Raw genomic sequence first — 144,179 nt, 5'->3', positions numbered from 1 at the left:
TGCAAATAGGTGAAAAAAATAAAAAAAATAGAGGACTAAATGTAATGTTACTAAGAACTGATTTTTCCTTTCTTCTGCATAGACATAAATAAAATCCTGTGTGTATCTGTCTGTCTATAACTGAAAAAAACAGAGCTGAAAACATAGAGTGGATACAAGAGACTAAGGTCTGATAGAGGTAAACACAAATACTGCAGACGCAGAGTTACTGCATGATGCATGGACACACATCTCATATAACACACTGATCTCTGGGCAAACACAAATAACTGCAGAGCCATAAATGAACCTGTGTGACTGAGACGGGGCTATGTGAGATAGCATCACAGACTCATCTCAGCTGAGCAGGAGGGCTGAGCAAATACAATCACTGGTGCTCAATCAGACCCTCAGCACAGCCCCTTCACTTCACAGGGACCGCAAGACACACACAAAGTCTAGAGCGCTGTGCGGCCGCATGTGGGCGGACGGCAGATGAGGACATCATGACAGATGATGAGTTATTCTCATTCAGCCACATGTGCAAGAGCAAAACAATAATGACCAGTGCACTTACTCATTGTCATGAGAGCTGATACACTGATTGCTGATCTTTGTATTTTTCTGTAATAATAGTTGAAAGATGACCGTTTAGCAACTGTATATAACTCTATGTTGGAAGAAACTATATAACACTTAATATGGCTGCCTCCATCTTGCTTGATGGTGTATATTTATTGTGTATATATAAATACACACATATACAGTATAAATTTAGAAAATATGTACATGTATTTACATGTATATATGTGACCCTGGACCACAAAACCAGTATATATTTAATATGTAAACATAACATTTATATTAAATTTATAGGTGCATGTGTGTACAGTATATACATATTTATTTATATATACATAATAAATATACACAGTACACACACATATATTATAGTACGTAAATAAAAACCTTTATTTTCAATGCGATTAATCATAATTAATCATTTGACAGCACATTTTATATATATATACATATATATATATATATATATGATAACACTTTATTTTTCATGTACTTACAATAAATACTAACAATAAATTATGCAAAATTATATGCAAGTAACCCTAAGCCAAACCGTAATCTTAACCCTAACCACTGTAACAAGGAAACCTTGATATAAATTATGGTGGCATACAGAGCCAAAATGATGAAAATTGTGTCAGTGTCCAAAAATATATGGACCTGACTGTGTGTGGGTGTATATATTGAAACGCACTGGTGAGCTCAGCACATACAGTATATACGTTGTGGCGGGAGGAGCCAACGACAGACACAGTGGGCGTGGCGTCAAGCCTCGGAGAGGTTTTTATTAAACAAAACATTAAAATAAAGTGTCCAAAGGGGGAAAAGTGTCCAAAATAAACAGGGATCTGGTGTCCTCGTTGTGCTGCGGGGCTCGTGAAGGAGGGCAGTGTTCAGGAGGGAAGGGTCCAGGTAAGGGGCGGAGTCCGGCGGCCGCACGCGCTCCCGTCTGGAGGTCCCGGGGCGCGGGTGACGGCGGCTTCTGTGGCGGCTTCGTCCAACTCCTTAATCCCCGGGTGCTCGATGGGATTCCACGGCCCGGCGTCCTCGCCCGACGGCCGTATCGCGGCTGCGGGTCCGGCCGCTCGCGTCACTGGCGGCGGCGGGTAGTTCCCTCTACGCTCCCTTTCCTGGACCCACGAGGACACCAGCGTGCATGCACGGGGAAGAGACCGGTCTCTCGAGGAGAGGCGCGTTCGGCATTTAACGGCGGCGGTGATGAGGCTCTATTCACGTCAGGTGCGCCTCATCACACGCCGCCAGCCCTGGCTGTTTCAGCGCCCCTCCTCTCTCACACACCCACTCCTGTCGGGAGCCTGGTGAAGGGCGGCGAATACGGGACGGGGTGGTGATGATGGACAGGGGGGAGGCAGCCGACTCGTCACAACGTACATGTATATGCTGAGTCAGGTCCATATATATTTGGACACTGAAACAATTTTCATCATTTCGGCTCTGTGTATCACCAGAACAGAATTATAAATAAGACAATCAAGATTCAGTTGAAGTGAAGACTTTAAGCTTTTATTCAAGAGGCTGAACAAAAATGTAACATAAAATGCTTAGGAATTACAACCATTTTATACACAGTCCCCCCATATTCAGGAGCTAAAATGTAATTGGAAACATAAATATAATCATAAAGAAAATGTTCATTTTTAATATTTTGTTGAAAATCCTTTGCAGGCAATGACTGCCTTAAGTCTGGAACTCGTGGACATCACCAGGGGTTTCCTCCTTTGAGATGCTTTGCCAGGCCTTTACTGTAGCTGACTTCAGATGTTGTTTGTTGTGGGTCTTTCTGCCTTTAGTTTTGTCTTTAGCCAGTGAAATACATGCTCAGTCGGGTTGAGATCAGGAGATTGACTTGGCCATTGCAGAATAATTAACTTTTTTACCTTCAAAAACTCTTGGGTTGATTTTGCTGTATGTTTTGGGTCCTTGAACATCTGTACTATGAAGTGCCGTCCAATCAACTTTGCTGCATTAGACTGAATCTGGGCAGATAGTATATCCCTGTACACTTCAGAATTCATCCAGCTTCTTCTGTCTTCTGTCACGTCATCAATAAACACCAGTAGCCCAGTGCCACTGGAAGACATGCATGCTCATGCCATCACACTGCTCCACCATGTTTCACTGGTGATGTTGTATGCTTTAGATCATGAGCTGTTTCAAGCCTTCTCCATACTTTTTTCTACCAGTCATTCAGGTACAGATTGATCTTAATTTCAGCCATCCAAAGAATGCTTTTCCAGAACTGGTCTGGCTTTTTTTAGATGTTTTTTGGCAAAGTCTAATCTGGCCTTGTTTGAACTTTGTGGTGAACCCTCTGTATTTGCTCTCTATAGTCTTCTCTTGATTGTAGACAATGACAGTGACATGCCTACCTCCTGGAGAGTGTTCTTCGCTTGGCTGGATGTTGTGAAAGGGTTTTTCTTTCCCATGGAGAGGATCCTCCGATCATCTACCACTGTTGTCCTCCGTGGACGTCCATGCCTTTTTATGTTGCTGAGCTCACCAGTGCATTCTTTTTTTCTCAGAAGGTACCAAACTGTTGATTTGAAATTATTTATTTTCTCCCTCACTGAGTTTATATGAGGTTATAAAGGATGGGACACAGCTACACCTGCTGGTGACAAACGGCACTGTGGAGAAGGACAAGATTAACGATCTGCCCCTTCTACGGAGCCTTTAAGCACTTTTTCTCTCCTTGATTCATTCCTTATTTATGTCAGTTTATTGTTAACTTGACCTCAGAGCAAAAAGGTGAAGGAAAAGATCCTGCAAAGGTTACAACACCATTTATGTTCTACGGACAGTGACAAATCATCCTTTTGCTCAGTTTACAAGTAAACAGCACATGAGGTCAAAAATTGTCCTAATTTTCCTTGACCTATCTTCCTTTGGTCCATGAGTACAGAGGGTCAAACACTCACATGCGCTGACCTACTTCTAACAAAAAGTCACCTAGTTCACAAAGTGTTGGGAACAGATGGGTCATATGACCCAAAAAAGGGTGGCAGGTCTCTTCTGAACTGCAAAAAAAAAAAAAAAAGGCAAATGCATGTACTAAAATGCAACTAATCATGTCTAGTTAGGATAGCAAAATAAATATGCTAATAATTTTCACACCTGGGGATGATTAATTCAGTCTGTGAGCAAAAGTGTCTGGTAAATAGGGTGGTTTTCGAGAGTGCAAAGTGTGAAGTATTTGGCTTGTCATGGGATCTCAACATGACACTCTCCATGAGGCCATCTGCTTCATGTGAAATAAGCAGCTTTTACTGGCTACTGATTTGACTTGATTCTTCATCCAGTGTGAGTGGACAACATATTCAGTAGACATTTACGGATAAAACTTTTTAATGAGTGCACCATTAAATGTGAAATCACTTGCAGCATAGATGAACATGGTTTTATCAGCCACAACACATTCTGTGCAGTGAATAACTGGCTGCCAAGCATACTGTAAAACCATTGAAATTCAAGAAACATTTGTAAAGCAAACCATCAAACTATAAAGAGATGTCTGTTGAGTTTTTCAAAAGAAAGCAACAAGATCCAAATATATAACAAATCATTAACACAAATCTATTTATCTATCTACTGATTAATCAAAAGAGGGTTGCTGTTAGTCTACCAAGCATATGCTATGTCTTTTCAACACAGGGTGCTTAATCACTAGTCAATGTCCACTGTAATTAGTGGCCTTCCGAGGGTTTTTTTTTTTTTTTTTTTTATGTTCAGTGCTGATATCCAAAGACAGAATTGCTGTTAAAAATGCTTGATCATTAATGTTTATAATCTTTCATTTTAATTGTTAGACTTTGTAATAAATAAATTAATTAATTAATAAACAAACTTCCCCTTTGAGGAACCCGATAACCACATTTCAGAACCTTTCAGAACCTACAGAGTTTCAAACTAAAATCTAGCACACAGTGAATGTGCAGCATCTGTGGAAAGATACGTCATTTTGCTCAAATGTGATATCAGCATATTTACTTATGGTAGATGATAGACATTTAATGCCATTTCCCTGTTATTAGATAAGACAGTTAAAGTGACAGGAAACAATTAAGAAGAGAAAGGAGAATAAAATATCATGAGCTCATATGTGATGGCTGATCTTAAAAACGCTGGTCTTAAAAATAGCACATACTGTAGCAAAAAAACTGGAAAATATATTGAAAACTGGAATATGTAAGTTGATACAACCCAATCTCATGAGTAAATGTAACTGTTTTGGTTTTTCTGACCACTATCATTAAGGATGATTGACAATTAGCATACGGTTTGGATTGGCAGTATGGTTCTATTCTGGGCAAAAAAACGTCTCAGGTTACGTACGTAACCTTAGTTCCTCGAGGGAACGAGACGCTGCGTCCCAGAACGCTAGGGGAACGCCTTCAGCGTGAGCAGCTCTGAATATCGTGTGCAACCTATCCAATGGATGGACTAGACATGACGGACGGATTGACATAATGACCAGCTGGTATAAAAGCACGTGCGGTGAAACCGGCGTCAGCTTCTAGGAATGAAGCAAACGCTGCCAGGGATGCCGGAAGTGTGGCATCGAGACGCAGCGTCTCGTTTCCTCGAGGAACTAGGGTTACATACGTAACCTGAGGCGTTCCTCTTCAGGAACTTGAGCTGCGTCCGAGAATGCTAAGGGAACGAGATATCCATGCTGCCAGACTTACCAGTCCCTGCCCAGTGTGTAACCCTGTGGCGCACATCTAGGGCGAGAGGATGGAAGAGCCTGGAGTGGCCCGTATGTCAAGGCCATAAAACCTGACAAAGGTCAGGGGTGTAGACCATCCCGCAGAGTTGCAGATGTCCTTTATTGGGACACCTGTGAGAAAGGCCTTGGAGGCCGCCACACTTCGTGTTGAATGAGCTCTGACTCCCATCGGCGAGGGGAGCTGAGAGAACTCATAGGCAGTGTTGATAGCATCCACGATGCACCGACTGAGGGTCTGCTTTGTAGCAGGCCGACTCCTCTTAGGGGGTCCATAGCAAACTAGCAATCGGTCCACCCTTCTCCACATGGCAGCTCTGTGGATGTTATGCTTTGCTGGTCAGGCTCCAGCAAAGCATAACTTTTTTTTTTTGGACAAACAACACTAAATAAGACTCACAACAGAGAAATATCAGACAGATACACACAGAGCGCTTTGCTGAATGACAGAAAGCTGACGCGGGTTTCACCTCACATGCTTTCATACCAGCTGGTCATTACATCACCCCGTCCGTGACGTCTCGCCCATCCATTGGATAGGTTGCACACGATATTCTGAGCCGCTCACGCTGAAGGGGTTCCCCTAGCGTTCTCGGATGCAGCTCGAGCTCCTGAAGAGGAATTCCCTGCGCATCCATGCAGCCTTAGAGAGATAACCCACCCCCAGGGCAAACAAAACAGAACCAACATAAATGTATTGCAGATATCATTTATGTTCAATAATTTAATGTAAACATTTTAGAAATTAGTCTGATTCCAAGGGGAATCAGAAGGCAGAATCCTGTCTGGACAAAAGGAGGAGCTGGGGATGGAGCAGGGTAATTGGCTACTGAGCAACGCGAAGTGAGCTGACGCGCGTTTGACCTGCCAGAACTAACGCTATGCTTGATGGCAAATTGGTCACAAATTTGTACAGTTTGATTCATATGAAAACTTACAATGTTTAGAAACACGCAAGAAGATCCAACTTTCAGTTTGAATAAAGCAAATTGTTAGCAAACAAATGAAATTGCTCAAACCCCTAATTCGCTAAAACTTAATAGTTCAATAGTTATGAACTGCATTGGGACTGTGTTAGTTGATAATAAAAATGCCAAATACTAGCTAGCTGATCCCTCAATCACACTAATGGTTTATGAAATATGTCTGAAAACATTTGTCTCTAACTCTTTCTTTCAGCCCCAGTTGCTGAAATCACCCTGTATTCTGACAGAGAGGAAATAGTGAGACGCACCATGAACCTTTTGAACTCTTGAGAGATGCACTTGAACTGTTCGTGTGGAAGCTTGAATATAATCCATCCCTGTTGCTCCCCCACAGCATCTGTACTCTTCATCACATGGATAGGGTCCTGTGTGTGACCCTGATATCTCATCTCTCTACCTCTGACCTGCTGCTCTGATGGGTTGTAACTAGAGCCTGCTTTCCTCTTTGGAGGAAGGCAGAATAATTTACTGTGGAGGTCCCACACTGTGGCCTACATTTCAAACTGAGATCTCCTCCATGGCCGTAGCCTGGGGATACCCGAAAGAAACACAATGAAGCACAGGGGAGCTTTTCCATCGCAATGAGCTCCGATAACCCTGCAAGAAACCGATCCCCTTTGCCGATCCCACCCCAGTCTCTCCACCCAATGCTTTCCTGACATATCCAATAAAGGAATAAAATCCTATAAACATAACGCTTTGTATGAAAGCAATAAATCAGACTGGTTTGTAATAAGTGAAGATGCTGATATCTAGAAAGATCTGTTGGTGTTTATTGATCTGTTGCTGCCAGTCATGTGATGTTTTTTATTTATTTATTACAGTGAAGGTGTTTGATTGTAATGATTCAGGAAACACCTGTAAAAATTTCATGTTATTTTCAGCTGTGTTTTCATCTTATTTAAATAAGGAGATTTTATTTTAATATTATAGTTTTTGTTTGGTAGCTGTTGCTGCCTGTCATTTGACCATTTTATCATCTAACGGTTTGTTGTTGTATTAATTACAGATTATTTTTGTAAGTGTACATTCATTTGTATCTAATTTAAGAAATACATTTAAGAAAAAAAATACAGTATTTTTGTAGAATTATTTTTTTTAAATGTTAAAATTGTCATTAATGTCACAATAATTAAAATAACAGCCGAGTAGTTAATTTAGAGATAATTTTACAGAGTACTGACAACAATTGAAAAATAAAAGAAAACAACCTGAAAAAATCAGTTGATTTTCGTAAAAGTACAATTTTTTTTTTTTACAGTGTATGGAAAAGTGCAATAAATGCCACTGAGGTCAGACCAACAAGTTGTAAACTCAAACAACTGCAAAGTTAAAGGTAGAGTTGCTATTTTTATTTCCATATATGCAGAGCACAGTAAAGACCTTTAGTCAGTAGTTGGGGATATGTACAGGCATAAGGAAATCCCAGCTCAAATTTAAACTGGAATGCAGCATAAGTACTGCCCACTTAGACAGAACAGCTAGCACACTAACCAGTTAATGGCATAGTAAGCTAGTCTATTGCTCAGTCAATCTATTGCTCGATGTCCGATGAAAATCCTCTCATCATTTACTCACCCGTGACTCATATGTCATTTCAAACCCATAAACTTCCTTTCTTTGAAACACAATTGAAGAAATTTTTGGCCTATCTTGAAAGTCCATGCAACCATCATTCTCAAGCTTCAAAAAGTTATTAAAGGCAATTTAATAGTAACCCATGTGGATTAAGCTGTTTAATCCAAGTCTTCTGAATAAACTCTGAATCACTTTATCCATCTCCTTTTTAATGTAAGAGCAAGTTCAGCCCTTTGTAACTTGAATTTTCAAGGCTTCCAGTGGCATGCGCTTCCAATTATTTTGCCTGTACAAAAACCGTCCATTATTCTACTTGTGAACTTCATATTATTTTAATGTATCACCGTAATCACAAATTGTTTTACAGTTTTCTGCACTTTGTTATTCTTCTATTTAGTCACGTATAGTGGCTAATATATTGGGAGTCTTGCAAATCCAAAGAAAATAGCTTACTTCTGCATTGCAAAATAGTGTGAATATGACCAAGATATTTAAATAATGCTTTTATTCTCATATAAATTTTGATCAATGCACATACAAAGAGCACATCAAATATTGTAAATGGAAGCTAACATGTGCTTATGTAATGCATAAGAATCATTGAGGCTAGTTCTCATGCATCAAGCGCATTACATTTCCATTTCCATGTAATGATGTAGCAGACGCTTTTATCCAAAACCACTTACAAATGTGGACAATAGAAGCAATCAAACCAACAAAAGAGCTACAATAAGTACTGTGACAAGTCCCGGTTAGTCTAACACAGTACATGTAGCAAGTTTTATCACAAAACCATCACAAAATAGAAAGTGGCTGTAAGAAAAGAGTCAACGCATTGGAAAACCCCATTTCCACCATCAGGGTAATAATTAAAATGTTCCAGTCAACTAAAGATGTTAAAAATCTGCTTGGAAGAGGACATGTCTATATCGTCCTAATGCATGGTGAAGAGGAGAGTTTGAGCGGCCAAAGACTCTCCAAGGATCACAGCTGTAGAATTGTAGAGATTAATTGAGTCTTTGGGTCAGAAACCTAAAAAAATATATATATATCAAACATCCCCTACATCACCACATGTTGTTCGGAAGGGTTTCAATGAAAATTATCCTCACTCATCCAAAAATAAACTCCAGCAAATTCAGTTGTCAGACATGACTGGAACTTCAAATGGCACTGGCTTCAATGGTCAGATGAAACTAAAAAAAATAGTTTTTGGCAGCAAACCCATCAGATGGTTCAGATGAAATACTTCGTAAAGCAGTTTTGTAGGATTTCTAATCAGACACTTAATAAAATACACATTAAAATATATTTTAGTCAATAGAATCACTTTGGGGTCCACCAATGTCCTATGTATTATCATGACGTCTTGCTTTAGTTAATAAGTTTTAAAAAAACGTTTTTTTCTTTAAGCCAGTAGGCCAAGGTAGTAAGAGAAAACACAAAAATAATAAATGTTTAGGTTCAGTAATATTAGAATTAAATTATTAATCATAAATTAACATATAATAAGTTTGCCAATCTTTTTTCTGTCATTCATAATCAGGCACCAAGTTGAGTATAGATAAAAAATGACCAAGGAGGATTAGATTCTGGTTGAGGAGTGTCATTCATGAACAATCTGTGTCCAGTCTACTGGCTGTTAAACAAAAAGTGTGCAAATTTGTGAAACAAAGTGCACAAACAAGTCCTAGAGCCCAAATATGTTACACTGACGTGCCATGCACCATTTTGTCTTCAAAAACATGATCTAAGATTCCTTACAATCTGAGCCAAGCTACCTTTACGATAATGCTTTCACTGATGCTCCGTCATAGGCAATGTTAGCTCAGATGTGCCGAATGCATGAACTAGCATGTCCATCAACTTACACTGGAATGCACGCAGCATTGTGCCAGCTTGCCTCTGAGGAGAAATTATTTTCTGTGTCCTCTCCAACTTCACAGATATGAGCATCTATCACTTATGAAATGTTAGTTTGGATAAATTAACTTCATTAATCAGGGGGCGTGTTTCTGAAGACATGAATTATGTCCTGTTTCCTTAAGATTCCTTAAGATAACTGACTGTGGAGCCGTGAGTGACACAGAGCCTTGTAGCTCCTTTCCATATTTATAGAAACATACATCTCGCATTGCATGCACGTTCTTGCCAAGGGCAAAGTTATGTACAGCTAAGCAGCTGTCTGCACGCGTTTGCATGAGAGACACGCCTTGACGTGAGCTATGTTGAGATGTAAAACATCTCTGACCAGAAGAACATTATTTTGTACATATCACACACCCTTCAATGAGGCAGTGTCACAGCCTCTCAACGTCTGCTGGGCTCTGGTAGGACGCCGACATAAATTTGAATTGCTTCGGGTTTTGCTGTGAACCAGCATGGAGGACAGTGGATGTGAAAACTGATGAATATTTCATTTACGCCCTTGCATCTGGGAATTAAACAATTCTGTGCATCTGATTAAAATGTTGGGTGTCTTACATCAACAGTTGTGTTTGTTATTCACAGTTTACCACGCAACGGAAAAGATTTGCAGTTATCTAGAAAATTAAACACGAGGGAATAACATTTAATAGGAGCTGAGAGAAACAGGAGGCGAAATGTGGTTTTGTTGTTGTTGCTATTACGTCCAGATTACACAGTCCTGGTCCCCCATCTGCCACAGTCATAAGCATGAGTGGTGCACATCTAGCCTAGGGGCCTCCATTTGTACACGCTTCCCCTAAGTCGTTAAAATGAGCCTTGCTTCCTAACGCTGATTACAGCCTAAACAAACACATACAAGTGCAATGATTGTAATGCTAAATTAATTCTGCGGCTGCATTAAAACTGCAAGGCCTATGCACAGACCCATTATTTTGAGACATATCATAGGTTTTGTCACATCTGTTTACATACACTTAAGACATAACTAACTATACTTACCTATAAACCTCTCCAGAAAGCTCAGCAGAGCACAACTTTGGGATATGCAAGTCAGTGGATCTGCATCCAGTGGTGGACATTGGTCTGCTTCTGGAGTCTTTGGATTCCAATAGAGCTCATTTCTTCTTCACTCAAAAGTTTGGGGTCAGTTCATTTGATCAAAAATACAGTAAAAAGAGTAATATTGAGAAATATTGTTACAATTTAAAATAACTGTTTTCTATTATATTTTCAAATGTAATTTAGTTGTGTGATGTAATGCTGAATTTCATATGTCACATAAACCTTTAGAAATCATTCTACTATGCTTAAGTAACATTTTAATACTCAAGAAACATTTTCTATTTCCTATTCCTAATTATCACTGTTGCAAGTTGTGCTGAGTAATATTTTTTGAGGAATATTTTATTTGATCAACAGAAAGTAAAAAAAAAACAACAACAGCATTTCTTGTAACATTGTACGTGTATTTACTGTCACTTTTGACCAATGTAATGCATCTTTGCTGAATAAAAATATTAATTTCTTTCAAACTTATAATAGACAGACTGAGAATTCCTGAGACAGCAGAAACTGAATAAGGGACAGCTAGCAGATACTATACTGACAATCTCAAATACTGGTTCCTGTAAAAGCGATCAGAAATTACATGAGTGTGGAAAGCACTCGGCAGCAGAGGAGGAGAATATGGCTGGTGCTGGGGGAGCTCAGAGCTTGTTTATACTGCCTATAAGAAGGATGGTGTACATGTGCTCTGAGGGTTTCACATCAGATGGTTTCCACATCAACTCTCCCTGGACCATCTGGTGAACAGCCATCCTGACAGGCAGAAACTGTAGTGCGGTTTAGAGATATTGAGGATGACCGAGGTGAACTGTGGGTAATGGCACGCATTCTGAATGAGCATCTGGAAAGTGTAGATAACATATACAAGAAAAAAGAATGTTTTGTCTGTATCTGATTTTTACCTTGGGCAACTACATTCTCAAATGTTTTCTAATTTGAATCACAGTTTGGATATTCTTGTTCTTTTTATATGCAGTCCAAAAAAAAAAATATTTTAATCACATAAATTCAACAAAAGAAAACATATTATATTTTAAATTCAACCATTTTTTATATTCATAATCAAACTCTGCACCAAAATGCACACTGTAAGCAAAAAAAAAAAAAAACTGTAGAAAAACAGAAAAGGTAATTTTCTGCAATGTATAATTTAAAATATGGGTAAAATCCTGTGAAGATCAAGTCAAGTCAATATTATTTGTATAGCATTTTTAACAATGCAAATTGTGTCAAAGCAGCTTTACATCGGCTTGATATAATGCTGGGTGGCTTTATATCAGCAGTATTTAGACGGGCAAATAGTTTGTCGAAATAGTGTCATTCTCCTCTGGCCAGACAAAATCAGCAGTTTAAATCTAGGCTAAAGCAGAATCAGATTGTGCAAAGGACTCATCTGGTTCCTGTGGTCTTGTCCCGATGGCTGTCTTGGAGACAGGGTCTTCACTGGGGATCAGTCTCTGGGGCTCATCTAGGTGTCCTGGCTGTAGAGGTCATCTCTAGGTGCTGATCCACCATCTGATCTGGATACGGACTGGATCCGGGTGGCTGCAGTGGCCATCTGATCTGGATACAGTGTTAGGTAGATTGTTCCAGAGTTTGGGCGCTAAATAGGAAAACTATCTCCCGCCCGCAGTTGATTTTGATATTCTAGGTATCATCAAATGGCCAGAGTTTTGAGATCGCAGTTGATGTGAAGGACTATAATGCGATAAGAGCTCACTCAAGTACTGAGGTGCCAAACCATTCAGGGCTTTATAGGTAATTAGCAAAATCTTAAAATGTATTCGATGTTTAATAGGGAGCCAGTGCCATGTTGACAGAACCGGACTAATGTGGTCATACTTCCTGGTTCTAGCAAGAACTCTAGCTGCTGCATTTTGAACCAGCTGGAGTTTGTTTATTAAACGTGCAGAGCAACCACCCAATAAAGCATTACAATAATCTAGCCTCGAGGTCATGAATGCATGAATTATTTTTTCTGCATTTGACATTGAGAGCATAGGTCGTAATTTAGATATATTTTTAAAATGGAAAAATGCAGTTTTACAAATGCTAGATGTTTTTAGAAGGAAAGATTGCTATCAAAAAGTACGCCTAGGTTCCTAACTGATGACGAAGAATTTACAGAGCAGCCGTCAAGTATTAGACAGTGATCCAAGTTATTACATGCAAAAGTTTTTGGTCCTATAATTAACACCTCTGTTTTTTCAGAATTTAGCAGTAAGAAATTGCTAGTCATCCAGTTTTTGATATCAACTATACATTCCGTTAGTTTTCCAAATTGGTAAGTTTCATCAGGTCGCGAAGAAATATAGAGCTGGGTATCATCAGCATAACAGTGAAAGCTAACACCATGTTTCCTAATGATATCTCCCAAGGGTAACATGTAAAGCGTGAATAGTAAGGGGCCAAGTACTGAGCCTTGAGGTACTCCATACTGCACTTGTGATTAATCAACACAGAAGGGTTAGGGTTAGGGTTAGGTAAGGAATATGGGCCATATTTTTTTTTTTTTTTTTTTTGATAAAGTAAAAAATAATGAGTCGGTCAAAAAAAAAACTATATGTCCACCTTCACTTTAGCAAAATCTCCTGCTGAAGAAGGTATCAATGCAGCATTTAGACATGGACCAGAAGCCAAATTCCTGCTGCCATGTTCTCTCTACACTGCACAGTTCTTCCACCAGAATCCTTTCTGTGATGTGCCTTCATCCTTCTGGACAGCTCCCAAAACACAGGGCTGGCTAGCCATTGAAGAATGCCAGGTAGGGCGAAAGAATCATGGTTCCTGATGGAGGCTTGTCAAATGTTTGATGTTCGCCCAGTGTTGGTATTGTCTGTTGACGGCAGCTCTTTCCTCAAAAAGAGTTGATTACACAGATTCCAAAGCCACTGAGATCCATCTGCATGTTGTAATGAAGCATATGCTTTAGCTGGAATCTTGACCTGTCTCTGAAGACTAACAGCCTGCCCTTTCAGCAACTCATTATATAAAAGCAAGACTCATTCATCCACCAAACCCAAAATGACTACGAGAATAAATATACTGGATGGTGCAAACTTTTTAACTAGATTTTTACATTTTAAGAAAATATGAGAATATGTTGCTATGTGGTTGCTAATAGCAATACATTTTTCTTACTAAGAAAAAAAAGAAAAAAGAATTGCCTTCATTCTGAAAATTCTTGCATAACATTCTTTCCTAAGAAAATTTCGTAAGAAGACTTTCTAGAATTCAGGGTCTCTATGGCTCATGTGCCTCTTTCATGTAAAATCTATAAGGTATCATTGGCCATGGCAAGAATGTTTTGTCTAGTATTGTGTGAAATGAGAGTCTGATTATTTAAAAATAACGGACATCTCTACTCAACAAGCAAATGAAAGTCATATTGGAATGACATTAGTGTGAGTAATTGACAGAATAGAATTTTTGGGTGAACAAACCCTTTATAAGGCACCGCTAATTACAAAGAAATCTCCATTTTCTTGATCTTATGAATGTTGCTTGCATTGATCCAAGACGTTAATCCACAGCCAAGCCTACCATTTCTTTTGAGCCTGGTTGTTAATTAAATTGGGTAATTCAGCCCATAAAAACAATATACTTTGCTATTAATGAGTTTTGCTTTTTAGGAGAATCCTGGCCTTATCTGAGAAATTCTCCAGTAAACTCCATATGTGCACTATGCTAAGCCCAGAAGTACCCTGCTTAGTTCAGTTGTCCTCTGACAGCAGCCATAAAACCCCACCTAAAGCAGCGCTATGTCATTTAGCATGCATGCTATCAATGTTATCATGGGACTATTATCTATAGCCTGCTGCTCAACCCAATATACAGTAGAGGCTCATAAAAGCTGATGGGACAGTTCTTTAGAGACATCCAAGCACATCCAAGAGTCTTCATCATCTTCAAGACACCAGTAACCTCAAGATCACCTTTCATGAGATGTTCCGCAGCATTTCCCATCTCTCTTGCCTCTTCTCTCTACTATGGAAGCAATTATCGTTAGTTCTTCTCCTCAGCTCCTCTTACACTACAGACAAAGCATTTTTCAGGTTAGGACAATCACACTCAGCAGAGGTGCTCAGGCAGTAATACAAGAGGTCTTGCCCCTGTGAGGCAGGTGGAAGTTATTAAAAGTGAGCAGTTGCCAAATCCTTTCACAGTTTTCATCTTGAAGTGATGAAGTGTCGTATGCAGGGCAACACCTGTTGGCACACCTACTGAGGCATGGGAACAAGAAGAGGGTTTTCTTCCCTCAGGAACTGGAGGCCTTGGCATGAAAGACATACTAAAATGTGGCGAGAGGTTTGTGGTGTGTTTTTGTTTTCTGGGTTTGATATATTCATGCATGATTACTTTATAGAGTATTAAGTCTGATCAATTGTACGACACAAAAGTCGAAAATACAAATCGTTGCAAAGCAGCTCTACAGGAAATTAAGTTTCCACAATATATGTATATATTGCAGAACCTTAATATATTTAAATTATGGCAAAATTCTGTATGTTGTCTGAGCGATGGCATCCTCTGAGGTCCTCTGAGGGGTTGCCATTATCTTTTCTCAGGTGTTCGGTCATCTCAGATCATTTAAGGGTTGGATCCAGATTGAAGCTTCTGTAATTCCTAGTTACCATGGGATGTTAATCCCGTGACAGAAACAGAGAAACAAATAGAGACATAATTAGCATAGCTGCTTTTCCATCTAAACAAAAATGATTTGTTCAACCCAAGCTAAACAATAATAATAATGTACATTTGATCAGATATAACTGCAGTACAAGATTATAAAATGCATTATGTGAATGCTTGGCTAAAGAGATGTGTCTTTAATCTAGATTTAAACAGAGAGAGTGTGTCTGAACCCCAAACGTTATCAGGAAGGCTATTCCAGAGTTTGGGAGCCAAATGTGAAAAAGCTCTACCTCCTTTAGTGGACTTTGCTATCCTAGGTACTACCAAAAGTTTTGCGACCTTAGGGAGCGGGTTGGATTGTAGCGTGGTAGAAGACAAGTTAGGTACGCAAGTAATAATAGGCAAGTAATAATATTTTGTAAATGATACGGAACTTAATAGGTAGCCAGTGCAGAGACTGTAAAATTGGGGTAATATGATCATATTTTGTTTCCTTCCTGCTTCGGTTAGGTCATTAGCAATCACCTCAATGATGCAGAATTATGGTGGCACTGTTTTTAATTCTTGAAAAATGCGTCTGTGCTTTGAATAATTCCTAAAATTGTCACTGGATTTATTTTTTGTGCAAGTAACTCCATCTGTCCTTGATTCCTCGCTCTCTGCAATAAAACTGTGGAAACATTGCACAGCTGATGAATAAGCTATCAAAACTGACAGATGGAAAGCTGTTTTTATTCAGCAAAAATTATTGTATTTAAGTGAACTTGGCTGGCATTTTGGCAATATTGTCAACTATGGACCCAAAATTTAGAGTATACCAAAAGTTAGAGTATGTATACATGCATGGAGAGCCTGAGTTACTGAACCCAGATCCCAGAGAAATTTACAGGCAGTAATGATGGGAAGAGCATGGCAGCCCAGCAGCCTCATCTGACCATGGATTATGTTCTTCTGGAAATGCTCGACAGATCACCCCAGCTGTCCAGACTTATCCTGCCAAGAGTTGTCCTCCTGGCTGGGGTCCATTGGCCAGGAGAGAAGAACCAGCAACTGGTCTTTGTTATACATATTTCCATTTCCACATTCTTCAAGAGAGGAACCAAACCAACTTGTTGAATCTGGGCTAATGTATGTTGCAACAAATGAGATATGTGAGATGTGTGACACATTTAGGACCTTTTTCTTTGTAGGTTAATGTCAAAACCTTGGTGTTTTGTAAAGCTTAGTAGTTAATCCAAGAGTAATATTTGCACCGTTGGCCTTGGTGGTCCACACAGGACAGGTGCTTTCAATTCCTCATTAACTGAGGTCACATGAAATCATGCAAAGGGGTGGACTAAAATGCATGTGCAGCGTTCAGTTGATTAAGTTTACTCTTTTTAACTTAACTGAATGTAATAACTACATTTTCAGTACATTTTTCAACAACACTGCAATAAGAACATGTGTGACCGCAACCCGAGCAGTCACAAGTAAGATTCACACCGAGATGTCAACACAGGAGCGATGCTGGCATCCAAAAACGTGTTTATTTAAAGCAAATATTCAAAATGTGCAAATAAATATGGTTAAGAGCATAAAACAAAAGTTCTTAATAAAAAGAGTTTAAAAACTAGAACTGCTACTAAATGCAATACCAACTCCACTCTACACAAATTACAATTTGTAAATTTGTATTTATATTTCTTCAACATTACACATAAATTAACTTTTGTGGATCGTTTTCCAGACAACACTTCCTGTGTAATTTTTATTAGCCTAGGCCACAGCCCTCCAAAATAATTTTGTTGCCCTCACTTTGGGAAACATTGCTCCACATATTAGACTGAGATACTGAGACTGAACATCTAAAGATGATACATCACCTTTTAACTTCTTCACGAGTAATGACTGCATTATAATACATGATGATAAACCTCAAACTTGTTAACGTAGATCAATAAAAAATAAGCTGCTGAAAAGAAAGTCACTTGGGATTTATTGAAAACAAAGTAAATCTGTAAGAAGGGGGTAAAAGATGGAGAGAAATGAAGCCCAGTAAAACACAGAAGCATTCATTCTCAAGTCTTCATGTGTCTTCTGCAAACAAATATTAACCAAAGCATTCAAGCAATTTGGCCTCCCCTCAGGACGTTCTTCCATCTTCTTTATCGCACAGAATTGCTCACAACATTGTCATTAATCCCTCTTCCCTTTGTTTGGATAGCTATAAATACCAGTTTCCATCAAGCCCTTGGAGAAGTTTCCCCTTCCACACTTCTACAGGTTGTAAATGAACTTGCCACACACTTGAGAGAAGACAGAATTGATGATGCATCACTTCTATGGAAATTAATGAGCGTCTGGTGGGAGTGTAATGGATGGTCCTCAGTGAGAAGCTAGTGAATTATCAGTGCTTATTGCCCAGAGCTAAGCCATCAACCCAAGAGTCCTGACAAACCTCGGAGTCTGTCTCTTCCAATAATGTTGTCCAGCAATCTCCGATCTAATTTGTTGATTAAACTTTTGATTCTCTACTGCTGGTGATAAATGAGACCTCAGACAAAAATGAAAGGTGTCTCATGCAAACAGGCCCTGGAGGTCTTTTCAGTACCTTCTGGGTTAGGACTGAGGTTTTTCAAATCAGAATCTGACGCAAGTCCTCGCACTTTCATTAGACCTAATTATAATTGCAAAGTGAAAAGTAAATAAATAGGAATATTAGACGTCATGGAATGCTTTATTGAATCCATTTGGGTAATTTGGCACAGAGATGAAATAATTGGCTGACGTTATTACGGGAAGTCACAAGCTGTATTATTACTCCTTTTTATAACGACTAAAACAGCCAGTAGATATGAAAATGATTAAAGTAATCTCAAAATAGTCTGTTGTTTTTATTGCACTAATAAAGGTCGTGGCTCTGAGGAAATCACACATCTGGTCGCAATTTCAAGTTATTAGCAGTGTGTGACTAAATACTGTTTATCAAGGGAGACCCACTAAACATTAACTTAACTTGCAGCCAAACAAACAGGAAGTAATTGTACTCTGCCAAGGGTCTCCTGGTCTCTTATGTCTTCAAGAACCTTTAATAGATGCATTTTAATAACAAGAAATTACATCTAAAACAATGGGATTATACCAATAATAATCGGGGGAAGCTATACCTTTAGACAAGGCAACAAGACATAGAGTAAGAACAGGGGTAGACTCATAGACTGAGATATTAGTTTAGTCATAACTTCCCAATTCAATTAATAATGACATCCATTAATGATATATGAGCAATATCACACTCATAGTCATGCATATCAGCACTGGTATGATTTGGCCGTGCTGATATAGAGCTATATATATATCGCATGACTCTGAGTGTGATATGGCATTTATAGAAGAGTTTGATGCTACAAGTATGTAAATAAATGAGAATCAACAATGGAACATCTTTAAAAAGGACCCTCATGTGGGTTGAACTACTGCCTTCTGCCACGGATTCAATTCTCAAGCTGACAGTTTAACAGATGAGCCCAAGCCTCCGTTACTAATTCGAAAATGTCACTTTAGAACTAATAACAATCACTGAGTTGCATCATTAAAGTTAAAAGCTTAATTTATTATTTAGAGTAATGCATTATGAAAGAAATATGGACTGAGCGAGTGATTACCTGCATCTAATACAGCTTTCATTCTTCACCTCAGTCTCACATTCATAATTTAAAGTTTAAATGTCCGCCCACATCTCCAAAACATTGAAGCAAATTTTTAAATAGACACTTTCCTTGCAAATAATGCATGTTTGAATCTTAAACAACTACACTCTCTTAAAAGCTTTTCTTAAAACAACATTTGGTGACACAAAAACAGTAGTATTTGTAGAATTATATTTGTATAGCACACACACACACACATTTATTGATTGATTGATATGCATATGCTTAAATGATGTTCCTCTGAAGTCATACAGGTTTTGACCAACATAAGGGTGATTAAATATTGACAGAAATGTTGGTGAACTTTTCCTTCAGTTCGTTTGGACAGCTTTTAACATACTGTATATGTTGGTTCATTTGTTATTTGTTATGATCAAAGCTAACACGTGTTCCATCCAGCCACTTCTCTAAACAACAATCACCGTATTAAATCAAGTAATATTGATTCTGACTCAAAGAGCTTTAAAGAACAGAGGAAACATATAACCGATTGGTTCTAGAACTCAACCCCAGTTGCAGCACTAATAACAGCGTAGCCTACATGAGAGAGCCAAAGCAGAAAGACTCTTGATTACGCACAGTGAACTTTATCCAGCAAATTAGAAAGCCTTCAGCACAAACAGAGTCAGCTTCCTCAGGGAAATAATATATATATCTGTGATCTGTTGAGCCACATCTCACTGGTTTGTTAGGATTTCAGGCACAGGATATGCTAGATCAGCACTCATTGGTATCATGTTCAGCCTGGTTAATGAGCAGAGAAGCCTGGCGAAATCTTACTTCTGTGTTTGGTGGCAGCCAGAGGCTACTTGGCTCAATGCCTGCTGCCTACGCTGTCCGCCTACACCACAAATCACATACTGAAATCTCAAAGTTATCTTGGCGCTAACCTCTCAATGTCCCGTATTAGCTACAGTGAACAGTATGTTAATATCTACTAACCCTGATAAACCTATGTAATGATCAATGATGCCATATCACAAGGTAATCATAGACATGCGGACATATGTCCATAACACAACTATTACTAACAACACATACAACTGATTAAGGGACATGTAAATAAAACAGGAAAAACCAAGGAGTTTTTTTCTAAAAGCCCCTCTATTTCTTATGTGTGTACCTACTTTCTTATTCCAAGGATTCACCATCTGCCATTTCTAGTTTTTGTCAATGACTAAAAAGTTGTTATTGAGTTAAGTTTGGAGTAACAAGGAAGCAGAATGCTTGCTTTAGTAAACTTACATGTAAACTGCCAGTTTTGTGTTGTGTGGTTTCTGAATTCAAAATTGGATATTTCCCCTATCAAGTACAGCTATGTTCACACAGTCCGTGTTTATGACTGACAACCATATTTACTATCAGTTGTGACTCTCTAATGTACTGTTCATACAACAAAAGTGGCTCAAAATCTGTCTGTATGAGTGAATAATGTCAAGCCCCTGCTCTCATCAGCCATATGATTTCAGCCATCTTTCATGCCTATAGCATTAACACTGCTGAATGAATAACACTTTAATAAATAACAAGTTGTTTGTTTGTTTCAAATACATTGCATATTCAAGGGCCCGTTTGTCACAGATTTGTCACATTAGACAAATCTCTTCCAAAATTTAGTTGCGCAAGATGATTGAGACTATAATTTCTGTAAATAAAGAAAAAAAAATCTGAAACTTTTGTCACTGAAAATCGAGACCATATGTGACAAAATCAGTCATAAGGGTAAATTTTTTGAAATTGAGATTAATACATCATCTGAAATAAATACGCTTTACATTGATGTATGGTTTGTTAGCATCGCACCATATTTGGCTGAGATGCAACTATTTGAAAATCTGGAATCTGAGGGTGCAAACAAATCTAAATATTGAGAAAATCGCCTTAAAGTTGTCCAAAGGAAGTTCTTAGCAATGCATATTACTAATCAAAAATGAAGTTTTGATATGTTTACGGTAGGAAATTTACAAAATATCTTAATGGAACATGATCTTTACTTTACTATTGGTACAAATATACCCGTGCTACTTATGACTGGTTTTGTGGTCCAGGGTCACATATAGAATAAAAAAAATACAAAAATACAAAAATGCTTAGTTATATCACCACATTTCCAGCCGACAAAAGTGTGTACCACCAATCACACATTTGCCCTCAAAATAGTATGTTTTCAGGCGGTTGACTAAGCTGTGATTGAATTTCGCAGTGCTCTTTGCCTCTATTCTGGCGTATAATGAGTTGTATAATGAGATATTATGCAAAGCCCCTTCTCCAGCCACCAACAGGGCGCTTCAAGCTGTTCTTATTAAAATAAAAAATAACACACATTACCATTGCATTGTTTTATGTAACCGCCTTCCAAAATGCTTTTTCATTTCACAAATACTTCCAGAGTTAACTGAAACTTGAGATTAATACAAACTTCTTAGGCCCTGCAAATTAATCTTAGGGCCTTCACTAAATTTCCTATTTTTATGTATGGCCCCCCTCCAGACCCAGTAAGTAGACTATGCCATAGAAGAACTTAGTTGGCACAGCTGTGATTACTCTTGAAGTATTTTAGTAGTATTAATATTGAGGCTTAAAGCTATTTGCCAGTGCTGAGAAGAATGCTGTGGGAAATGTAACAGAAGCTTATTTTTGTAAGGTGAGAGTGCTCACAGACTACATGGTTTATTGAGTGCTCGCATTCACCTCCTAAGCTTGATAATTGACATTTCTTTGGTTTGTTTAACATTATTTAAAGTGCCAAAATGAGCCCATTTAGCGTGCAGTAACAACTGAAAGTGTCAATTACGGTATTAAGCGATGCTCTATCACAATTGAAAGCATAATAACTCACTGGGCAAAAGACCAACTTGTTCCATGTATACTATGCTTTGTTATGTTATTACTCTGTTTTTCAGTTTGGGGATAGGAGGCCCCATTGTGATTTTGGGCATCTCATTAGCTTACCTATTCAGGAGGTAGACAGGTATGTTCAAATGCTCTGTGTGTCCTCAGGTAAAGGTTTCTCAAGGTTTCCCTCGACTATCTGATTGTTTTGGCTCCATGCTCTGCGTTCAAATGCGACTCTGAGCTGCAGTGTAGAACGCACCTAAATTAATTTGCCAGCTGTGGCTTAGAGACAAGGCTGGAATGATGAAAAGCATGCATTTCCTCCCGCTGTTGGAGGACAGCAGAGAGAGAGAGGGGGGATTGTGAAAAGAAAGCCAAATGAAGGACCCATATGCGCCTCACAGGGTGCGAGAAAGGGAGGAATGCAGCCTTATTGATGAGCACAAACTTTGTGTACTGCTAGCACAGGTTTCTATAATGTTAATGTGGAGAATTAGCATGGTGATAGATAGATAGATAGATAGATAGATAGATAGATAGATAGATAGATAGATCGATAGATCGATAGATAGATAGATAGATAGATAGATAGATAGATAGATAGATAGATAGATAGATAGATAGATAGATAGATAGATAGATAGATAGATAGATAGATAGATAGATAGATGCTACCTGTCATTTTGTGTGGTAATTTATATGGCTTGACAATAAATTGTTCCAGGTTCAGCACAAGTTAAACTCTATGATTACAAAGCAAATCTGACTTGTCCAACAGTTTGTAAAAACAAGCAAAAAAGACTTGTGTACAGTAATGCACTTACAATTTGTCTAAGAGGAAATGCACTGAATTTGGTTAAACATCATAAAACATACTGTTTCTGAAATAAAGCCACAAGACTTTAACATGACAAGAAACCAGTGGGATAAAATTGGTTAATTATCGCACAGCTCTTTAGTACTTTTCATTTGTTAGTGCATGTTTATTGATTTCCTCATGCCTTGATTGTTGCCATGCTTATGATCACCTGTGTTCAGTTTCTTGTTATCCTGTGTGTATTTCAACCCTCTGTTTGGTTCAGTTCATTGTCCTGTATTATCTTTGCTAATGTCTATAAAGTTTCACAGGTTAAAGTTTTCTCCTGTGCCTTAGTTACAAAATCGTTAGATAATCTTCTTTGTTTTGTTTATAAAAAAAAAAAAATGATTAAATGGCTGCTAGTATTATCCACCTCTCCTCTTTCTTCACCTCAACTTGCCATGGCAGGAATACTTGATACTGGTCAATCACAGTCAGATGTTTCCTTATAGTCCCTGTTGTCAAAGGCAATGCTGTTTATCAGTCCATTCATCCGGGTAACCGAAACCATCGGTACTTTTACATCTCTCATACTACACTCGGGCTGTATCCAAAATCCCCCTAATGCCAACACAATCTCATTTTGGCACATTGGTGGTTGATTCGTATATATTCATATGAATGAATGAATGAATGATGCATTTATATAGCGCTTTATTGTGTATTGCTGTACACCCAAAGCGCTTTACAATCATGTGGGGGGGGTCTCTCCTCAACCACCACCAGTGTGCAGCATCCACTTGGATGATGCGACGGCAGCCACAGGACAACGGCGCCAGTGCGCTCACCACACACCAGCTACAGGTGGAGAGGAGAGAGAGTCATTGAGCCAATCAAGTGTATAGGGATTATTAGGAGGCCATGATAGACAAGGGCCAGTGGAGGGAATTTGGCCAGGACACCGGGGTTACACCCCTACTCTTTACGAGAAGTGCCATGGGATTTTTAATGACCACAGAGAGTCAGGACCTCGGTTTAACGTCTCATCCGAAAGACGGTGCTTTTTTTTTTGACAGTATAGTGTCCCCGTCACTATACCGGGGCGTTAGGACCCACACAGACCGCAGGGTGAGCACCCCCTGCTGGCCTCACTAACACCTCTTCCAACAGCAACCTAGTTTTCACCGGAGGTCTCCCATCCAGGTACTGACCAGGCTCAGCCCTGCTTAGCTTCAATGGGCAACCGGTCTTGGGCTGCAGGGTGATATGGCTGTGGCATATAATCTCATTCTTAGGTTTTCAAATGATCTGCTTATGCCCCATGTGTAAAAGTGGGTTCAAGGGTTCAGAATTCCTGCATCTTGTCAGAAGCTGGCATCCGCAGCACTTTCGCTGCACTTATAGTGTGCAAATTCACTTTATTTCATACAACTGCAATACACAGTTATTAGTTGTAGTTAAAATAACCTCAGACGACTTCAGTGTATTACTGTAATATTGTTGCAGTGTTCATTTTGTTGCTAGGCAGATTGTTTTGTGCATTGTAGTGGGCTATTTTTAAAAAGTACTCTCGAATCACTATTTAATGGTTTTATTTTATTTAAACTGCTGAGCTGTACCGTATGTACAGTCAGATATGTGTCACATTATTGACCAGTGCACTTTACATTAATCATCCCTTATTTACTAACCTTGTCTGCTGCCATAATAATGTAAAACCAGCAACTTTCACTTTTTAGAGTAATACCAGAAAGTCCACTCCACTCCAATTAGGTGCAATAGCCCATACATCTAAATCAGAAGTCATGCTACTAAAATAGCTTTTGTAAACTGATTAATACACTTTTTTGTATAGAATAATTAATATAGCACTTAATATATTTAATTTAGCCCTTTATTAAAATATGAACTTGGCTTCCATTGTAAATGCATTACTGAGGGACATGTTAAAATTGTTTTTGACAACCAAAGAAAAACAATTAGATTTGTCCTTCAGTTTGCAAAAACAAAAATCTTTGCAAAAACGACAACCTTGAATAGAGAAACATATCAGGTTACCATATGAGCACAACTATATTGTGCTTTTTGACTGAACTTTTGTGTTACTTTTTCCAATTAATTATTTTATGACTAATTGATTTGATTAATATTTTGCAAAAAATAGTTTTGTCACTGGCAATTAGTCTTTCATGCATTAATTATGCTTTAGAAAATAAGCTCTTGTGGCCTTTTAAAAGTTCATGGAACAACAGCTGGAGACAGAGCAGAGGGGGAAATGATAAACAGAATGTGAATGTCTGAAATAGAGTAGGAGTGTGAGTGAGACACTGAGGTGAGCATGTGAGCGCATATGCATGAACTAATTAATGTGTTTAAAAATGAGAAAACAGAACAGTGAGTAAGAGATGAGTGGTGTTAGAAGAGAGCAAAGGGCAGGCACAAGAAAGAAGAGAAACATCATGAAAGAAACAGCTTCAGCTACAGGTAATGGAGGAAGAGAGGGGATGGATGTAAGCCAAGTCTCTCAGCATTCCCTCCCCCTGTACAGGCCAGCTCAGAGGAGGAGTGTAGGTGGGAGTTAAGCACTTCTCCACATGTAGCTGACTGCTGCTTCTGGAGTCTGACTTTCTCCAGATAAGCCTCCATCACTCGGAGTTGACAACAGTTCTTGCTCAGTCAAGTACAGGGATAAACAAACTTACGGAACTTTTGCGAGTCATCTGCAAACAATTACACACTTCACCTGTAACCTTTTCTCAACAGGAATCTTGAGGTAAGACGCAATATTTGTTCCAAGATACTCAAGTTGAGATCTGTCTCAGCATCTAATTATCAGAAATAGCATGCCATTTTTTTTTTCTTCTGAACTTTCTTGGTCATAAATATTCCAGTGCATACTGAAAAGTTCACTGTAGTTCCCCTTGGACATTAGAATCTGAGTTGATCTGAAATGTATCCTATTCAAATAAATTCACATAAATTTTGACTTATGACCTAGCATATTAAACAGAATTGAACCCCCGAGCAGAAGTTAACTTCAAAAGAAGTTTTGAGGTTTTGATATAATTATGTATGAATTCAGTTAATATTTTAAAAGTGACGTAAATCTTCGTCCGAGGTCCAGGGCAATCAGCCAGTATTCTACAGTAATTCAAGCCACCAAAGATCAATTTGAATTCATTTTAACATAAATTATGCCCTCAAAAGTCAAAACAGAACAAATTTGTATAAAAATGTGATATTACTAGAGACCCTTTCCTTTGCAATATATAGGAAACTATGATTGTGCTTTATTGCATAAGCTACCACTATGGAAAGAGAAATATTCATGTATAACATGAGTTTAGAGGGGGAGTGCAAGTAGTTTTCTGTGAAACAGTTATGTCAATCATAATGCATTCAAATACCAAGCCAGAAAATACTGGATGTAAATTGCTTGGTTTATTTGCAGGCCGATGTTGCAAACAGCATGAAAGAGACAGGAATGCAGTGGGAATAAAATTGTCCAAAATGGTCTGAGTCATCATGGTCATTATCAGGCCTCTGTCAGATGAATATATCATGCCTGACGTTTCACCTTTTGGCTGCCCTGCACTAAACAACAGATATGAGCGACCTAAACTGGCAGAAAGGAAAAGTAATAAAAATGCAAAACAGGGGCCTTACCATCTTTCTGAGCCTTGAAATCCAAATATTCTTGTATTTAGGAAGTGCAGCAATTGTCTTCTTCCTCTTAAATGTAGTTTGTGTAATTAAGCTGTGGATGAGTTACCAACTTGTGGTAGGAAACCCATGCAATGCACCTCCTGAGACAAACACTTGAGCTTTTCTTTTTTTTTTGTGGGCTCAGCCGCTCTGTGGGAAAGGACAGATACTACACTTCAATATAACAATTTAATTGCTGTATATACAAAACACTAAATATTCATAATATGTGCAGTAATCATACAGTATTTAGTCAAATTACATCACAGTGTCTACAGACTAATAGTAATAAATGTTAAATGATTTGGTGAAACAATATGTACCTGCACAGTGTTTTTCTTATAATGGATTACTTATATAATGGATAACTAATTGATATCTAATATGTTTCTTGAAATAGAATTATCCTCTCAAAGATACATCGCTGGTTAAAAAAATCATGACAGACTAACAATATGTTGCAATATGTTATGTGTGCGAGTCAGGCATGAGCACGACTTTCAGAGGTTGATGAGTCATCATACTTCAGAAGTATTGTCACATGACATCTAAAAAAAAGCTTTTTACTGTAAGTTATTTTTAGCTTATGCAAGTAAAATTGCAGACTGATTGCTGTATCAACAAATTGTTTACATTGTATGCAATGTAAAACTCTGCTTTGCAGTCACACTGTTCCTAAATCAGATAATGGCATGAGCGGGACATGGCTCCAGTGGGTGTACCTGTTCTCTTAATGTTGGCATCTTGCCTGCTGTTCATCTTGCCCTCATGCCTCTATGCGTGTCCGAGGTCCTGCAGTTGTCCCAACCCTAAAGAGGTGCACTGTACCTTCCGTCACCTACCCTCTGCCCCACGAAACCTTCCCAAGGACACAGAGAGACTCAACCTAGGGTAGGATACTGTGTTGTTGTTTTAAGAAAATTATAGACTTAAAATGAAAAAGAAAAAGTATTCTGACACATTGTGTTTGTGAATAGGTCATGTTGTTCCAAAACTGTATGAATTTCTTCTGTGGAACACAAAAGAACATATTTTCTTAAGAAATGTCTTTTTTGTTGCCCATACAATGGATGTCAATGGTAACCAGAACTGTTTGGAAGCAACATTTTTCAGAATATGTTCTTTTGTGTTCCAAGAAGAAAGTAAGTCATATTTTATTTTTTGGTGAACTATCACTTTAATGTGTTGAGCTACACCTGTGGTTAATGTTGGAACTAGAGGAGAACTGACTTCATACAGCACCTAAAAATCAGCAAAACTCCTGTTGGATAAAAGTCATAGCATTCAATGATGTCCTTTTTAGCTCCATTGAAAATGCATGTTTACTGAGTAAAATTAAGTAAATGATTGGTGCTAATTACTCTGCATCTCACAAAATTAAAGGGTAATAAATGTGATATATTTTAAGCTAACATTTTTTTACCACTATCTTTGCTTACTGTAAAGCTATAACAGCATTGGCACGGTTGGGTCTTCAGATTTTGCAAACCTGCGGCAACTGGAAATTCTCATGCTCCATGGAAACGATATCTCCTCTGTCTCTTCTGGATCCTTTTACCACCTCCGTTCCCTCCAGGTATAAGTTCATATGAGAAGCACATCAAACACATTATACTCATCTACTGTACTCTAGCATCTTTGTGTCTCTAATTTTCTATAAATAGTTAAGATACATGACTTTGAAATTACATTAGGGCATAATTGCTGTTCTTAATTGACACAGATACTCAAGTTGAGCTACAACAAACTCAAAAGAGTTGACCCCAGCTTGTTCGAGGGCTTGACCAGCCTTGTACGGCTTCATTTAGACCACAACCTCGTTGACTTCATTGAGCCTTTTTCATTTAATGGACTCACATCATTAAAGCTATTGCAACTGGAGGGGAACCGACTGCAGGACCTCCACTCTCACACATTTATTACTGTCTCAGTCCTGGGTACATTTTGGAGCTCAGGATTGCGGCATCTGCACCTGGCAGAAAACCAACTAGAATACCTGCTGCCTGGAACTCTGCAGCACTTGGACAGGCTAGAAGTCCTCTCTCTACATGGAAACCCCTGGGCCTGTGACTGCCAATTACACTGGTTGTTGGAGTGGGACAAAAATCATGAGGGTGAAACTTCTTTGATTGTATTTTCCAAACTTTGCACCACTCTCTCAGAGTTTTTGTAATGGCAATGAATAAAATCCCATTGCACACAAATATATAGAACTTCACATATAGTGTTTATACATCATTTACTCACAATTGTTACATTTATCATCACTGTCCTAAATGCATTGTATTGTTACATTACATTTAATTTTGAATGAGTAGTACAACTGACTCCACTGACTGCAAATAACTACAAGGAAAACAAAGGGGGTTTTTTGTTTGCTTTTTTACATTCTCTATCCCTCTCTTTACAGGAGTTATTAAGTGCAAAAAGGACCGTGACTCTGGAGATGCTGGCAACTGTGCTGCATGTGCCTCACCAAAGCCTTTGAACAACAGCCAGATCTTGCAGCTCTCAACCAGCCAGCTCACCTGTGACCAACCCTCCCTTCAATCCCCTCTTAAAATTGGGGAGAGTAGCATTTGGGAAAATCAGGAGCCAGATGCCCCCTACATCAAGGATCTGGAGCGTCCTCTTGGTCATCTGACATTCATTCTCTCTGACAGTCATGGGAATCGGGCACACGTGGCATGTAATGTAACACGTCCTGTTGAAGACACCTCCATGGGGTGGGAGCCAGTGAGGAGGACAGATGAGATTGCTGTAAATGTGACTCTACGGACACTTCTGGAGTGTGAGATCGATAGAGATGCTCTTCAGAACCTGTGGAGGTTGGTTGCCTACTACTACGAGAGCCCAGCCATTTTGGAACGGGGAACCAGACTTGGGAATTCTTCAAAGGTGACTTTTCAGTACTCTCAAGCCTCACATGAGGAATCACCATATTTTACAGAGCTCAAAGGACACTTAATGGCTGAACCAGCTTGGCTTTTACAACCAAGGGTCACCCTTCAGCTGAACCGGCGCAAAACAACAACTAAAAAACTTGTGCTGAACTTCTCTACTTTTATATCAAAGCACATCATTGGAAGAGGGGATGAGGAGGATGTAGTCTCCTCCTGGGCTATGATCCAAAGAGGAGCCCCGAGGAGAATCCAGTCAGTGCTAGAACACTCTGAGGTCAGTCTGGATTGCATTGTGCTAAGCTCTGGGCATCAGCCTGTGGAGTGGATGCTTCCAGACTTAACAACAGTGGATCAAACTGATTCCCATAAATTAAGGCTTGAGAATTACAGGCTAGTTATCAAAAACACAAGTATTGCAGACTCTGGACTGTATCATTGCTTTGTGAGGACTGATACTAATGTGGACATCGTCACCTATAGACTCACAGTCAGGATGCGTCTCTTAAGTCCCAGTGATTTAAATGGAAAGAAGATATCTGTGGAGAATGGGGACACACTTAGTCTTCCCTGTTTAGTAACTTCTCCTCATCCAATTGAGACAAGATGGTTCCTACCAAACAGTCAGATTCTTAACGCATCAGACATGAAAGGAAGGGTGTATGTATCACAGAACAACACTTTGACCATCAAAAAAGTGACCTACGATGATGCTGGAGAGTATAGTTGTTTAGCAGCTAACCTCTATGGGGCTGATATGTTGTCTCATATAATTGCTGTTACTGGTGAAAAGGAAGACGCTCAAAGAGGTGTTACAGTATCGATGGGTGAATTACTGCTTTTTGAAAATGAGGAGAGTGAAGGGTCAGGATACGAAGAAATCAAAATACCAACTGCTAAACACACACCTCAGAGGGTCAATATAAAACACAGAGGTGGCATTGTCCGACAAAATTCAAAAGGAAAGAAAATCAAAGAGAGTGTGAGAAAATCTAATAACTCTGTCAAAGAGCTTGATCCCAGCCGCTGGGAGCAGATTCTTGCAAAAGCTAATGCTAAACTCTCAACCATGCCACCAGTCACGACGCATCTAGAAATTACAAAAACACTGAAAACAGTGACTGAGTCTTCACTGATTACAACCACCAAAACTTTGGCTGATACCTTTAAAACGACTAAAACAGATGTTACAGCTAGCAGTACCAGCGCAAGTTCAAGCATCCAACATTTCGATGCGAAACAGCTGGAACCACCACCCCACAATGAGCACGCTCAAGAAACTACACAGGGAGAAAAATCAAAACACAAGACAAGTGATTATAACATTTCAGATTTGACTTTAGAACACATAGACACAACAACAGTACCTGAACATGAGACTCAGCTGGTAAAACAGGTAGACAGACAGACAATAGAAGAGAAAATAAGGGCAAACAATAATTCCATCTGGAACCAAAGACGAAGATTCCCATATAGGCAGCGTAGGCCTCCTTCACGTATACCACATCCAAAGAGACCAAATTTCACCGTAGCTCCCTCTACAGCAGTGCCATTCACTCACTCTCCAGTCAAGACACTGATAACTAAAAGTAGTGTAGCAATGACTACTAGCTCTTATACTCAAGCCCAAAACAAAGATGTAACAGCATCAGTGACTTTAGAAATTTCTCCTGCACATTACCCAGGAACTGAAAGCTTAGCCATGGCAGTCACAAAGGACCCTCTTAAAATGCCTATAACAACGTTCAGAAAAGATGAGAACTTGAATGAACTTGAAGGCAAAACAAAACGCATTGAGTCAGTTCAGCTTGTAAGTACAACATCTCTGCAAGAAAATGAAGCCATTCCTGCAACACGTGCTTCACCCAGACAGATCAACAGGTATGGACATGAAAACAGAGAGATCATTTTGAGAACTAATAGCCAGGCAAATGAGGATAAGACAAGGCATATTTCAGCAACTGTCATCCCTAATCTTCAAATCAGCAACATAAATCCTCCAGAGACAAAAATAGCACATGTGACTGAGAAACCAACCTTAACTAATGTGGAACGGCAGAGAGTTTACAACTGGGCAAGGCATCCTGAAGGAGTTCCTATACACCCCTGGTTAATCCAGAAGTATACACCAAAAAAACAATTCTCAATTACACCCCGTCCCTACACTGAGTTTCCCTTCTGGCCCACAGTTCATAGCTCAAAGCACCACCACTCCCAAGACAAAACTTGGTATTTCCTACAAACAGGAGGCAGGGATGCATGGGTCACCAATCGGCCTGAAATCACTGCTCAAACAGCAAAGCCCACATCTTATATTTCAGGGTCAGCGGCAGTTTCCGTTGCGAGGACTATAGCTCCACATGTCAGCTCATCTCGTGTACGTGACCACTTACTTTTCAACAGGCTCAGAAACAGATATAGACAGTCACAGCTTGATGCTTATCGACTAGCCCAGATGGGAAAGCTTGTCACTTCTAAGCCAAGGACATATCATCCCACCCCACAGCCTCACCAAGCTCCAAATATCCCAAGCATTTACAAGCCTGTGACTCCCCCATCCATCCTAGCATATACAAACAAACCAACCTTCACAGCTAGCGTACCATATGGTAGTCGCTGGCACTACAGTCAGTTTGGAGCAAAGAAACTGAGCACTGCCATTCCCTTTCCAAACCTGATGGGCAATGGTGTCAAACCCAGGATCACTGCAACTGAATCCGTTACTATATCTGCTTTAGCAGAGACAGATGTGCTTTTGTCCTGTAGATCATCTGGGGACCCCAAACCTATTGTTTCATGGACCAAAGTTTCAACAGGTTAGGTGAATCTTCATTGCATAACTTTTATGGATGCATCTGTCTGAATGGACGATGATACAATTTATAGAGTGCCCACTCCCAGCTTACTTTAGATAGTTATCAAACACTGCCATCATGCTTCATAAGTGCCCAAGATTTTTATTCCCTTTATGAGGGCCTGCATGTGATTTTCTATTTTCTGAGTGACTCTGGAGTGCAACTGAAGCCAAATTATCAGCTTATGGTAATTATCATAATAGCTGCAGCTATTTGATGACAGAAATATTTCTAATCACTGAATAAAAAGAAACGGTAATTTTGTGTTTGAATTAGTAATTAGTGCAATCAGTAATACTTGTAATGAGAAATTGTATATAAAACACAACATGTTTGACATAAATTGGATCAAATCATACAGGTACATTTTGGTTAAATTATAACAGATCCATTTGTATCATCCTAGAGGTTAATCTACATCCCCCTGATTTGAAAGTTCACTAACAGCTACGAAAAAGGCTAAAAGACCCCCCTGTGAGAGATATACATCATTCAAAACATACAGAATGGGACATACCCCAACTGTGCTGTTTGTTTTAGAAAGAGTCAAACAGTTCAATATTTTTGTCTATTGATGTATTTACTTTTTTTTTCAACTCTTTTACAGGTGCAACAATTCAGACCAACACAAAACTTGGACAAAGATTTGAGGTCCTTTCAAATGGTACTTTTGTGATTAAGAATGTCCAGCTGCAAGACAGAGGCCAGTACCTTTGCACAGCTCAAAACAAATTTGGTTCAGACCGCATGGTAGTTACCCTCGTTGTCCGGACTCAGCCTCCAAAAATCAAGAGTTCAAGGGCCAGAGATGTCTCAGTGTTTTTGGGAAACTCAGTGTTTTTGGACTGTATTGCGGTGGGTAAACCAGAAGCTCAGATTTCATGGATACTTCCAGACAGGACATTTGTGCGAGACATTGGTAACCTTGACCGAAGAGTATTTCTTTTTCCAAACGGAACACTGAGTATTCATTCAGCAAACCTTTCTAATAAAGGTGATTATAAATGTATTGCCAGCAATGTGGCAGGAGCTGATACACTCACGTACCATATTCGTGTTGCTGCTCTACCTCCAATAATTGTTGAGGTTTCACTTGAGACTATATTTATGAATGCTGGAAGAAACGTATATGTAGACTGCACTGCTAAAGTAGAGCCATTCCCTCTAATTAAGTGGGTTCTCCCTGATGGTTCACAAATGAAGCCCACACAGTTTATTGGAAGCCGGATATTTATTTTCCCAAATGGAACGCTTTATATAAAGAACGTTAACCCCAGTGATTCAGGGAGGTATGAGTGCTCAGCAACCAATCCAGTGGGCTTTGCTAAAAGAACAGTGCAGATGGATGTTAAGCAAGAGCCTCCAGGCCCCTGGAAAGGCCTATATCAGCAACACAGTGTCACAGCAACATATGGATCCACAGTTTTCCTGCATTGTCCAGAGTCTGTAGGTTCCCACAGAGGCACAGTCTGGAGACTACCATCTAAAATCATTCTGGAACATCAGTACAGGTACATATTTAATGCTTTTGAAGACAAGCTAAACATATAAGTGTTCTATCTAGCTAGAATTTGACAATTTATCTTAAATAAAATAATAGAGTTTTTCTAATGTGGGAGCTTGTTTCCCCTTTGAAGCACCCCATACAGAGGGTTTATTTAAGTCAAGCCGTCGCAGCTTTATTGTCATTTTTTCCTTTAATAAGATATTTTAATTTTTCTCTTTTGGACAATTATTGGTTTTCACTGTTCACACCAAGCAGTCTGACATACACTCTCAAACTCACAGCAAGCCAACTTCATCACTTGTGTAATTCAAACAATATATGGCGTAAATTAAACAAGCAGTCTGTCTCAGATTGGAAAGCTCAAACAAACCCCGCTGATCCAGACAATACAGTAACTGAGCGAGACGCAAGGGCAATTTGTCTACTTCATATGCTTAGCAGGACCATCTCTAGGAATTCTGGTGCTTAGTCATCTATACAACAGGCTACTTAAAGCAGTTAGATAACAAATACATTTTACAATAGGCATTCATTATTACGTCTAGAACTAAAATTTATCAAAATTGAATTATGTTCACAATTGTTAAATATCGGTTCATAATCCTGCAGTGTGACTTCAGCTACAACAATAATTTAATGAGTAAGCAATAGAAACACAGCCACTGATGATGATGATAATGATCTGTGTGTATGTTTATGCGATTTTTAATGACATACATTTTTAGGTTACTGGTATAACAACATAAACATATTTTATGGGGAAATTTCCTTGCAGTCCTCAAATTAAAATAGCTTTAAAAACATACTAAACAAAGTTTTATTAAAAATGTTTAAACGTTTTGTGAGACGGGTAGGTCTAGGGTTATGGTTAGGGTAGGGGATAGAAAATACAGTTTGTACAGTATAAAAGCCATTACGCCTACAGAGAGTCTCCATAAAACACAAAAATCAATATGTGTGTGTGTACTTGTTTTTGCTACATTGTGGGGACCAAATATCCCCACAAGGATAGTAAAAACTGAAAAACTGAAGTAAAACCGGCCTGCGGTCCCCACGAGGGGAAAAAACTATTAAAAATAGTAAGTGATGTTTATCTGAAAGTGTAAAATTGCAAACAGATTTTCTGCAAGGGGTAGATTTAGGGTTAGGGGATAAAAAAATATTGTTTGGTCAGTATAAAAGTAATAGAAGTCTATGGAAAATCCCAAATGTACGTGTGCGTGTGCGTGTGTGTGTGTGTGTGTGTGTGTGTGTGTGAGAAAGAGAGATGTTAGTAAAACATGTGTAAACTAGTTTGTCTATACTGCTCTTAACTATGAGTATTCCACAAATGCCCTTTTATCTTTCTCTTCTCTTGTTCTGTAGGACCTATAAGTCTTTAAAACTCAAGGTTTTAAAAAAAAAAAAGCTTTAAACCTTTTGTCAACACATTCAAAGTTTGGACAAACTTGCTTTACTTTTTCAAATAACAGATTTATGAATTTATTTGGATTTCATTTTAATTGTACTGCCTTACATTCAAATTCACATTGCAATTCTACATCCTGTTTCCTACCTTAATTATTATTTTTATTATTTTTTAATTTTACAATTAAAATGGACTGTAAAAGACTGTAGCTAAGGTGTAGGCTAAGATGTACTGTATCCCTTTCGAAACAAAAATATATGGGAATATACTGCAAAATATAATGCAGTATATTACATAATACATTTTCATAATTGGGAAACTACCCTTACGAAACAAAAATAAATATACTGTGAAATATAAATCATTATAGTACATAATACATTTCCATAAATGAGAAACTAGTGGTTATATATTTCAATATACTGCGATATATGCATATTAATACAAATATATATATTTTAATTTTTTATATATTTTAATTTTTTTACAAATGAAGACAAATATAGCATTACGTGTAATATAAATAAAGTTTAAAAGGGTTTCTGATGTAGGTTTTTAGGGTTACAGTAGTGTTGAAGAGTAGAGCCTGTGGTTAGGATGACGATTGGCCGAACACCATTAAGACAATAAGTATGTTACTTCATTTAAAAAGTAATGGCTGTGCACTCTTCAGCACAGTGATAGACTCTTTCCTAAATACTTTAGTACATGCAGGTGTGCTTGTGCTATTGGTGACTAGCTATATATGAAATATATAATGTAAATAATTATAGAATTTAAGAAATATATTACATTATATATTTTATATGTATTATTCAATATGTATTAACACTATATTATTCTATTTTTTGTGTAAGGGATATCACATAATCTAAAAAAATATGTCACACAGTCTGGTTTTTTTATGAAAGGTCTCACTTGTCTCTTATTATACAATCGGACAAGCAACATTTGAAAGGACATGGAAAATAAATTGCATAGTGTGCAGCTGTCTTAAGAAGAATTCTATGAGCTCTTTTATCCTATCATAGTTAATTACTATGAAATAGTACAGCTGTCATAAAAAGATGTAAACAATTTCTCTCTTTTTGTTTTCAGTCCACAAAGACACATCACTGCTTTCCCCAATGGCACTCTGAGAATTCTGAGACTGACTGAGAAAGATGGAGGCAATTATCTGTGCATGTATCAAAGACCAAATGGTGAGGACATGGAGCTGTTCCAAGTAGAGGTTCTCATGAGGCCACCAAAGATAGAGAACACTGGAGCACAACATAAAAGAGTTGCTAATGGAGACAACTTCCTGGTGGACTGTGTAGCTTCTGGCCTTCCAGATCCTGAGGTTTCATGGAGCCTCCCAGATGGCACCATGATCAACAATGCCCTCCAGTCGGATGACAGCGGAGCCCGTACCCGGCGCTATATCATCTTTGGGAATGGAACGCTTTTGTTGCAACATATGGGAAAGAAGGATGAAGGCAATTATACATGCTATGCTAAGAACACCCTGGGGGAGGATGCAATGAAAGTAAGTGTCCAAGTGGTGCCTAACTCACCCCAAATAACTTCTCAGGTTTCTATGTGGGCATCTTTCGGGCAATCAGCACAAATGAAGTGTGATGCTACAGGTGTGCTACCACCTACGATCATCTGGATCTCACCAAGGAATGAAATAATACCCTCATCTTCAGTCAAATACCAAATCCTAAATGATGGGACTCTGATCATTAAAAAACTGACTTTGGCTGACCAGGGAAAGTATGCCTGTGTTGCACGGAACCCAGCCGGAGATAACATCAAGAACGTGAACCTTCTAGTTGAGGTTAAAGGCTCGCAAATCAATGGACACAGTGGGCGATCAGAGAACAAAATTTTAGCCGTGTATTACCAGACCTTGTTGCTGGATTGCAAAGCAGAAGGTAAGCCTGAGCCACAGATCACCTGGACCACACCTTACGGCATGTCTCTACCCACTCCATATTTGGGAGGTAGGTTCCAAGTCCACAGGAATGGCACTCTTGAATTGAGGGGCATTCGAAAGACTGACGAAGGGCGGTTTCTGTGCATAGCCAAGAATTACTTAGGGGAAGCAAGTCTAGCAGTTGACCTCGAAGTTGCATCACTTGCTGAGAAGCCAAGCTTTCCAGTGCCAAACATAGAGGTTCTTCCTCTCAAAGCAGATGGTGATGACATATCTTTGGAGTGTCGTGCTACAGGAAAACCAAAGCCAGAGTTTCTATGGGTTCTACCCAATGGAACGGCACTGAATCCAGGCATGAAACTTCAACGGTTCATTCACTACCTGGGAAATGGGACTTTACACATTACGCAGCCAGGTGTCGTTGACAAAGGTGTGTATCGTTGCCTGGCTAAAAATGTAGCCGGACAAGCAGAAAAGCGCTATGCTTTAGAACCTGGACAGAAGCCTCATATTAGAAGTACAGCTTCAACAATGAAGATTTCGTTCGGACAGACACTAAATATGCCATGCAATGCCGATGGTTGGCCTCAGGCAACAATTACCTGGACTCTTCCAAATGGCCTGGTCTTAGACAAGCCCCAGGTTATTGGAAGAGTAACATATTTATCTAACGGCACAATTCAGATAAAAGAAACATCCAAATTTGATAGAGGAACATATACCTGCAAAGCCACAAACACCTTTGGATCCTCAACATTGTCATATCCAGTAAGTATTATGGTGTTTCCTCCTCAAATCACTCATGCTCCACCTTCAATAAGCAGAGTTAACAGGGGGTCTCCTGTGATTCTGAACTGTATAGCTGCTGGCATACCCAAACCAGACATTTCTTGGACTCTGCCTGGACGTACCACGCTTGTATCCAATAGTCGCTTCACAGCACAGGGTGGAATTCACATGACAGAGGAGGGAAATTTGGTCATACAGGACCCAGGCCTCATGAACTCAGGGATTTACAAATGTAATGCTAGAAATGCCTTGGGAACAGACTTCAAAGCAACATACCTTCAAGTGATCTGAGCAATAGACAGAAATTCATCAGGTCAGTAAGAAAAATAAATGGGAACCTTTCTTTAAAAACATAACTCATACTTAAAAAGTGTACCAAGCACTTAAAATACCCCCAACAATGTTGTTAAATGGATTTTTCTTCTTAATATTTTTTGTGAATAGCCATGGATCTGCTCATTAACTGACCCGAGGATAAGATTTCTTTAGTATTCTGTATTTAATTTATGAAATTATTGGTTTGTACATATTTATATATTCCACAGATTAAACAGAATATTTTAACATACTTTTTTTGTTGCATAAATTGTACATAAAACATTCCAGAATGTCTGTGATTTGTCTGATATGCTCTGTCTGTTGAATTTCTTGCATTCTTCAGTGCATTAGAACAAAATAGCCTTGTCAGAGCAGAACGGGGCCTTGTATGGAACAAATGTTGGCATTGTGGTAGCTGTCGAAATAAATAAGACAAAAACACAGTATGTAAGACACTTACTGCCACACTGGGCAAATAAATAATAATATTTGATTTCTGGTCTTGATTTTCTTCAAGTCAAGTCAGTATTATTTGTATAGCGCTTTTAACAATGCAAATTCTAGGTATTATCAAATGGCCAGAGTTTTGAAATCGCAGCGGACGTTTAATATCAAGTCAAATCACATTAAGTTGTACAGTGCTTTACACAATACAGATTGTTCAAGCAGCTTCACAATGGGAACATAACAAAAACAGGAAAATATTAATGTTGAAAAAATTCATCAATTCTAAAACGACTTATAATTAATTATGATAAAGCAGCTTTATAAGGCAATAGTGTCATTATGAAGCACAGTTTAGAGCAGTGTTGTTTTAATTCAGTTCAATAACTGTGTTAGTTGTAAAGTTCATCATTTATGAAACAAATTTAATTCAGATGAAAATGAGCTCTACAAAAGGCAATAGTATTATTATTCAGCTCAAGTCATTTCAGTGTTGATTCAATTCAGTTCAATAACAGTGTTGACAAGTAAGTGTCATTATCCAGCTCAATTCCTGAATTTTTGTTTTCATCTTATAGTGTATAATATATAATATTACTGAATATTAATTGTCTTTTGATATATATATTTTTTTATTTTCTTTTTTTTAATGCCAAAATTGCTCAATATTACTAGACAAACAAATGGCCATACATTAATTTTGGAATTTGGGGTGTATTTCATTTTAAAAACAAGACACAACACAACTTAATTAAGCAATATGCTTAGCATTCGTGTATCCTCATAGAAGAGAAAAACAATCACAATATGAATTAAAACATTTCTTATTAACTTCTTCTAAGACCAAACTATCTAAAACTATTCTATACACATAAGATGTATGTCTATGTAGCAGACTATTATTGTTTATTAATAATTTTTATTTTGGTACTTACATTTTTTGTGGGTGTTTGTTCTTTCGTATTGTATTGCAATACTAGCATACAAGTCAACATCAGAGTAAATAAAGACAGGTCATTTTGGGGTGAACTATCCCTTTAAATGTAACCAGTGCAACCATGTTGTCACAATTATTCGACACAAAAGTAAAGAACAATTTATTTTTCAGCCATTATTTTTCAACTAGCCTATTTTTAATTGCAAGTACCGCATCAGTCGGCATGCACTTGTCAGTCTACTATGTTAACTCCATGCATCTGCAAAGGGAGTGGATCTGCCATCCCTTCCCCCATCACCACCACCATCATCACCGCCGGACCAGTGAACACCAGCCTCGGTACATCATTTCACCGTTATGGCAAATGAATTCCCACAAAGCAGAGAAGGAACTGCCAACCTCACGTCGTCTCTAGACCTGAGCACGTCTCTAGATCACAGTGTGCAGACGCGGATTTTTAAAATCATTGTCATCGGGGACTCAAATGTGGGCAAGACCTGTTTAACCTTCCGCTTCACCGGCGGAGCCTTCCCCTGTAAGACTGAAGCCACCATCGGCGTGGATTTCAGGGAGAAAGCCGTGGAGATCGAGGGCGAGAAAATAAAGGTGGGATTTATTGTTGGTCACGACCAGGCCGAGATCTCGTTGTATCACGATTGTATTGTGTGTGTGTGTGTTTCAGTGGAAGTGTGAAAAGCAATGTTTACATCACGAGTTATCACATGAATGACTTTCTGATCGCATGATGCATTTGTGGTATTGTTCACCAATAGTCTTGTATTTTAATTTATTATTATTCATGCAACACTATGTAATAGACAGGTGAAAAGAACATATGACATTACAGATAACACTTTATTTATGTATGTATGTATGTATGTATCTGTGTGTGTGTGTGGTTTGAATTCAGTCAGTTGAGTTAATTTAACCCTTTAATATACAATCTGTTAAATCAAAAAGAAACTTCACTTTATAAGTAATATTCAAAGCTGTGACACATAGTTATTTGAATTTAATATCACAGCCTGAATTAAAAAATGGCTTTTTAGAGATGTCCAAAGCAGATTTATTTATTGACCTTCTAATCCATTTCTTTTTGATGCATCAGTTTTCTCATTTTAACTTCTCTCCAACATTGAAATGTCTTGTTTCTACTCTGACAGGTGCAAGTATGGGACACAGCGGGCCAGGAGCGCTTTCGGAAGAGCATGGTGGAGCACTACTACCGCAATGTGCATGCTGTCGTATTTGTATATGACGTCACAAAAATGGCCTCATTCCAGAACCTAAAGACCTGGATTCAGGAGTGTAACGGGCACGGGGTGTCATCCTCGGTGCCTCGTGTTCTGGTGGGTAACAAATGCGACCTAGTTGACCAGATCCAGGTCCATTCCAACACTGCCCTCAAGTTTGCCGATGCCCATAACATGCTACTGTTTGAAACATCAGCCAAAGAGCCCAAGGAGAGCCAGAACGTGGACTCCATTTTCATGTGCCTGGCATGTCGTCTAAAAGCCCAAAAGTCCCTGATATACAGAAACGTGGCGAGAGAAGACGGCAGAGTGAGGCTGACACATCAGCCCGACCCTAAGAGTAACTGCCCTTGTTGAGGACCCTAAACTGTGAAATTATTAACATTGATAATTCACAATGCAAGAATGTGCCTGCAACTAATTTTAGTTACTTTATGACAGCTGCTCCATGTTTTGTGTGTGCGTGTGTCATTATCTGTCATGTTCTTTTCTTCAATTACACCATCACTTAAAAGGCAAATCCCACAAAACCTGTCAAGAACATGTGTATCATCTCAAAATCAAAAGAAAGAAATGAGAAATTACATTTTGCTAAAAGAAAATTATGCCTTTTAAGACTGTTTTTGCATTGTGACATTATTTTTATGACAATTAAGCACACTTTCCCTATTAAGGTAATGCAAAAATATTAATATATTATGTACTCCCTTTAATTTATGCTGATTTAAATAAAAAAATGTATTACGGTAATGAGACTCTAATGTCAATCATCAGTTTGACAAACATCCAAATGCATTATTTTGCATAAAAAATAATGTCAACGTGCAAAAAATTCTGATGGCCCTACAATACGTTTCATTTTATTAATAAAAAAATAATGCAACCTGGACATGTTCACACAAGATTTCACCCATGTGTAATAGATATATTTTCTATTCCTCATGCTTAATTCAGTGCACACTTTACCACTTAAGCAATCTTTATAGGTCTGAAGAAATGTTTCCGTCATACATTTGTTTGGATGCATCCATCAGCATACAACCAATCCAGATAATACTTAGTGGAATATGGCATAACATCTCCAACATAATTGGCTGATGGTCTTAATGTTTTAGCTGCCAGGAACTGCACATACTGTAGAATCTGAACCTTCCAGTCTCACATGAGTCACAATGATCATTTCAAATGTTTGTATTGCCTTAAAACATATTCATTTGCCACCATTGCTAGTTATTTCTCATAGCCTTGTGGTTTCTCACTGCTAAAATATTTCTAATATTTCTCCCTCACTAACTGCATGGATACATTTGAAACCCGTTCAAATTATGAAACTATATTCTGATGATTAGCATTAAATAGTGACCCAAATATTAATGTAATCTGATAATTCACCACATGCTCATTTCCATGCAACTTTTATGTAGCATCACAGTATTTCACCAGCTTAAGGTGGATCTTCCAAATGCATAAACACTTATGTATGAAAGCAAGATTCAAACAGGCCAGTCATTGTTCGATTTTTATTCAAAAATAATGATTTTGACTATACAGAGAATAGCAGTATGAGTGTTTCTGTGGAAAGGGTTGCTGATAATGTGCTGATTATGGAATGAGCGAGTGCAATTTGGTGCCCCCTGATTGTTTGTTTAACCTCTATCCTCTGCTTATTCAGTACTTTTGGTTCTACAGGAGAAGTTGCAGTTTTCTGTGTGGTTTTAAATGCTTTCAGATTCGTAGGAGAATTCTCTGGTTTCAACAGTGTTAGCCTTATATCTACTGAAGAGATTGAAGCCTTATGATTTGTCTTGTTTTGTGTCCTTGTATGCTGTGTGACATGTATGTTTGATTTTGAGCACCAAATTAAATCTCAAAAATCCTGAAGCACTGAATTTTTGCTGAGAAATGCTTTAAAACATTAACTGTTATTGAAGTTCATGTTTTCGAGAAAAGAAAAAAAAACAGATGCTTTTTGAACTGAAGTGTTTTTCCAATGCTGTTAATTAACATATTATGTTGAAAAGAGTTATAAACTAACCATGATGCATTTGTAATATCCTATTCAGCAGAAATTATTTATCGGACAGTATCAACAATAGTAATAGACAAAGAGCATGCAACAATTATCCTGCAGTCATAAATAAATATAGAAATATGCAAAGAATAAAGAGGAGTTAAACTGATTTTTTTTTATGTGGAAGGCCTAATTTTTCACTGTGCTAAATATAAACCAGTGCAAAAAGTAATAATAAATCTGATGTAGAGTGCTTATGTAATCAGTTTTATGTTCAAACAAAAACAGGCTGTAGCTCACATTCACATGCCATAAATTTAAAAGTCAAATTATACTTTATTCAAACGTGCCTAGGGCTAAGATATACTCTCTGATGAAAATTGCAAAACATTTCATATTTATTGCATTTCAGAAGCAATGTTTAAGGTATTTGCATACCTATTGAACAATGTGTTCCAGAAATGTTTAAATGTCGTATTTTAAAGTTAAACTCATAATAATTAAATTTGCTGCCTCTAGCCTTAATATCAAGTACAATATGCTGAAAAATCACAGACAAAAACATAATTAACAGATAAATTAATATCCACATTTTCTTGAGATTGAGATGGGCTATGGGTTATTTCTCCACATTGCTTCTTGCACAATATGTAATTCATATGCAGTTTAAAATGTTGTTTTAACTACTGCCTCTTTAAAAGAAAAAATATATATTATAAATAATTTCATTCATCTTTTATTTGCGATATCCTCCTGAGACCCAGCTATGGAGTTTTTGCCTCTGTAGTGGACATTCTATTTCAGTGAATTTCTCTGAGACCTCACATGTCACAGTTGTAAGTCTGGATGTCCTGTACAGAGCACATTCAGGGCTTTATAGAGATATTAAATGATTGGAAGTTTCACCAGGACCACACCCTCTCCTCGGTCTTTAAAGATGGCTAAATGTAATTTAGTGAAACATTTTACATCCTTACGGAAATATGATTATATTTTGTAATTGTCATTTAAATCTGAATCATTTTCTAATTGTTTGTCATAAAGCAACATCTCAGGAAAATATTATGGGTTTTCAAATTCAAATATGACTTGCTGTTATGAAACAGGACATCATTTCATACATGTCCACTGTAGAGGACACCAGGACTAAAATGATGTTTATGATGCATTTTGGGAGACATGACAATTGAATAGGAAAATAAATTATATATCTATTTTGTTATGAAATATTAGACATTATTATGAAAATCTGGCCAATTATTACTCCCATTATGACAATTATTTTTTCAACATGCTGTCCCAACAGCAACACATTAATATGCAAATTAGAAAGATACACTGTGTTTAATGGGAAAACCAGTTTATGGAAATTTGTACAGACATATTGCATAAAACAAAATGGTATATCAAATAATTTTGTTATATCTTTTATAACATCGTTGAGAATCATCCTTAAACAAAGTTTACACCTTAAACCTAAAAATGTATTGGTGATTTAAAAAAAAATCCCATTGTTTTAGCCCTTTTGATGTCTATTCATTCTATTTTATTTTTAGAAAAACTTAGTCCTAGTGTCCTCTACAGAGGACATAGAAAAAAATATTAATACAATTTAATTTTTCAAAAATGTTAAATTAATTTTTTTTTTCTAATGCTCTAAACAATGTAATGACATGAAAAAATACTAAATTCACAAAGCTTTTTTGGGGGGGTGGGGGGGGGGGGGGGTCTCTCAGGAGGATATGTATTTGTACTAAATGTCCATGTCGTGTACTGTATACTTTGATGAACACGTGGTGCGCTGGAGCCAAAAACCTGAAATGTGTAGCTGACACACTTCACCAGTAGATGTCGCTGTTTTCCACGTTCTCCATCATGACTCAGCCTGGGAGACTTTTATTTTGAAATATATTTGGTCACTTTACCCTGTTTCAGTTGGTTTGTGTTTAGTTCTGCGGCGTTAACGGCAGCGGGAGGCGGGCTGTGAGTGCGGTTCTGTCGCCGTGGACCGGGCCGGAGATGGCGGAGTACAGTCAGACGGGTATATTAACAGCCGTGCTGCTGTTTACTGTGGTAACCATGAGGGATATTTATGTGGGCCGCAGCAGCATGACTCAACAGGACAGCAGTGGACCCGACACACACACACAGAGACAGACCAAACACTCATTCTACACGGGTCCGGTTCTCAAGTTCCAGTTCTGGTGAGATACTACACAGACTTTGATGTTATTCAGTGCTTTACTGTCTGTTTAAAGCCCACAGGGGATGCTAAGCTAATACTGCTAACGTAGCATGTCTTTATGTGCTAAAAAATATAACGTATCAAACTATACAAGTTTATAAATATGCACTAAAATAACTACATCCTGTATAATACATTTATTTGCATTATAAATGAAATAAATGGGACCATTTTTGTCATGAGATGAATGCCCCCCCCCCCCCATTTACCTCAATGGACCTTGTTAATGTATTCATAAGACAGTCTTTTTTTTCTTCAACACATTAATTTCTATTTAGGTACGTAGTTTACATCATTGCTACGAAAACTATTCAGGTTATCTTGCACTCATGTGTCTAACTGAAACGTGTTGAATTGATCAGATTATTATAAATCCGTTTAAAGCTCCTATGAGATTGCATTGCCCTTTAAGAACACAACATATCCGAAGACAATAGGAAAGAGCGACTTATTAGACTTTGACTGAATATTTTACGTTTCTGAATTAATACATGTAGAGGTGTGGTTTAATGTTATCTAAGTGAGAGTACACTTAATATATAATCACGTGCCAGTGACTTCTATTTTCACAACACCTCTATGACCCTTACAATTAAACAGGCGGTTATTTCTACTGTACCTTTAAGACTTCTATATGTAAATGTAATCTTTTGTGATTGATTAACCTTATTTACCAGTTTAATTGCTCGTTCCACCTGTTGAAGAAGCTGAATTGGTGCTTAAATATAAATGTAGCCATTAAAATGTTAAAGTGATCTTCCATAATGTGACATCCGAGTGTAATGGGTTATCAGAAAAGAACAACTGTAAGGTAGGACTTGGTTCAATACATCGGTCGTTCATCGGATGATGAATGTGATCTTGCAGGGGTGGGTTTAAGAGGGATAAGTGATTGGAAAAATCCTGCATGCATCAACAGAGAGAAGTCTGTCAATTTCAACAAACATTTGACAGTTTGATTTAACTCTAAGGTCAAAAAAGAATTAAACATTTGCATGAATATTATATGCTTTTAGAAAATAGGATGAGCTTTCATTTCATGCAGACTTGTGTTTGTGGGTGTAATATCAATGAACATTTCTAAAATGATTTATGACCGTTATTATTAATATTTGTTGTTTTTTTTAGTATATCCTGAGGGTACAGTAAGGTGTTCCAGGAGTACTCCCGGTCCATCAGCCAGCTGTACCCGGACATCCGAATCGAGGGAGAGAATTACCCTCCCCAACTCATCAACAAGTGAGTGTCTTTCCAGATGTTGTGGAATCAGCCCTCTGATAGACGGTGGTTTAGTCCTGACTTTAACTTGTCATGTGTCTTCCTCTGCAGATACGTTGGAAATTTCATCTCCTACATCAAACTGCTTGCCATCGCCTTGATTGTGACTGGACAAAATCCTTTCCAAATGTTTGGTATGAACACTCCAGGAATATGGTCCTGGGGACAGGAGAATAAGGTAATGTTGTTGAAGTGCCTGGACTTTAATCTGATTTTATAGCGGAGTTTAGGCTGAAGATAAACTTACTCTGTGACTGTTTCGTAGTTTAATTGACGCACATCCTGTTTTGAGGAATGAGCAGCGTTTCAGAGCCAGAACCGTGTCATTGAGTGTAAAGGACATGCCTGGAATTGCTGGAGTCTGTATGATGACGTAGCGATTGCAAACACATGCTAAAGGCGTAAAATCAAAATTGACTTCATTTGCAGTTTTAAGGAGATCCTGGTAGTGATGGGACTGAACGAGAAAAAAATTTTTTTTGCTATTATAAAAATTTTATTTGTTGTTTAAATGTAGTAATTTCCATTACAATCATTTGTCATGACTTGTTTTATGACAGATTTATTTATTAAATGTACATTAAATAATTTAGACATCAGGCCAAGTAAAATATGGTCTAATATTTTGCTAATTTTCTTCTCTAGACTTCATTTCTCTTGTAAACTAATATGTAATAACAGTAGACACTGATGACTTGCCTGAGGAAAATGAAATGCTATGTGACATTTTGTTTACAAGCTGTTTTATTGACGTCTTTCCACGGTTGAAACCGATTAAGCAAAAACATGAGGCATGAAATGTTCATTCATGTTTATTTTGCATTAAAACTAGTAGTGAAGAGGAAGGGATGAGCTCAGTGCTGCCCTTTGAACTGAGGCGTTTGTACAGCGATCTGTCGCACCTCATCAAAGAGCGTCAAAATGGCATTTGTTGTTTGAATTTCCTGAAAAAATTGAATGATTTTTTTCGGTACACATGCATACCGAAACTAAAATCTTCAGTACGGATACGTGTACTGTTACATAAAAAACTGCATTATGTCTGCATATTGTTTTTAATAATATGGAAGAAAGTTTCTCACATTTGATGGGTCTGTTTTGCAGATTTTCTCCTGCCTCATGGCATTCTTCATTAGTAACATGTTGGAGACCCATTTCCTCTCGACAGGAGCTTTTGAGGTTTCGCTGAATGGTAATGTCATTTGGATGACCACTACACTTAGGAAAAATATCTTGAAACTATGTGAAGAATACATGTATATCAAAGAAGCATCACGTTTCCTTTGTTTTAGATGTACCAATTTGGTCCAAGTTGCAATCAGGATATGTGCCCAACATTCAGGAGCTTTTCCAGATCTTGGATAACCACCTTAAGATGAATCAGGTCGACAAGATGAACTTTCCCTCACCGTAGTGCTGTTGTTTTTGCCAAGAGACAGGTGAGTGGTAAAACCTGTACAATGACGTCACAGCTTGTGCAAACATAGCAGGTGTTTAACAATAACTTTTGTTCCTAGGCTTAGAGTTTATTTGCAAATATTGGTCCTGTTGCTAGTATTTCAGTATGGAATTAATTTACAATGCTGTTCAAAAGTTTGGGGTCAGTAAGATTTTGAATGTTTTTGAAAGAAGTCTATTAAGCTTACCTAAACTGCATTAAATTTATTAGAATTGCTGTAAAAAGCAGTATAATAGTGAAATATCAACGCAATTTAAAATAAATGTTCCTCTTTAAAAAAAAAAAAAAAAAGTATTTTTTTCCTGTGATGGCAAAGCTGAATTTTCAGCATCCATTATTCCAGTCCTCAGTGTCATATGATTCTTCAGAAATCATTCTAATATGCTGATTTGTTGCCCAATAAACATTTCTTATTATTATTCATGATGAAAACTTTAAAAATTGTGCTGCTTAATATTTTTTTCAAACGGTATTTTTTTTTTCATGATTCTTTGAATATAAAGTTCAAAAGAGCAGCATTTATTTGAAATAGATTTTTGATTTATTATTATATATTTTTATTATGTAATATTAGAAGTGTCTTTACAATCAATTTATGGCATCGTTATATCTTATATAATCTTACTGACCTCAAACTTTTGACACAATAACATGCATTAAGGAATAGCGCACCCAAAAATTTAAATTCTGTAATTTACTCACCCTCAAGTTGTTCCAAAACACAAAATAAGTTATTTTGAAGAATGCGCGTAACCAAACACTTTCTGGTCCTCGTTTGACTTTCACAGTATTTTTTTTCCATACTAGAGAAGTCAGTGGGGACCAGCAACTGTTTAGTTGCTGTATGATGAAAGAATTTTCATTTTTGGTGAACTACCTTTTAATGAAATGTATAGGTTCTGTTTTCATTTCATGCCGACTTTAAGAATTTCATGCCGACTTTAAGAATCAGGAAAAGTTTAGCGTAGTTCAGGTTGTTTTCAATGCAAACATCACTGAAATTACTAATAATTTGCTGTTCAGTAAGTAACAACTTGTGGAACAGAGTCTCAGGGAAAGAATTTCAGAATTAGTTTGCACGTTATTTGTATTGAATAGTTTCTGTTTGGTTTATGTGCATTTTTTCAAATTATACTGCCTTTTTTGTCCTCTCATTCAATTCATACTGCAAAATTACTTTCACAGCTGAAATATGTTTTATTTTGCCATGGCCTTGTCCATGGAGATTCATCATGGCAGCGATAGAAAAGAGATGCAGGAAGATTTCTGCACAGACATATTTCTTTCTTAGGAAAAATCCTAATGTATGTAGTAATAAATCCCATTTAAAATGAGCTTTTGTCACTACCGCTGTGTCAAGCAACATGCATAATTCAACACAACAGCAGCATTGAGTGTGGAAATGTCCTCTGCAGGTCTCCGGAGCTGTTTTTCTGGTCAGCGGGACTGTGGACTGTGGCATAATGAAGGCCTGCGCTGCAAACAGCACGCTGTTAGCACAGGCTCGATGCTCGGCCACCACACACACTCTTTCTGCCCAGCGACACACACCTTTGGATCGACTACATCTCTTCAGAGCGTCAGACTACATGCATTCATAATATGAGAGTCACGCGTGAGCTAAAGGCACTACAGTTAATTTTTTTTTTTTTTTTTGATCAGGTTCTGTTCTGTTTGTAACAAGTGCTTTCAGCTGAAATTGAATGGAATGTTCCATATTTCTCAAGGACAACTGTGATGTTTTTTTAAGTAGATCTTTAACATGATTATTTGTTTGCACTGGTGTAGACTGTACTGTACTGGGGGTATTGGACTTTTTTTAAGTAGTGGGAATATCTGTATACTGCGGAAACATGCAGTTTTGTTAGATTGAGCTAGATTTGATTTTTTTTTTTTTAATGCTTGAAATTGTACATTTATGTCCTGTTTGTCACAGGTTTGCTGGTTAGATTCATAAGTACAGCATGTGCTTGTGGAGAGAATTAAGGCCAGATCTTCCTCTCTTCTGCTTAAACTTTAACCGTATACATTAGCACTGCCAGAGTAATCTGTGGAATCAGCGTAACTCTTCAAATCGCTGCAGTCGTCTTAATGGTGTAATTGAGAGTGTTGCATATCAGAAGATGTGAATGGTATTTCCAAAGACGACTCCTATTTTTCCAGCTCTCTCCATATAGATGTGGCGGTAAGCAATGCACCCCTTATATTTTAGTGTACCTCTCTGTGAATTTGTAACAAAAGTGATACTAATAGTTGGATTAAGTTGCATTGAGAAGAAATTTTACTCCATTTCACAGTGATGTAAAATAAAGATTAAAATATTAAAAGTTGTTTATGAATTATTTTCTTAATCTATTTTCTTGTTGTTGAGATTAACAACTTGAGTGTGTGTGTGCGCGTGTGTGTGTGACACAGAGAGTGAGTGTGTGTGTGTGTGAGGGAGAGTGTGAGTGTGTGTGAGGGAGAGTGTGTGCGCGCGTGCATTTTTGTGACAAATGAGGACATAATTGTATAATGACATGGGTATTACAAGGAGAAGGTGACTTATGTGGACATTACCCCATGTCCCCATTTTTCAAAACGCTTAAGGGGTAGGTTTAGGTGTAGGGCAATAGCACATACAGTTTGTACAGTATAAAAACCATTACCCCTATGGGGTGCCCCCACTTCACAAAAACAAGTGTGTGTGTGAGAGAGTGATTGTACTCCACTCTTTTAAAGCCTCCTCAGGTTTTGTAGTCTATTGTGATATTTGTGCACAAGTTACTGGTTTATCCTGAGCACCTGTTTACGTTTTTTTTCTATTTGCATTTCTTCTTTTTATTATTTTATTAGTTTAAGACTTTTTACTGTTTCTGTAATGGGTATGTTAGCACAACGGTATCATGGAACTGAACCTTAGGGTTTATTATCTACCATACACAAAGATAATCTTGGAATAAGGGTCATAGTCATTCATCATATCTTGTGTAAAGTATTTAAACTTTCAAAGCAAAAGGGAGCATGATATGACCATCCAGTATTTCACAACAACAAAAAATATATATTTTGGTTTGGTTTTTGAGATCTTTGTGTGATTTTGTTTTAAAAACTGAACATTGGTGTAAAACTACTTCACAATTGACTAACAATTTAAAAAATAAATAAAAAAAGTCTAGCTGAGGAACATATTACATATATTAACTCATGTTTTGAAGACATCTTTCAGCTTTGAATTGGGCTCTTGTCTGATTTCATCCTACTGTAGTCACATGACATCAGACTAATATAAGTGGGCTGTTATCTGTGAAAGAAGAATACTGTATACAATATGTAGTATAGTGTCTGCCTAATATTACTGATCTCATCTAACCAGAGCGGTACAGCTTGTTAAACAGTAGTAATGTGAATATTGTCTGTCATCAGGATTGTCCAGCTCTGTGGTCAAAAAGCCTACTTCATTTTTAAGCACTCAGAATCATTACCAGTACACGATGGGAGAGTATATTGGCATAATAAACATTTCAAATAGGGTTGTTCAGTCCTAATGAATTTGAATATTAAAACCAGTTCCATTTACTAATTATGTGCATCTTCACTGCTTTTATATATATATATTTATATAAAATATGTTTATAGGGACACTAAAAATAGAGCTGAAATACGGGACTGTCCCGGGAAAAACGGCACGTCTGGTCACCCTACTTTTATAACACCCTGTTCTCTCACCCCCATATAATATTTAATGACAGGAAATATATTACATTGTTATGTAATAATATATAGAGATAGAATCATTTTTTTCTTATGTCGTTATATTGCTAAATATTTTTTTATTATGATATGAATAAACCCTGAAAAGGGCAAAACCATAAAGAGACATCAGAAAATGAATTTATTTGGGACACAAATAATATAACTTTTTTCAAAACATGACTTTTAATTTTGTGACTAATTTTAATGTTTGTATGCCACAGGATACGTTGCCAGTTTGGGGGTGTAAATGAACTGAAAACAGAACACTTGTTTATCAATGCTTCTTATTCCTGAACGCTTTGGAATACTGCCCTAAGGTTGCTCTCTTTTTAAAGAAAGCCTTTCAAAAAACGAAAGTATAAAGAAGTTGAAGTTTACAATAAAGATAATATATTATAGTATTTTTATTTTATATAAAATATGTTGAACTCTAAAATTTATGTCGAACCAAGTTATGTTCCAAATGTGAAGTTGATATCACAACAATTGTGGTTCCTGTGAGATTTTGTTTGGGCATTACACTAAAAATACTACTAATAAAAAAATATGCCGTTTTCTGTCACAAATCAATAATTTTCTGTCACAATATCACTTCTATTACAAAACAGTTACCAAATATAGAGCCTTGACTGTCAGACCTTTCCAACTATGTTTTATCAAGATTACAAAAAGATCTGATCTCTAAAACAAGTCTTTATATATGTTTTATATCATTTATACCCCTAAAAGGGCGACGTATCCCCTGAGATCCAAACATTTAGAGACAGATAACAAAAAATGTAAGGATTTAATTCATAAAATTTCAATGTAAAGCTTAAGCTAATGCTGAATAACAACTTTTTTAACGTGTAAATATGTGAACTAGATCAACTTTTATTGGAGGGATTTCTCACTACAGGCGGCCATGCGGTTTTAAATACTCTGTGAGCGAAACAAAATTATGTGGAAACGAAAGCCACCTCATCTAAATATTCATAACATGAAAATGAAACCAAGAAATACGACCTACACTTCCGCTGCTTCTCAAATGTTTGTATCCCACAGGATACGTTGCCAGTTTTAGGGTTAAAGACAGATTTTTTTAATAGTCCTATTATCGAATATCGGTATTTTCTCCTTCATTTTCTGTCCAGTGCTTGTGTTTTGTGATATTGTGTAAGGTCATGTTGTTTTGCAGTCAGTCCGTCCGTCCCAGAGGTGGCGCAGTGTTCAGTGTCGTGTGTCTTATTCTGCTGCTGACTGTTGGACAGTGCTGAGTATGTTACCGGCTATTCTGTTAACCTGACGATAATGATCATTTAATACGTAATAATTTAATATTAAACCATGTACACTGTTTTTTAAATAATACTTTAATCTACCGGAAATTTCTAGAGCGGCAAGAATCAAGCTAACAATGAACAGATCCTGTTAGCTTGTTAGCGAACTAGCTGCCATTTAAAACGCTTTGATATTTACTTTAATGAATTCTTATTCAGGCTTTTTTATTGTTAGTCAAATAACAAAACTAATTTTAATGCATACTGCACGGTTTCTAGGAATGTTATATGTTAGTAAGTCGAGTTGGCTAAATGCTGAGATATTCAGCTCGTTCCTTTATTTACATCCGATATTTGACACAAACGTGTTAACTTGAGAGACTACACGTTATTTAAAACGACTGCTTGTATCTCCAGGCCTAAACAACACGGATATCTTTAGATTGAAAGGTTTATTTGTAACAGTTAGCTGCTGTCTTGCATTAACACACCGTCATGCGATTATAATATGACTGATTTGTGTTTTAACAGTTATCAGTATAGAGGAATTATCTGGAAGTAATAATTCAAGGTATATTGGTGATCAACACAAGTCAACATGAGTACTGCTGTGAGTATGAATGACCACGTGACCACTCATGTGATTACTTTCAATTGCAGCTTGCTGTATTGCACTTTCCCTGCTGCCAAACAACAACAGTAATACTATAGTAACCACTTGTGTCTCCTGTTTTTAGACACAGAGGAAAAGACGAACATCATCTGCTACATGTTCCCGCCGTGGAAACAGCAAGAGGAGCCGGACCCAGAGGTCTCAACCAGAGATGGAGACCATTGATGTGCTGGAAAGTGACAGAACTAACAGTGAGTTTGATATGCATGTTTTACCAGATGTGTCCTTTACCTCTGATTGATGATGTAAGATCAAATTAGTTCAGTCACAAAAAGAATATGCAGTGGTTTAGTGTAAAGTTCCTGTGAACAGCAATTTCGTGTTTATGCACATTTGTAAACAACGAACGAGCAATGGACATTACACTCATTTGGTTGGGCGACATTCACAATTTAGAGTTTCCCTTTCCATTTGTAAGTTGAAATTTGTACCCAACAGTCAGGTTCCAGAATTAGAAATCCTATTCATTTTCTCCATAGGAGAATTGACGGTTAAAGACAGACAAGCTGTGAGCTATAAGGTTGTTATTGATCAGGGTTTTTCTGGATCGTAAAAAGTCTTCATTCGCCCTTCTCCAAGCTAAAATCAGAGCAGAAAGTCTTTATAAAGTTATTGCATGAAATGTTGCAATGAAAACCTTAAATCAACATACATTACTGGAGATGCAAAATGAAGATATGAAGTGTGGTGTACTGAACAAATATATCAATGGTCAAGGGAAACATGTTTTCCCTTTGAATGATGTTTTTCTGACCCTATTAGCAAAAATGTATTTTTAAATCATATACGAACTTTTGAATAATTTCTCATGAAACAAGGCGTCTTCTCCGCTGTCATTTTGCTTCTCAAGTAAAGATCTTGATTTATGAATCTTTAGATATTTGCACTGGCAAAAATAGCCTACTGATAAATAGCGTTTTTTGCAGTGTGATCAGAAGGCATAGTAAAAGTAATCTATATTCTAGTCTTTGAAAACGGAGCTAGTTGTTGATTTAAAATGAAATGAAGATCTGTTGGAAGTTGTATTTTTATTTTCATTATGTGCTTCCTTAGACATTTGCATGTAGAGAACGTAGTGACGTATTAAGTTGCCTTCAATTTATTCCTTAATTTTTTCCTTGCTCGTCTATAGAAAGGTCTTAAATTTACCTTCATAAAACCTGTCGATGATTTTTAAATCAGCTGATTGTGTTTTGTAATGCTTTGTGTTGTTCTTTCCCTCATAAAAGCTATTTAAGTTCAGCCTTGAACATTTGTCTTTTTGTCTAATTTTCTAATGATTTTGAAATACTTTTTTTTGCTTCAAATCAAAGTTGGTATTGTTGTGATTCACCTCATAGCTGAGGTTGGTCCATGACTTACAACGTTTTACAAATCCCTATTGGAAAAAATGAATAGAAAATATACTTCTGGAACTAACTCATCTGAAAAAGTGTGTGGGAACTGTTGCACTATTGATGATGATTGACAGGAAGAGAAACAACGGTACACTGAAATTCACATAACCAAGGAACTGCATTAGTCCAACACAACAAAACAGAGTCACATCATAAATTTTGACTAATTGTGTATTTTTATTCAGTGATATGTCCAGTCAGAATGTCTAATGTTTTTGAATTGAATTTTATAGCTAAAAATGAAGTATAGTATGAATTTTTGATTTTAATTCATTTAATTTTTACATCTAACTAAATAAAAATGTAAACTACAATTCTGTATCCTTTTCAAACTTGTGTAGGAATTGAAAAGAAATGCTAATCTTTCTCTTTCACATTGTCTCGTCAAAGGTGAAGATGTGGTAGATTTAACATGTGAAGGGTCTGAACCTGCGGTGGTTGACCTCACCAATAATGATTCTGTTGTGGTGAGTCTCGAACACTTTGTACTGTAGTAAAAGTTTGAATCTTGGATTGTTTTTGATATTATTTAGAGGATTTTTAATGAATTCTTTCTATTTTCTGTCTCACCATTCTCTTGTCATCCCATGGGGTAAAGGTTGTGGAAGATGGTAATGTCATTCTGTTTTTCTTTTATTGATGTAATTGAACAGTTCATTTGTGAGTCACTTTGGATAAAAGCATTTTATAAATAAATACACACATGTGATATGAATTCAAACTAGGGTAGATTAAGAATTTAAGATTGCTTTATCAAAAAATGTCATAACTGTGTCTTTGTCTTACTAAACTGCTTTTACATTCATATTTGTGTGCAGGTGTACAAAGCAGACGTGGACAGGGCACCGAGAGTTATGTACTGAGCAGTGATGAAGAGGAAGAGTCCAGTCTTAGACTCAGTCCAGGCTTACTGTCCTCTCTACATGCCAGCTCACGAGCCAGGTACACACAGTCCATCCATCATCACACACAATAGATTGGTCTGTAACTAATTTAATGTAGTCTTCATCCTTGTATGCAGATTTTGTGGATGCAGCTTTGTCAATTTTTACATTTGACAGTTAATATGCACTACAAGATATACCCATCTTCTCGAGTTGATTTGTTTTGTGGTGTTCTGCTGTCTGTAGATCTACACCCGGGGCTGTTAGCTGTCCTGTTTGCATGGATGCTTATTCAGAGGTAAATTGTTATATGTGCAACTAATCACATAATCAGTGCATTTATACAGTTAGTTCACCCCACAATGAACTCATAATTTACTCACCCTCATGTTGCTCTAAATGCATATGAACTTTTTGAAGCTTAAAAGTTTTTGTTGAATGCACTTCGGAGGGGCAGGAATCTCTCAGGATTCATTAAATAACGGACTATACCTTTAAATCAACCCTAAATTAACAATCTATCAACTTAGGGAACACCAAAATAGACTTCTTAATGCTACTCTTTCCTATGACATGGAAATAAATGCTGACCATGAGAGTGAGTAAATGAACGATTTTGATTTTGGTTTGAAGTTAACTATTTAATTGAACTGTAATTATTTATTTTAGTCTATAGTGTAATGTGTTTCTCTGGTTAATTCAAATGTCTGGCTTTGATCCCATTTTCAGATCATCGACAGTGGTCGGCTCATGGTCTCCACAAAGTGCGGCCACCTTTTCTGCAGTCAGTGCATCCGCGACTCTCTCAACAGAGCTCACAGCTGCCCTACATGTAGAAAGAAACTCACACACAAACAGTACCACCCAATATATATCTAATGGTAAAAACTCGTCCATGTGCATCTCACAAAGTTATGTAGTACGCTCTCATGAAACAACTCCACAGCTCCATATTTTCACTGGCTGTTTGATATTTTACACGTCAATGCCGAGATGATATTTGGCATTATTTTGACTTGAGGGGTTCTGTTGGAACTAAAAGGGCACTTAGTCCAGGATTAAGTATTTTTAAATTGTGTGTATATATATATATATATATATATATATATATACACACACTGTTTTGTGAAGGAGTTTTGGGAATATATCCTGACATAGAGTAGCTTGGGTTTATGGTTTAGGGCTGCTATATTAATATTTTTGTTTTATTTTTGTCAACTGTCCAGTTTGTAGTATTGAATACATCATTAGGTTCCAGTTCAAATGAAAAATGAATGACCAACTGACACAAACAGGATCTTGTTATGTTAGTTTAGTCTTGAACAAAATAGCTTCCTGCTGTGATGGTCTCCATTCTTGTTTGGTGAAATTCATAAGCCTGTAATAATAGTTTGGGGCGCATCACCTTCATCTGGTGGACAACTTGTAGGTCGCCCTCCCCCTGTATCTTCTCTCATTTGCTTGTATAGCCTTCGTACCAGCCTTGTTAGCTTTAACTGTCACTCACAGTTAACTTATTTTCATTCATTGTGTGTTTATTTGATCGGAATTCAGATTTTGTCGTCAAGCATATTGTTGCATTTAAATGAGTTTTTGAGGGAACAATGAATGCTATGTAAATGTGTTTTCATCTCAGAAGACCTCTTCAACTGATCATTTACTCAAGTGTTCAGAGAAGTGAATGGTAAATACTTCTGGACTGGTTAGCAGAGGCCTGAAGCTAACAAGGCTTGTTTGCCAACTTTATACCTGTTAAATGTTAATATGTGTATATACTTTAATGTATGAAGGACCTGTAAGTTAAGAGGCGTTAGTAATGTAAAGACCATAACATTTATTTCAATAAACATTTTGATCACTGATTGATTATTTTGTGGGATTTAAGATGTTTTGATAAGTACTGGATTTTTCAAATAAAATGTGCAGAGGAACTTTATCCAAAACAACAGTTTTTGTTCTGGGGAGCTAACAATATATATATTGTCTGTTTTCCAGACAATAGGAAGTCTCAGATTTCAGAATGAAATAATGTTAATAACTATGTTTTGTAACTTACATTTTAAAAGCTTCAAACTGGTATAGATGTCAAAAATGTGATCTGTATTTAGGACTTGTTTAAATGATAAGTTAGTGTAACTAGTTACCTCTGGTTACGTACGTGATAACTATATACATGATTTTCTGTGTTCTGTACAAGAATATTTATTATTTTTTTTCCCCCAATTCGTTTTTCAGTTTTAATTTTTTTTTTTTTTTTTCATTTTCATTTATTTCTTTTTAGCGTTTTCAGTTTAATTTCGGTTTGTTTTCAGTCAAGTTTATTTAAAATTAAATTATAATTATTTATTTTTTTGACAATTTTAATTAACATTGCCTTGGTCATCTCATTGGCCAGTGCTCCGAGTGTATGTTCACTATTGTGTGTACACTTGGATGGGTTCAATGCAGAGCTCAAATCCCGAGTATGGGTCACTATACTTGACCACACACCACTTCCCTTCCGCTTCTTTTTTGTCAATTTGAAAGACCACCACAAGATGGCAGCACGTGTTCATACATATAAAGCAAGTTTTTTTAAACTCTGGTTGGAGGATTGTTTGAGAGAGCTATAGTTCTGGGACTTTTGCTGCATAGATTTTGTACTCTTACTCAGTCCACAATAACTTACACCCCATTTAAATGTGTATGAGTATGTGCATAACTATATATGCTATACAACGTTCTTATATATGTAAGAATCGTATAGGCTACATCTTAAATATAGCATATATATATATACACTAAATGAAAATGCATGGCATGTGTGCTTGGTATGCTCAGAATTTGCATAACAGAGTATAACGATACATTTGAAAACATCACGTTTCCAAAATGTCCTATTATTATGTACATTATCATACGTAACGTGAGATTTTAATCCAGCAATTAGACTGTTAGTAATAATTTGAAATAAAACGTTTTCTCTCTCTCTCTCTCTATATATATATATATATTCTATTATTGTTATTGTGAAAGAGTTAAACAGCAAGAGTGAATAGGCTCGCTGTGATTGGTCTAAAGTTTATGTGTGTGTGTGTGTGTGTGTGTGTGTGTGTGTGTGTGTGTGTGTGTGTGCGCGTGGACGGCGAAATATTTAGCTAACGGCATTTAAAACACCGTTTTGGTGCAAATTTAGGTGCTGTAAATAATTTGTCGGTGGTGTTTTGTTTTCTGAAGAATCTATGGAGATAAAGCCAATGGTATTTGACCTGCTTGTGCGATATAGTGCGCGGTGACTGTCATCTACAGAAGAGCGAGCGATCAGCGCGTGTATTAAAAAGTGTCGCGCGACGTAAGAGCGTCCAGGAATACAGTTGCGCGTGATAATTAAACAGTTTCAATTCGCTGGATGAGGATTTCAGATGTAGCGCCCAGTTTTTATATAGGCTTGAATTGTCTGAGTGTTTTAGGAGGATGTAAGCATGATTTTTCATCTATCAGTCGCAAGGAAGAGATTTATGAACGCTTTCAACTGCTGGCAAGTCTTGCATGTTTGACTTCGAATATTTTATTGCATGTTTTATTGTTTAAAAAGTACATTTTACCCACTTGGAACAGCTTTTTATGCACATGTACTTTTTACTACATAAAATAAAACATCTCCATGTTGCAGGTTATGCTGTGTGGTAATTTAATGGATGCAATGCTTTATATATAGCTATATATATATATATATAAGACAACTTAAGTGGTGTTAGAGATGTAATTCTATTCTATACACATTTCCAAAAGTGCAGCAGAAGTTCATAAGTGTTTTGGCATAGCACTGGTGTTTCAGAGAGTAATTCACCAATCCTTGTTCTCACTAACAGCTTTATTTCTTTCATAGATTGAAGAACTAGAGAGCCTTAATAGGCACATCATGGAACTTTTTTGGATGGTTTTCTTCATTTTTGACATTATTTTCATGACAGACTGTGCTAGAGGTGAGTACAAGTTTATTTGCCCTTGTGAAATATCTATAAAAAAAATAAGCTGTTTAAAAACTTGGACAACGGTGAACTGCTGTTAAAATGCTTATGCTTTAATAATGTTTTGATATTTTAATAGTCTTGATTAATACTACATAGTTTGAAAGTGATTGTGTCACTATATGTTGATTTTATTAACATAATATAGTTGTGTTCTAGTTACAGTCACTAAATAGTCGCATGCATGTCATGTGTGCTTGTCTGTATGCTCAAGATTTTCAACAAAAAGTTTTAACTAAATTTAACCTCATTAGGTAACAAATCTGTAAGGTACCAAAGCTTCCCACTGTGTGTTTAATGAATTCAGCAACATATGTGTTTTACAATTTTTTTTTGTAAATACTCACATTAAAACTCAAAGATTGGAAAGAATCATTTATCTTGTTTGTGCACCATTCACAAAATTAAGCTGCTTTCATTTGAAAGTTTTTCTGTCTTAATGTGACTTTATGCATTATGTTTGGTATTTGTTTGGTTTGGTGCATAGAAAAGTAATCGTGGTCAAAGTTCAGTTGTTCTTAAAAAAAAAAAAGCTTGTGTTAGACTCTTTAATAAGATGTGATATTCAACTGGCAGGCTAAACTTGATTTCAAATGTATTATATTAATTGAAGGCCTGAAAACATCTCTTGCATCTGCCGAGTTGAAATTCAATCATCCTGGACCCTGAAGGATTCTTTTAACCTGTCTATTGAGTTCAGGTCCAGATTGAGAGCTTGAGACTTTCGGGTTCTGTCGCTGGCATTGTTTGCTGAATGCAGTCCTCTTGCATTAGCCATTCTCTGGTCTTCCTTTTGGACTGAAACGAACTATCATTTCCATTCATAATGGGCTGAATGGGGGCCAGGGCCGCTGACTGACTCCACTCCGTCAGGGCTATGTGAAGCGTGATGGAGTCTCCTTTTTGCGTTAGCGTACACCTCAGACTCAACGGCCTGTCACCGGAGCTGGCGGCCGAGAGAGAGAAAGGCCAAGCGACGTCTGTGCAGATTGCATCTGTGAGGGGCCCTGAACAATGTGGCATTCATGGTCACATAGCCCTGGCCTTCATGGAGACGCTTAGCCAAAAGTAAACAGAAATGCAGAAAGCAATGCGATTAGATTAGCCAATTATGTTTGTTTGCTGTGCAGTAGTAAAGGTGTGCCTCCCAAGCCGGGAAGATTTGTGTTTGTAAGGAAGCGCAGACAATTTGCCGCCTTGATCGTATCTGAAACATGAAGCTGCGGGTATGTTTGATATGTTGCGCTTGTTACAGACTTGTTTTGCACCTGACAGAACAAAAATCGGATCTGGCCATTGAAGATTGCTCAAATGATAGTCTGCAGCATTTCAGCATAGAACGGTGAAATGAACTGGCAGTTTGAATGATCTCAGTTCTCCCAAAATGCACCTCTGCTTTCATATCCAGGGTGAATATGACCTCAGTATGCAGATGTGTGATTTGGCACATTAAAATGGCACTGCTAGAAAGACCCCTGTGTAGTAGTGTTCATGTATTATGGTCTCATTTTTATACTACTTTCTCTGTGACAAATTATTCAAAATTGTCCTCAAGGGAATTAGTTAATCCAAAAACTGCAAATTTTCTCATCAGTTCCAAAACATATAAGACTTTGTTCATCCTCAAAACACAAAGGAACATATTTTTTATTCAAACCTTTGATATTTCTGTCCCTCCATTAAAAGATTTAATTTAGGCTTTATTCACATATAAACATTGATCAATGCACATAAAGAACTTCAAATATGGTAAATGGAAGTTAAGACATGCTTTCTTGACACGTGAGGACCAATGAGGTTTATTCTTATGTGTCATGCAAGCACGGTTGATCTGCCTGTGACCATATTTGATTTGAAAAGCCTTAATTAAATTTATCCATCATATAAAGTGATTGTTTCTCTTTAGAAGGCATAGATTGAACAGCTCGATACATATAGCAATATGAATGCACTTTTTGAATCTTGAACGTTTTGGGTAAATGGAGACCCAGAAATCTCTCAGATTCCATTAAAATATCTTCATTTGTGTTTCAAAGATGAACAAATATAATTTTTGGGTGAACTGTGCTTTTAAATTCATTTATACTATGTACTTTATTACAATGTAAAAGCTGCATCTGGAACAATATTTTAAAGTCAACATTGCAACCCATTTTTTTTGTTCGTGGTGTTTAAAGGTGAGGGATTTGTGACGTCAGCCAAAAAGAAAGATTTTTACTGGCTAAACAATTTATTGAATTCAGATAAAAAGGAAGACACTTTTTTTCTCCTTCAGATTTGGAATAATGTGCACTGATGGACATGCAATGAAATTCATTTAAAAAGTAAATAAAGTCAGTTTTAATTTGAATGGTATCTGTAGCACTTTGTCCTTGACATGAGAGGAGTGCTTCACGTCAGATGACAAACTTTTTCTGTTGATAACGGAAGTGCAGTTTGTGCAGCGCTGCCAAAGAAATATTAAACTTGTGCAGCCTTTGCAATGTTCACGGGTCCAGGCATCTCAAAGTAGAAGATTTGGAAACATCTGATTCATCCACTGTCCTCTCGTTCCAGCTGGCGATTTTGAATGTTTGTTAATGCAATATGCATCCAGTCCCATCTGAATCACTTTTGGCCCGTTCACCAGCCATGCCAGAAGCAGACTTTAACAATCCCATGTGGAATTTCAACAATTTGTCCACGGGAAAAACCTTAAAGTGTGCCATTTATATGATGCAATGGCCTCATAGCTTGAATGGATATCATTGTGTGTAAGACACTGAGAGGCTGTAATTAAGACCCTCAAGCCTTGTTAGTTACAGTTTCCCATTTTCTTGTTGATATCGACATTATGTCCTCTGACAGGAATAATTTCAGTATTCGCTCATAGGAAACAAAAATACAATTGTGTGTGGTTCTTTATCAGTAATGCGGAAATTGCTGTTCACGTTTTCACTCAAGAATTGGGCTTGTGTGGGGGGTGTTTTGAGAGGAGAAGAGTTTAAGGGAGTCTTTTGGGAACATATGGGGTTGTGGAAGTGGGGGCTGAGCTTTGTTTACACTGATGTAGACCACCCTTGCAGAATATGTCGATATACTTGTGGAGATGTGTGGATCCGAAATCTCAATGGAGCAAACAGTCAGATGGTCTGCTTGCAAAGTAAACACCCTTATGAACTCCGATCTGATGGACATTAAATCTGCATCTCTGGGAAAAAAGCCCTGGAGTCGTAAACATAACAGTGATTTTTCTCACCTCTCCCAACCCCCTTCACTTTTCTTTTTTTTTCTTTTTTTACCTTTTCCTTTTTCCACCTCATGGTTAATGACCAGAAGACGTCCAGGAAATTAATTTAAGAAACACAGTGCTACACTTGGTAACTCCATTCATCCCAATTAAATGCAGTGGAAGTGTTGATTATTATCAGTTTTCCTTTACCCTTAAACTTCCTCTACTTGTGTAGCATGGGGTTTGTGTTGTTCATGGTCTTAACCTTAGAAACACAATCACTAGTACCAATTAGATAGTTGGATGCTTGGTTTACCATGAAGAAAACCTGAGTAAAGAAGGCTGTAAATCTTATTTCCATTGAGGAAGACTCAAGGAATGGTTGTTAAGTGAGCCCAATAAAATACTTATTGTGAAGTCAAATGGTGTTTACATAGTGGCCATTTTTGTGTCACCTACTCACATTTGCGATAGACTGTGAGGGACATTCTTCTGTAATGAGGCGGAAAATGGTTGGGGAACAGAAATGGTCTCATTTGCTTTACCAAGACACAAACCTCCGTGTGTGATGCTGAAGTGTAACAGACCATAAAAAATAAATCAAACGCCTTCAGATTAATTTGAAATAGGTGTTGGTCTTGCACAACTCTTTTCAGTTCATTATTAATTAATTCTTTATAAATTAAAGAGTATATTGATTAATGACTATTTTGGTTAGTGTATTGTATAAACTTAGTATTGGTTATATTTAAATGTATGCACTTTTACTCAGCAAGGATGCATTAACGTGATCGAAAAGAGAGGAAAGACATTTTTAATGTTACAAAAGACGTCTATTTTAAATAAATGCTGTCCTTTTGAATTTTCTATTTATCAAAGAATGAATGGCAGTGTATGCACATTTGTATGGTTTAATCCATGAGACATAAGCAAATGCTATTTCAATTGTATATTTTGCACACTGTTTACTTTTTAAACATCACTGAAAATATTTTAAATACTGTACATTCTGAATGCAAACACATTTCTGTTCACCTGGGATGGCTAGCAACTGATGCCAGTCATCTAAAAATGCTGATCTATGTCAGTCTTGCTAATGTGATTTTGATTAGGCCATAAAAAGAGACCAAAAGGTCTCTGATCACGGGATGTGTGGCATATGGTGTGTCTTGCGGTGGCTAATAGAAGTTCACAGATCCAGCAGTGCAGGTTGGGGAGTTTCTTCTCTGGCCTTGGCACCTCACGGTGCCTGGATGCTGGTATGGGATCTTGTTACTCGATGGGGGAGGTGCTCGTAATGATGGGAGTGTGAAAAGAGAAAAAACTGCCCAATTTGAATTGGGGGTTGTACAAACATTTAGCTAAATGTGTGAATAGGAGCACGAGTCCACAAAACAGTTGTGCCCAGTAAGTTCAGAAAATTACTTCTTTTTTTTATTACCTTATTAAATGTATCCCTGTTGACTTTCACTTTAATGCCAAATACTTGAATTTAACTAATCAATCAGAATACTATAGATTGTGATAGATACTATAGATTAGCAGTGACTAATCTAAATGCCTCTGATTGGACATTGCATTCATAAACTCAACAGAAACTTCAAAAATGTGTAAAAAGAAATCTAATGTAATGCATGCAAATCTAAAAGTAGTGTCATAATCAAATCTTTTCATTAATTTTTTTATTTTACATAATTGCGACATGTGGCAGTCGTGGCCTAATGGTTAGAGAGTCGACCTTGTAACCCGAAGGTTACGGGTTCGAGAGGGATTGTAGGTGGGGAGAGTGAATGTCCAGCGCTGTCTCTCCACCTTCAATACCACAACTGAGGTGAGACCCTTGAGTAAGGCACCAAACCCCCAACTGCTCCCCGGGCGCCACAGCATTGGCTTACTGTTCCGTGTGTGTGTGTGTGTGCGTTCACTTCCCACTGCTGCGTGTGTGCACTTGGATGGGTTAAATTCCAAGTATGGGACACAATACTTGGCCACACGTCACGTCCTTTCCTTTCCTAATCGCCGTAATAGACTTCAATTGTGGAGTGGAATTTAGAATTTTTATTCATGATGGTTTTTGCCCCAAGCCCCTGTTAATTTCCAGCCATGGTGGTGCCCAGTATGTTGGCTGTCCCAGACTGGAATTTGAAAGCCGATTACAGATGTCACGCATATGCCAGCTCTTAAATTCCCATTACAATAGCAAATTTACAAATGCTGTGTCCCAAAACAATAAATCTTAGTCAAATGGGAAGTTTGTTAAACAGTCTGCTGATAGCTGCTGAGAATCAGTCCTACACGTTTCACACACTCACCCGCACTTCCTGGTCAGAGCATTGGCTGAATAGCTCATTGTTGTGGGCCGGTGGTCTGTGTTTGGCCAGTGCTCAGCAGAAAAAGTCAAAGGTCAGTATAGAGGGCCAGGTTGGGTCGCATGCCTGACCCCCACACCAGAGGTCTTACAATAACATTTCTCCTGTTTTGTCTGCCTTTGCGTCACTTTTCCAAACGCTTCCCATTTTGCGATTTGGACTTGTTGGCTCGGCGCTCTTCTGCGCTGTCTAGGACGGCTCCTGCCCCTATATCCCCAGCTGTTCTTTTGGTTGCATTACAAATGAGATGTTGAAAAGCAATCCTCAGACTGGAGACAGCTCCCCTTGTTTTCTTTGGGATTTGGCATGTCAGTTTGTGTTGGGGCCTGTGCTTCACCAGCAGCTGTGTATATGTCATATGTCAGAAAGGGCTCTGATGCTCCCCGTGCAGCAGAAGTCCACGCCAGCCTCCAACAAAAAAAAGCAATGCGCGTGATTGATGGAAGGCATCTCTTGCAGTTACGCTGTCCCCTGGCACGCAAACGCGTCAGCTACCCGAAAACAGTTTTTTGTTTGTTTAGGTAAGGTAGGGCACTTAACCAGACTGCCTCTGTTGTGTTTGACCTGCCCTAGATATCAGCTGCGTCAAGAAATCTGCCGTCACTGCCCTCTGCATACCGCTGTGCAATCCTGAATTGCAAGGGCTTGGACGTGTCAAAGATGTCGGCGTCTCCCAACTTTTGAAGTTGTTTTGTGCAGAATTGCATGACATATTGCTTTCCGAGCGTCTAAGGTGCTGAATTTTTTACCCTTTTTGCATACTTCAAAGTGTCCGTCAACAAACATACATTTATTTGTGTTCTTTTTTTCAAATGAATCCTTTCAAAACCTAATGCAGTGACATTTATACATTTTGTAAGTGTGATGTAGATGTCCAAAAACATTAAGGATCTGTTGTATTTGGATGTTCTACTTTCATGACTCTGGAGGTTTGCAGTCCATTTTTTTTTTCTTGCCCCTTGCAATTTGTTTTCAAGTCAAATAGGAATGTAACCCTCTGACCCTCATAATACCAAGCTACCCCTTTGTCTTTTGAACATCACGACATGCCTCCCCTGCTGGCATACCCTGTTCAAGGTGAAAGGTTTTCCGTGCTTAAACAACAGCCGCAGAGTTGATTGACATTAAGTGACTGGTGAAATGCACAAAGATTTCCTCACCGTGGTCAGACAGAACATGTGACCTTTGTTCTGCCCAATTTAATTTTATTTAATTTTATTTTCACTTTTTTATCATTTTTGTGAATAGTTTCATTTTCTTTTTTCTGTAACTGTTTTATTTTATTGTTTAGTATACAAGCATTTATGACTGGTTTTTGAGCTGTCAACATTAATATTGCTAAATAAATATACTTAGTTATGTTTAAAATATATATGCTTACAATTTTTTTTAAATCTCTTAAGGAATTCTTGGAGAAACCTGTAAGACAAAGTTGCTACTTGAGTGTTGTTTCGGTTTATTTATTTTTGTTTCATTAATTAATATGTTTAAATGTGTTTCATTTATTAATTTTTATTTTTATGGCGTGGTTGTCCCAGCTGAATCTTTTTCAGGTTTTTGTGTGTGTGTGTGTGTGTGTGTGTGTTATTAGAGTGAAAAGCATAGCCAGCTGTTAGGTTGAAATCCACACAGCAGTTGGAATGTGGGAAGTGTGTGAGAGTTGTGGGAGTGGTTTCAGTGCTTGGGCATTGCACTGGTCAAATCTGCATTTGTTTGAGTCAAAGAGATTTTCAGAACAGCTTACCAATTTATAGCATTAAATAATTCAAATGCATTTAATATACTGGTCAATACATTATATTGTTTAGAGAGGTTTTGCTTGCACCTGGGGAAGTCTTCATCTGCTGCTGGCTGTTATATGTCTCTCAGCCACTCCAAGGATCAGGCCTGATAAAATTACCTATATGGGGATATAAGGGGCTCTTTTGTAACAGGTGTGGGTGTCATTTTTCCAGCCTCAAATCCATTGTGTATTGGAGGTCCAGATAAACTCTGTCTCATACTATGTTGCTTTAGGATTTTACATGTCACTGGCATGTCCTGTTGAAGGAATAATTTACCCAAAAATTGTATATGTTGTTTGAGAAACAAAAAGCGTTCCTTTAAGGTCATATCTTTTCAGTGAATCTTACAAAGCCTGAATTATGGATTTGTCCACTGAGGTTCTCGAGTTCAGCTCACTGACTCACTAGATTATGAGTGAATATTTTGTTTAAAAATGATTCTTTGACTTCATTTGAACTTTATATAGTAAATAAGTTGATACTATCATGGTGTTTTGCATTCTTTATGAAGCTTGAAAGCTTCAATCTTCATTGTAATTGCTTGAAAAAGAGCAACCAGCACATTATTCAAAATTTCCTTTTTTGTTTCACGGAATTTAATTTTGGATGAACTCTCCCTTTAAGACCTCTTTTAATGCTGTTTTAACAGACATAATATGTGTTTCAGACGCTAGAGCTGTGTTCCATATAGAGGCCCTGTTTCTAAAAATATTTGGCAGGATAGCTGATTCACAGCCGGCTCCCGTGGGCCTGATCATTTTATTTTGAGCTGGAGCGGAAGCGGAGACTAAGGTTGTTCATGGGAGGGAACCGCCAGGGAAAGAGCCTCATGTGATGGTGGTGAAAAGGAAAATAACCGCGAGGCAGATGACAGATCAGCAGCCCGCGAGGGCAAAAATCGATGTCCACTGACAGGTACAAGTGCCATGACGACGGATTCATTTGAGACAATATTGCAGGATTGCAGGCCACGTGAGGTTCGCCTTCAGTCAATGGACACTTTGTCGGATCTGGCCTTGCTTTTCGGGTCAGGGTATTCTTCTCCTGTGGCGCCACAGTGAATATAGGGCTAAAGCTCTCTACAAGGACAGGCTGACGGGGGATGGGGGAGAATGGAACGGGAAACTACAGAAGTGCTACGTTTACAATTTTATACAGGTACTTCATGTGGACCCCATTATGCAAATAGCACGCCATAAGCCTTTCGACCAAAAACAAAGCTTGAATTGCTTTCCTTTTTTTTTTATAATCTGAAAATGATACAAAGACCCTCTATGAAGAGATGTTATAGTGCACATTAAGAACACATGTAGCACATGGCCTGAGCATCGACTCAGCACTGGTTCACTCCCAGCTGCCGTTGTTTGAGTGTAAGAGCCCCTTCCTCTTGTGCATCTCACTACCTCTCCAAACAAATGGAGGGCTGTGCTCGTGAAACACTCAGTCTACATTTGATCTCTGTGCTGGATGCCATTCTTTTATTCTTTTTCACGGGTCAACTTTACATGAGGTGTCTTGTGTGCCTTCTTGCCCTGGTCAGGTGACCGCAGAGCGTGTAGATGAAACGCTTTCTGATGGAGACCTGCACAGAACAAATTAAGTTAGTCATGGCTGAGACACGGTGTGGAATGTGTGAGGCAGGAGGAGCTGGGCACGGACAGACTCCGGCAGAGGGCAGGAATACCGGTCTTTCATTGGAAAGCGAAGATAGTGATAGTGGGTGTTTGGGATTTGGGTATTTAACAATTTTCTTAACATTTTGGTATGAGATATATAGTAACCCAGAAAATTGTGGCATTAATTACTCACCATCATATCGTTCAAAACCCATAAGACCTCTGTTCATCTTTGGAACATAAATTAAGATATTTTTGATGGATACGCTACAAAATGGCGCCAGGGTGACGTGAAGGAGATGAACTGTTGAATAAAATCATTATTTTTGTTTTCTTTGAGCACAAAATGTATTCTCGTAGCTTCGTAAAATTACGGTTGAACCACTGATGTCACATGGACTATTTTAATGATGTCCTTGCTATGTTTCTGGATCTGGGAACATTGTAGTTGCATTGCTGTCTACTCAGGGTCAGAGAGCTCTCGGATTTGATCAAACATATCTTAATTTGTGTTCTGAAGATGATTGCCTTACGGGTTTGGAACGATATGAGGGTGAACTTTTCAAATGTTTTGAAATAAGTCTTTTAAGCTCGACAAGGCTGCGTTTATTTGAAAACAGTAATATTGTGAAATATTACAATTTAAATGTTTTCTAGTTAAATATATTTTAAATGCAGTTAATTGCTTTGACAAACCTGAATAGTCGTCAGCCATTAATACAGTTTCAGTGTCAGAAATCATTCTAACATGCTGGCTTGGTGCTCAGGAAACATTTCTTATTATTAATGTTGAAAACAGTTGCGCTGATTCATATTTTTGCAGAAACTATGATACATAGTTTTTTTCAGGATTTTCTGATATATAGAAAGCTCAAATTAACATAAATATAACATTACAAATCTCTTTCACTTTTGAATGCATCCTTGCTAAATAAAAGTATTAATTTCTTTAAAAAATATATTTTGAACAGTAGTGTAGATATATATGATCAATGTACTTGCAATCTTCAATATAAGACTATGAGGTTGATTGACTGATTGATTGATTGATTGATTGATTGATTGATTGATTGATTGATTGATTGATTGATTGATTTAACCCTGAGCAAGTGTGAGAAATAATAATAATGATGTATCACTAATAATAATAATAATAAAGCTGCTTTTTTAATGTGTACTGATTTAAACTTTTGTTCTATTATATCTTCGTATCAAATCATTTCAAACTCTGCTTTATCCCATGGGTATTACCACAATATGGATTAGGCCTCTCTTTATAAATCACCCTTGACTTGCATCTGATGTTGCAATGCAAACATGGGGCTCCTAGTTAACGAATAATATAAAGTTAATCAGAAAAGTGAGATATTGCAGGTGCTGGCCGCCTATCTGAAGTGGGGTTAGTGTCCTGAGTACAGATAAGACACAGAAGTGTGATCGGACAGGCTCGTCTCAGCTTTTATCAGGCAGCTGGAGGCCGCCAACATTAAATATTAGCCATAGAGATATCAGGCACTCGTCCCAGCAGCACACACAGTTAATAGTTTTCTCCTGCAATACAGTTTTGATATCAAGCTGTTCCTGTGCTTTTTCCCACTTCTTTGTTTTTTCACTGCTTACAGTAATCTGTACCTCGACTTGTACTGCAACCTCAAGCCACAGTTTAAACCGAAGCAATTTCATAACTTTTGCTACTAAGTAACTCATCATCTGGTGCTTTGAAATCAAATTTGATCCCAGTGGATTGTCAGCTGGACATCATTAAGTTTTGAACATCTAACATTTGTGAAAGCCACCAGTTGTCTTGTGGAAAAACGCAAATTGCAGATGCCGTTGAGCGGCGTGTAGACTGGTGTGTGATGAGCGACCATTTATAGCTTTGTTTTTATTCTTTGTCGTCTGAGGGGAGGGAAGGATATCTTATATACTCATGCCCTGCATTCCGGGCCTCTGTGAGCTGTTTGTCTGAGCGGTAAAATGGAATTAGCCTGCTCTGCCCTGCCAAAGAGCACACACTAGGGTGTGTGACTGACTTGGCGTGTTTGCCTAGCGCAGTTTCCCAAACGAGGGTTTGTGAGGGAACTACAGGGTGTTTATGAGTTGATGAAAAGCTAATAATTAGTTCATTCAAATGTAACACTAAAGTAAAGAAATAGGGCTACAGAATTAATCAAAATAAATTGAAATAGCAAAATGAAATCTGATGAAATTGCGATTATCAAATGAAAGCCTTCGATTTCATTAGCGAAGTACAGTATAGTCCATTGCACTGTGTTTCACAGTGATGAGCGGCACTGTGTTCATTTACACGCGTGCAGCTGATAATAGTGTGGCTCGATTCACAGCAGTTTTATTTTAGTATCTAGTAAAGATTATTTATAAAGCATATTTCGGTATTTAGTAAAGTTTTATTAATTTTATTTGTTTTGTTTTTTAATCTGTCTAGATAGTATTTATTAATTTTTTTATTAGTTTTAGTTATCTTAGTATGTCAACAAAACAAAAATGAGACTAAACAAATGCTGAAATAAAATAATTGTTTTATATTTTATTTCATTCCAGTTAATGTTTATTTTATTGCAAGTAATGTAACATTTTTGTATTATTATGTTTTGTTTATTTACTGTATTTATTGTTTTTGTTTTTTAGTTAATGATAATAACCCTGGTTCGCACTGCTAGATATGACAAGCTCCATCCATTTTTTTTACAGCAATTTACCAATATAACAAATGTTTTGGGGTTTTTTGGCAACATTTCTATCCTGACGGGTATGGCTAAATACATAATTGTGACCCTGGGGGCATATTACAGAAAGATCCTAACTTTAAAATCTTATCTTATCTGTTTGGTAACCATGGTAATTTCAGTTAGGACCACGTTTAGGACTAAAGCTATTACAGAACAGCATTTCCTAAGTGCGTTATCTTATCTTAACTACAGATAGGAAAGGGGTATTACAGAAACCTCCAAACTTGACAAAAAAACCCTAAAAACTGTCTTAACTTTAGGACAACCCCACAGCTGTCCTAACTTCAAAATTATTTGAAAGCTAACGGAAGAAAAAGTCAAGTCAGGTCAAGTCACCTTTATTTATATAGCACTTTTAACAATGTAAATTGTGTCAAAGCAACTGCACAATATCAAAAAAGGGAAATAGTGTGTCAATAATGTAAAATGAAAAGATTAAAAAAAGATTTTCAGTTAAAGGCATTTCATTATTGAATTCAGTGATGTTATCATCCAGCTCAGTTCAGTTTAAATAGTGTCTGTGCAATCAGGTCGACGATATCGCTGGAAATGAAGTGTCCCCAACTAAGCAAGCCAGAGGCAACAAGGAACCAAAACTCCATCGGTGACAGAATGGAGAAAAAAACCTTGGGAGAAACCAGGCTCAGTCGGGGGGCCAGTTCTCCTCTGGCCAAACAAACCAGCAGTTCAATTCCAACTGCAGCAAAGTCAGATTGTAAGGGCTCAACTGGTTCCAGTGGTCTTTCCCGATGGCTGTCTAAGTGGCGGGGTCCTCACTGGGTATCTGTCTCTGGCGCTCATCTCGGTGTCCTGGTCTCCGCTGACGTTCAGGGCTGTAGAGGTCATCTCTGGGTACTGATCCACCATCTGATCTGGATACGGACTGGATCTGGTGACTGCAGTGACCATCTGGGCTGGATACGGACCGGATCGGGTGGCTACGGTGACTGGGGATATGTCCCCGGGGCTCATCCAGGTGTCCGGCTTCCATGTTTTTCCATGTTTTTGAGATGGAAAAATGCAGTTTTACTGATGCTAGAAACATGGCTTTCAAATTAAAGATTGCTATCAAACAGCACACCTGGGTTCCTAACTGATGAAGAAGAATCGACAGAGCAGCCGTCAAGTGTTAGAGTGTTAGGTTCTAGGTTATTACATGTGGGGTTTTTAGGTCTGATAATTAACACCTGAATTTAGCAGTAAGAAGTTACTCGTCATTCAGTTTTTTATATCGACTATGCATTCCGTTAGTTTCTCAATTTGGTGTGTTTCACTGGGCCGCAAAGAAATATAGAGCTGAGTATCATCAGCATAAAAGTGAAAGCTAACACCATGTCTCCTGATAATATCTCCCAAGGGTAACATGTAAAGCGTGAAAAGTAACGGCCCTAGTACTGAGCCTTGAGGTACTCCGTACTGCACTTGTGATCGATATGATACCTCTTCATTCACTGCTACAAACTGATGGCGTTCAGATCAGTACGATTTGAACCATGCTAATGCACTTCCACTAATGCCAACAAAGTGTTCTAGTCTATTTAAAAGAATGTTGTGGTCGATAGTGTCGAACGCAGTGCTAAGATCCAGTAGATCTAATAAAGAGATACAACTACGATCAGATGATAAAAGCAGGTCATTTGTAACTCTAATGAGAGCAGTCTCAGTACTATGATACGGTCTAAATCCTGACTGGAATTCCTCACAAATACTATTTTTCTCTAAGAAGGAATATAATTGCGAGGATACTACCTTTTCTACTATCTTTGACAGAAAAGGGAGATTTGAGATCGGTCTGTAATTAACTAAATCTTTGGGGTCAAGTTGTGTTTTTTTAATGAGAGGCTTAATAACAGCTAATTTTAAGGTTTTGGGGACATATCCTAATGACAATGATGAATTAATAATAGCCGAAAGAGGATCTATGACTTCTGGAAGCAGCTCTTTTAGTAGTTTAGATGGAATAGGGTCTAACATACATGTTGTTGGTTTAGATGATTTAACAAATTTATACAATTCTTCCTCTCCTATAGTAGAGAATGAGTGAAATTGTTCCTCAGGGGATCTATAGTGCTCTATCTGATGCGATATTGTTGCTGACAGCTGCATGGTTACAATTTTATCTCTGATAGTATCGATCTTGGAAGTAAAGTAGTTCATAAAGTCATTACTGCTGTGCTCTTGGGAAATGCCAACACCTGTTGATGCTTTATTTTTCGTTAATTTAGTGACTGTATTGAATAAATACCAGGGGTTATGTTTGTTTTTTTTCTAAAAGAGACGAAAAGTAATCAGATCTAGCAGTTTTTAATGCTTTTCTGTAGGATAGGGTATTTTCCCGCCAGACTATACGAAATACCTCTAATTTTGTTTTCCTCCATCAATGATCTGAGATATCATCGCTTTGCTGCAGAATTTCAACACCACTAACATCAATTCCATGTGACAGTATTAAATCTAGAGTATGATTTCGACAATGAGTAGGTCCGGAAACGTGTTGTCTAACCCCAATAGAGTTCAGAATGTCTATGAATGCTGATCCTAATGCATCTTTTTCATTATCAACATGGATATTAAAATCGCCAACAATTAAGACTTTATCTGCAGCCAGTACTAACTCAGATAGAAAATCAGCAAATTCTTTAATAAAGTCTGTGTGGTGCCCTGGTGGCCTGTATACAGTAGCCAATACAAACATCACAGGGGATTTATCACTAACACGTGTTTCTCTAGATAATGTTATACGCAGCACCATAACTTCAAAAGAGGTATACTTAAAGCCTGCCCTCCGAGAAATACTGAGAATATTGCTATAAATTGTAGCAACACCTCCCCCTTTACCTTTCGGACGTGGCTCATTTTTATAGCAGTAATCTTGGGGGGTGGACTCATTTAAAGTAATGTATTCATCTGGTTTTAACCATGTTTCTGTCAAACAGAGCAAATCTAGATTATTATCTTTGATCAAATCATTTACAAAAAGTGCTTTTGTAGAAAGGGACCTGATATTCAGTAAGCCAAGCTTTATCAATTGTTTCTCTGTATTGTAAAAAAATTGTTTTTGTTGAGCATCAATTAAATTGTTACTCTTAATTTGGTTTGGACGTTTTCTGTATTTTCTAGTTCGAGGAACAGACACAGTCTCTATAGTCTGATATCTAGGTGAAGGAGTCTCTATGTGCTGAGAATTAACTGACTTCTGTGACGTGAGGCGGCTAGCAGACGGTCGGTTTAGCCAGTCTGTCTGCTTCCTGACCTGGGCCCCAGTTACATTTACATTTACATTTATTCATTTAGCTGACGCTTTTATCCAAAGCGACTTACAATTGCTATATATGTCAGAGGTAGCACACCTCTGGAGCAGCTAGGGGTTAAGTGTCTTGCTCAGGGACACATTGGTGTCTCACAGTGGATTCGAACCCGGGTCTCTCACACCAAAGGCATGTGTCTTATCCACTGCGCCATCACCACCCAGTTAGTTAAAAACGCTTACAACTGTGCTGTCTGACAATGGTATTACATTTATTAATAGTTGAAAATGAAGAACGAAGACGTTTAATGGTAGAAAGTCTCTTGGAGGACCCTGAAGATGTGTTATATTTTGATGACAAAACACTTATAAGTAATTACAGACTGCCACACAACATATTACAGTTAGCACAGGAACTGCAACCAGCATTATAGAAACCAACACAATTGTCACGGAGCATTACTGGTTGTAGTGCAAGTGACTAATGCCTTACCTTTTTTTAGCAAAAGGCGACTTTCAAAGTGAAGTAGCTTCTCATCAGCAGTGTTGGTTGCTTGGTAACAGACCTGAGAGTGGATTGTCGAGCTTGATAATGCCATTTAAGATTTCCTAACTAGAGATAAGATACTATTTTGTAAGATAGGATAAGAATCCCAAATCAAGTTAAGATTTGCTTCTGTAATACGAATTTGCGACAAATCCTAATTTAACATATCATATCTTAAGTTAAGACCTAAGATAAGAAACTTTCTGAAATGCGCCCCCTGGACCACAAAACCTTTTAGTGGTCCAGGGGACCCTTAAGTCTTTAAGGGTCCCTTACTTAAGTCACTGGGGTATGTTTGTAGCAATAAGCATAATATAATGATTAGTAATATGCATTGCTAAGAACTTAATTTGGACAACTTTAAAAGCGATTTTCTCAATATTTTGATGTTTTCGCACCCTCAGATTCTAGATTTTCAAATAGTTGTATCTTGGCCAAATATTGTCCTACCTAACAAACCACACATCAATGTAAAGCTTATTTATTTAGCTTTCAGATGATGTATAAATCTCAATTTAGAAAAATTGATCCTTATTACTGGTTTTGTGGTCCAGGGTCAAAATTTATCAATAATAAATATAGACTGTATAAATAACAATTAAAATAAAATAATTTTAAAACAAAACAAATAAAACCCTGACTAAAACATCTTAGATATTTTATCGGTTTACTTGCACATCATGTGTCCATTAACAGGCATCACTGAATAGTAAACATTTTAATGTGTCATGAAATTATTGACATATTCATTTCAGATCTTAAATGGTTCAGCTGGCAAAAAAGTTTTGGAACATAGCATATGGTTGTGCTTCTTTTGCCGCGTGTTTCCTGAACATGTCTTCCTCCTCCATATGTCTGTTGCCTGCTCAAACTTTGGTCCCCCTCTGTGTCCCCATCGTTGAGTCCACACATCTAACGTGGCACCCTGTAGAGGTCATTTTTATCTCCCCCCTGTGAAACATAAAGCCCCCACAGCAGCCACGTGTAATTGAAGTGGTGGCCTTTAACACAGTTTTTCGCCAGCATGCAATAAGAAGCTGGCTTTTCCTCCGGCTTCCCGGCCGAGGTCGCAGCCCAGGGAATACTCTGCTCCCTCTGTATGTTTTCAGGCTCCCCTTTCACGTCCAATACATCTGGATAATTGTCATCCAGGCCCAAGTTTCTTCTATTGAGCTCTCATAAAAGTCTTTATAACCAGTGGAAGTATGTCGTCCTTTAAAAACTCCTTGAGGTTCTTGGCTCGTTAGCTTGCGAAAACAACAGCTTCTGAACATGTCCTTTTCGTAGCTTTTCAGCACTCTGATTTCCAGACTTTACTGCAACATTTCGCTCCTCAATTCGTTTACACCGAGAAGACAGGTGCTGTTTAAAACGAACATGATCTGGGTTAATTTGGAGGGACAGACCGTGCTTTGTTTCCAGTGAACCTGTGGCCGTTATATAAGGTGAGATGGAGGTTTACGCTCCTCAGAACTGACAGCTTTAAACGTTTCTGGAGTAAGTCCCATTGAGGTCTGGTTCTTTGACCAGCAATATTAATTTCCTTTCAAAGACTCATTCGACTTTGACAATTATATATCGGCCCAGTCTTTACATGGCAAAAAAAAAACATCTTAACCCTTTTTGTCTTGTTGCACAGTAAAAATATCTAAACATTTTCTAAACAATATCCATTTGCTCTCATTACTTTAAAATCATGTTTTAGGAAACTATATCTTGAACGTTTTTGTAAGCAATTTTATCACATATTTAAAATATTTTGGTAAAATCTTCATATTTTATAACATCTTACACATTTATTTTTCTGAAGTATATTTTTCTTGTTTAAAGAATGTTTAGCTGTTTCTACTGGTTTAAAAAGTAGTTAAAGTTAAGAATATTTTTTTCTTAAGATAATTCTTTCTTGAGATTATTTCTTAAGATAACATCTGATTTATAAAAATCTGCTATTGTACACTTTTATATAAATATCTTGGGATGGTTTTAAGAAGGAATAAGGATCTCGTGTTGTGTTCCTTTAATGCCAGAACAGCGCAGGGCACTTAAAGACGTTAAAGAATCTGCTGACTGGTCGACATGGCAACATTATCCGCTCAGCACCCAACACCCTACTGGCTTCTGGTCCTGAGATTCCCAGAAAAGTGTGTCTCTGTTGGGGCCGTGGCAAGAGCAGTGGCAGAACGGGAGAGCCAGCCAAACCTCTCTTTTCCCACCGCTCCAGCCCTTCATTAGATAAACCACTCACTCAATCACTGCTCTAGTTTGCGGGATCCTGGGCCATTCACAACATGTTTTTCCCCTCATCTGAAAGCCGAGTGCTTGATTGAGCTGTTTTGTACTGTATCTGTTTTTCTATCGATTCCATGTAATTATATTGAAAAAAGGCCTTGGTAACCAATCATTACATAACTATTTATTTGAAACTTCCATTTGGACATATATTCTTTTTTTTTTTTTTTTTTTTTTTTTTTTTTTTTTTTACTTTCATGTTCTGTAGAGACTTTTCCATTTTAAACTTTAAACCAAATTTAAATTTACACTGTAAGGAAAAAAATCTGTAGGAAAATGCATAGTTAATGTAATTTTTACTGACTTTTTCATCAGCCCTAAGACACAACACAATGCAATGTGTAATTTAAAATATGAGTGTTCTTGCATTAATGTACTGCTGGTGGTGCAGCCTTTATTTATTTATTTTATTGCAAAACTCCATTGTGTAAAGGTGGGTGGTTGCCAAGTTGTTGCCATATGGTTGCTAAGGTGTTATAATATTCTGGTTTAGTGTTTTTTTCCCTCTCATTTTTACTTTATTGGTACTTGCGATTAACATAATACATTGAGTTCTTGAAGCTCTTGTGCAAATATCTGATGTATATACGAGCAGCCCACTGCCTTAGGGCAGCGTTAACTGTCATGCTTTTGCAATTGGTAGCAATTGACCTATTGACAGCGGGGGAAATGGCTGCTCTTTACCTGTCTGAATAGAGTACGGTCTGTGTAAGTAGAATATTCCCATCACTTTCACTTGTCGCCCCAGGCAATGACAGAAACACAAAGACAGGCTCTTAGGTGAGACAGCAGCATAGAAATATTACCGTTATATCTGAGATATACAGTTTTCTTACGCTACATATTCACAGCGCTTGCATTCCTTCATTATTTGTCAGATGTTGTGGTTAGGATTTCCCTAAACCCCTACATTTTTACCTTCTGCAGTTAATTCTGCCTAAACCGCTTAGCGTATTAACTCCCTTCAGGCTGAGTTTTGTAGATAATTTTTAGCCTTTATTGGTGCTCTTTTTTATAAGGGGTTATTTTATCAATTAATACTACTATGGAGAACCTGCATTGTGAATGATGATTATTGCATGTATTTATATTTTCATTTCCAACAGTGGTATTTCCGTCTGGAAATGCAAATGAAGTCGCACATAATATATTCCTTGTATTTATATAAACTGCAAATGAAGGATTGTAGTTATGCAAGGAAATCAGAGAGGAGTTTTGATTTTGTTCATGCCTTAAAATTCCTGATTTGTTGCGGATCTAGTATCGCATAAATGTGGTCTTAGAAGAATACCGATGCCTTTCTTTCTTTGGTGTTTGTGTGTAACTTTGCTTAGCAATGTAAATGGATTAGCATTGATTGATTATAGTCATTGAGTTGCTGAATTCTGTTTTCGTTTTAAAATTGAACCTCATAATAAGACGCCGATGCCCTAAAGTCAAAAAGACCTTGAATGTAGGTTTGTTTTCCAAAGGAAATAGAAAAGATGAAAAGATTCCAAAAAAAAATGTTGCAATTACAGTTTTTGTTGTAACTTTCCAAACACTAGATTATAGGGTAGTTTGCGTTCTAAGTTTTTATATTCTTATGGGTCATAAACCTTCATAACAAACAATAGTCTCACTAATTAAAGAAAAACAATATGTGTATATATGTTATAGAAATATATATGACAACATATTTAAATAGGTGTTTTTGTGGTTATATGACATTTTTTTTTTTTTGTAACTACTAAAGTTTTGAACGTTGAACATCATCACGGTGGTCTTTTTGCTTGTGTAGCTGTTGGCTTTGAAAACCTCATGGTGGCAACATGTGATATCCCACAATCCCCCTCATTTCAGCTTTCCCCGAGGGAGACCCGTACTCAATCCGGCAAATGTTTTAAGAGGTTTTTCATTTCATCCGACTCTCGTTGGCTTTTTTCCGTCCTTGGCCTGCTTTAGTAAACAGAATCTGGAGCTCACTGAACAGAGCGTTCAGAAGTTAATTGCCGGTCAAATCCTTCATAAACAATCAAAAAACAATTATTATGAGAAACGGTGAGGCTGTGTTCATGTCTGTTCTAGTTGTTAAGGTTCTGTAAATGCAAGTGAAGTCACTCGATTCCATCTCAGTTGTGTCACCTTGGGAAAAATCTTAGTATGCATAGAAGGCCAACGGCAGCTGTTAGGGTCCATACCATACATCATAACTAGAGTATGTTTACATTCCTTGTTCGACATTTTCAGCCAGCCACGATCCATCCTTCAAGATGGTGAAAATCCACTGTAATTACTCCTATTTTAACACAATCAAACTCATAACATCCTTTATATTTAAAGGGATGTTCATGTATGACATTGTGTTTACAGATTGGCAGTCACAGAGTATGTTCATTAAATATTTAGAAAGGTTTGTTAACTAAATTTGCCTGTCAAACAGTACAGAAACAAATTTTAGCAAAATTCTGTCATCATCTACACACCCTCACATCATCTCAAACCCATAACTTTTGTTTTGACTTCTGATTAGAAATGAAGATATTTTATATTTATCTTTTTAGATCCATATTTAATTTTTTTGTACCTTTATTTGATGTGATCTATGTATGTGTGTTGATCAATATTTATGTTTAGCATCATATAAAGTGATTGTGTCTCTTTAGAAGAGTTTGATTAAACTTCTCAGTTAATATGTATTGCTTTTACAATGACTTTATGAACTTGATTATGTAGAGTTTTAATGTATGAACAGAAATGTAGATATATATGAAATAAATAGGAGATAACATTAAATGTAATTAGTTTTTTGTTCAAAGATGAACAAAAGTCTTACAGATTTGCATTACCTATGTAAACTAACCCTTTAATGGACTTACAATTTGCTATTATATTATTATTTATAATATATCTCTAAATTTGTCCAAACCGGCCTTTTGAGGTGACTGATTTTCTTGAAGGATATGGTTTTGCATTCCTGTGAGTGTTTTGCTTTGTTTAAGGGTCTTGTGCATAGTTACATCACATTTGTTCATCACATTAGATGTTGTGGATAGACCTTAATGTATCTGACCTACAATATTCTGTTAATTTCCACAACTTCGGAGCTGTTCGTTTTGGGGATATTCACAGTACGTTTCCGGGAGTTAGTGGTGAAAAAGAATACGATTAGCGATAAAACAGCCCCCTGTAGTAAGAGGAAGTGAAGGCAGGGTGAGGGTTATCTTACTCTATCATAACCTGCTTCCTGAAGGTGAATACATTGGCACTCGTGAACTCAGACCTGCTCAAGAAATTATAATCAAACACATTCTTGCGCTCCAAATCACATCCTGTGCTCCCTACACAAGGCCAACCAAAATATTATTATCGCAGCTTATTTCGCACCAAAGGGCCCTATCTAGCTGGCTCAAGGATAGATATCGATTCTTAAGGGAAAGCTTAGTTTACGCAAATCGCAGTGGAGAGGCTTTTTGGCAGAAGGCTGGAGTTAAAAGAGAATATATGAAGGAATGGTACTTGTGTTGGCCTCTTACAGAATCTTTTTTTTTTTTCCTGTCATTAGTCGACATTCCAGGCGTGCATGTTGGGATACCTTAAGCCAGCTAGCCGTAAAAGGGAAGGAGGGATATGGTAGACTGCAACTCACTGAAGAGTTCTCCGGTGCACAGGCGAATAAGAGGCTGGTCTCCGTATTGTATAGTGCTGCAACAGAAGGGAATGCGTTTATGTTCAATGGAGAAAACAGATTGCCTTTTAAAGGATTTGACCTGCCGTTCCCCTCATTCAGCCCACAAAATCACTCACACACCCAATATTTACACAGACGCACAGGCTTTTTTAAAGTCACTGCTGTTTAAGTGTGTATTGTTGGGCATCGGAATGCATTTATTTGTTCATACAGTGTAAATACTGTTGCCGTTTCTCTTTTCGGAGGGCTAAAAAAATGCTTTCCTGACCCTGGCTCTGACTTTTGTGATTTGTGTGGGAGCCGTTGCATTAATCACGGCCGTCTTTGAGCCAAAGGGAGAAGAATTGGAAAGCAAACCAAGCGCTGCTTGTGAAAGTTCAGGGCCTTTGTTTTCTTCCACGCACCTCTGATCTGTGAAACGTGCAGTGCTGTCAACCCGCGAGGAGGACAGGCCTCGGGACTGACCCGCGAACAGAAGGTCTGGAGCGGGAGAGCCGTAAATCTGCACAAAGTGTGGGTGTATGGTCCTCCTAAAGGAGAATGAGATTTCAATCTGTGAAACGGCTCACCAGGAAGGTTTTACTCTGATGAGAAATCCATTCGAAATGGAGCGGGAGAACAGTACTCCGGCGAGTTCCTGCCTGTGACTAATTACTTTTTCACACTTTCAAACATCATCCATCAACATGTCAGCTACCCACTGCTGTCTGTGAGACACAGTAGTGTGCTGTAGTCAGACTGACTCGATACCTGTGCCAGGGACTCCTTCACACTCCCACTGGGCACCACATCATATGAGAGCAGTGTGAAACCAGGCACGAGATTTTTCACTTGAAAAGGCCCCTTTGATTCGACATCAAAGCGTTTTGCTGTTACAGTTCATGGACAATTGATATCTATCAGCATATAAAAGATTTTAAAGAATTTTTGCATTGCTCTTTTCCATACAACAAAAGTAGATTGTGGTAGTAGATGGTGTGGAACTCCAAATAAGGACATAAAATAGTGCCTCGCAACCTTAAACGTTTGGTTTTCTGTGATGTTGCTACGTTGCCGCAAATTCTGATGATTTATCAGACAATCCTATCTAGCTCGTTAATATAGATGAGAAATGCATCTTTAAAAATTTGTTTAAAACTACATACTAGTATATAGTAAGGTTTTGTGTAGTATGCCATAATTTCCAGCAAAAGTGTCTTCATTAATTTATGGAGTTAAATTACATAATGTTTATATACTTTTAGAACTGAAAATTAAAAAAAAAAAAATTGAGGAAAGCCTTTTGTAAACCTTTTAATGGACGATAAATAATAAATATCAAAGATAAAAATACATTGCTAAAAATGTATTATTATTTTGTGAAATGCATAAAAATACTGGATGCGTTTTCCAAAAGCGTTGTTCGCTAACTATGGTCGCAAGTTCCATTGAACTTGATCGGTAAGGACCGGACTTGCAACCAGAGTTGCTTTTGGGAAACCAACCCCTGAATTTTTTAACTATCCAAGTTTATAAATGAGATTAAAGATAAGGTTAAAAATAAGATAAATTATGTTTTTTTCTTTGGGGAAACAGGGTTTGCATGGTCTTGAAAATATGTGGCGAAACTATTTAAAAAATTTTATTTTGATTTCTAGACCTGGAAAAGTCATATAAATTGGTTAAAAAGAGTAAAAACGATCAGTTCTTAAAACATCTGGAAACACCTGAAAGAAAATTATTTTATTTTAATTATGTTAGTTGGTTGTTGAACCCAGCACTAAGAGGACACTAATTCAAGCAACAGTTTTGGGACTAATGCAACCACGGACTTTCTTGCTGTGATGCAACAGTGCTACACACTGCAATCTAACTTATTTTTAAATAAACATCATGTTGAATGCATACAAAAACATTATTTATGACAAATAAATAAGACGTGCATCATTACAAAAATGTTATGTTTTGTAACAGTTGAGTAAAAAATACTTAAAACGGTAATATATTGTAACTACGATTATCTCAGCCATGTTTAAGGCCATTATAAAATTGCAGATATACGCAGAGTTGCACACCAAGGATCACTTGAGTTACTATTGCGGCAAGTTGCAACCTTAATCAGCCTTCGGTTACACCACGTCTACACCATACCCGCTAAGTTTGATCTGTTCCTCATAATAACCTGACATATGGCTTCAGACGACTTCCTAATGGTTTTTTCAGACTGTCATTCAGAGGATCTCTTTCATCAGATTGAGGATTTAATTTGTTGAGATGGATTTGGACATGATTAAGTGTTGGACAATGAGATAAAACACTCTTTCCTCTTCATTTATCCGAGTGATGGCTGCAATTACAGGCATGGTGTATTTTTTTTTTGAAAAAAGATCTAAAACGTAATATCCTTCATGCGTATGACTGCATGTGGAAATCTCTCAAATTTTTCACCACAAGATCTTCTTAAGCCCTGTTTTGTGGCAGCTAAATGGATCCAATCTGGCATTAGCCTTACGTAAACAGCTATTAGAGTGACTCACACAGCCTTGAGAGGAACGAGCACGGACAGTATTTGCAGACTCTGACCTTTTTAACCTCGGGGGAGCCACCAACTGAGGAGCATACAAACAATGCAGTCCAGTAGCAGAGTACACCAGCAAGACATGGCTGGCTGACGGGACTGAGGTTACAATTTCCCCACAGACATAAACAGTGACACTATCAATTTCCTGCATTGGGTCTTTTAACGAGAGCAAGAGGGCTGTGCGTGGGCAGGGGGAAGCCTCGCTCTGCTCAGCCAGGCCAAGACTCTTGAAAGCTTCATCTCATCTCTTGAAAAGCAAATGATTTACGTAGTTGAATGCACTGAAGCTTTCGTTTTACTTCAGTGCAACAGCCAGTATACAAGACTCCAGCATAGTGAACTGTTGAAAACGAGTGAGGATTTTTCTAATAGAAAAGCTTAAAGCAAGTGTGAAACACAAATTGTTACGGAAGTAGAGTGACACCTGATTTTGTCCATCAGGAATTGATTGGATTGTAGAAAGTATTGTTGTTTGATATTTTCTCGATCATGTGAGTGACAGGATGGGGAGGGATTGTCCATTTTGATTTCATGGTCACTTTCAAATCTCATCCAGCATAAGTGTGGGTAATCTTACAACACTTTCACACTAGAGGTTGTGATGTGCTTTTACCGTAAAGTTCAGTTGGTTTGTTTAGAGTAGTGTGTCTGAAGGTGCACCATAAAGAACCACTTGAATAAAAAAAATAGGTATGGTTTGGGTTCATGTGAACACAATCTGACAATGAACTTTTGATTTTGTGTTAAATGATCCTCTTTTACTGATCCTGTCTTTTCTTTATGCCAAAAAGGGCCCAAGTTTTCCATTGTCTGTACATTGTACCTACTGATGAAGTTGGTACCAATTCATACCTTTTCATCTTGTCGTTTTGTTTCATCATCTTGTTCTCTGTAGGTCCTCCACGTGTAGCAGAGAAGGTAGCTCACCGTCAGACCGTCAGAATTGGACGCACCATGAAACTTCAGTGTCCTGTGGAGGGCGATCCACCACCCCTCATCATGTGGAGCAAAGACGGACGAAACATTCACAGCGGTTGGATGCGCTTCAGGGTCCTTCAGCAAGCTCTCCGTATCAAAGAGGTGGAGGCAGAGGATGCTGGGACATTTATTTGTAAAGCCACCAATGGTTTTGGCAGCATCAACATTAACTACACCCTCATCGTCATTGGTAAGTTATACGAAACCTCTCAAGATAGCAGTTTATCTTGACGACAGTGGGTCGCATATACACTAATAATTGCTTGGAGAACTCCTGCCTAGTTCACAATACATGTTCTTAACCTTGTTCTAATGTTACTGAGAGTATTCTAAATGAGTGCCCACATGCTCAAGGTTAGTAACTTGCATAAAACCTACCAAAACATCTCCATATATGGGTCATTCTTCAATTGGGGTGGCAAATGAGAGGCAGAATTTGTAAAAATGCTTGTTTGTTTTTTTCTAATAAAATATATTGCTGTGCATTTAAAATTAGTTTAATATGCTATATCCATTCAAATGAAAGCTTAAGAACATTTTGATTTTTAAATAATGTCAATCAAACACTGGTGACACAGCCACTTATGTCTATGTCATTTTGAAGTAACACCACAGACGTAATTATAACACCACAGACTTTATATTGCAAGTTACTATAGGCTCTGTGGTGTTACCAGAAAAGACAGTAACACCACAGACAAAGCGTCTTCCAAATGTTTATCACCATACTGTTATTACAGCTGAGGGTGTTCATGCTTTTATGTACACACACACTTTGCAAATAAGACTCATTATTTCCTTAATTCAGTTCTTTTTAATATATTGTTTTGTAGCATCAAAGTACTGACAAGTGCACAAAAACTACAAACAACCAGAAACAGCCTAAAAAATGTTGGGTTATTTTTGTAAAAAATATTAAATAGACTATACTATCACTCACAGCCTCATTTTTAAATAAAATATGACATCTGTAGCCATGAACAGCAACTTCCTTTGTTGACTTGAGCCAACCAGAAATGGCCAAATCAAAATGAGCAGAAGGATACTTAATCCACAGCTCTCTGATCATTTTGGGATTTCGATGGCCTTTTCTCAGACCTGTCGTCCAGTAGTTGGACCTTTGTTCTACTGTGTGTAAAGTTTAGAGGGCTGAATGTGCGCGCTGGCCGCTCGCCAAGTTAATCAGGGCCTAATTTGGCCGCGTTCCAAATAGTGATCCATCTACTTGCATGAGGAGGGGCTCTGGGCCAGTCTTGTGATCTCACCAGCCCCCTTACAGACTTGGACATGAACCCTGCTCCCCGTACATTCATCAGAGATGGTACACCGACAAAACGACAAGCCACTGCCATAACTTCTAAATGCCCAGCAGTGTTCACATCTGCCTTCTGCGTGTAGTCACCTTAAACTTCAAGGATGGTAATGTTAACCAGTGGGGTAATTTGGGACTGCAAAAGCATCCATCTAAAGCAATGCCAAGTCTAAATGGAGGCCCTTGTGGAGTGCCTCTTTCAGGGCGAGTTTTATATTAGCTGGACTAAGTTAATGATCCTTTTATTTGCCTCTCAGATGAGCCCTACTGTATGTAATGCAAGACAATGGAGCTAAATTACAGGAATTGAGAACCTCCCCAGCGGTGAATGGACTGTTTGTTTTGTAGCATACAGTGGGTCATTAGTGATCCTGACCCCTGCATGTGCATCTCTTTGACTCTAAAGCAGGTTTACTGTATGCACTCTAAGACTTAGAGTGCATACAGTAAACCTGCTTTCTGTTGAAGCGTGTGTATCCCAGTCTCCCTACTGATAACTGAGAGTAGAAAATCATTTTCCTTTGCCCTGTTAATTATTGTATTTCCTGTTGAAGGACAATGTATAATGTTTGTCAGAGTGGATGTGCTAATTTATAATCTCCGATTTAATATCTGAATGATATATACAAACAAAGTAAAGCTGATTCTAAATCAGCCTTTTCACTTCTGCACAACAAAATGACAACATCTACAGTAATTCTTTGTCAGTCTTGTCAATGAAAGTAAAATCCACTTTGGGCATTCATATGATTTAATGGAAAATGCAACCAAGCACATATCCATGTTTTGGATATTGTCACTCTATGTATGTAACAAATCAAATACAATAAATCCTTTTTTTATGCAAAATGCACACACAGTCTCACGGCAAGATGCCAATACCATCTAATAATAAACCCATCGGATTCTGCCCCACAATTTGGGACAGCATAAAATAAAATAAAACAAAATAAAATTCCACAATTTACACTTGGTCTCACTGACTGCAAGATTTATAATACCATGAATGCTTAAAAGAGCTAAGAAATGTCAAATTCACACTCAGTTTCACTGCGAATGCCAAATTCTTTACCGAGTAGGTTAATGGAGTTGTCATGAAATCGTAGCTGTTTTAGAATATTCAAGGAAATAATGATAAATAAATATACTGCATGAAATCTACCCATTCCCTCCCACACTCTAGTTGAAAATCAAGACTAAACATCATGAAGCATGCGAGGAGAATTGAAGCAGGCAATGTGAGAATAAGAAAACAAGCGTGTATAAAAAGTCTTCTCATAATTAAGCATGAATGAGAAGTTGCTTTGCAGCTGAAGGAAATAAGCGAACCCCTGAACTTTGGGTGGGTAGGGAGGGGGGCAGCAGGGGCAGCTGCCAAGATGACCTCAGTTGAGCAGCTGCACCCACTGTGCTGGGACGCCCAAGATGTGCCAGGACGGCTTTGATGCACCGCAACCGTCTCCGCCATGCTGTTTAGTCAGGGCCCTTGAACTTGGACTTGTTTGTTAATCCCTCTGCTGGCACATCCCACCTTCAACGTAATTCAAGCCGCGCCAGTGGAGGCCGAGGTGTAGTTTGATAGGTGTTAGCTACGTTGTTTTGTAGTGTTTTGGAAAGCCTAGATTTTCTTTTATAGTGTGCGAATACAGATATTAAAATATCGAAAAAAAGTCTTTGTCATGATTCTAAGAAATTTCGACACCAAAATGTTTTACTGATTTCTCTGGGCTGGTATTGTATTTAGATTTTTATATTCGTAGATGTCAGATTGTTACATGATTTGCTTTGGCTTTTAAAGATAATTCCTCTAGTGCAATCCTTTTATAGGATGTCATAACATCTGCGTTATGCTCTTTATATGGCGATCCACACAGTAAAATACATTCCTGTTTCCTTCTGTGGAGTAATGAACTTTAAATGTGGGGATTTTAAGCGATGTATTCATTTCTCAAGATGTGGTTATAATAATTAGTCCAGACCATCTGAACTTTTTTGTATTTTATATTTGCACGCTTGGATTCAGTGATGAATATTGACACATTTTTCTTATTATGGCTGCCTTTTTACACTGTCTCATACTGTGTTTCATTTGTCTAAATATTTTCACAGTTTTCATTTCCATGTTGTTATACTTCATGGCAACAGAGCACGTTTCTACACAGAAGCCAAATTGTGCATTATACCATGAGCTGTAAGGATATAATGCTTTGTCTCCTTTTTTACTTCAACAACAGCTCACAAGGCAATTTCTGAAACCACTAATTCATCCTCCGCTTCCAGATCTTGTTCTGTTAGTTATTGGATCTAAACCTTAAAAACACTCAAGTGGCATGTGTACGCAAAGCATGTTAAATTAAGACAGATCTAAGATCAGGTGCTCCCATGTGTACACATTTCCACTTAGCGTCAAATCTTAAACTTTTGCAGTTGGAGCTGTGGTGTAGTGGTTACATGTTGAATCACAGTGCTCATGCGGTTAAATTCAGTAGCAACTTTTCTTATCTTTTTTCTTTTGAAAAGACAAAAGACCCGAACCCACGACCTTCGGGTTACAAGTCCAACTCTCTACCCATTAGGCCATGACTGCCCCAAATGTAGAATATGGTCATGTAGAATATGTGCTTTTTTAGTATTAATAAACAGGCAATATGTAAATAATAGGCATGCTAAAAAGCAACTAGTTAATAGTGAGAATTGGTCCCTATACTAAAGTGTTACCAAAGTTAGTATTAAATTATTTTACTATGCAGTTGTTAAGGTTTACAATCATTTTAAAGATATTTGTTTTGAGGTATCGTTCATGTCTGCAGCACATGCGGTGCAGGACGGGTTACAAACCAAATGCAATCACAAAGACCATTGTGTTGCTATTCCAAATCTAACATCTCAGCCCTTGTATCCTAACATCAGGTCCAGTCATCAGTTATCTGGGCTCTTTTGCGTAGTGGAACAGCATGTGTAGTCTCTTTCTGTCCTGTGTGGCTCTGTGATCAAATGTCCCTGTGAAGACAGGAGACCTGTGTTGATAGGACTCATTAGTGGCTTTACCCTTCCGCAAACCAGATGGGAAAGACATTACTGTCCATTTATCATGGGCCGCTCTGGCTTTAAGCTGCTCTCTCTTCTTACAGACTCCAAGCATGTTCCCAGTCCGCTGGGTCTGCCATGTTTCTTTTTACTCCCTGGATGCCTACTCCTACTTATTCACTGCCATCTCCTCTCCTTATTTATTAGCTTTTTTTGTTAACATGTATTCTTGCACCAGATGCGTCATTGGCAGAGATAATAATAAGAAAGGTGGCTCATAGATTGTCCAGCGGAAGCAAGGAGTGATGGAAAGGGAAAAGGAACGATTGGAAGAACAGATTTCATATTTTGTTTCAGTTCTCTGTGCCCAATTGTTGTGTTTGTTGGCCCTCACCTGCATAAACTGACTATCGCAAGAAAAACAAAATGATCAAGATTAGATTTACCGTCTGTTTTAAATGACAGTGCCGACATGATTGTGGAATTGAGACATGTAGGAAGCTGCTGGGAAGTGCTTGGTGATTTATAGCGATTTGTGGAGTTTGCTCGGGCCCTAGAAGCTGCCGTTCAGCCAACATCTGGCAATGATCGCGGTGCAGGAAAACTGGAGCTTGAGATATCTACTGATCTCTACGCAGGGTTTCCCTCTGGACTTCAAGAGGCCCTAGCATTGGTTGTGTGAAACTATCATTATTAACACTCATGTCTTTGTTCAACTTTGTCTGCACTCTACGCTTAACGTGTTGGTTTTAAATTAAATTTAGTTGTTAAAAGTGATTGAGGATAAATGCCAATGAGTTCTGATTGTTGCTTGTTTTGTCTGCGTCGTTCCGTTGAAAGTCTGATCTGGTTATCTCAAGACTTCAGACCATAAAGCATTCTGTTGTCTGAACCACCAAAATATGGATAATTCAAATAACAGACATAAGAATAAACAAGATGGCCGTGCTGGCATTTATTTTGCAGATGTATTTTATCAGTAGAGAATAATTTTTCATGTCGCTGACGGCATGTTCATGTGGCATCATATACCTGCATCTCGGGAGGGGAGATGTTGAAAAAAGCTGCCCTATAAGTGCCATTCTTTTGCTGTTTCCCAGTAAATTCCAGAAGCTTAAAATGGTCTTTCCGAGAAGAAAAGAACAAATGATTATTCCTGGTAATTTTTGCTTTTTCTATGGTGCACATTCTGAACAGAAAAACTTTGAAAGCCACTGGAAGTATTGCTAATCTTTCAAATTCACATTTGCAACGTGCCCAACATTGTTTTGTTTAAAGATTAAAAGATATGTTTGGGGGTAAGTATGTTTTTTTTTTTTTATTAATTCATATTTTTATTCATCACCAATACATTAAATCGGTCAAGTACATTAAATTCTATTCATCAAAGATTCCTGAAAAAAAAAAAAAACTTTGCCATCACTGGTTAAATTGAAGCCAGGACTTCAATATTAAAATATGTATTTTTGTGCATTATTTCAAAGTAAATAAGATGACTTTTTAAAATAAACTGCTTTCTGTGCTGTGTTGCACTGTAATCTGTGTTCTCCATCCATAAATCATGACGGAAGTGTCAGATTCCACAGCTGTCTTGAGGATAAATTAAAGAAAACAGATCTGATACCAACCTTCATAGAGTCCATCTGAAAGAACTTATTAAATATGCAATGAAATTCAAAGATCCAGAAGGCATGTATCTGGTTTCATCAGTTTAATTGAGAAATCTGTCTCATCCTCAAACGCCCGTCTCAAAGAACATAGCTGTGTTATAGTTCTCAGCAGCAGGTATCTCCCAGATTAGATTTGTGTGACACTTCAGTAATATCTTAAGTCTCAATTACTCTACTGAAACATTTGATTTAGCGGTTTGACTGATATATGATTTTTTTTTTTTTATGGTACTGCTTCCAAATAATAGCAACGACTGAAAGTCCATCTTATAATGTGTGAATTATGGCCTAGGGATTGCTGAGAGCTTGAGAAGGAAAAGAGATACTTTCAGGAAGTGTTTTTCCATTAATTTTCTTGGTATTTCAAAATATATTTCAATAAAGAGTTGTACTGTAGGTCTTAAATCAAACCAAAGATCTCCAAAATTATATACATTACAACAAGTCAATGGAAGCAAAACAGTATTTGAATATTAAAAAAGATAAAGGATTTGTGAGGGAATGAATGAACTTCTCATCCCATAAAGCATTACTGGATTTGATGGAATCAATCTGATGTGTCTTTTTAATGATTTCTTGTTAGAGGGAGATATCATTTTTTTGTTTGTTTGTTTTGTTTAGTTTTATGCTTTAACATTCCCTGTCCCATAATTAGTTTGGCAGTGTACTACTACAGGATTTGGCATTTAAACATTATTTTCTTGTATTTTTTAAATCATACAATTCGGTTAGCTTATACAGAAGCACACACAATCACTTTACAATGTTCCAGCTCATGCTAGTTCTGGGGTTGAAATGTTATTTTTAAGATTTTGAATGGAGGTTTTACTTCCATAAGTCTGCCGTTACGGTATATAGCTGTTATTTCATGGGGGAACCAGGTGTAATCAAAATCGAGTGCTATGGAAAGATGGATCGCCCCTGCCTTCTTTCATGTGACTCCTTTACCAGGGGTTCTCAAATGTTTTTCTCATATTTCTTTGTCTGCTGAACACCTTAGGAGTCAAATTTACTCCTGTTAGTCCCCCGTGAGAAGTTGATATTTCAATAATTTAACTACACACCCTGTTCTAAACCAAAGTAGAAATTAAACTATTTTTTCTTGAACTCCACTAAGCCTGATTAGTCATGTGACCACTGGCACCATGACTCGTCCAAGTGACATGCATGGCAAAACAAGGTGGATCAAGCCCTCAGAAGAGCAGCTGGAGTGGAGTTGAAGCCGCACATTCGCTTATACGTCCCCAACGCTGTTTCCTTCAAGATGAAAAACAGGCTTTGTTGTAATGGTTCAAAGGAGAGAGAGAATGAAAAATAGTGGCTTATGAAAACAGAGGAAAGAAAAATCTGCTGTTCAAATTTCAAGTCTGTGAATTTACGACAAAGATACAGATTGAGTTACAAGTCTGTTTTTTTACAATGTGATACAAAACATCTCTTTCTTTGATCGTGGCTTATAGGATGTGTTTATCATAACCAAACAAACAATCAGAGGACGAGATTATCTTGAATTTGCCCACAAAAGAACCTTGTGTAAAACACTACATACTTATCCACAATAATTGGCTTTGCGTCAGTATTTCTTTCAAAGCGAGATAAATTTGTTGTTGAACCCTCAATTCTCTTTATAGTCACAGCCGCACCGCAAGTCAAGCAAATCCTCCTCCTTCTCACTGTTTGTGAACAATTCCTCCGGAAATAGGGCTCAGGAAATAAAGATGCCATTTTAAACATACGATTATGAAAACATGGCGCCTGTCCCGTTACAGGTGGGGGTGAGCTTGGGTTTCAAAGGCACTGGTGGAGGGAGACGCTCAAAAAACACATACAAAACCTTGAAGCAGTCAGGCCGGTTGAATGCACGAGGTCTGGAATTACATTTCACTCCCCCTGTTTATGAAAGTCCTGCAAAGGCAAGCAAGTCTAACAGGGCCTCCATCCAGCCCGCACGGGTGTTCTGCATCGCTTCACCTTCTGTGGAAGACAGACACCAGAAAGAGAAAGAAAGAGGAGGTGCATTCCGATCTGCAGGGTTGAGAATTCATGAGACGTGCCTCAGATATATGAGTCACATAAGAGAGAAGGAGTCATAGGTGAGGAATCTGAGATGAAGAGGAACCCTTGGATGAATAATAAATAATGATGAGTCAAATGAGTTTTGCAACATTTTGACACGACTTAAAAACATGCTGGATATATTGTTCTCAAATCATTAAGTACTAAATGGTGCTTCTATGATGTATTAATTCAGTAATAAAAATGCAGTGCATCAGTTACAGAAATTAATAATTGATTAAGATGACTCCATAGTACAGACTATACTGTACTATCTCACAACAGATGTGGCAAATGCAAAATTAATGTACTTTAAATGAAGAAAGTTTACACTGCCAAGATTTACTTATAGTGTTTCCTCCCAAATTGTGACTTATTATAGAATATTTGGAGAATATACCCAGAAACGTGCTCATTGCATGTTACATGTCATTAATATATAGTTAATTCTTTGACCCTGCTTATTTGAAATACACTCATTATTCCCCTATATATGATAGGGGAAGTCGTGGCCTAATGGTTAGAGAGTCGGACTCGTAATCGAAAGGTTGCGGGTTCGAGTCCCCGGTCGGCAGGGATTGTAGGTGGGGGGAGTGAATGTCCAGCGCTCTCTCCACCCTCAATACCACGACTGAGGTGCCCTTGAGCAAGGCGCCGAACCCCCAACTGCTCCCCGGGCGCTGCAGCATGGCTGCCCACTGCTCTGGGTGTGTGTTCACGGTGTGTGTGTGTGTGTGTGTGTGTGTGTGTGTGTGTGTGCATTTGTTCACTACTCACTGCTGTGTGTGTGCACTTGGATGGGTTAAACGCAGAGCACCAATTTCGAGTATGGGTCACCATACTTGACAATACGTCATGACACGACAGGCAATTTACTGTTAGTTTTATTTTTTTTAATTCAACATCTGCTTGATACTTTGCCGACATGATTTTATTTTTTTATTGATTTACATTAATTTTCTTGATTTACATTAATTTCTTATCCAAAGTTCAAATTTTAAAACTGTAAATGTAAAGCCTTTTTTTTTTTTTTTGTCAGTATTCAATATGCCAATTGTTTCTCCAGTTACATGTAAAGTATTTTTTTGGAAATAATGTTGAATCTTTCCAGAATATCTGTAGCAGATGGGACTGAATCCTGATCATACTGTAAAGAATCAGTTTGAATCATTGTCAAAACAAATATTTACATCCCAAGCACTAAATAAATAAGAACACGTGTAAGGCAAATGTTTTGGGTTGTTTAATGTTTCTCGTCGTGCTGTTTGGAATCAAGCGTCCTGTTAGAGAGCCTATTAATTTGTTGCGCTTTGTAGATCCCTCATCGCTGTAATGACCGGCTTTTTGTAACCCCCTGGAGTTATCTGGAAGCACCACTAGGAGTTGAACTGTAATGTGAGGTTTAGGCCCCAGAATACTTCATTTTTCCTTGCTTCATAAGCCGATTAGGTGTCATTTTGCTTTAATAGATTCCTCATACACCTCTCTCGCTTCTTGTGCGGTGGAGGGAAAGAAGAAAGCCTGTTCATTACATGCCACATCGGCTGGATGCTAGTCCTTTCACAGTGTGAATGGGGTTTGAGCTCTTTGTTGTTTTTCCTGAGCTGTTGTTCTGGTCCACTGCTGCCCGCGGAGACATTTAAGTGCCGAAACGGCCAGACTAGCACCCCATCATTACAACCAAAAAGCCTGTTTTGGACAATTTTAGCATTGAAAGCAACTCCGACTTCCTGCTTTACTGTCCCGATTGCACAATTGCAAACTCTCCATCGTTCCTGTGCAATTGGAAAGATGAGTTGTGAATGGGGCCTCTTGAACATAGAGCTTCTATACGTTGAGCCAAAGCCCAACCATTCTCACGAATCTCAAAACCATCTCATCTTCAACCTAGGACACTTGAAAATGCGGCAGTAAAGGATTGAGGTTCGGCAGACCTGAAAAGGACTGGGCATTTGTCCCTGATTAGCACCAAAGTAAGAGAGGACATTTTTGCTGTGAAAAGAAAGCGTATAGCTCATTATAAGCTAGCTGGATTAAGCTTGTTCCTCCATTGTTCCCAGAGAAGGAACCAAAGGTCTGTCACAGAGGGAGGTGCCTCACTCCTTTTGAGCCCTGTGTCTGCACACCTATCCAGAGTTTCCACTCCTTTAAAGATCCATAATAGCTTTTTCTTTCCTCTGTGGTTGGTAGCTAGTGTAGTGGAAAAATCCTCTCTCATTAGACGTAGCCTTTATTCGTCTGCCTGTACGCTTTTGTAAATCCGGTCACTGAATGCCGGACCTCGCCTCCGTAGTCGTGCAACCTATAAGAAATGAAACAAGTAGAGTGAGGTCAGAGAGAAAAGATGCACCAATTAGTTTAGATGTGTTTGAGGAGAGGATACAGGGTCTGTAGACGAGTCCCTTTGAAGTCTTCGCAATCTTTTGTTGCGTTTGTTCCCCTCTTCCACTGGAGTGCCCTGCTTTTTGGTATTGTTTTGTTCATTGTATGTTTGTCCCTTTAGAAATATCGTAATGATGCTTTTGCTTTGATCGTGAAGTAGAACTTGAAGACTCTTTGTAGCGTTTTGTTACTTTGCATTGCTATTCCTGTAAAGTACTTGTTTCAGCTGTATTAGCTGTGTTTCTGTGCAACAGGTGAAAAAAAATTGCAATAGCCAAATATTTTCTGCTATAAATATGGTAATTAACTACATACTGCTATGTACTCCTCTTTGCATTGAGCCCATTAATTCCTCTTACCTGGCACAAGTCAAAGATGCAGTATTAAATCTCTTGGGTGTTAAGTTCTGCTGCCAGCATAATTTGAGCCATAAATGTCATGTGACTCACTCTGGAGCTGCAGGAAAATAAATTCATGACAATTCTTAAATGTCTACTAGCACAAAGTGCCAAATCCCTCACTAGTGACTATCCTGAGCTGACATGGAAAAATGTTGAAATAAAAAGACCATTTCACACTTTTAAAAGCTGTCACCAACCAATCACAGCGCACTCCCTCACCTGAGTACTGATCACACACACCTGCACATCATTTAGCCACTCATTAGCCATGCCATAAATACACACACCTCACAGCACCCCAGTGTCCGGTCTCCGGCCTACTACTTACCGCCGGCAGTGTCTCCTTCTGAGTGTGTTCTTCAGCGATCCCCAGTTAGTCTGCTCCTGTGTTCTGTCCCTGTCTGCCATCTGGGTGAGGTGTGTGTCCAGTTCATGTTCCAAGTTCCCTGTCAAAAGAAGATACTCAAGTTAACACTTCTCCAGATTACCGAAGACCTCCAGGATCACCACTCGCCTCTCTCACTCCTTGTGGCACAGCTTTTGTTAATAAATACCTGTCAATTCATCCATCTCTCTGTCCGAGTCCTACTTCTCTAACATAAACAGGCTTTACAGGAACTTATTTGTAAGAATGAAAATTAGAGGCTATATTCTTGTTAAGGAAATTGAGAATTTTCTGTTAGCCCAGGTGTTTTGCAAAGAGATTACATCAGCATAGTTGAGTTTTTAAGGTAGAACATAATGACTTGGTTTGGATGAATAGCATCTGTAAATAAAGTAAAATAAACAGTATTATAAGGATGCCAAGTAAAATTGTGGGATCCAACCAAAATTCAATAGATCAATTCTATGGCATGGCAGTTTACAGAAAATGAGTTGTTATAAGTAAAGACACAACTCACCTAAATTAATTATGCCTTTGAATTATTACCAACTGGTCTGTATTATAGGACACCAAGTAAATCAATATATAAACATATTTGTACCATAAATATTTTGAACAATTATGTGGGTTACACTTTATTTTTAAGGTGTCTTTGAGCAAAGTCTGGACAATAAAGTTTAACTAAAGTTATGCTAAGCAGCCAAATCTTGAGCCTTTGGCTTAAATATTCAAATGGCATTAAGTACTTTAACTCTCATTGCAAATGTTGATACATTTTCAAAAATCAGTTTAAAAGTCATATTTAAATCAATCAAAACCGTCACTGAGGTTAGCAACCTGAAACTGATGCGTGCAGTACGTTTGATGGATGACCGTAATTAAGTTTGGATGAAAAGTACTTTTTCACGCTGTTTTTTTTGTTTCGAGTCCATAAATAGCACACCGACAATTTATTCAAAGGATTCCTTAAATGTGTTAACAAAAAGAGACTTGTGTAGTTAAATTTACCATACATGGAATGAAGCCAGTGCTGCTAATATTTCCCTTTTTTTTTTTTTTTTTTTGAATGTGTGCTTTGATGTGGTCTTACACCCTTCACTATATTATGTTCACTCTAAATGTGATGTGCGCTGGAGCTCACAGTGCAAGTCTGCAAACAGCTCGAGAAAGAGAGAGAAGAGGGTTTGAATAAAGGCTCTGGACATGTGTGGTTGATAGGGAGAAACTCAACAGTTTTGGCACCATATCTTTATCTGTCAACTCCTCCTGACAGCCTCAAAGGTGAGGAGGTGTTGCTGAAAGTATGTGTTGACTGACAACATCAAGCAATACTATTTCTGGCATTTTGAAACAGCAGTTTAAAGTTTGCACATTTACTTCAATTGGAGGCATAAATGTATTCACACAATTGAACTTACTTTCCAAGAGGCTGCAAACATAAGTGCCTTATGAATTAGATGAAGTGAAATCAGGAGATGGAGTGATTTATCCAATCCGATTCCAAAACTTTTTTGTACCTCGGGCCTGTATAGCATAGTATTACTAATCGGGAAGTCGTGGCCTAATGGTTAGAGAGTTGGACTCGTGATCCAAAGGTTGCGGGTTCGAGTCTCCGGCCGGCAGGAATTGTAGGTGGGGGGAGTGAATGTCCAGCACTCTCTCCACCCTCAATACCACGACCACGAGGTGCCCTTGAGCAAGGCACCGAACCCCCAACTGCTCCCCGTGCGCTGCAGCATAAAATGGCTGCCCACTGCTCCGGGTGTATGTTCACGGTGTGTGTGTGTTCACTGCTGTGTGTGTGCACATTGGATGGGTTAAATGCAGAGCACGAATTCAGAGTATGGGTCCCCATACTTGGCTGAATGTCACTTCACTTCACTCACTCACTTACTACTAAGAGTGGATTTAGCCATTTTCCTGGAAATAGATAAAACAGCCTTGTGCTTTTCAATTTTTTCCTTGCTTTATCAGTGAAATGCAGCTTGTTTCCAAGCATCTTCTAGAGTGTGCACAGTTTCCTATTTACTTGATTTTAATTTAGCCTGCAAGTAACTGACGCTCCAAGCCTTGCTCCTTTAAGGGCATTTTTTTTTCCGAAATAATTTGGGCAGAACAGAGGCCAGTTCAAAGTGCAGGGGAGGAGGTGTGGGTTTCAAAGAGAGCACCGCACGATCAATATGTGAGATATGTTAATTCGGGAAAGCTCCGTCCTGTCCTTGATGTTTGCTAGAGTTACAGGCAGGCAGCTGGGACGCCGATGGTGGACAGTGGAAGCGGGATCCTGTGCCAACCCCCTGCAAATGTACCGCGAATCTTCTTCAGCGTCATCCATACAAACTTGTTTTCGTCTTGACAGCTCAGCATGGAGAGAAGCCATTAAGCTGCTTTCAACCTGGCACTGTGGAGAATGGATGCCAGCTTGCCCCTGTCATTTCAAAGAGATGTTTTATAGATGTGTTTTTAGTTACACGGCCATCTTCTAAAGTTACTTAAGTACGTTTAGTTCCCCGCTAAATTAGTGTACAAACACCAGAGCTTTGGACTCGAGATGGGACGTCTTTATCTCTCCCAGCATGCCACAGTGGAGGCTTTCTTGTTGCTAAAAGCTTGTTCTGTAAGAAGTAGCACAATGAATGCTTCTTTGAATGGGCCGTGCTGTGGGCGTAGTGTTGTCTTAGCTAGTCCTCCTACAGCTCATGCCATGACGATCCCACATAGTTTGAGATCAGCAGTCCATCCATGCCGATAGAAAGTTGGAAATTCTTCCGCTTTCATATTTCGCGACATATACCCCCGGTTTCACAGACAAGGCTTAAGCCTAGTCCTAGACTAAAATGTAAATCTTAGCTGTTTCAAATGAAATAAACTTGCACTGACTGATCTTAAAATATATCAGTGACTTTCTTTTGTCTCAAGATGCGCCCCAGTAATGTTTTTTTCTAAGCATGTTTATAAAAATTACTTAAATGTCCTAATTGAACTATGGCCTAATCCTGGCTTAGTCTAAGCCCTGTCTGTGAAACCGGGCCATAAATGAAGTGTGAACATTATATAAAGCAGACGCTGAATTCAGACACGAGGGGAATGTGCTGTTCAACTGGTGCGGCGTGCTAAGACTGGCAAAGAGTGAATCAGTTACTACAGATACACCGCAATCAACATTTAAAAGGGACATCGGATGCCTATTTTACACAAGTTGATATGATTCTTTAGGGTCTTAATTAGAGATCGACCGATATATCGATTTACCGATATTTTTCCCGATATTTAAGCATTTTTCCATAATCGAATATCGGTTTTGTAATATCGGATTCCCCGATAAACACCGCCATCTTGTGGACGTTTTCAGAATTGCGCGCAGGATCGCAATTGCAGCGCATCTGAGGGGAGACGAGACAGCAACGGCGTGCAGGTACTTGATTTGCTGTAGTTAGTAAACTATTTAATATTACAGGCATTAATGCACAAATTAGATGTATTACATAAATGCCTGATATATAGTTTAAATGCAACTTGGCTCTAAGAAATATGATAAATAAGATACTCTGTCAAGCCCCGTCCCTATAAAGATAGGCTATAACTTTGCCTGAAATAACACAGCCATGAATTAGCACATGGTGGAAATAAAAGCGCTGAATTTAATTCTCTCTGTGGTCTATTAGTCTCGTGAAGTCGGAGTCACATAGATAATCCGTCAAGTCCTCTCCCAATAAAGACGTAACTTTGCATGAATTAAATAATACAGCCATGAATGATTGCATGTTGGAAAGAAAAGCATTGAATGTAATTCTCTCTCTGTTGTCTATATGCTCATCATTAGTCTCGTGAAGCCGCTTTCATATTGCAGTTCACTCAGCGGGTTGATGCTCAAGAAATGCTCAGCACGGCCACCACATGTAACTTTTAATAAGATTCACTTTTTTGAAGCACCCTAAATTGTATTAACACTTACTATATAACCATTATTTCGTTTATAAACATCTAAATTAATACAACTCTATGGAAATTAATTATTTATTATCTCCGCGATCGATCGCAGTTTGAGTAGCCTATAGTTCTGTGTAAAGGCATATAAACCGCGCTGTCAGCAGCATAATTTAGAGCATGCCAGTTGAGAAATGCAATAAAATACAATGCTTGTTATATTCCAATATTCCAGAGAATATTATTCCGTGAATTAACATTATCCAGTGAATTATTCTTCACTCTTTATCCTATTAAACAGTTTATAAACCTACTATAACTGTAGTTAAAAATGAAGTTGATATGACTCCTTTCCTTTATTTTCTCCATTTGAAAACATTAGACTTTCTATGTTCATTTTGCTTACTGCTAATATTAGTGTTGCTGCTAAAGCTTTTTATAAATAAAATGTTTTTTATTGTTGTAATACGAAGATTAAATTGAACATGAAAGGGCTCTAGACTGCGACCAAAATGGTAATTGTTTGCGAGTTAAAATTTGATGTGGTCGCATTTGTACGAGTGCCAGGTCTGCGCTACTCCAAAGCGTCTGCTTCATACAGCGCGCGCTGCCAGCCGCAGCACATTATAGCAGGAGTCAGATTTCACTGATCACGTGAAGAGTGGTGCTTTCAGCGCGAGCGCTTAGTGGGTAGAGCCTGGTTCATACTCGCCGCGTCAGCACGAGCGTGAAGGTGCGCGTCGCGGATGGAGCGCAACGGATGGATTTGTTTTCAAACTAAAGTAAAAGACCGCTTCTTAAACCAGAGAAGGTGAATGTGGTGGTATTCTTGTAGAAAAAACATGCAAGTCCTGTCAGCTACAGCCAGTTTAGTTTTACTTTTCTTTTTGTTTTCGTTTTGAGAAGCTTGTTATCTTTGCTGTTTACCTCAGGTTATGCTATGGAGGCTTTCCTTAATTAAAAAAAAATATATATTAATATTTATTTGCTTCCTCAGAGTTTGCTAAACATTCTGTAATATACTAGGTATATAGTACAGCATGTGGTGTGTCTTGTGCCATGCCTCATATTATTTGTTTTTGTTGATAAATGTTATGTAAGAGTTTGTCATTGTCAACTTACTGTTTTATTGTTGTTGCGCTTTTTAATTAAGAATAACAATGAATCCATCTTTTGTTTTAGTCTTAAAAAGTTAAAGGTGTATAGATATAAGCAAAACAAACAATGATCTTTTCTTGTAAAACGTGACACCAAGATCGCAAATTTGAAAGTAAAAAGCGCACGAAAAAAGGAATTCCTGTTCACAAAATTTAAATCACAAATAATACAGATGAAAAAGAACGAGTTGAATGTTGAAAACTTTCGTTACCATATAACTATAAACTATGATAAAAGTTCATCAGCATGCATTGATTAATCAAATGTTGTAGCAAAAACAAAAAACAAATTGCAACCAAATTATGTGCTCGTGCGCAAAAGTGAGATCAGTGGGAAGAATGAGTCTAGAGCCCTGCATGAAAGACTGCTAATTCTCAAAACATTTTTTGTTAAGATGACTGAAAGGAGGTAAAACCAAAATGAAGTATGGACTTACTTCACGCAGTCATTTATTTACTTTATAACAGTAAATAAATATCGGTTCTGCATATCGGTTATCGGGCACATAGACATGCAAATAATTGGTATCGGTATTGGTTATAAAAAATCAATATCGGTCGATCACTAGTCTTAATGAAAAGCCTGTAACGTACTTTGGTTAGAATTTCTCAATGGTAGTGTAAAAAAACACCTTCTTTACCCTGTCAAAATCAGCTCTGTTTTCAGCACGCTGTTATAGTCCATGTTGCTTTAAATGCTCGTGAGCTCTGCTGACTCCGCCCCTCTCTTCCGTGGAGTGACGAGCAGACCAAGATACGTGTAGATTCCCTATTTGACCACTCCAGATACCTTGACGTGTCAGCCATCTCGCATTCACCATAATAATCAATGAATATTCAAAGATATACAAGCATATAACTTGCTGTTGTAGACGCACACAGTCAATGCGCTCAAAGATTCGCAGACTGTTACAAAAATGGCGGATGGCATACGTATCGTGGCCCATAGAAACAGTCGATAATGAGGCATCTAGGTATATATATCTATGGAGCATACTAAACTTTAGCCGCGAAACTGGCTATCTAGAACGTTATTAGTAAAGGTGATTTGCAAAGATTCATAAAAACCCTTATACTCACTTCTTCTGTAGATAAAGCTAGATCACGAATGATTTGGGCAAACATAGATGCATTTATGTAGATCGGGGATCGGCGCATTCCCTTCAAAATGAAAGTAACGTTAATCCTCTGCATCTTCAGTGGCTCAGATGTCGGGAGTAAATGACGACTATGTTCATTATTACATCCAACAACTAAACACTTCAATCGCTTAGTCGGAGACATTTTGTCTTCCCCTGCACTGGAGTCAACATGATGGACTGATGACAGCTCACGCAGGGCGGGTCTAAGGTAAGACGGTCTTGTCAATCAACTATCGTGGGAGTGGACTGTACAAAACTACATCATTCTGACAGGAACCTCAGAACAGCCTGATTTGAGAAAGGAGATTTTAAAATAGGGATTTAAAAAAAACACTGGGTGGATTTTTATCATTATAGGATGGATGTGTACACACACTTCCAACACACATTTATGTTCAAACAACTTGTAAAGTGAATTTTGCATCCAATGACCCCTTTAATACTTTTTTTCCAAAAAAAAAAAGCAGCGGCTATTTTCACTAAGTGCAAATAGCGATGGATGCTATTTAAACTAAGTGCAAATAGCAATGAATTATATGTACACTAAGTGAAAATAGCAGTATTTTTTAACGGATATGCTATTTACACTAAGTGCACATAGCTATAGATTCCATTTACACTGTTAAAATAGCAAGATTTTCTGCTATTTATACTACTTATTGCAAATAGTGGCAATTATCTGCACCTCAGTATTGTAGTACATTATAAAACAGTACGCAATAATAATGTATTGAGTGTAAATTATAATTTTAATTCAAATTATTAAATGGATGCCACCTTATTGGGTCAATAAAGCCCTCCCTACACCTGCCCTAACCCTACCCGATACTTCATTTTCAACTGTTTGATTATTTCCTTCATTTTTATTGAAAATAAATGCGTTTCCGATGCAATATGAAATTTGAAAAGGGAGGAAAACAAATTTGACAAAAGGTGGATTTGAACTCTGATCGATCGCATCAAGAAGCCAGTGCCTTACCATCTACACCACTGAAACTGATGTTTAACAAGTGTCTTTTTTCAGTGTCGACTGTCCCAATCACATGTTGGTGGGCGGAGTTAGTGTAAATAGCCTCTGCCAACAAGACTGGCTATTTGCACTTAGTGTAAATAGACACTCCGAAAAATGAAATTATTAAGTGAAAAAAAAAATGTTTAAAAAATTAATTTAGAAGCAAGTAGAAGAGATTTAAAGCTGGAATCATGTATGCAACAATGCATTGCACTTGACTGGACATTCTATTTCAAAAATGGTTGAACCAGAGGTGGTTTTTATTTTTATCATCTGCATGACTTGACTTACTTTTTAAATTGACTCCCAAAACGTTTAGACATTTTTACATTGACCTTGATGAAAATAACACATTTTAGAGATTAATTATGGTTATTAGTCCTTTTTTAAGTTAATCTTCACAATAATTTTTTTAGCGAGGACAGGAATTGGCCTTTTTGAGCTCTGCTGTATGCTCTCCCACCCCACAACACAGACTGTAAGGCAGGTTTCTCTTTATTCTATCACAGGTGGCCACAATTACCACTGAGCCCACCAATCGTATGCCATCAAGCCCTCTGTTGTTACAAGCCGCTCTACAGCTCGGCACACATTTAGAGTTTGAACAAAGATGTACATATTGACACATAGACACACACAGAAATCGAGGTGTCAGTTTGCGCTTGACATTGTGAGGTAATCATGGGAATGGGTCTGTATTTGGGGTCCGGGCCCTTTAATGTGGAAAGTATGGAAGATTTGTTAGTTCAGACCTTAGTTTCCAAACATTCTATCATAAACCGCTTTTGAACCGCTGTTGGTGTTTCTTTCATATTGTTCTACTTCAGTGTTTGCACAGCCTTAATGCTTTAAATGCAAAGAATCATGTATAATGTCAAAGTATGTTGGACAGTGTATGAACTACTCATGACAATTCCACAGTTTTCTTGTTGTATTTAAATGGGTGTAAAGTACTGGAGTAATTAAACTTCAATAATATGCTTGTTATTTTGGGGAAATTTGCACTTGGCTAGAATATTTGAAACGGGAGACTTAAGTTAGATTTTCAAGAGAAAAAAAATTACACTCGTTACAATTTAGTTTGAAGTAGAAAATGTAAATTTCAAAGGCAGTTCAAATTTCATCTTTCCTCAAACACTCTCTCTCTCACACAAACACACACACACAAACCTTTTCAAAATGTAATTTTAGGGTTTAAGTGCAATTTTGTACACAAGAAGGTTTTATGAACAGAGGTTGTTTTGATATTATTATTTCTATTATATATGTAATACCATGTATTGCCCAGGTAGGACACTAGCCAGGTCTTCCTTGACTCTTTCCTTTCGTAATGTGAATTCAGCTGGTATTCATAAATGCCCTGAGCGTCGACACAGTCTCAGCCAGAGTCTTCACTCTTCCTTCTGTTCTGCTCCGGTAATCCTTAAAAGAGAAACGGAAACACTTAATGCAGGGTCAGTCCTCAGCTCCAGGAAAGAAGGCCTCTCTAAATCTGCCAGGGTCTTCACAGCTGAAGACCGGATTCAGGAGTGGGATTGTTAGGGATTGTGCCAAAGCAGGAATGACTGTAGGTGATCAGGCTGACTCAGTAGTTGACGTTATGGAGCAGGTCAACGCTGGAGCCGCTGGAGCAAATTTGGGAATGATCTCAACAGTCCTTTGTACCTTCTGGAAACACTCCATATGCTGTTATATAATTTTTTTACAACATTTTATAATAGCTATATGTGACCAATAAATTCAAATAATAGTTTGATTGTTTTTAGAGGTCAAATCAAAAAATCTAATTTGCTCCATAACATCAACTTCTGATATATACAGTATGTAATATATTCAATTAGTTGTGAACATCCTTATATATACAGTGGTGTGAAAAACTGTTGGACCCCTTCCTGATTTATTTTTTATTTTTTGCATGTTTGTCACACTTTAATGTTTCAGATCATCAAACAAATTTAAATGTTCATCAAAGATAACACAAGTAAACACAACAAGCAGTTTTTAAATGAAGTGTTTTTATTAGGAAGGGAAAACAAAATCCAAACCGACATGGCCCTGTGTGAAAAAGTGCTTGCCCCCTAAACCTAATAACTGGTTGGGCCACCCTTAGCAGCAACAACTGCAATCAAGCGTTTGCGATAACTTGCAATGAGTCTGCTACAACGCTGTGGAGGAATTTTGTCCCACTCATCTTGGCAGAAATGTTGTAATTCAGCCACATTGGAGGGTTTTCGAGCATGAACTGCCTTTTTAAGGTCATGCCACAGCATCTCAATAGGATTCAGGTCAGGACTTTGACTTTGACTAGGCCACTCCAAAGTCTTCATTTTGTTTTTCTTCAGCCATTCAGAGGTGGATTTGCTGGTGTGTTTTGGATCATTGTCCTGCTGCAGAACCCAAGTTCGCTTCAGCTTGAGGTCACGAACAGATGGCCGGACATTGTCCTTCAGGATGTTTTGGTAGACAGCTGAATTCATGGTTCCATTTATCACAGCAAGTCTTCCAGGTCCTGAAGCAGCAAAACAGCCCCAGACCATCACACTACCACCACCATATTTTACTGTTGGTATGATGTTCTTTTTCTGAAATGCTGTGTTACTTTTACGCCAGATGTAATGGGACACACACCTTCCATAAATTTAAACTTTTGTCGCATCAGTCCACAGAGTATTTTCCCAAAAGTCTTGGGGATCATTAAGATGTTTTCTGGCACAACTGAGACGAGCCTTTATGTTCTTTTTGCTCAGCAGCGGTTTTCGTCTTGAAACACTGCCATGCAGGCCATTTTTGCCCAGTCTCTTTCTTATGGTGGAGTCATGAACACTGACCTTAACTGAGGCAAGTGAAGCCTGCAGTTCTTTAGATGTTGTTGTGGAGTCTTTTGTGACCTCTTGGATGAGTCGTCGCTGTGCTCTTGGGTTAATTTTGGCCGGCCGGCCACTCCTGGGAAGGTTCACCACTGTTCCATGTTTTCGCCATTTGTGGATAATGGCTCTCACTGTGGTTCGCTGGAGTCCCAAAGCTTTAGAAATGGCTTTATAACCTTTTCCAGACTGATAGATCTCAATTACTTTCTTTATCATTTGTTCCTGAATTTCTTTGGATCTCAACATGATGTGTACCTTTTGCGGATCTTTTGGTCTACTTCACTTTGTCAGGCAGGTCCTATTTAAGTGATTTCTTGATTGCGAACAGGTGTGGCAGTAATCAGGCCTGGGTGTAGCTAGAGAAACTCAGGTGTGATAAACCACAGTTATGTTTTAACGGGGGGGGGGGGGGGGGGGGACACTTTTTCACACAGGGCCATGTGGGTTTGGATTTTATTTTCCCTTCATAAAAAAAACCCTTAATTTAAAAACTGCATGTTGTGTTTACTTGTGTTATCTTTGATTAATATTTAAATTTGTTTGATGATCTGAAACATTAAAGTGTGACAAACATGCAAAAAATCTTAGTTCAGGAAGGGAAGGGGCCAACACTTTTTCACACCACTGTATATATATATATATATATATATATATGGTAACACTTTACAATAAAGTTCATTAGTTAACATTAGTTAACTACATTAGTTAACATTAACTAAGATTAATAAATGCTGTAGAAGTATTGTTCAATCTTAGTTCATGTTAATTTCAGCATTTACTAATGCATTTAGTTAATGCACACTGAATTAACATGAACTAAAAATGAACGACTGTATTTTTATTAACTAACATGAACAAAGATGAATAAATACTGTAATAAATGTGTTCATTTATTACGATCATTGTTCGTTAATGTTAGTTAATAAATTAACTAATGTTAACAAATGACACCTTATATATATATATATATGTATATATATATATATATATATATATATATACAGTATCTCACAGAAGTAAGTACACCCCTCACATTTTTGTAAATATTTTATTATATCTTTTCATGTGACAACACTGAAGAAATGGCACTTTGCTACAATGTAAAGTAGTGAGTGTACAGCTTGTATAAATAACTCCCCTCAAAATAACTGCTGGCCACAAAAGTGAGTACACCCCTGAGTGAAAATGTCCAAATTGGGCCCAATTAGCCATTTACTCTCCCCAGTGTCATGTGACTCATTAGTGTTACAAGGTCTCAGGTGTGAATGGGGAGCAGGTGTTAAATTTGGTGTTATCACTCTCTCATACTGGTCACTGGAAGTTCAACATGGCACCTCATGGCAAAGAACTCTCTGAGGATCTGAAAAAAAGAATTGTTGCTCTACATAAAGATGGCGTAGGCTGTAAGAAGATTGCCAAGTCCCTGAAACTGAGCTGCAGCACGGTGGTCAAGACCATACAGCGGTTTAACAGGACAGGTTCCACTCAGAACAGGCCTCGCCATGGTCGACCAAAGAAGGTGAGTGCACGTGCTCAGCGTCATATCCAGAGGTTGTGTTTGGGAAATAGACGTATGAGTGCTGCCAGCATTGCTGGAGAGGTTGAAGGGGTGGGGGGTCAGCCTGTCAGTGCTCAGACCATATGCCGCACACTGCATCAAATTGGTCTGCATGGCTGTCGTCCCAGAAGGAAGCCTCTTCTAAAGATGATGCACAAGAAAGCCCGCAAACAGTTTGCTGAAGACAAGCAGACTAAGGACATGGATTACTGGAACCATGTCCTGTGGTCTGATGAGACCAAGATAAACTTATTTGGTTCAGATGGTGTCAAGCGTGTGGGGCAGCAACCAGGTGAGGAGTACAAAGACAAGTGTGTCTTGCCTACAGTCAAGCATGGTGGTGGGAGTGTCATGGTCCTGGGCTGCATGAGTGCTGCCAGCACTGGGGAGCTACAGTTCATTGAGGGAACCAAGAATGCCAACATGTACTGTGACATACTGAAGCAGAGACTGGGCCGCAGGGCAGTATTCCAACATGATAACGACCCCAAACACACCTCCAAGACGACCACTGCCTTGCTAAAGAAGCTGAGGGTAAAGTTGATGGTCTGGCCAAGCATGTCTCTAGACCTAAACCCTATTGAGAATCTGTGGGGCATCCTCAAATGGAAGGTGGAGGAGCGCAAGGTCTCTAACATCCACCAGCTCCGTGATGTCTCTCATGGAGGAGTGGAAGAGGACTCCAGTGGCAACCTGTGAAGCTCTGGTGAACTCCATGCCCAAGAGGGTCAAGGCAGTGCTGGAAAATAATGGTGGCCACACAAAATATTGACAATTTGGGCCCAATTTGGACATTTTCACTCAGAGGTGTACTCACTTTTGTGGCCAGCGGTTTAGACATTAATGACTGTGTGCTGAGTTATTTTGAGGGGACAGCAAATTTACACTGTTATACAAGCTGTACACTCACTACTTTACATTGTAGCAAAGTGTCATATCTTTAGTGTTGTCACATGAAAAGATATAATAAAATATTTACAAAAATGTGAGGGGTGTACTTACTTATCTGTGAGATAATATATATGTATATATATATATGGATGTTCAAAACTAATTTTACAGCCTGCACTTACATATTTCCAAGTAGAACAGGATTACAAAGACATTCAAAGTAACAAAATAAACCATTGTATGTGTATTAAGTAAATAGATTGAATAGCTAATGTTGACGGAATTCAAAAGGTTCACTCATATAAAAATAGCGACGTTTGGGCCAGGTCACAGTTTTTAGTATTGTGAAACATCCACAAGTATGGTTCTTCTATTCCCAAATATGCAGTGGCCAAAAGATACATTGGTGCGATCAAACATAAATATTCTCGGCAGGCAGTTAATCTGTCAACTTCTTAGTGTTATTAATTCTCGGGTTAGTCTGTAGTCAGTAATGTAGTAACGTCTCTGCTGTGACCACGGCCCATAAATTTTCACAGTTTAGAGCTGGCTGTTAATATAGAGCTGTGTAGCAGTAGAGTTGGTAATCGTTTCCATAAGCCAGTGCTGGAATTCAGTAAATCAAAGCCAAGGTAACAGCTAACAACTAGAGCCCCATATTGTCTCTTCTGTCGAGGTTTCACTTGCAAGGATTGTCTCCAAACCATCTCCAGTTTCATAACCGACTTCGCCATAGATGTAAAGGATGACAGCATAATTAGCATGTTGTGTTCAGAAAAACTGTTTTGCTTTGAGCGAAGGTGGTTGCTTTTCTTCCAGAAAAACATGAGGCAACTGTTCAACTCCATCGATGTAACCAATTTGACAGCACTGGAGGTCATAAACAGAATATTCAAGTGCAATAAATCTTGGACACCAGAGGGTTTTTGCTGCCCCTGACGGATGTGGCACAGCCAAGTTGGACGTTTCGTTCTTAGCGAGGGACCAGTGGCCTTAGCCAAAATCTACAGAAAATCCCAGCCTTGCCAGGGAGCAAAAGAGGGTACCTGGTCCGCAACCTCACCAATGAACATTACATAAAGAAGACCACAAACCTGGTGAAAACCCAGTGGAACAGACTCTGCGCTCAGATTTCCTTCGGAAAAAGGCATGTTTTCTACTGCCGTCTCCACTGCAGACATGAAAGCAAACATGTTGAAGGGTTATGCAAACATCTTAGTCATATTGAGCTTGTTCGAAATTATGAACATACCTAGATGGTCGATGTGTGAAATGTGGCACGCTGTGGTGTCACTTCGCCTTAATGAAAAGGAAACAGGAGTTTGTTTGATTTAGAAACCTAACAACCCTTATCCTTCCAAGATTTGTTGACTTTCCATGAATCATACTCGGTTTTTCCTCACACACCTTTATAGTCAATTTGAAGTCTTGAGGTATGTTTGCATGTTTTATGAGCTCACAGAGTGCTGTATATGTTAAGAAAGTTCTGGAGGGGTTTTTTTTGACACGCAAGCTACATTTATAAATTATGTTAAAATGAGAAACCTAGGGGTAATTCTGAAACCGCTGTTAAGGTGCCAATGAAAATGTATGCTTTATGTGTAGCGTGACCATACTTGAGGGGCTCAGTAAAGGGTTTGAGCCATAGTAATTAAGCTGTTAGCCCAGCAATGAGCTGTTTTCCTTTGCCCGAACTGAAACCTCTCCTGCAGGAGTGTTAAACTGTGTACATTCTCAAATCAAACCACTCTGCCGACAGCTTCAAAGAGCTGACAGGCCTGAAAATGCCAGTCATGTGGTGAACGGATGAGCAGGGGCTGTAACTAGAGCAGAAGGGCCACAGATTTCCAGCCATGGTTTTCACTCTTCACCACATGTGACTTCAGATGTTTGCCTTGAATTTTGAACATATCTTCTCAGATTAGAAGGTTCGGTATTTCACAGTAAATGTTGAGTTGTGAGTGAAGATTGCATCAAATGCACAAATGAAACCTAAACCAAGAATCCTTTCGACTTTTTTAATTTTTCAAATATCATCCTCTTTTGTTTCCTCAGATATGATGTAACATCTTCTGCTTTTGTAATTGTTCATTTGAAAGGCTTTTATTTCCTATTAGTTAATGTATGTAAATCTTTGTGCTTTTCAACATTTGTAAACTGTGTGTGAGGCTTAAAACATACTCTGTGAATTTGAACATGAATTCTGCATGTTGCTGTGTCTTGAAATGTCAACAGTTTGAAAATAATCTTTTTGGCTTTTATAAACAACCTATAATGCTAGTAAACGTGAATAAGAACACATCCGGATTAATGACAGAGATATCTTAAGGACACTCTATCACGCCCTTGAGTCCTGAGGTTTGTTACCAACCTTGTAATGCAAGAGTGCAGTGTATCTAGCAAAGCCGCATGCTTGCAATGCAATGGCAGCATCTTCTGTTGCGCACTTGAGTAAACTATGTTTCTGGCCTAATTCTGACATTCTCAATCTGTAAAATGCAGTGTTGGTATTTGAAAGCTCTCGGCTACAGTATCATGTTTGCTTACTAGTCAGATGATTAGGAGACAGTTGTTCATTTTGGTTTAGGTGGTGAAGGATTGCAGTGATTGGGCCGAAGAATTATAGTAATGCTATACACAAATATGTGTGGTTGATTCTCATATTTATCGGAGGACCATGTGGTTGTTTTGATATGTAAATACTCCATTCTCCCTCTCTCTTTCTGTCTCTAGATGATTCCGGTGCTGGGAGGGAAGGTGCCAGATCAGCTGGTGAAACCGAGTACTCCACTGACCTGCCGGGAAAACTGGGTAAGGTGCTACAGGCCTCTGATCCCCTTTGATCTCCTTCATTCCTGGTATTTATAATTGCTGCCCAGAAAGTCACTGAAAATATGCGCTGCAGCTGCCAAGATTTTTCATAAGCTGCTTTTCATGAAATGCAACTTGTAGTTTTACTTTGTATTCGAATTTAAAGAACATTAAAAAAAACTAGAACCTAAGATATTAAATATAGCATAGCGGTGCTCAGTCTGGTTGTAGTATAGTAGTGGTGACATTTGTTGCATAGTATTTTTGAAATTTGTTGCAACATAGCAGTGCTGTTTTGTTGAGGTATAGTTGTGGTGATATTAGTTGTAGCTTAACAGCTTGCATTGCATGGCAGCGATGTAGTATAGTAGTGTTGATTAGTTTTAGCATTACAACACTGCCACACTTGTTGTAGCATAATGGTGCTTCTTTTTTGTAGTATAGGCCTAGTAGTGGGGAAATTTCTTGCAGCATAACAGTGTTGCTGTTTTGTTGTAGATGCGGTGAAATTTATTGTAAGATAGCAGCGCAGCCGTTTTGTTGTGGTATAGCAGTGGAGACATTTGTTGTAGCAAAGTATATTTGAAATTTGTTGCAGCATAGCAGCGCAGCCGTTTTGTTGTAGTATAGACCTTTTGTTGTAGTACAGTAGTGATGAGATCAAATTGTAGCATAGCAGCACTGTTTTGCTGTAGTATATTAGTGTTAATACTTGCTTTAGCAAAACAACGCTGCCATTTTGTTGTAGTATAGTTGTGATTACATTTATTGCAACATAGCAGCACTGCTGTTTTGCTGTAGTATAGTAGTGATGACATTCATTGTAGCATAGCATCGCTGACATTTTGCTGTAGTTCAGTACACTTATTGTAACATAGTAGTGCTTGTGTTTTGTAGTATAGCAGTGATGAAATTAGTTGCAGTATAGCAGCGTTGCTGTTTTGTTGTAAATTTGTGGTGACATTTGTAGCATAGCAGTGGTGTCATTTTGTTGTACATTAGCATAACAGCTCTGCCATTTTTCTGTAGTGTAATAGCAGTGACATTAAGGGCATTTTAGCAGTGCCACATATAATACTCATAGTATAGTACTCAAAGCACCTGTCTTACACAATATGACAGCATGGTGTATGCTGGATGAGTGTTAGTGATCTATGTTAAATGTGTGGCCCGATAGAAAAACATGTGGCCAATGGAAACTGAGCCTGTCACAGAGGGTTTAGACAACACGTACAGTTTGTCACACCCCTGGATTTTCCCATCAAACCTCCATCTCCAAACCGGCACACATTTGGCTGAATCTTCCCAAATACTGACAGGTAGCCTTGTGGTCTAGAATTGGACGGTCTCCACAATATTTCCTGTGGCTCATTACTCCCTGGAGTCACACACTCCTACCAATGTTTGCTTTGGTAATTGTGTTTGACAAGCCAAAGAGCAGGCTATTTATGTGAAGTGTGAGGGGTGAAGCATTCCATTCCCTTCTGACAGCTGCCATCTGATTTGATATCAGAGCACCGCTAAACTCGGCTGTGTTCAAAGAGGGCCTGACCTGCATAGCAGTTATTATGGCTGCTAGTGGGAGATGCTTAGTTCACTATTGTATTTGCTTTTGTGGTGTTTGTTCAGAGTCTGCTGTGAGCGGTAACAGTCAGCAGGGAACTATAGAATGAAACTACAGAGGAGCTGCTGTTTGCTTTGTCTGATTGCATTCATGGTGTGGTGCTTTGCTCAGCAAATGTGCCCACACAAGAACTTCACGTCCGCTCTTTTATGCTTTATTTTCTTTGTAATGTTAGTGTGGTGGTGTGTAAATTGACTGATAATGAATCAGTCTTCCGTCTTTCTCCTTTTAATCATTTAAGCTCTTAAAAGCAGTAATGGAAATAGAAAATGTATTTTTTTAAGAACATTAAAATATATCATGGTTTCCATGTGTTTTTTTTAAACGTGACACTATTCTCATTGCCCCAAATTCTCATTACTGTGATGTCAAGTCACCTTCATTTCTGTAGTGTAAATTATTTTTTGCACTTTCACATCTAAATGCCTTATTAAAGTAGGCTGTAAACCTGTTCCAATCAGGTTTTAAGTTACTGTATTTCAAAAAGCTGTCTAACCTTTTTCCCTTTGGCTTTCTTTGTAGTGCGGCCCCGCTTTACGCAGCCGGCCAAAATGAGAAAGCGTGTGATCGCCCGGCCAGTGGGGAGCTCAGTAAGGCTCAAGTGCACCGCCAGCGGCAACCCCAGACCTGACATCGTCTGGCTGAAAGACAGCAGGCCTCTGACGCCCGAGGAGGTGGGCGAAGGCCGGAAGAAGAAGTGGACTCTCAGTCTGAAGAATCTTACACCTGAACACAGCGGCAAGTACACGTGCCATGTGTCCAACCGTGCCGGGGAGATCAACGCCACCTATAAAGTAGAAGTCATCCGTGAGTCATCCACCTCATCTCTTTGATGTTGTCCTGGAATGCGATGGAGCTTTTGATGATTCACTTATATAGTGTAGACTGAATGAATGAACATGCAGCAACAGTTTAACATTATTTCTTTCGTTGCTGGATGGGGGATTAACAGCTATCTGGCATGCTGTTAGAGTTTAGGACCCAATCATTCCTAACAAATAACATTAGCATTCTTTATTAGCAGCACTAACAGACTGCAGCACCAGCCAAACTGTCTCAATCAGTTAACGGTTTATTATTATGTATGCATGATAAAGAATTGATATTTTAAAATATATAAATATAATTCTAATTAATAATATATAATATAAATCTAATTTATTTTGCTGCTCCCGGTTTTTATTGCTGCTCCAAATCAATTGGCTGCATTTGCTAACTTTACAACCACATCCTAACAGGGAGAAAGTCATTAATCTTGCTCTCAGTAGAGTCATATGTGACATTTTTTCCTTACTCAAAATAGCCAAAAACTATTTTAGGACACAAAATAAAAAAAACTATCTGTGCCTTATAGACCCATAAATGTGTTAAATACTGATTAGTAAATAAAATTGTTATTTTATTACAGAGCGCACAAATTCCAAGCCCATCTTGACAGGAACTCATCCAGTAAACACTACAGTAGACTACGGTGGCACCACATCTTTCCAATGTAAAGTACGCAGTGATGTCAAGCCGGTTATCCAGTGGCTAAAGAGGGTCGAACCAGGAGGTGAGAGCAAGTACAACTCCACCATTGAGGTCGGAGACCATCGCTTCGTTGTGTTGCCCACGGGTGAAGTGTGGTCACGACCAGACGGCTCGTATTTGAACAAGCTACTTATCACTCGAGCCAAGGAGGAGGACGCTGGCATGTACATCTGCCTTGGGGCCAATACCATGGGTTACAGCTTCCGCAGTGCCTTCCTTACTGTTCTTCCTGGTCAGTATTATTCTCTATGACGTATTTTAATAGCATTTTAATGTTTCCTTGAAGTTCACTCATAATAGGCTATTTAGTCATGGTTTCTTGTTCCAAAACAATCATCATTTCTCATGCTGTACCTACAGTAGCAAAAAGCATGAACAAACATGCACTATCAATAACATTTTTGAAGTAAGATTTTATTTTTATTTTTTTATGTTTTGACAGAAATCCCACCAAGGCAGCATTTATGTTTTCTGAAATATAGAAATATTCTGAAATATTAGTACAATTTAAGATAACTTTTTTCTATTTGAATATATTTTGTAATATAATTTATTCCTGTGATGCAAAGCTGAATTTTCTCAGCCATTACTCCAGTCTTCAGCGTCACATGATCCTTTCAGAAATCATTCTCTTCGGATAGTCTGATAAAAAGACTGTTCTTTTGTCACTTTAACAGACTGATAAGCTCTTCTTGCACTACACATATATCTGTACAGTTTTGTTTTATTTAACTGGTTTGCACTCTATCTGCCATGTGCCTTATGCCACTTTATCTCTTTCTTTATTTTTCTACAAATGTCCTCATTTGTATATGTGTATAGTTGTATGTACATATGTTTAAACTGTATTTATCTGTATTTGAACGTCTACTGTCAGTGTCTTAAATGTTAACTGTATGCACCAAGGGTCTGAGAGTAACGCAATTTCAGTTCTCTGTATGTATGTACTGTACATGTGGAAGTGACAATAATGCAGACTTTTTGATTCTAATATGGTGATTTGGTGCTCAGGAAGCCTGTAATATTATTACACTTTTGAACAGTAGTGTAAATATATACTGTATATAAATGTAAGACAGATATATGTTCGGGCTAGAAACAAAAACAAACAGATAAATTACATTATTTGATAATATTAATAATATTATTCATTATATATTTGAAAATATTTTTCCTTTATTTTGATTCAGTATTAATTTGATTGAAAATGGTAATGTTAGGTATAACGACAATTAATCACAGAAATCTTTCACTTAGTTTAAACTTAAATTTTCAATTGATTTACAGTCCTAATGCACATTATGTAAATGATTTGTATCTTTATTGGCTAACCTTTGCATACTGATGCAGTCCATACTCCTGCAGGGTAAATAAAGTGCTAAATATTGGATTAGCATGTAGATGTTTCATTCGCTACTAGCCTAAATGTCTCATCTGATACTCTTCCTCGTTATAAAGAAATTCAACCATGTCAAATAATCGGTCAGTTTATATTGTGGTTTTCTCATCTCTGTTCCTATCCAGACCCAAAGCCGCCATTCTCCCCGATCCCGTCTGTTCTGCCTCCCAGCCTTCCCTGGCCCGTCATCATCGGCATCCCGGCGGGAGTGGTCTTCATTCTGGGCACCGTCCTGCTCTGGTTCTGCCAGTCCAGAAAGCACTGTTCCTCAGGAGCTATAATCTCAGCCCAGACCTTGGGTAACGGCCACCGGCAGCCGCCCAGAGACCGGGCGCTCGTGGCTGCCGATAAAGACTGCATCGGCTCCGTCACCTATGAGGAGTATTTGGCTCAGCAGCAACAACAACAGCTTCTGCTGGCCCAAGCGGCTCCCAAAGTCTACCCAAAGATCTATTCAGACATTCACACACATGCTCACTCGCACGTAGACGACAAAATTCACCAGCACCAACACATCCACTACCAATGTTAGCCTTCATACTTGCAGTCGTGTGGTGCATTCTTCACATATCTCTTCAGTCTCTGACCCAATATTTTGTCACCAAAATAGGGCAGCGTGTTGGCCAGAATGGGCAAGGGCTTCCTCAAACAAACATTTCTGCTCAAAACCTAGAGAATGGAAAGACAATTGAACCACGTTGTTGCAGTCTAACCAGTCCCTCGCTCTGAATACCGCAAGCATAAAGACTTTATGAACAGTGGGGTGGAAAAGGGCAAGGTTAGCAAACAAATGACAATATTTGAGTCTGTTTTGAAATGGAGAAATGACAGAGCAAACACTTTTGCAGATTTGTATTGGACAAAAGACAAATGTATTGTCTCTTCAATCTGCTTTCAAACTGCGATTCAGCCACCAACTGATGCTACGGTATTTTAATACGATTTTTTTCATAAACCCATTAATCTTGTGGATGGGGCTAAAAGGATTATTTTGGATTACCACCAAATCTCAGTGAAACGTTCGTTTGCATGCATAAGAAAATTGTTTGCAGATATTGAGAGATCCAGTTACAGTTTATATCTTTTAAGACCGATTGAATGCATGAGAGCGTATGCTCGAGTTGTTTTTGCAGGTATGGTGTACAATGTTTCAACTTTAAGAAATGGTGTAGGTTCAATCTAGTTTTCTAACTGTATCTTTAATGGAAAAAAAAATATCCTTGGGCTCTGGTTATATCGTAACTAAAGATATGATGAGATTCTGGCATTGTAAGGCTGGCAAAGGTTCCTTGTGTGCATTAACTTTGTACTTTTATTTTCAGGACCTGCCCTGAATAACCTGAGGTACCGCAATCCCATAGTTCCTCTATGGCCTTGTTTTTTTTGTGAAAGGGGAGTTGTATTTTCATAAGCTTGACCACTATAATGAAGACTGTGTAAAATGCCTTTGACTGCTCATGTAATGGCTCCCCTTTAATATTTACCGAAGTGAGTCAGAGTTTCAAAAACCAACGTTAGACTGAAACACATTGTCCGTGCATGTGTTTACCGTGATGTTCATGGTAAAAGGTGATGCTGAAAGGACTGCGGGAATACAGGAATGCACTTAACCCAGACATCAGCTAGGTACTTCAGCATAAAAAAATGTTTTAATTCATTGCCCCTGTTATTTTAAGAAAGCCAGCCAAAAGAGGAAAACTTTAGTAATTCTAAAATAGTTAATTTATTTGTAAGCAATGTTTTGATGCTTTGAATTGGGCATTATCTTGATGTTTTAAACCAAAAATGAGTATACATAGCATTGTCTTCCCTTAGCTGCAGTGTAAGCTATGTAGCATATATCAAGTGTTAAATATTTATGTGCTGTTGAAAAATAATAACAAAACGGTCCTAATTAGTTATCTCTGTATGGACAATCTGGCCTGTTTTTATGTTAAAAAAAAAAAGATGTTTGTCAAATTGAAACATTAAAATCATTTTATAATTATCATAAGATGATAAAGCTCTTGTTCACCAGGTAAGAAAATGTGTTGAGTGTGTCATTTCCTTTGAAAGTCATCAAAATATCTGCTGTTACAAATTTAACAACTTGTATCTTTATTTGGAATACCATTAAATTTGTCCAGTTTTATACCAACTGCCTGAAGTAACAAAATATTATTAGAATTGTTATTTTGCCTATTTTCCTAACAACTGTATTAAATCACATTGACCACAACATTAAAACCATCAGCCTATTATTGTGTAGGTGCTGCCAAAACAGCTCTGATGTGTTAAGGGAATGACTCCACGTGATCTCTGAACATGTCCTGTGGTTTCTGTGGACATTAGCAGCAGATCCTTTAAAGGATTAGTTCACCTCCAGAATTACAATTTCCTGACAATTTACTCACCTCTATGTCATCCAAGATGTTCATGTCTTTCTTACTTCAGTCGAAAAGAAATGATGGTTTTTGAGGATAATTTTCCAGGATTTTTCTCTGTATAGTTGACTTCAATGGGATCCAATGGGTTGAAGGTCCAAGCTGCCGTTTCATTGCAGCTTCAAAGGGCTCTACATGATCCCAGCCGAACATAAGGGTCTTATTTAGAAAATGCCATCATTTAAAAAAAAAAAAAATGTATATACTTTTTGTATATACTCGACTTCACGCATTACGTAGTCACGTTGAAAAGTTTGCATGTAACGTAGGCAGAAGTAACGACCCAGTGTTTACAAAGCGAACGTGCAAAGAACGTCAAATGCCCTTTACAAAAACAACGACGTCGGACGATTTTAAGTTTGGAGGAGGAAATGAGATGGAGTTTTTTGCCCCTACCCCACCTTTTTGAACTGAAGAACACAGACAAAGAGCTAATCGTGCGTGACGTTTCCAATGTGATTACGTAATGCGTGAAGTCAAGTTAGTGCAAGATGAGCATTTGTGGTTAAAAAGTATATACGTTTTTATTTTTTTTTAGAAAATGAACGATTGTTTCACTAGATAAGACCCTTATTCCTCGGCTGGGATTGTGTAAATCCCTTTGAAGCTGCATTGAAACTACAATTTGGACCTTCAACTTTTCATGGACTTGGAGAACAATCTTGGAATGGTTTCCTCAGAAACCTCGATTTCTTTTCAACTGAAGAAAGAAAGACATGAACATCTTGCATGACATGGGGTTGAGTAAATTATCAGGAAATTTTCATTCTGGAGATGAACTAATCTTTCAAGTCTTGCAAGTTGCAAGGTGGATTCGTCATGGATCGAATTTGTATGTCCAGCACATCCCATAGATCTGGGGAATTTGGAGGCCAAGGCAACACCTCAAACTGTTCCTGAACAATTCTTGAAGTGTTGGCAGGGTCCATCTTCTGCTGAAAGAGGCCACTGCGGGGAACATCAGGAAACACCATTGCCATTAAGGGATGTACATGGTCTATAAATACCTTTAGGTGGTATGACTCAAAGTCGCATCTAGATGAAATACTGGACCCAGGTTTTCCTAGCAGAACATTGCCCGGAGCGTAACACGGCCTTTCCCATCTTTTCCACAGGTAAACCCACACACACCCAGCCATCCACCTGATCTAAAAGAAAATGCGATTCATCTGACCAAGTAACCTTCTTTCATTGCTCCATTGTCCAGTTAAGACTCTCACATGTCCATTGTAGACACTTTCCGTGGTAGATGGGTCATCATGGGCCCTCTGACTTAGTCTCAGCCTCAGATGTCACGGCCACGGAACGTTAGCTAAACGTCTGATGCATATGGCCACTTATCTGGAAACACTTCAGGAGTTTCAAAGTCGTCGGATTGGTTAGATTGTACAGGATTTCCGGGAGACATGCGTGTCGCGTTCTTTAACGTTCCACCTGGAAACAAAAATGCCTTGGCACCAAACCCCCCCAACGAAAGAAGAAAGCCGTCGTGTTTACAGCTGACGACAAGCGCTTGTCAAGATCAACTAAACGCTGAATTTTCAAAAGTATGTGAAAAAGTTTGCGGCATAGAATCTTTAAAATATGTCCAAGAGTTTTACACACACTATTATTGTGGCGACATTTCCACGCCCCGAAACGTGAAGCGGCACAAAATGAAAACGTGATTGGTTGCTTTACCTGTGAGTCATATGGCCTCTTGGGCGGGCCTTGGCCATTCAAAGATCCCAGACCTTCAGCCGTCAGTCTGAAGGTCTGGCTACACAAGACTAACTCAGACCTGACTGGTCTGCGGCTATGCGGCAAACTGTGATGCACTGTGTGTTCTGATACCGTTTTGTCATGGCCAGAGTTAAGTATTTCAGCCACTTCAGTTACAGTAGCTCTTCTGTGTGACGGGCTGGCCTTCGTTAGCTATGAATGCCCATGACTCTGACTCCAGCTGTCCTTCCTTGATCCTGATATCAACCACTACACACCAGGAATACCCAAAAAGACTTGCCGCTTTGCAGATGCTCTGACCCAGTCGTCTGTCCATCACAATTTGGCCCTTGTCAAAATTATTTGTCTTTTTGCTTGCCCATTTTTCCTGCTTTCAACACATTAAGCAACACAACAGTTTTTTTTTTAACATTGATAATAAAAATAAAGTGATAAAGTGTTTATTGAGCATCAAATCAGCATATCAGAACAATCTCTAAAGGGCAATGAAGACCAGAGAAATTATGCTGAAAATTCAGCTTCTCCATCACAAGAATAAATTACATTTTAAAAATGTATTTGAATAGTGTGGAAACATAATTTCAATGTAACATAATAAAAATATTTGCTGTCACTTTTGATCAATTATATGTGTCCATGCTGATTAAAGTCTATTCATTTCTTTAAAAAAATAAAAATAAATGACCGCAAACTTTTGAACGGTATTGTATATAGGTGGGTAACATAGCTCTAGATAATATTGACATTTAATTGAAAATGCTTTGTTTGTCACCACTCTGGTCACCATTAGTTGTTTATTATTTTATTTTATTTATTGTCACCATTGTTGAGATTTATAAGCTGATCATTGATCTGTGCGTGTGCGTTTTTGTGCCATATGAGGACACAAATTTGTCCTCAGACATACAGAATGAGTTTTTTTGAGAAAGTAAAAATGCACAAAGTTTCCTGTAAGGGGTAGGTTTCGGTATTAGTGTATTAGTGGAAGTTCATGTAAATGCTGTTGCATATGTAAAGGCAGTAACTGTGTAGTTGCTGATGCAGTGAAAAGTTTCATTATTGCATGGATGTGTGCTGTTATTAGCCGTTTTCTGCATTTGAGAGATTTGAATTAAATCGATGTTTTTAGTTAAATTAAGTAATTTATATTTAAAAATATTCTGTTTTAGTGGACTCAATGAATGCGGTAATGCACCTTGTTTGCTAACTCACATTATTAGCACAGCATAAATATTAGCTTTAAATTAAATGGCAACTGACTAATTTAAGACTTTCCTTAAATGAAATACATTAACTCAGGTTTTAATTCAGTGCACGGTATTATTACAGTAACAAACTGTAAATGAATTAAGTTGCTCTTGTGTTGCTGTTTTCACAGTTGTGTTGTGTTTTTACAATAGTAGTTGATAAGTCACAGTCTTTTGTTAATTTATAGTCTTACTGGCAACCTAAATTGCTCAATCCTAAAGTGTTTTTTTTTTTAGGCTAATCCTCTTTTATTAAAAGATAACTATAAAGTATTATGAATTCTTTTAAATGCATTATATATTAGTGTAACACTATAATTCTATTTTTTTATTTTTTATCTTAAAGGGTCCTTTACAAATTGAGCATTTGTATGCATTAGATCAGGAAGGATTTGGCGTAATCAGGAAGCTAAAATACCACACAGCTTTGAAAGCACTACCGCTGCTTCTCGATCGTCTCGACAAGTGAGCGTCTTCAATGAGGCACAGAAACCGTGAGTGTCTATAAGACCAACACCTGGGAATGCCTGGCTATTTCTTTCAAAGAATGAACTCTCTGTTTGCTTTCCTCCTTTTTTCAAACAGTCATAATGGCTCGCTCAACAACAAAGCTGCCATTTGAAAGAGTGAAAAAAAAACTAAAAAACACACACACCCTCAGAAAACTGGTTGCCAGTGGTTTTCCTTAAATGTTTACCTTGCGTACAAAAAGAAAAAGATGCAGAGAGGAGGGACAAAAAAAAAAAGTGTCTGTGAAATGGGACCAGAGCCAAAGCCTTTAAAGTCCGCCACAGAACCATGACAAAAGCAGCTTAATCTCGGTGTTGTCTTTCGGCCTTTCTTTACACATCCTGCCAAGCTGCCTTAGAGGAAAGGAATCTTTCTACAGCCCCACTGACATAATGAAAGCCGGGGATGAAATCAGGGTCATCAAAGCCATTCACATGTGGGACATCTGTGCAAGTGTGTTAAAACACACGACCGCTGTGCTTTTCCAACCCCTACCTGTCCATCTTTTCCTTCAGACCACCTCTGAAGCCACAACAGACATCTGAAATGCCTCGATCTATAACACAGATGCTTATCGTCCAAGGTGAGGCGTTTGAGAGAAACGTGTCGACAATTAAACAGGAAGTTCCATAAAGCCATTCACACAGATAAAACCCTCTTTAGCGCCTTGAAAGAAACCAGAGGATTCAGCGTGGAGGAAGTGCCGTCATTCAGCAGGTGTTGCCACACATTGTTTGCATTAAATGCGACCATCCAAGGGCATCCTCATCGTTTAACTTATTTCCTGTAATTATTCACAGGACTGCAGGTCGTGACCGCATGCATTGTCCGCACTTGTAAAATTACAATGTCATTAATCACAGCTGTGGCGAGAATGAGTAGTTGATGACGTGGGGCTGATTCATGACTGGCTCGATAACTAACACTAACACGGAACAAGGTAAATTTTAAATGTTGACATCTTTTTGTTGTCGTTTCAGGCTAAAGTAGTCGACACCTTAACAAACTTTAATTTAGGAATTCTGTTTCACAAGAAAATCGCTTCTGTGTTTACTCTGCCTGAAAAGATGCTTAGCTTAGCCTAATAAAAGCTTAGCTAACTTAGCTTAGCCTAATACAAATCAATAAATTATACCTGCTTTGGTTAAGCGTTTCAATATGTTGGGGTCAGAAGCGTGGAACATAAATCAATTCATTACTGCTGAAAGCACAAAGACTCTCTCTGTTTTAATGTTGGACAATCACTTATGCCAACTCTCAAACTGTTTTCTTTATCTCACTGAAGCAGCGCAACTCATTTGTACACCCTGGGGCTGTACAAAGGAAGTCTGATTTATATTTTTCTCAGGCTGTTTGACACAATGACAGCCTACCCGAGGGCTGAATTTCACTCTCGCTGGACCCGGTACAGGAAATTACCCTAAATCCCTCTGAAGCCCCAGAGTTCAGGCACATTTCACATGTACAATACTGTCTGTTCGCACCTCGCCCCTCTTAGAGAGCTGGATGTCTTGACAAAACAGACATACTGTTGGAAACGGTTGCACTGGGCAACTCAAGAAACACACGAGACGGTGAATTACCAGCCGGGGCAGATCACGGCAGGCCGAGTGATGATAATCGCTCCCCATTCACATGCATCTATCACCTGCCATGTTCTGGATGAAGCATGAAATCCCTAACAGAGACAGAGACAGAGAGAGAGAGAATACATGAGAAGTATAGATAAATAACTCAAGACACTGAAAACAATTGATTATTTTAAAATATTAATAATCAATTAATAGCCTACCTAATATACTAATAAAGCAAATATATGTATTAATTACTAATTATTGAAGTTAGTGGTACCTTCTATTAATTGTTTTTTTATATAATCAGTTTTGTTATTGTTAATGAAAAACAATTCAAATGACAAAAGCACATGACAAAAATAATAAAAATGCATCTAAAATTCTAATTAAATATATAAGAATAAAAGGTAATTTAAAGTAATAATAAATACTAACATACAAATGATACCAAGCTGTTAATTGCAAAAACTGTTCGCAATTAATATCAACAACTTTTATTAAATAATATCTATCTATCTATCCATCCATCCATCCATCCATCTATCTATCATCTATCCATCCATCCATCCATCTATCATCCATCCATCCATCCATCTATCATCCATCCATCCATCCATCCATCTATCATCCATCCATCCATCCATCCATCCATCCATCCATCCATCTATCTATCTATCTATCTATCTATCTATCTATCTATCTATCTATCTATCTATCTATCTATCTATCTATCTATCTATCTATCTATCTATCTATCTATCTATCTTCTAATTAAAATAACAAAAGCTATGAAGTATTATTTTTTTATTTAAAAAATCTTCATTGATTTATTTAAAAAGTATGGTATTTATTAAATAATTATATAATTATTGAATGAATTAATATATAAATAATTCATAGACAATGTATTGTAATAATCTCTTCCTACATATTACTGTTTTAACCAAATATCATGTTTTATCATGTTTTCACGAATACCATATGCAAAATAATTTAAAACAGCTTAGTAATACTGTAGTATGTTTTTTTGTGTGATGTTCACCGATGTGCAAAGAGGATGTAAAATCTTTTCATGGATTGATTATCTACCTGTCAGCTAAGTGTAGTATTTGGTTTATACTATGTGGTATGAAATATGAGGCTCATCATGTGGTTTCATGTGTGTGTGTCAAGCTTTAGGGGCTTAAATGATTCAGTGGTGTCTGACACATAGTTTCTTAATGTTCCTGTTAGTAATGTATTTGTCTCTTGACATGCATTACATCTAAATATATTCCCCTCCGTTTACCCTGGCTCAGTGCAAATAACTCAACGTCACTGTCATTTCCATTCATATTCCAGTTCTGTAATGCAAAACATAAAGTCCATGTTTTCGGAGTGTTTCAGCTAGAATAACACTGTAATTAGGGCCTGATGTCACTGCTTTTATTCTGGCTGGTGGCTACCATGTTGTGTGTCAGTCTGGGGATTCTTTGCATGTGCCGGTGTCTTTGATGTGGTGCTTGAGTGTCGTGTTTGCTAACATACTGCCGTGATGATGTTATTTCTTCTGTGGTTACCGGATGACAGTTTCATTTATTTTTTTCACTCTGCTTTTGTGTGGCATGTATTTGAAAATGTCACTCTTTCTTCATTGTAACTTTCCTTTACAGCTCATATGCTTTCTACACTAATCTCAAAACTGCTTGATATATGTGTAATAAAAGTGTTTTCACACACTTTCAACTAGCATAAAACTACAAAAAGGTATTATGACATCACTGAATAGTTTGAAGTACTTTGTTAATAACATTATATATCATAAGCATCATGGTATTACCATCTGATACTATCACAATACCATGGTACCACCTCAGTACTTTTTTATGTGTATATCATTATCTGAGTTCAGCTAGTGTGTTCAGAATAAGGATAGCCCGTCTGAAAAAGAAGTGTGCACCTGTAGTGTACTGCTAATCTTTGAAGTTAACGAGAAAGGATACTTGTAAGTGTACTTAAAGAAAGTACACATACATTTATTAACTCACTTAAGTAGACACTTTCATTGTTTTAATAGGCTACTCTTTTGTCATGCTTTAAAGTACACTCAAAATCAGATTCTTGATTATAATTTTAACTGTTGAGTTATATACTATATCTTTTTTTCAGTACATTCAGCAGTATATTTCAATGACACAAGAATTATGAAATTTCATATAAAAGTGTACTTAGGACCTGCTTAGGTGTCAAACACACACACACACAGACACACACACACACACACACACAGAGCTTATTGTGTTTAATATGAATTTAAATTATAATACATTTTCATTTAATTGCAATTAAGTGTCCAAAAACATGACATTCAGTTCGCATTTCAGTATACTGTTTTAAAGTATACACATATAAAGTATATTATTATATAATAAGTGCTCTTTAGAGACTATCTACTAAATGGTATGAAAAAAAAAAAAACTATATAGAAATATTTTTACCTCACTTTTGTGTAATACAAGTATCTTTTGGTAGTACGATAAAACAAGCCTAGGTCAAGTAAAAGATTCTTCTGGTTCAATTGTCACACTGGAAAAGAAAAGCATGAGCACATTTTGGGATGCGGTGTACCACACAACAAGACACTGCGCATTGTGCTAAATGTAGCATATCATCCAACTATTCACAAAACATTCACATAATCTGCTGAATGCAAAAGCGGTATGCGTAGCATATGGTAGTTTGCTATTCCAAAATTAGTGAGTCTTTTCCATACTGTCCTTCACATTCACTGTCAACTTCATCCTAATGGTCAAATTACACAACTGCATGTCTTTTAATGAAGCGCATAATGCATCCTCAACGTCTGTACAACACAGTTAAGCCACTGTTCGATCATGCCACTGCTTTAACAAAATTCATAAGGCAAACATATGTAACCAGGCATTCAATTACAGCCATTTCATCAAGCTATAGTTAGCCATTTGAAACTTTATGCCCAACCACTGCTTGATTTGCGGTGATGCAATGAAACGCACAAAACCACCACCATTCCAGTCACCTTGAACATCGACTAGCCCAGATTTACTGCTATATTAGCTGTGTACAACTGTAGTCGTTGAAATTCAGCATTTTCAGTCCCAGAGATGGAGTTGGGAGAGGTGAGCCCTCGTGAAATCCTGTTTCTCTGTATATGGATGGCTAATGAGTTCCAGGTGTGTGTGTGTGCCAATGTCTCAGATGAACCTATTATAACATTCATACTGCACTTCATACACACGGGACCTTAAGCTCCCCCTTCTGAATCCAAACATGTCACTTTAATAAGCGAGGCAAGCCTAATTCAGTTCCATCTTCATTACTTTTGACTTTATCAAACCGTTGAAGGGCCTGTGCTCACCGGTACGGCTTCATCTGGGGTTTTTTTGTGAGCTTCTTTTGCATTCCAAAGAGGTGAGCAGCCTGGAAACAACTGCCTCCAACAAGTTTTTTTCCTTTAGTTGTAGTAATTGTGGGAAGTGATTATTGTAAACACACACACGCTCACTCACAGTACCCCATATGAAAGTACACCACCACATCAGGAGAAAACGGCAACCAGATGTGCTGTTAGCAGAATGACCAGCGGAAACACAGACTATTAAAGGTAGAGTGAGAAGAAGTGTAATATGAAGTGATGCATAGTGCACAGCAAATCACTAGAACATTTTCCATTTACTGTTTGCACCATATACAGCATGCACCACACCATCCAACCAACCCCTACTTGTCAAACTTAAGTAGGAACAATAGGGACATTTGCATTAAAAACTCAATTTATACATTTAGAATAAGAAACTATGTAACTGTGGTTTAAATATGATGAAACTATGCAATCACGTAGTCACCTGCAATTGCAGTTTTAAAAAATATTTGTCATCTTAATATCCTGTCCCCTTGAGACATTCACTTCCTAAACAAATCAAAGACAAACTTTTAAGGAGCTGTACTCAATGTAATTGTGCCATCTTTCTCAGCAGCTTGTGTAACATGACAGTTGAACAATCTCTGCTGTCTTTTGATCAGTCGAGGCCCTCAAGGTATAACCGTCTCTTCTTTCACTGCACACTTTACGCTGTCACAGCTCTTCAGATTTACTAAGTGCTAAAGTGTTCATAAGCTCTACTGTATGCAGCCACTAGATTTATTAGGATTGTTTTTAGACAATATAAAATATTTGGAGTACCTGGAGGCGTTTGACATTTGAAGGTGCTGGAACTCATTTAGCTCTTGCGGTTTTCCATAAGTAATAAGAGCTCTGGGACTGCAGCAGGAAGGAGCTGTAAATATTCCTCATTTACTAGCTCCTCTATGGGCATTATGGCTAGTTTTCCAAACGTTACATTAGATTAGCCTACAGGCTGGCTGTGAGGCCAGCAGGGGAGTGACCAACATTAGTGCTGTTCGCCAAGTCAAGCATTACTGTTACTATTGCTTAAACTTGTAGTTGAGGGTTTGTTCAAATATTTAAAGGAGTCGTTCAGCCACAAATGAAAATTTTGTCATTTACTCAACCTGTATGATCTTCTTTTGTCTGTGGAACACAAAATAAGTTTGATTTATTTTTAACAATGAAGGTCGGTGCAGTCTATTGTTGTTTTGGACCCCATTGACCTTTTTATTCATGCATTATAAAAACATTTTGAATACTTTAATACACACACACACACATATATATATATATATACATATATATATATATATATATATATATATATACATACATACACACATTTCAACATACTTATCTATTCAACATCTATCTATCAACCTATCTATCTATCTATCTATCTATCTATCTATCAACCTATCTATCTATATTGTTGCCCCATTGATAAAGCACGTGTTTTATTTTTATGTATTAAAAATAAGATTTTTGCCTGCTGGAAGATAAACCTCTAACAATCTCACTTAAAACTCAAAAATCTACTTACATTCAAGGTGGGAATTTTAAGGACCACAGTATTGAACTGTAAATAAGGGCAGGATCTTTTGACCCTAAAGACCTACTGCATTAGCAGCAAGTTTTGAGCAGGCCTTCAGTTAGGCCTTGTTTGCTCATATTTATCTAGTACAGTGTGAAACATGTACACAAACATTTTCCAAAGACAGCCCACCTCCAAACCCCAGCTAATTTGTTTGGTTGAACCCAAGATTTGATTAGATGACTCAACAAAAAACAGAAAGAACTCAAACAAACTCAAGCCACATTATCAGATGCATCGTTTTAATCGATGCGAACAAGGTTCGAACACCTCAGTACAATGGCATCAGTGTGTTAGAGGAGAAACATGCTGCAGAGAACGTTTTGGATGTGATTAACAGCACATGCTGCTAACACAATGCGAGTCATGCGCAAAATGGCATATTAAAATTCACACTCACAAACTGTTCAACGAGGGTCTGTGATTAATTGCTACAATACATTTATGGAAACAAGAGCACAGATGTTCAGTGTTCATTGAGAGGCAGCATTAATGCATTGCGGCATCATAAGAGAGTCAGTTACAGGTCAGCGCTGCAGTGTGCTCATTGCTTGACTACAGGCCTGGATAGTGATTACATTAATAGGCCTGATGCCTTTTGCCTAAAAGTATCCGGTAAAAATAGCACAGCTTTGTGACATATAAAAATATTATGAGATGTGATTATCTGTAATGCTTTTGGACTGGAGTGTATGTCATGGTGGGGGTCCCAGGGAGGACACAGAGCCGTATTTGTAGGCCGAGGGCAGTTTGAACACAGGCGTTTCCCATGCTGACTCTCTGCGGTAGGCCACATTATGGGATGGATTCATCACCGGCTCCCGTAGACCACTGGAGAATTCCCTACTGCAAGAGACACTTCTCCTGTTACTCTGGGCTTCCATACTAAGATAGAACAGTATACAAGACAGTGGAGTTATTCTTTAGTGGAAGAAATACCTGACAGTGGCGCTGAATGGTGCTGAATGGCTACCCATAGAGCTCTGACTTGATGCTCTGTGAAGAACTGAACCTAAATGGAGGAGACCATTCATTGCAGAACAAAGTATTATACAGCGAGATTGTTTAAATGGATTGTTGATATCATTGAGAAATGAGTGCTGCTTTTGACATGTCAAAAGAACTATCCACTCTTTTTAGAGGAATATATTTGCCACTGGGAAAATGTAATTAGTATCAAAACCAATTGCTTTTTAATGAAAGTCTGTAAATACAGTGTTTTAGTCTTTTATTAAATGGATTGAAGTATTGATATGTCAGTTATGAAACGATCAGCACAAAAACACATTTGTGTAAATTACTGTTCACACAAGATGTGTTCTCAAATTCTGTCTGCTCTCTTTGGTAATTGTTGGTCTACATAAATGTGCCTCAGACAAATGTCTTTCTGCTTCTTTCGTTCAGATTTTAAGAGTTAAATGTAGTTCAACTTGAGAAAAGTGCATTCTGTTTCAATCAGTTGCCATTTGAACAAAAGTGTATATTTATGCAGAAATACTCACTGTAGTTAGTGTTATTGCAGAGACATTTGTTTGATATATTTTAGACCTTTCCAACTAACGGACTAAAACAATATTACCCAATTAGTATGTTTTAATCTTTTGATTATTAAATAAAACTTTCCCCTTTTTTATTACAATTTTCACAATATCATTGTTTATTTTATTTACTAGTTTTTTATTTTAGTATTTAATAATTCTTTTCAAGTTTAATCCAGGCTGAATGTAAAGGTCTTCATTAATCCTTCATTTCTGGTTTTATAATATGGTATTAAAATATATCATGTATCAAAGACTCCAATAATTTATTGCAATTATTATTTTTTAAGTAGTTTTAGATCATGAAAATGTTTGGTTAATAATAATACTAGGTTTGATTGCTATATTTATTGTTAAAAGACTTTTTAAAAATACTATTTTGTGTTAAGTTAGTAGTTTTTAATTAATTAGCAAACAATTCTTCTTGAAAGGTATACAATGTAAATGGTGCAAACATTGGTTTTTGTGTTGGTCACAACAAGCTGTTAATTATCAGGGGCCAGTTGCTTAAACATAGTCACTATATTAAGAATGGTATATATAGTATATATACACTATATAATACTGTCTTAAGAAACTAATTCGACCAACTAGTAGTTTGCTAAATGGTCTTACTTTTTGGATCCAAATTAGACCATTCTCCCTTTTCATAACTGACTTTAAAAAGTTATGACCAGCCTTAAAGAAAAAAATTAGATGACTAATTTGTAAGACTAGTCTAAGCAGTTTATGCATCCGGCACCAGCACTGGCCCAGAATATCCATAACAGTGCAGTTCAGGTGACTGAAAACCAAACCCAGCAATGAATTTGCAATGACAAACCCATGCGGCAGTCCTTCGGTGAGCCTCTGAGACAAATTCTACTCAAGACTTCTGGCTAGATGGAAAAACAGAAGTATAATCACAACAGGGCTGTATATACTCTACAGTAAATGACACAGTATACAGAAAAATAAATGGAGTTTACTTTGTGAGAGTGCCCCCTGCTGTTGATTTCTATGCTGTCAGCTCTGAGAAAGAACAACCAAATAAAGGATACAATCACAATCAAGTCATTCAGTGATTAAAGCACAAACTATTCTGAGAAAACAGACATGACAGATCATATTTCATAGACATTCCACAGGATGTTAATGATTTTTCAGAGAAACCATCAAACAAAGTCAGCTGGAATGTAATCAAATAAGGTATAAATTTCTCTATCATGTCAGTTTTGTTCTGTACAGTTGATTATTAAACAGTTTAGTGTTACTGAATCGCATATAAAAATAAAGAATTATGAAACCATGTGAAATGTGAAACTAGAGGCCTTTTAACACGTTGTTCTAAATGTTTTCTTACACACTACAACTTCTTTAAAGATGAAAGCTGATCATTTACTCACAGGCTAGCCGAGGACAAGGATCGTGACATCGAGAGTGGGGAAGAATAGGGAATTTTTGTCACTGGGGAAGCTGAAAAAAACATTTAAAACTGAGAAACAGCACTTGGTAGAATAACTCCCAACATTGACCTATTTCATAGTTACTAGGGTTAAAATATTTTTAACGGCTTACAATCTGTTCATCTAAAAACAAGCAAGCTAAAACGCACCTTGTCTCTGACTTGCTGACTGTAAATCTCGGTTGGACTGTAACACCAGTCTTGAACTGGAATGATTTCAATGACACGTTACATTAATAAAGTACTTGTTTACATTTATGCATTTAGCAGAAGCTTAAAGCAACTTACATTGCATTCAAGTTACAGTTTTTACATTTTTATTAGCTCTTGCTTTCCCTGGGAATCAAACCCATGATCTTGGCCTTGCTAGCGCCATGCTCTTCTATTTGAGCTACAGGAAAACTGTTTACAGTGCTCTCTTCTTCAGATCATCTGTTCCTACATCCATACGGTATCGCATGTTGTCTTAGAAGAATACATGCCCCATTTACAATGGATATAAAAAACATCCGCTGCCTCTGGCTTTTTATTTCTATTTGAATATATATTGTAAAATGTAATTTATTCCTCTGTAAAGCTCCAGTCTTCAGTGTCGCATGATCCTTCAAAAATCATTTGCGATTTTGCTGCTCAAGAAACATTTCTTATCACAGTTGAAAACTGTTGGGGTGCTTAATATTTTTCAGGATTCCATGATAAATAGAAAGTTCATAACAGCATTTATTTGAAGTAGAAATATTTTGTTAAGATGTTATAAATGTCTTTACCATCGTTACTGAGCAATTCAATGCATCCTGTCTGAATAAAAGTATTAAAGAAATAGTTCAACCAAAAATGAAAATTTGCTGAAAATGTACTTAACCTCAGGCCATCCAACATGTAGATGAGTTTATTTCTTCATTTTAATTAAGCATTAAATCTGCCGTAAGCAAGTGTTATCCAGTAATGCAAATTTCTCCAAATCTGTTCTGATGAGGAACAAACTCATCTACATCTTGAATGGCTTGACGGTGAGTCATTTTTCAGTAATTTATATATTTATTTTTTGGGTGAATTGCTGCTTTAATGTCTTAAATAAAAATAAATAAAAACTCAAGAATAAGGAAAAGTTCAAATTGCACTGGACATTTAATTTCCACATATACTAAAGACTGGAACTAGACTGCCATTAAGGTTTTGTATTTAATGAGAGTAATTATTATTATTTGATTTTTTTACCAGTTCACAGAAATGTGTTTTCATTTTGATATGAAGGTATATTTTAATTTTATAGATCATAATGACATACCTTTGATTTTGAACGGTCATTTCTAACTTGGATATGTAAGCATTCTGTTCTGAAATTTTCCTGCACAAAATAGAAAACAATAGAAATAAGGCAAAAATACAATTGAAATGGCTGCACTAATGCCGTACTCATACATACTTGGACATCTTCTGCATCTCTTGTTGCATTTTCAGTCCATCTTCCTTCATTCTCTCAATCTATTTTATTTCACATTAATTTGATTTGGATTAACTAAACCATATTAGCATCCACATCTACCATATCCAAGTATCAGAGCTAGTCATGTTAAGGACAAGATGCTCTCACCTTCTGCTGATAGTGGGCCAGTAATCTTTTCTGATGTCTGGCCTGGAATTGTAAAACCTGCAAAGCAGAATAAATATGACTTTATGCCTTAAATGCATGATTAACATAACTGCAATCTACTAATTGTATGTATAGGATTACCTTGCTTATCTCTGAGAAGTACTTGACTGCAACTGCACTGATATCTGAGAAAAGCTCTTGCACCTCTGAGCTACTCTATGAGAACAATGCAGAGATTAGTGGCACAGCTCATTAAAATTAATCTTTATCACAAAAAATCTCTTATATCTTACTTTATCAGACAGTGGGGAGATCTGACACGTTGCTTTGCAAATGAGGCATACACCCTGCTTTCCTAAAGGGGAAAACAAACACACCCTCTCTGTAGAACTATGTTACTTCCAGCAGAGGGCAGTACATGCACACATTATATAATTTAAATATAATAAAATGTTAATGTTAAATTATACCGTCATATATCACATTAATAATACTTATAATATAATATTACATATAAATAATCATGTCATATATAATGTATGTAATGTTAGCTGAGTGTGCTACCTCTCTGAAAGCAAACATTACAGATGATATGACCGCAGTTTGTGACAGCCAGCTGACGCTCAGGACCAGGAGACACGAAGCACGAGTTACAGCAAATCCAGTGAGACATTATTCTGTTCGTGTACAACAACATCATTTAAGCTGCATGCTAAAACTTCTACAAGTGAACGGTCTGACTACATAGCCTTTATAAGCGGTATACATGTCTAAGATTACTGTAGAGCTGCCTTTAATGTCATTTGCTGTTTGCCAGTCAAATGTTGCATGCACCTGTTGTCAGAGCACTCTTGGGTAGACTGCTTACACGGTTTGAGACACGGCCTGTGTTGCTGGGGTCACACATAGCAAACCGATCTAACTATTAGCATCATCTCGAGGGCTTAGTTTATTCAGTTTAAAGCACTGTGTTTAAAATACACTTTTCCCTCACTTCTGAGGGAAGAATGATTGGTTTAAAATATGAAAATAAAAAAAGACAAATTGATTAAATGTACATCAAACGGGGGTAAAACATAAAGGTGGACGTATAGCGTTTGAGCAGCCAACTAACAGTTAATTTATACACAATAATAAAGTATAAAATGTCCTGAGGATTTCACGAATATGTGCCGTGGTCACTGAATCTCTAGATTAAAACACATAGCCTACCTGTAACTTTATTGCAAGCTATCCAAATTAATATCTGTCGCGTGTACACTAAATTGTACGTTTACTAGTTATCATTTTACAGATTAGCAGGTTTCCTGACGCTTTTTTTAACGACGACGTAAGGTGACGTAATCGCGCACTCCTCAAAACAAACAAACAAAAAAAAAGACCGTAGTTTCCACCAAAATACTACGACTATTGTAAATCATAACGAATTAAATATTTATTGTTAAAACAATCAAACAAACATAATTTATATTTCTGTTTCTGTATCGTCTTCTTTTTTTGATAGTTGTATTGCAGTATTAATACATTGTCTGGGCCAGAATGATTCATTTAGCTTTTAAAGGGATAGTTCACCCAAAAAATGAAAATTCTGTCATTAATTACTCACCCTCATGTCGTTTCAAACCTGTAAGACCTCCGTTCATCTTCGTTAACACAAATTAAGATATTTTTGATGGAATCCGAGAGCTCTCTGGCCTCCATAGACAACTTTACACGATCAAGAAACGTAGCAAGAAGATCGGTAAAATAATCCATGTAACATTCAACCGTAATTTTACAAAGCTATGACAATACTTTTTGTGCGCAAAAGAAAAAAAAATAGTCTCCTCCGCATCACCTAGCTCCATTTTGGAGAGTATCTGCTGAACAGAAACTATGTACGCTCTGTGTTTTAGCCACATACTGGATGCGTTGTTCTCGTTCAAATCAAAGCGTAAATATACGTAGAAGACATATCTGCGCAGTGCGGCTGACACAGAAGAGCATACGCAATTTCCGTCCAGCGGATATAATCCAAAATGGCGCTACGCTGATGTTTCTTGATCATGTAAGGCTGTCTATGGAGGGTCAGAGAGCTCTCGGATTTCATCAAAAATATCTTAACTTGTGTTACGAAGATGAACGGAGGTCTTACAGGTTTGAAACGACATGAGGGTGAGTAATTAATGACAGAATTTTCATTTTTGGGTGAACTATCCTTTTAAATCATTAGGATATTAAGTAAAGATCGTGTTCCATGAACATATTTTGTAAATTTCCTACTTTAAATAAATCAAAACTTAATTTTTGATTAGTAATATGCATTGCTAAGAACTTCAATTGGACAACTTTAAAGGCGATTTGTCTTTTTTTTCACCTTCAGATTCCAGATTTTCAAATAGGTGGTTGTATCTCGGTTAAATATTTTCCTATCATAACAAACCATGCATCAGTGGAATGCTTATTATTCAGCTTTCAGATGATGTATAAATCTCAGTTTAAAAAAAATTACCCTGAAAATTATGACTGGTTTTGTGGTCCAGGGTCACAAATATTCGAGGTTGAACACACTGTTAGAGTGCATAAAACACACACACACACAAACAAATTATAATAATAAAATCTGTTTAGCCTATTTACAGTAATAAGGCTATATTATGAATTTATTCAAATCATTTGAATTTATTCAAATCACATGCTTATTGCAGGGTATTGTGCTCAGATGAAGTAATTTAGACTTACACATTTATCAAAATGCTTCAAACAAAGTTACAATTATCCAACCACACAGTTTCATAAGTTTCACAGTTTCATAGCTTCAATTTCATGAAGCTAAACCAATTTCTTTTCAATGAGAAAGTTTTTGAGGTTTTTCATTTGCCAGATTCCAACAGAGAGAAGTACTGATGTCTGAATAATGGCCCACCACAAAACGTTTCCATTTGTTTCCTCACTCATTTGGCGAAACTTCTCCTCACGTTCCTGGTTGCAGTAAAATAAACAGATACAAATTGCACATAATCACCAGAGAGTAAGTACACCTTGGAAAATGTGGACAGATGACACTTGGTCTGGTTCTTATTCTGATCCTGGCAAGCAATTAATATGGTTACATTTTGTTGTCAGGCCGCCCTGCCTGTGTTTGCCTACCCTTTGGAAATTTTGCTGCCTGCTAATGTAACGCATCTGGTCAATGAGATGTTGCAAGTTGTACTCCATTGCTTTGATGGTGTCTTTTGCCTTTGCAGCATTAGGATCAATGGTATGCTCGCCCATCTGGACATCTAAATGCACTTTCTGTACAGAAATAGAAAAGTAAGAGCACGACTAGCTGTCATTTTAAGCATGTTAAATTCAATATATGAGGCCACGGCATTTGACAACTCACCAGACGATCTCCAGCGAACACAGAGAACCTGGTGGAATTGGACTGCATGCACAAGAAATGTTGACCCGAAGCATGGGATGTAAAGATGAATTTTCCAAATCTCCCAAAGCGTTTTAACAAGACCACCTGCATATGACACAATGTATCAGAGGAATTGTTGCAAGTGGTAACGGTTAAGAGTTTATTGTATAATTCTCATTCATTCACGAAGAGTTGAATGCTTCAGACCGCATGGGTAGGGTCTCTCACAGTCACAGTCAAACCAAGGTGCGGGATATTGGCCTTCTTATTTTCATCCCAGTACTCTAGCAGAAAGACACCTGAAGGGAAAAACGTGATACTATAGTCTTTATTACAACAATTTTACAGTATGCTAGGACCAGTGTAGCTACTTTCTATGTGCAGAGCACTACAGTATAACTTTACTCCATGACCCACAAAACTGAATACTCTATTGATACTTACTGGAATAAAGAATTAAATGGATCATTCACCACATAATGAAATTTCTTTTATCTTTTACTCACCCTCATGTTGTGATTTAATCCAAGTTTTGTGAGGGAAATAATTATGGTCCGTTTACGCCACGATATGTAGGTTCCACAACCATTATATTTCAGTCCCTTTTTAATTCTAGATGCCATGTTACAACATATTTTATTTACTTATGATAATACACTTTAATTGAAATTAAATGGAACTATTTTGGTCAGATCTCTGGTCAGTTTAGTAGATATAAGCCCCTAAATAGTCTGACGATGTGTTTAACAGGCTGTTGTTGTCTTGATAGGAATAGGCCAAATGTAGGGTGGATTAGTGTAATGTGGGACACCTAAGCTTCATTTCATTCATCTCTTCTTTTACAACATTAAAGTGAACATGCTTGGTGTTGAATTCAAGCAGGGGTGTCAAGTTATTGAAATCACTTGACTTTCTGGAAATTATGTCAGAAATGTGGCTATGAAAATCATCAAACAGGAAGTACCTCTTGTAAAGTTCACTGAAATGACAGTGACATAGGATTTTTGTCAATTAATTATTAATTGAATTATGAATAATTAATTGAGAATTTATGTTAAGGATATAAATCTGTTATAATGTTCTAAATTGTTATAAAATTATATTTATGATGTATTTGTACATCAAAATTTGCAATAATATTGTTCAAATGTGTTAAGAATATTTTCTATTTGAAACAATCTTTGTCGTCCCACTTTAGAAAAGGATGTTTTCAAAAGTGGGACAGCATGTTTTGACTAATGTGGGACAGTCAAATATACTGTTATTCAATTGATAAAATGTGCATTAAGAAAGTTAAATATCATACATGTATTTTTGTTAATTTTTGAACTTATAATGCAGCAATATTATTTGTTTTAAGATCCAGATTCAAAATTTAGAGACTAGAGGACAATGGGATCCTGGACCGTGATGAGTCCATGACTGGCCAGAGCTGCTTATTTCTGTTATGAAGTGTTTTTACCATTACAATTTGCTTAACACAAGCTTTCGAAAAAAGAAGTTTAATATTAGAAGTTTAATAACAGTTTTAAAGGCATTCCATGTTCCAAATTTGTCATATTTCTTTTTTAAATTATGAAATTATTTTGCTATCTTTATTAAGTTACATTTTTTACTTTATTACATGGTTCTTATTATTGTTGGTGCCAGAAATCTGACATTTTTCAAATAAATTATTTTAAATACACTCTAAAAAACACTAGGTTTGGGTTGTTTTTAGCCCATTGGCTGGGTAAATATAGGACAGAACACATTTGGGGTTAATTTTACCCAGTAAATTGGGTTGTTTATTTAACCCATCATAAAGGGTTGATTTAACCCAGCTAATGGGTTGATTCATTTTTATTATAATACTTTATTATAATAAATATTTTTTTTTACTTTATGCATGAAATAATGTTTACAGATTACTAGGTTACTAGTTTTATAGACTTATGAAGACAGCAAACACACTGTAGGCCTACTAAAGTCATTAAGCAAACATGGGTATGCACTTTAACGATGAGTGTAAAGTTTACTTTGTAAACAATTTGAGTATTTATAACCCAAAACATAGTGTCCCAGATTTGAGCATGAGCTGTCCCACATTAGAAAATCCACAAACTCTTAAATGATTTGGGAAAGGAGCACTAATATATGTGCCATTTCCCCTTTAATTACAATATCTGAAAAAATTCTTATGATTTAGATAAGGAACATCTTGGGGATTTCATAATGATAAAACATTTTGATGTATTGTTTGGCTTCATATGGAAATATGATGCACAAGTCAAAATTTCAAAAACTGACCCACATTACTCTAATCCACCCATCACACCAGTTGTCTAAGAAGTTATCTTGATGTTTGGACCGCATACAAACAAAAGCACAAACAGAAAGCATACAATAAATGTCCTACACATATTAAAAGTCGGATTATATTTTCAAATTGAATATTAAATCACCTGGTAGTGTAATCAGCATATGAGGACAAGTGTTCTGGAACTATTCAGGATCAAATAACTGATTCATATGTATAACATTGTATAACAGCACAATTCTTCACTGACCTGACACAAGTGTGTCCTCTGGAATCTCCTCAATGATACACTTTTCCTCCTGTTCCCCTAAATCAAAATACATTGCCGGAGCCAAAATGACACAACTGGCTAGCAGAAGGCCTGTCAGCCTCATATTCATCGCTGTAAAACAGTTCATTTTTAAGGTAAGAAAGCTACAAATAACAATAACAGGACACTAGTAAAGCTTAAGGTGCCCAGCAGGTTTAGTGTGAGAAATCTGCAGCTGCTGTTTGTAGAATCATGTTAGTCACAAGCTAAACAGAAAGTTATGATAAGACTAGGGAGTGACTTAAATAGTCAATCTATTACCGTTCTTGCTTCATTAAGATATATGTGACCCTGGACCACAAAACCAGTCTTAAATCGCTGGGGTGTATTTGTAGCAATAGCCAAAAATACATGGTATGGGATTATCAAAATTATAGATTTTTCTTTTATGCCAAAAATCATTAGGATATTAAGTAAAGATCATGTTCCATGAAGATATTTTGTAAATATATCAAAACTTAATTTTTGATAAGTAATATGCATTGCTAAGGACTTCATTTGGACAATTTTAAAGGCAATTTTCTCAGTATTTAGATTTTTTGCACCCTCAGATTCCAGATTTTCAAATAGTTGTATCTATCAATATCAAATATGGTCCTGTCCTAACAAACCATACATCAATGTAAAGCTTATTTATGCAGCCTTCAGATGAAGTATAAATCTCATTTTCTAAAAATTGACCCTTATTGTCCCAGGTTTTGTGGTCCAGGGTCACATATAGTAATAATATATAGTAATTAAAGACAGTTCAGCCTGTATACTTGGGGCTCAAAAATATTTTCAAGCTGAAAATGTTGTGCATTAGAAAACAAAATATCAAACCAGATGTCATAGAAAGGCATCACAGTTTTTGAGCCAAATATTTCACAAAAACATTTCAAAAGAGGATCAAGACGAAAAGTTTTGTGACACTTTGTGTCCATAGTTTATGTCCATAATCATTGTGATGAGCAACATCAGAATGTGGTTAGATGTGTAAACCTGAGAACTGACTTCATTGACTAGTAATATGCATATTCAAACATGGCTTTGAATAGTGAAATAAGAAAATATCTGGTGTCATTTGATTTGGTCCCTGATTTTCAGACATTTAAGTATGACTTGTCCAAATAGACGGACAGATTATATTGCAGTTATTGTCTTTAAGGAAAGTATAATCATTTTTCACACAAGCATGACAAATTCAGAGGAATCATAAGGATTTGTTTATTTGTATGTACAATTTTATATACAGTTTTGCAATTAATGTACAGATCTCATCCACTGATGCAACATGTTTTGAAGAGAACAGATCATTTTTTACTGAATCTCAACGATTGAGCTTGATAATGTCAATGGTGAGTTTTTTCCACCAGAGAGCACCAGACTCCATGAACAGTGCATGAGGACAGTGTGTGAAACTTACAGCAAACTCAGCCTATTAACTCCTGCTATTAGAGCAAATATTGCTGTATTGAAAGTATAGAATCGGCAGTTCCTCATATTTCACTCTCAATTGTGATACGCTTACTGAGAATTTGTTTTGGGTGCTTCAGTCTTCTTTTTAACATGGGATATGTTGCCTAGCCCATTCATTACCATGTTTAAGCTGTTTCCTCACCCACAACATCATAGTTTAAAGCTGTTGACCAGTAGATTGTTCTCTGTGGTTGAGGTATGGATGGTAGGTCCTCTTCATAGTCACACACAGTTGTCAGGGATACAGAGCTTCTTTTCCTCTAGGGGTGGGCAGACAGCCCCATTGTTTGCAGGATGCATGTGAATATAGCGGGTTCTGTGTTTTACCCCTTTCTCACCACACTGACCCTTACAGAGACCCCAAGGTGACCAGACAGAAACCTCACAGTCCAGAGGGGTATCTGTAGAAAAAGAGATGATGATTAGTACTAATAACTTACATGGGAAGAAATAATTGTATTTGTTAAAGAAATAGTTTGCACATTTGTGAAAATTCTAGTTCAATAAATTAAAATCATCATAAATCAACCTTGAAACGTTCATGTTTTGGTGCTATTCCTTGAATAGGGCTAATAAGGCTAAGCAACTCAACCTCAAGATTAAAAATAACTAGTTTGTTTTTTAACAAATTGGTTTGAATTTGTACTATTTGAGAAAAATACAAGCATGAAGCAAGATCCACCCAGATTGTATAAAAGTGTATGTACGAATGAGAATTATAATAATTCATATGAGTTTGCCACCAAGTTGCCAAAATGTTAATTAAAATTGCCTTGAAAATGTTTTTGGCTAACAATATAAAACAAAAAAACACTATGATGTAAAATATAGATTGCATTCATATTTTTTGAAGCGTAAATAAATGAAAAGTTACCTAATCTGAATCACTTTTATAACGTTTTAATGTTTTATGCTAAATCAAAGTTTAGGGCTACTTGCTCTGAATTTAAATTAAACTCAGACAACAAATGTGAATCCTTTACATTTTGCGAAACTAATAGCTTCTCGTATTGAACCTGCCTAGAGAAACCTCCTGATTCACTGATGCTTTCCAGAAATCCTGACCTTGTAAAAGGCTGATATGTATCACAGACTTCTGTACAAGTAGGAAAACAGAAGGATGGAATCAAAGCACACATTTCACTTCTATGACAAACTCTTCCTGAGTGCTGAGTGGCAGAAAACTTTTAAACCTCCATTATCGTGTTTGCAGTTTGTTGTGTTGGTTACCATGGGAGTGGATAAACCTTTCTACAGCCCGCAATTTAATCACCACAAGTTCTCTCTACGGATTTGTATTGTTTCCCTCGAAAACAGAATTTAAGATTCAAATTTAGAAAAGTTCTGTATGAGGAGACTATACCAGACCATTACAACATTCACATCACAATTCATTTTTAAAACAATTTCTAATGCTTACTTATGAGAGACCCATCAATTTCATTCCCGCTTGGAATCTGATTGGACTGGGTCGGCTGAATGGGTAAGCTGAAGATCTGGTTGTTCTTGATCTTCGTTAGGGAGACTTTGGCTATTGGGGGGAGATGCTTCAGTCTGGGATAGTAGAAGGAGTTTGCAGGGTGACTTGGGAATGATGCGGTTATCTGTTGAGAGAAGACATATCTGTAACAAGATTTGTAACGAGACCTGCTGAATAAAGGTGGTCTATTAAGTGGTCCAGTTTGTTGGTTTTCGGAGGGAATTTGACCAACTGACAAACTGAAACAACTTAAACCAGCAAACAACCTTTTTTTCAGCAGGGACTGGTTCCCAAAGTGGTCTAACTCTGCTGAAAAAATACATCTTAAACTTGCATAAGATTGTTTTCTGGTCTCCTCTGGCCTCCAAGTCTGGTCAGGTTGGTCTTAGATGGATTTTGAAAACTTTTCAGTTTGTGAGGCTGGGAAACCAGCAGGTTGCCCAGCTAAACACAAGCTTGGCCAGACTGGGAAAACAGCTTAAACCAAAAAAGACCAGTAAACCAGTTAATTGTGGTCTAAGAAGCATTGTTTCATGGAAAATATTATAAATATATATGACTTGTAGGGTTGTCCGCTTTTAGACATTACCTGAGTGATCTTGTCTTGAGGAATGGTCTCAAAGTTTGGTGAGGAGAAGGTGAAACCACTGTCTGTGCCGGCATCGTAGGGGTAGAGATCTAGGCTTATGTTTTCTATCCAGTTATCACCCTCGCACAAGTTTAGACTGTCTATTCCAACAAACCAGTCAGGACTTGGCACAAGGCGGACAATGAAGGACAGCTGCAAATCAAGAAGATCATTAGTGTTCGGTTGCGCTGTGGTTTTAGCTTGCTCATTAGCTAGTATGAGCTGCTGGCTCGTTTTCATTTGGAAAGTTTTATTATTTACAGTTCTCTCTATAATATTTTATATGGAATGCCTGGGAGGCTAGTGAAGTATGTGCATGTACAAAGTGAGTTCCAAAAGAATGCTTTGGACACAGTATGGAAGTGTCCACATCTTCTGACTGAAAACATCTGTGGTTTTTATTAAAAAACAACATAAAAAAAAGATGGATTAGCCTGTATCCCAGCCTAGCCAAATAAGAGTTTAGCTGGTTTATCTGGTCAGCCTGGTGGTGTTTCAGCCCGAAAAACTAAACGAAAACCGTTCTAATTGAATTTGATATTACTTTTAGTGTCATACATTTGCATAAAATGCATAAAAAATACATCATATGTAGTGCCATCATTTGGTGCTGAGGAAACGCTCAGGCTTGTCCTTGCTTTAACCTACTGCAGTGCACAGTGTACTTACTAAAGAGTGTCTTGCATAGACCTCAAATTCTGTGATTGCCTGGCCGGTTCCTCCAACCACAGCTGGTGCTGAGAAGAGGCCATAGACGCTCTGGATCCGTTCCCCAGCTGCCTCCACTTCCTTTATCAGGGTCCAAGCTTCTCCTCTCTCAGAGAACTCTCTCACCCCATTACTGGCATACTCGTTCCTTTGCCAGATGTGATAGTCTGAGCTGTGACTTACTCCTAAAATGAAAATTATAGTTTTCAATGTGTACTTCTACTTTAGCGCATAGCATGCTACTCAAGCACTTGCCATCATTGTCTTTCTCAGACCCATAGGTGTGAATTAGACAGTGGCTGTTTTTTTTTTTTTAGGAAAGCTTTTAGACAATCTTTTCTTGAGCAACTCAGATTTTGGCATCCATAAAACACTGCCAACCATTGCTGTTTCACTGTACTTTTGTGATACTGTACAAAAATATGTAAGAAATTAATAGATACTGATCAATGACCAATCAATGTTTCTATGGCATTACTGTGAAAACCCTCTTTTTGAGGCTTATGTTAAATACTTATGTAACCTAATCTTTGTTTTTACTTTCTTTGGAGGGGTTAATCTGGGTCAAACCCCCTCAACAGGAACAGTGTGAAAGGTTTGGGTGAACAGACACAAAAAGTGGTGTAGCAAATGTTATAATTTTTTTTAAAGAATAATGGTTAATACTACCCTGTTCTTACTAACAGTATAAGATCAGCCCACTCACCAATGATGGGGGACCACTGAGCAGGCGGCCTGTACAGGGGATAGTGTTTGGGGAAGGCAGTCTGACTCCACTGGCCGGTAAACGTCAGTCTATACTTGGCTGCGGACGGTGCCATGCACACGCGGTCCACGTCGACCGGCATTGCAGGGACTCCACTCAGCAGGGCT

At 37.7% G+C, this 144,179-nt stretch overlaps 7 protein-coding genes and 1 pseudogene across 9 annotated transcripts in view; 5 read left to right on the top strand and 3 right to left on the bottom strand.

The window, feature by feature from the left end:
• Positions 1-27,232: 27,232 nt before the first annotated feature.
• LOC306883222 (matrix-remodeling-associated protein 5-like) lies at positions 27,233-38,200 on the top strand (the record flags this gene model as incomplete). The annotated part of the gene is made up of 6 exons (XM_079438341.1): positions 27,233-27,420; positions 27,976-28,105; positions 28,253-28,643; positions 28,940-32,245; positions 32,892-33,795; positions 36,298-38,200. The coding sequence occupies 6 exons, from the start codon at positions 27,233-27,235 to the stop codon at positions 38,198-38,200; spliced, it is 6,822 nt and encodes a 2,273-aa protein (XP_079294467.1).
• A 1,545-nt stretch (positions 38,201-39,745) lies between these two features.
• LOC306883316 (ras-related protein Rab-33A-like) lies at positions 39,746-42,744 on the top strand. The gene is made up of 2 exons (XM_079438493.1): positions 39,746-40,214; positions 40,772-42,744. Exons 1-2 carry the CDS (start codon positions 39,966-39,968, stop codon positions 41,216-41,218), a joined length of 696 nt encoding a protein of 231 aa, XP_079294619.1. The 5' UTR covers positions 39,746-39,965; the 3' UTR covers positions 41,219-42,744.
• Positions 42,745-44,675: 1,931 nt separating this feature from the next.
• Positions 44,676-51,415, top strand: LOC306883115 (selenoprotein T2-like; annotated as a pseudogene). Its single transcript, XR_013785917.1, has 6 exons — positions 44,676-45,076; positions 46,246-46,356; positions 46,447-46,573; positions 47,500-47,587; positions 47,688-47,834; positions 49,270-51,415. The product of XR_013785917.1 is annotated as a selenoprotein T2-like (transcript).
• Positions 51,416-52,803: 1,388 nt separating this feature from the next.
• Positions 52,804-57,624, top strand: LOC306883808 (E3 ubiquitin-protein ligase RNF4-like). Of its 2 annotated transcripts, XM_079439298.1 has the most exons (8): positions 52,804-52,845; positions 53,380-53,458; positions 53,586-53,712; positions 55,309-55,385; positions 55,517-55,529; positions 55,737-55,860; positions 56,049-56,100; positions 56,532-57,624. In XM_079439298.1, the coding sequence occupies exons 2-8, from the start codon at positions 53,447-53,449 to the stop codon at positions 56,679-56,681; spliced, it is 555 nt and encodes a 184-aa protein (XP_079295424.1). In that variant the 5' UTR covers positions 52,804-52,845; positions 53,380-53,446; the 3' UTR covers positions 56,682-57,624. The 2 variants fall into 2 exon arrangements, with proteins under 2 accessions (XP_079295424.1, XP_079295425.1); XM_079439299.1 differs by lacking the exon at positions 55,517-55,529 and having other exon boundaries at positions 55,309-55,408; positions 55,747-55,860.
• Positions 57,625-58,865: 1,241 nt separating this feature from the next.
• LOC306883525 (fibroblast growth factor receptor-like 1) lies at positions 58,866-118,205 on the top strand. Its single transcript, XM_079438838.1, has 7 exons — positions 58,866-59,319; positions 59,671-59,767; positions 84,751-85,023; positions 111,353-111,430; positions 113,577-113,861; positions 114,463-114,816; positions 116,109-118,205. The coding sequence occupies exons 1-7, from the start codon at positions 59,191-59,193 to the stop codon at positions 116,513-116,515; spliced, it is 1,623 nt and encodes a 540-aa protein (XP_079294964.1). The 5' UTR covers positions 58,866-59,190; the 3' UTR covers positions 116,516-118,205.
• Positions 118,206-128,680: 10,475 nt separating this feature from the next.
• Positions 128,681-134,388, bottom strand: rnf212 (ring finger protein 212). The gene is made up of 13 exons (XM_079438020.1): positions 134,248-134,388; positions 133,600-133,712; positions 133,329-133,390; positions 133,177-133,251; positions 133,036-133,092; positions 132,868-132,926; positions 132,730-132,789; positions 131,592-131,647; positions 131,383-131,452; positions 130,966-131,008; positions 130,821-130,875; positions 129,399-129,471; positions 128,681-129,305 (listed from the first exon to the last, which is right to left on the bottom strand). Exons 2-13 carry the CDS (start codon positions 133,706-133,708, stop codon positions 129,155-129,157), a joined length of 870 nt encoding a protein of 289 aa, XP_079294146.1. The 5' UTR covers positions 133,709-133,712; positions 134,248-134,388; the 3' UTR covers positions 128,681-129,154.
• Positions 134,389-135,846: 1,458 nt separating this feature from the next.
• Positions 135,847-139,120, bottom strand: LOC306883495 (transmembrane emp24 domain-containing protein 11-like; the record flags this gene model as incomplete). Its single annotated transcript, XM_079438789.1, has 5 exons — positions 135,847-135,996; positions 136,165-136,311; positions 136,403-136,528; positions 136,631-136,722; positions 138,973-139,120. The coding sequence occupies 5 exons, from the start codon at positions 139,118-139,120 to the stop codon at positions 135,847-135,849; spliced, it is 663 nt and encodes a 220-aa protein (XP_079294915.1).
• Positions 139,121-140,216: 1,096 nt separating this feature from the next.
• Positions 140,217-144,179, bottom strand: part of LOC306883805 (spondin-2-like) — a 5,099-nt gene continuing 1,136 nt past the window's right edge. The window contains exons 2-6 of the mRNA XM_079439295.1: positions 144,013-144,179; positions 143,268-143,491; positions 142,560-142,751; positions 141,911-142,094; positions 140,217-140,891 (exon numbers count right to left, since the gene is read on the bottom strand). The exon at positions 144,013-144,179 is cut by the window's right edge and continues 66 nt beyond it. Coding sequence (XP_079295421.1) covers positions 140,713-140,891; positions 141,911-142,094; positions 142,560-142,751; positions 143,268-143,491; positions 144,013-144,179 — 946 coding nt within the window. The 3' untranslated portion in view covers positions 140,217-140,712. The remainder of the gene's footprint in view (positions 140,892-141,910; positions 142,095-142,559; positions 142,752-143,267; positions 143,492-144,012) is intronic.

Source organism: Barbus barbus, assembly GCF_936440315.1.
Source record: "Barbus barbus genome assembly, chromosome: 17".
Lineage (NCBI taxonomy): Eukaryota > Metazoa > Chordata > Actinopteri > Cypriniformes > Cyprinidae > Barbus > Barbus barbus.
This window is presented reverse-complemented; position numbering and strand designations above follow the sequence as displayed.

Bases quoted from the DNA above. Each gene is read 5' to 3' on its own strand.
- LOC306883316 (XM_079438493.1), top strand. From the start codon at position 39,966: ATGGCAAATGAATTCCCACAAAGCAGAGAAGGAACTGCCAACCTCACG. The intron at 40,215-40,771 runs GTGGGATTTATT...CTACTCTGACAG, and splicing joins TCGAGGGCGAGAAAATAAAG to GTGCAAGTATGGGACACAGC.
- LOC306883808 (XM_079439298.1), top strand. The intron at 53,713-55,308 runs GTGAGTTTGATA...GTCTCGTCAAAG, and splicing joins GGAAAGTGACAGAACTAACA to GTGAAGATGTGGTAGATTTA. The intron at 56,101-56,531 runs GTAAATTGTTAT...TCCCATTTTCAG, and splicing joins GCATGGATGCTTATTCAGAG to ATCATCGACAGTGGTCGGCT.
- LOC306883525 (XM_079438838.1), top strand. From the start codon at position 59,191: ATGAGGATTTCAGATGTAGCGCCCAGTTTTTATATAGGCTTGAATTGT. The intron at 59,768-84,750 runs GTGAGTACAAGT...TGTTCTCTGTAG, and splicing joins CATGACAGACTGTGCTAGAG to GTCCTCCACGTGTAGCAGAG. The intron at 111,431-113,576 runs GTAAGGTGCTAC...CTTTCTTTGTAG, and splicing joins TGACCTGCCGGGAAAACTGG to TGCGGCCCCGCTTTACGCAG.
- rnf212 (XM_079438020.1), bottom strand. From the start codon at position 133,708: ATGTCTCACTGGATTTGCTGTAACTCGTGCTTCGTGTCTCCTGGTCCT. The intron at 132,790-132,867 runs GTATGTATGAGT...TATTTTGTGCAG, and splicing joins GAGATGCAGAAGATGTCCAA to GAAAATTTCAGAACAGAATG. The intron at 130,876-130,965 runs GTAAACTCCATT...TTTTCCATCTAG, and splicing joins GCAGGGGGCACTCTCACAAA to CCAGAAGTCTTGAGTAGAAT.